This window comes from Ranitomeya variabilis, chromosome 1, assembly GCF_051348905.1.
Source record: "Ranitomeya variabilis isolate aRanVar5 chromosome 1, aRanVar5.hap1, whole genome shotgun sequence".
Lineage (NCBI taxonomy): Eukaryota > Metazoa > Chordata > Amphibia > Anura > Dendrobatidae > Ranitomeya > Ranitomeya variabilis.
This window is the reverse complement of record NC_135232.1, coordinates 1,142,345,687-1,142,489,865: the sequence shown is the minus strand read 5'-3', so window position 1 is coordinate 1,142,489,865 and position 144,179 is coordinate 1,142,345,687. Positions and strand designations below refer to the sequence as shown.

Sequence of the window (144,179 nt, the reverse complement as noted above, 5' to 3'; positions counted from 1 at the left end):
GCTTTCTTTTCAAGAAAGTTTTCACCTGCCGAGCGGAATTATGATGTTGGTAATCGGGAGTTGTTGGCTATGAAGTGGGCATTTGAGGAGTGGCGACATTGGCTCGAAGGAGCTAAACATCGTGTGGTGGTCTTGACTGATCACAAAAATCTGATTTACCTTGAATCTGCCAAAGCGCCTGAATCCTAAACAGGCTCGTTGGTCATTGTTTTTCTCCCGTTTCAACTTCGGGGTCTCATGCCTGCCTGGTTCGAAGAACGTGAAAGCTGATGCACTTTCTAGGAGTTTTGTGCCTGACTCTCCGGGAGTTTCTGAGCCGGCTGGTATTCTCAGAGAGGGAGTGATTTTGTCTGCCATTTCCCCAGATTTGCGACGAGTGCTTCAGAAATTTCAGGCGGATAGACCTGACCGTTGTCCACCAGAGAGACTGTTTGTCCAGGATAGATGGACCAGCAGAGTTATTTCCGAGGTTCATTCTTCGGTGTTGGCGGGTCATCCTGGGATTTTTGGTACCAGAGATTTGGTGGCTAGGTCCTTCTGGTGGCCTTCCTTGTCGCGGGATGTGTGTTCCTTTGTGCAGTCTTGTGGGATTTGTGCTCGGGCTAAGCCTTGCTGTTCTCGTGCCAGCGGTTTGCTTTTGCCTTGTTCCGAAAAGGCCTTGGACGCACATTTCCATGGATTTTATTTCGGATCTTCCAGTCTCTCAGAGAATGTCGGTCATCTGGGTGGTGTGTGATCGTTTTTCCAAGATGGTCCATTTGGTGCCCTTGCCTAAGTTGCCTTCTTCCTCCGATTTGGTTCCTCTATTTTTTCAGAATGTGGTTCGCCTGCACGGCATTCCTGAGAATATTGTGTCTGATAGAGGATCCCAGTTTGTTATTTAGCTGGAGTAATTTGTGTTCCTCAACCACTAAGGATCATAACAGACTTGCCAATCTTTATCTCCCACTAATTATTTTTTTTTTACAGGGAGAATTTAGAAAAAAAAAAAAAGGCCCAGTATTACACAGTGGTTTTCGGTGGCACACAATGAGAGACAGATGCCACACACAGGACTGGCACAGAGGCAGACTTGCCAATCTTTATCTCCCACTAATTATTTTTTTTTTTACAGGCAGAATTTACCCCCAAAAAATAAATGGCCAAGTATTACACAGTGGTTTTCGGTGGCACACAATGAGAGACAGATGCCACACACAGCACTAGCACAGAGGCAGACTTGCCAATCTTTTACTCCCTGCAGTAATCTCAGAAAAGTATGGCAGGCAGCTATAAAAAGGACTGCTGCACACAAAAGTGTGGACAAACACACAAGATAGCTGTGCAGAAAGGAAGGAACAACAGGATTTGTGCTTTGAAAAAAGCAGTTGGTTTGCACAGCGCACGGCGTACACACACAGCAACGCAGCTATCAGGGAGCCTTCTAGGGCAGCCCAATGAGCTACAGCGCTGAGGAAAAAAAAATGTAGCTTCCACTGTCCCTGCAAACAAAAGGTGGTGTTGGACAGTGGAAATCGCTACAGCACAAGCGGTTTGTGGCTTTATGTACCCTGCCTATCACTATCCCTGCTTCTGAAGAAGCAGCAGCAACCTCTCCCTACGCTCAGATCAGCAGCAGTAAGATGGCGGTCGGCAGGAACGCCCCTTTATAGCCCCTGTGACGTGGCAGAAAGCAAGCCAATCACTGCAATGCCCTTCTCTAAGATGGTGGGGACTGAGATCTATGTCATCACGCTGCCCACACTCTGCGTCCACCTTCATTGGCTGAGAAATGGCACTTTTAGCGTCATTGAAACGCGACTTTGGCGCGAAAGTCGCGTACCGCATGGCAGACCCCACACAGGGAGCGGGTCGGTTTCATGAGACACCAACTTTGCCAAAAGTCGGCGACTTATGAAAATGAACGATCCGTTTCGCTCAACCCTACTCATCACCTGCCCAATACAATCCCAACAGTGAAACATGGTGGTGGTAGCATCATGCTATGGGGATGTTTTTCAGCTGCATGGACAGGACGACTGGTTATCATTGAAGGAAACATGAATAAGGCTGGGTACAAAGATAAATTTATTCACAGTAACAAAAAATGTAGTAAGTATTTGTCCAATCTGGGCTCAAAGTAACTAACTTACACAAAAACTTATCTATATTGAAATCTAGTTAAAAAGGTTAGAGAGCATTATTTTATCAACAACACGAGATAAAAAAAAAACCCGCATGGAGGTGCCTACCCCTGTTCTGACCTGAGTAACCTTACCAAACTGCGGAGGCTGGCACACTAAAACCAGTGCAATGGCACCCTCGCTCGTCAGCGGCTGACCCTGCTATCCCTGATAAGCCCTATTATGGCAGGGAAATGAAAAAGATAAGAAATAAGGAAAAAGACTGCGTATATCAATGAGTTGATTCACTTGTAAGCTGAGATATAGCTGTCTATTGAGCTGTCTTAATCTCTCCAGAGGATATAGTGACTACTCCTAACCTATATTTCTTTCAGATATGTGATTGTAGGAAAAAACACAAACTATATCTCATGCTACTATTATTCAGCTACCTTATACTCGCTATAGTGTCAGATTTTATCACAAGATAAGGATCCTCATTACTTTTTCCTTAAGAAAAAAATTTATACATTTGCTCAGGTCAGTATATAGAAAGATGTAGGAACCATACATACAAGGACCACATGTATACACAAGATGAGTCCAATTTATTGAACATGTCCCGAGTAGATGCTGCTTTTATTAGACAGCATGAAAGAATGAGTCTACCTGTGGCCAAACATTTTGTAGGCCTGATCATAGCACCATGGACCTGAATTTACTTGTATTGAAAGGTAACTTCAAATCTCAGGGAGACAGGAGAATCTGGGAGTATAAATCTATGACAACCGTTGACACACTCAGTGCAGGAAAGAATGTGTCGTATGGATTTATGTCTTTTTACATCAATTAAGGAATTTGCACTTCAGACCTTATGGGGCATCATAACACAGAACCAGACCCCAAACAGAGGACAGTAAAACATTTACTCCTTATCTAGGAACTGTTCCAATATTTATGGACACAACTGTATATCACTCTCCCATAATGACAGTTCTGTACTGTGTTTTGTATAAATATGTGATTCTTCAGATGTTGTATTAGTCTATGCCTGATGAAGAGGTCCGAGTAGTCTCGAAAGCTTGCAATTTGTTACCATCTATTCAGTTAGGCATTAAAAGGTATCAACTACTGAGGACTCCCAATTCCAAATATTATTCTCGCTTATTGTTATTATTCTAGCTTATTGTTGTCATTCTGGAAAAAGGCACATAGCAAACGATGTATCAGGACAATGCCCCTCTATTGAGGAGGAGATCATCATAGACTTCATTAAACTTCATTAAAAATAATAGATCTCACTGCACTAACATCTTTACTCCACATCTATAGATTCATATTTATAGACACAAAAGAGCACAGTGAGGTCAAAAATACTCTGTTGTAAAAAAAAAAAAAAATCACAATAATCAGCAAGTGCTAGTCAAAAGATGTAAAGAAAACAGGGTATTTAGTTGATACGTTTTTTTGCAAAAAAATGTATACTAAGCTGCTCCACCAAATCGTCAAGGTATACCCTTATAGAGCAGTCCTAACTAATGTATAGAATCCCTATCTGATGTATTTAAAACCTGATCATCTGTATAATACCTGTATAAGCAGGGTTCAGAGAAGGACTATCCATGTGGACATGCAGGATGGAGCAGTTAAATGCAAATGACCCACAGAGGAGTGGTGGACTCCCTAGTCTTGTAGAAACAAGAGAACAATTATAGAACCAGAAACACATGGGCCACTTGCACATTGAACAAGTCTGTAGGAACCTGTTCACACCACCAGAATACTTGAAGACACAAAAGAGCACAGTGAGGTCAAAAATACTCTGTTGTAAAAAAAAAAAAAAAATCACAATAATCAGCAAGTGCTAGTCAAAAGATGTAAAGAAAACAGGGTATTTAGTTGATACGTTTTTTTGCAAAAAAAGTATTCTAAGCTGCTCCACCAAATCGTCAAGGTATACCCTTATAGAGCAGTCCTAACTAATGTATAGAATCCCTATCTGATGTATTTAAAACCTGATCATCTGTATAATACCTGTATAAGCAGGGTTCAGAGAAGGACTATCCATGTGGACATGCAGGATGGAGCAGTTAAATGCAAATGACCCACAGAGGAGTGGTGGACTCCCTAGTGTTGTAGAAACAAGAGAACAATTATAGAACCAGAAACACATGGGCCACTTGCACATTGAACAAGTCTGTAGGAACCTGTTCACACCACCAGAATACTTGAAGACACAAAAGAGCACAGTGAGGTCAAAAATACTCTGTTGTAAAAAAAAAAAAAAAAAATCACAATAATCAGCAAGTGCTAGTCAAAAGATGTAAAGAAAACAGGGTATTTAGTTGATACGTTTTTTTGCAAAAAAATGTATACTAGGCTGCTCCACCAAATCGTCAAGGTATACCCTTATAGAGCAGTCCTAACTAATGTATAGAATCCCTATCTGATGTATTTAAAACCTGATCATCTGTATAATACCTGTATAAGCAGGGTTCAGAGAAGGACTATCCATGTGGACATGCAGGATGGAGCAGTTAAATGCAAATGACCCACAGAGGAGTGGTGGACTCCCTAGTCTTGTAGAAACAAGAGAACAATTATAGAACCAGAAACACATGGGCCACTTGCACATTGAACAAGTCTGTAGGAACCTGTTCACACCACCAGAATACTTGAAGACACAAAAGAGCACAGTGAGGTCAAAAATACTCTGTTGTAAAAAAAAAAAAAAATCACAATAATCAGCAAGTGCTAGTCAAAAGATGTAAAGAAAACAGGGTATTTAGTTGATACGTTTTTTTTGCAAAAAAATGTATACTAAGCTGCTCCACCAAATCGTCAAGGTATACCCTTATAGAGCAGTCCTAACTAATGTATAGAATCCCTATCTGATGTATTTAAAACCTGATCATCTGTATAATACCTGTATAAGCAGGGTTCAGAGAAGGACTATCCATGTGGACATGCAGGATGGAGCAGTTAAATGCAAATGACCCACAGAGGAGTGGTGGACTCCCTAGTCTTGTAGAAACAAGAGAACAATTATAGAACCAGAAACACATGGGCCACTTGCACATTGAACAAGTCTGTAGGAACCTGTTCACACCACCAGAATACTTGAAGACACAAAAGAGCACAGTGAGGTCAAAAATACTCTGTTGTAAAAAAAAAAAAAAAAAATCACAATAATCAGCAAGTGCTAGTCAAAAGATGTAAAGAAAACAGGGTATTTAGTTGATACGTTTTTTTGCAAAAAAATGTATACTAAGCTGCTCCACCAAATCGTCAAGGTATACCCTTATAGAGCAGTCCTAACTAATGTATAGAATCCCTATCTGATGTATTTAAAACCTGATCATCTGTATAATACCTGTATAAGCAGGGTTCAGAGAAGGACTATCCATGTGGACATGCAGGATGGAGCAGTTAAATGCAAATGACCCACAGAGGAGTGGTGGACTCCCTAGTCTTGTAGAAACAAGAGAACAATTATAGAACCAGAAACACATGGGCCACTTGCACATTGAACAAGTCTGTAGGAACCTGTTCACACCACCAGAATACTTGAAGACACAAAAGAGCACAGTGAGGTCAAAAATACTCTGTTGTAAAAAAAAAAAAAAAAATCACAATAATCAGCAAGTGCTAGTCAAAAGATGTAAAGAAAACAGGGTATTTAGTTGATACGTTTTTTTGCAAAAAAATGTATACTAAGCTGCTCCACCAAATCGTCAAGGTATACCCTTATAGAGCAGTCCTAACTAATGTATAGAATCCCTATCTGATGTATTTAAAACCTGATCATCTGTATAATACCTGTATAAGCAGGGTTCAGAGAAGGACTATCCATGTGGACATGCAGGATGGAGCAGTTAAATGCAAATGACCCACAGAGGAGTGGTGGACTCCCTAGTCTTGTAGAAACAAGAGAACAATTATAGAACCAGAAACACATGGGCCACTTGCACATTGAACAAGTCTGTAGGAACCTGTTCACACCACCAGAATACATGAAGACACAAAAGAGCACAGTGAGGTCAAAAATACTCTGTTGTAAAAAAAAAAAAAAAAATCACAATAATCAGCAAGTGCTAGTCAAAAGATGTAAAGAAAACAGGGTATTTAGTTGATACGTTTTTTTGCAAAAAAATGTATACTAAGCTGCTCCACCAAATCGTCAAGGTATACCCTTATAGAGCAGTCCTAACTAATGTATAGAATCCCTATCTGATGTATTTAAAACCTGATCATCTGTATAATACCTGTATAAGCAGGGTTCAGAGAAGGACTATCCATGTGGACATGCAGGATGGAGCAGTTAAATGCAAATGACCCACAGAGGAGTGGTGGACTCCCTAGTCTTGTAGAAACAAGAGAACAATTATAGAACCAGAAACACATGGGCCACTTGCACATTGAACAAGTCTGTAGGAACTTGTTCACACCACCAGAATACTTGAAGACACAAAAGAGCACAGTGAGGTCAAAAATACTCTGTTGTAAAAAAAAAAAAAAAATCACAATAATCAGCAAGTGCTAGTCAAAAGATGTAAAGAAAACAGGGTATTTAGTTGATACGTTTTTTTGCAAAAAAATGTATACTAAGCTGCTCCACCAAATCGTCAAGGTATACCCTTATAGAGCAGTCCTAACTAATGTATAGAATCCCTATCTGATGTATTTAAAACCTGATCATCTGTATAATACCTGTATAAGCAGGGTTCAGAGAAGGACTATCCATGTGGACATGCAGGATGGAGCAGTTAAATGCAAATGACCCACAGAGGAGTGGTGGACTCCCTAGTCTTGTAGAAACAAGAGAACAATTATACAACCAGAAACACATGGGCCACTTGCACATTGAACAAGTCTGTAGGAACCTGTTCACACCACCAGAATACTTGAAGACACAAAAGAGCACAGTGAGGTCAAAAATACTCTGTTGTAAAAAAAAAAAAAAAAAATCACAATAATCAGCAAGTGCTAGTCAAAAGATGTAAAGAAAACAGGGTATTTAGTTGATACGTTTTTTTGCAAAAAAATGTATACTAGGCTGCTCCACCAAATCGTCAAGGTATACCCTTATAGAGCAGTCCTAACTAATGTATAGAATCCCTATCTGATGTATTTAAAACCTGATCATCTGTATAATACCTGTATAAGCAGGGTTCAGAGAAGGACTATCCATGTGGACATGCAGGATGGAGCAGTTAAATGCAAATGACCCACAGAGGAGTGGTGGACTCCCTAGTCTTGTAGAAACAAGAGAACAATTATAGAACCAGAAACACATGGGCCACTTGCACATTGAACAAGTCTGTAGGAACCTGTTCACACCACCAGAATACTTGAAGACACAAAAGAGCACAGTGAGGTCAAAAATACTCTGTTGTAAAAAAAAAAAAAAATCACAATAATCAGCAAGTGCTAGTCAAAAGATGTAAAGAAAACAGGGTATTTAGTTGATACGTTTTTTTTGCAAAAAAATGTATACTAAGCTGCTCCACCAAATCGTCAAGGTATACCCTTATAGAGCAGTCCTAACTAATGTATAGAATCCCTATCTGATGTATTTAAAACCTGATCATCTGTATAATACCTGTATAAGCAGGGTTCAGAGAAGGACTATCCATGTGGACATGCAGGATGGAGCAGTTAAATGCAAATGACCCACAGAGGAGTGGTGGACTCCCTAGTCTTGTAGAAACAAGAGAACAATTATAGAACCAGAAACACATGGGCCACTTGCACATTGAACAAGTCTGTAGGAACCTGTTCACACCACCAGAATACTTGAAGACACAAAAGAGCACAGTGAGGTCAAAAATACTCTGTTGTAAAAAAAAAAAAAAAATCACAATAATCAGCAAGTGCTAGTCAAAAGATGTAAAGAAAACAGGGTATTTAGTTGATACGTTTTTTTGCTGATTATTGTGATTTTTTTTTTTTTTACAACAGAGTATTTTTGACCTCACTGTGCTCTTTTGTGTCTTCAAGTATTCTGGTGGTGTGAACAGGTTCCTACAGACTTGTTCAATGTGCAAGTGGCCCATGTGTTTCTGGTTCTATAATTGTTCTCTTGTTTCTACAAGACTAGGGAGTCCACCACTCCTCTGTGGGTCATTTGCATTTAACTGCTCCATCCTGCATGTCCACATGGATAGTCCTTCTCTGAACCCTGCTTATACAGGTATTATACAGATGATCAGGTTTTAAATACAGCAGATAGGGATTCTATACATTAGTTAGGACTGCTCTTTAAGGGTATACCTTGACGATTTGGTGGAGCAGCTTAGTATACACATTTTTTTGCAAAAAAACGTATCAACTAAATACCCTGTTTTCTTTACATCTTTTGACTAGCACTTGCTGATTATTGTGATTTTTTTTTTTTTTTTTACAACAGAGTATTTTTGACCTCACTGTGCTCTTTTGTGTCTTCAAGTATTCTGGTGGTGTGAACAGGTTCCTACAGACTTGTTCAATGTGCAAGTGGCCCATGTGTTTCTGGTTCTATAATTGTTCTCTTGTTTCTACAAGACTAGGGAGTCCACCACTCCTCTGTGGGTCATTTGCATTTAACTGCTCCATCCTGCATGTCCACATGGATAGTCCTTCTCTGAACCCTGCTTATACAGGTATTATACAGATGATCAGGTTTTAAATACATCAGATAGGGATTCTATACATTAGTTAGGACTGCTCTATAAGGGTATACCTTGACGATTTGGTGGAGCAGCTTAGTATACATTTTTTTGCAAAAAAACGTATCAACTAAATACCCTGTTTTCTTTACATCTTTTGACTAGCACTTGCTGATTATTGTGATTTTTTTTTTTTTTTTTTACAACAGAGTGTTTTTGACCTCACTGTGCTCTTTTGTGTCTTCAAGTATCCTGGTGGTGTGAACAGGTTCCTACAGACTTGTTCAATGTGCAAGTGGCCCATGTGTTTCTGGTTCTATAATTGTTCTCTTGTTTCTACAAGACTAGGGAGTCCACCACTCCTCTGTGGGTCATTTGCATTTAACTGCTCCATCCTGCATGTCCACATGGATAGTCCTTCTCTGAACCCTGCTTATACAGGTATTATACAGATGATCAGGTTTTAAATACATCAGATAGGGATTCTATACATTAGTTAGGACTGCTCTATAAGGGTATACCTTGACGATTTGGTGGAGCAGCTTAGTATACATTTTTTTGCAAAAAAACGTATCAACTAAATACCCTGTTTTCTTTACATCTTTTGACTAGCACTTGCTGATTATTGTGATTTTTTTTTTTTTTTTACAACAGAGTATTTTTGACCTCACTGTGCTCTTTTGTGTCTTCAAGTATTCTGGTGGTGTGAACAGGTTCCTACAGACTTGTTCAATGTGCAAGTGGCCCATGTGTTTCTGGTTCTATAATTGTTCTCTTGTTTCTACAAGACTAGGGAGTCCACCACTCCTCTGTGGGTCATTTGCATTTAACTGCTCCATCCTGCATGTCCACATGGATAGTCCTTCTCTGAACCCTGCTTATACAGGTATTATACAGATGATCAGGTTTTAAATACATCAGATAGGGATTCTATACATTAGTTAGGACTGCTCTATAAGGGTATACCTTGACAATTTGGTGGAGCAGCTTAGTATACATTTTTTTGCAAAAAAACGTATGAACTAAATACCCTGTTTTCTTTACATCTTTTGACTAGCACTTGCTGATTATTGTGATTTTTTTTTTTTTTTTACAACAGAGTGTTTTTGACCTCACTGTGCTCTTTTGTGTCTTCAAGTATTCTGGTGGTGTGAACAGGTTCCTACAGACTTGTTCAATGTGCAAGTGGCCCATGTGTTTCTGGTTCTATAATTGTTCTCTTGTTTCTACAAGACTAGGGAGTCCACCACTCCTCTGTGGGTCATTTGCATTTAACTGCTCCATGCTGCATGTCCACGTGGATAGTCCTTCTCTGAACCCTGCTTATACAGGTATTATACAGATGATCAGGTTTTAAATACATCAGATAGGGATTCTATACATTAGTTAGGACTGCTCTATAAGGGTATACCTTGACGATTTGGTGGAGCAGCTTAGTATACATTTTTTTGCAAAAAAACGTATCAACTATATACCCTGTTTTCTTTACATCTTTTGACTAGCACTTGCTGATTATTGTGATTTTTTTTTTTTTTTTACAACAGACTGTTTTTGACCTCACTGTGCTCTTTTGTGTCTTCAAGTATTCTGGTGGTGTGAACAGGTTCCTACAGACTTGTTCAATGTGCAAGTGGCCCATGTGTTTCTGGTTCTATAATTGTTCTCTTGTTTCTACAAGACTAGGGAGTCCACCACTCCTCTGTGGGTCATTTGCATTTAACTGCTCCATCCTGCATGTCCACATGGATAGTCCTTCTCTGAACCCTGCTTATACAGGTATTATACAGATGATCAGGTTTTAAATACATCAGATAGGGATTCTATACATTAGTTAGGACTGCTCTATAAGGGTATACCTTGACAATTTGGTGGAGCAGCTTAGTATACATTTTTTTGCAAAAAAACGTATCAACTAAATACCCTGTTTTCTTTACATCTTTTGACTAGCACTTGCTGATTATTGTGATTTTTTTTTTTTTTTTTTACAACAGAGTGTTTTTGACCTCACTGTGCTCTTTTGTGTCTTCAAGTATTCTGGTGGTGTGAACAGGTTCCTACAGACTTGTTCAATGTGCAAGTGGCCCATGTGTTTCTGGTTCTATAATTGTTCTCTTGTTTCTACAAGACTAGGGAGTCCACCACTCCTCTGTGGGTCATTTGCATTTAACTGCTCCATCCTGCATGTCCACATGGATAGTCCTTCTCTGAACCCTGCTTATACAGGTATTATACAGATGATCAGGTTTTAAATACATCAGATAGGGATTCTATACATTAGTTAGGACTGCTCTATAAGGGTATACCTTGACGATTTGGTGGAGCAGCTTAGTATACATTTTTTTGCAAAAAAACGTATCAACTAAATACCCTGTTTTCTTTACATCTTTTGACTAGCACTTGCTGATTATTGTGATTTTTTTTTTTTTTTTTTTACAACAGAGTATTTTTGACCTCACTGTGCTCTTTTGTGTCTTCAAGTATTCTGGTGGTGTGAACAGGTTCCTACAGACTTGTTCAATGTGCAAGTGGCCCATGTGTTTCTTATGCATAATTGAATGCCAAACAGAATTAGTAATTTTAGGAATATTAACCCATTAACGACTTTCTAAACGCCTTTTAACGGTGGTAGTTAAGGGTACTTAAACCATAGCGTTGATAACTAACGGCGCTGTGGAAAAACTGTACGGCGCCCCTCAGAGATGGATTTTCTACGGGATATTGGCTTCCGGGGGTAAACAAGACCCCAGAGAACATGATTCGAGTCAGTTTTTACCGACCCCGGGTTGAGATCACCGATATTAACAGTATAATGGCAACCGGGAAAAAAATGTGCGATCTGCAATTTAATTTCTTTGTCCACCGATATGATCACACATCAGAAGACCGAGAAATAGGGTCTCCGATCGACCCCCAATACTTACCAGTGTCTCTCGGTGTTCTTAGATCCTATTGCTTCTCCCCATGGCCGCTGGCAACTTCTTCCGGTAAGAAAATGACGGGTGCAGTGTGCCTGCCTAGATCTGCTGGCCGGCAACAATAGACAGACTTTTCCTATTGGTTCATTTTGGTCACTGTGATAGACCGTATCACAGTGATCAAAATAAAAAAATTTACATATCCACCTCTTTATCACCCCCTTAGTTAGGGAAATATAATAAAATAAAGAAAATGCATTTATTTCCATTTTCCCATTAGGGTTACAGTTAGGCTAAAGTGAGTTGGGCTAAAGTTAGGGTTAGGGCTAAAATTAGGGTTAGGGTATGTTTCCACATTAACGATTCATTCAGGATTTGCTGTGGATTTGATGCTGCGTACAGCCATAGCGTCCAGATGTTACAGCATAGAGGAGAGGATTTTATGAAATCATGTCTCCACTATGTGTGCAGGGCCGCATCCGGCAGCCCTGCATAACCGGACATGCGGTGGATCTTTCCATTCCGCAGCATGTCTATTTACCTTGCAGAGATGCTCCGTCTCCGCAAGAGTCTATGAATATGATGCGGTGATTCCGCATGTGTTCAATGAGCACATCTGGAATCACCACGTGTACAACATGGGGCAGTGCTTTGGGCGTAGGTGTGTATCTGCTGGGTCCAAAGCACAGAGATTATGCCCCGTGGAAACATACCCTTAGGGTTAGGGTTGGGATTAGGGTTAGGGTTGGGATTAGGATTTGGACTAGGGTTAGTGTTGAGATTAGGGTTAAGTTTGGGATTAGTGGGATTAGAGTTAGGGTTGGGATTAGGGTTAGGTTTGTGGTTAGAGTTATGGTTAGGGTTGGGATTAGGGTTAGGGGTGTGTTGTGATTAGAATTGGGATTAGGGTTAGGGGTGTGTTGGGGTTAGGGTTGGAGTTAGAACTGGGGGGTTTCCACTGTTTAGGTACATAAGGGGGTCTCCAAATGTGACATGGCGCCACCATTGATTGCAGCCAATTTTGATTTTTGATTTCAAAAAGTCAAATGGTGCTCTCTTCTGAGCTCTGCTGTGCACCCAGAGTGGTTTACCCTCACACATGGGGCATCAGCGTACTCAGGACAAATTGGACTACAAGGTTTATGGTCCAATTTCTCCTGTTACCCTTGGGAAAATAAAAAAATTGGGGGCTAAAAAATCATTTTGTGGAAAAAAAGGATTTTTTTATTTTCATGGCTTTGCGTTATAAACTTCTGTGAAACACTTAGGTGTTCAAGGTGCTCACCTCACATCTAGATAAGCTCCTTGGGGGTCTAGTTTCCAAAATGGGGTCACTTGTGGGGGTTCCTACTGTTTAGGCACATTTCTAGACCTTAACATTCAAAAGGACTGTACAGGCCTTTTGGAAACTAAAATATATAGAAAACTGATGTGTAAGAACAGTTTACTTGATTGGGGGAGTTATCATCCCCTAAGTCTACGTAGAGGGATTCCTAAAGGACAATATTTAAGGGTAAAAAGAAATTGGTCGAAGGCCTCAGTCTACTACACACAAGCGAAGGAGTTGAGGGACAGATTTTTAAATAGGGGATATCCTGGTGGGATCTTAAAAAAGGCATTTCAACAAGTTGAGACCTGCAATAGATCTAGTCTTTTCAACCTAGAAAGAGAGTCATTGGTAATTTTGATAGATGTTCTACGGAAGTAAGGGACATCACTGGCAAATATTGGAACATACTGAAGGTCAACAATGTAATTCAATGTAATCTGTGATTTTCTCCCTGCTTCCCCAACTGTTATTTATAGGAGAGGGGGGTCAATTGGGGATTAATTGGTACAAAGTCTCGCCACTAGTGTTGAGTGATACCTTCCGATATTTGAAAGTATCGGTATCGGATTGGATCGGCCGATATCCAAAAAATATCGGATATCGCCGATACCGATACCCGATACCAATACAAGTCAATGGGACACAAATATCGGAACGTAATACGGAGCGATCCTGGATGGTTCCCAGGGTCTGAAGGAGAGGAAACTCTCCTCCAGGCCCTGGGATCCATATTCATGTAAAAAATAAAGAATAAAAATAAAAAATATGGATATACTCACCCCTCCGGCGGACCCTGGCTCTCAGCGGTGCAAGTGGCAGCCTCCGTTCCTAAGAATGCAGTGAGTGAAGGACCTTCGATGATGTCACGGTCACATGAGCGGTCACGCGACCAATCACAAGACCGCGACGTCATCGCAAGTCCTACACTCACTGCATTCTTAGGAACGGAGGCTGCTGGTTGCACCGCTGAGAGCCAGGGGCCGTCGGTGGGTGAGTATATCCATATTTTTTATTTTTATTCTTTATTTTTTACATGAATATGTATCCCGATTCCGATTTGCGATATCCCCAAAATATCGGAACTCGGTATCGGAATTTCGATACAGCGAATATCGGCCGATACCCGATATTTGCAGTATCGGAATGCTCAACACTACTCGCCACCAAAAAAGTAGACATGACTGGGTAGAAGGGAAGTTGGCACTTTTAGCTGTGGCAAATGTTTTTTGTGTAATTTTGTTCAAGTTAGTTCAGCATTAATGACAAAGTGTACAGAAATACACATTTTGTCAATTGCAAAACATTTGGAGTTATTTATCTCTTTAAGTCTGCTTGTCCCATTGGACATGTGGGAAAAACCAAGAAGGAATTTTGCAGACGTATTGGTGACCATCTTGGTGATATTCACCATGCAAGAGACACGCCAATATCAAGACATGTTAGGGAGGTGCATGAGGTGATTTAGCCTCCTTTTCATTTAGCATTATTGAGGTGATATCCCAATCAATCTGATGGGGTGATTGGAACAAAAAGATTTTGCAGAAGGAAATAGGATGGATTTATAGACTGGACACTATTTCACCAAATGGTCTTAACAAGCAGATGCAATTTGGGTGATTTCTCTAGCCTCCGTGCTACAACTAACTTACTTTGACCCACTTATTCTAACCCAACCACCATATCGGCCCTAATAGACTATTGTGGTAGATATCATTCCCTATTATGGGTTTATTTCATATGGTTTATTCTCCCTATTGTGGGATGAATTTGTATCAATTTGTTCACAAGATGATATTTATTGTGGTTTCAGTGTTGTATTAATATTGATAAAATTATTAATTCTGGTTGGCATTAAATTATGCATATTTTGAAAATCAGCACAATATGAAACTATAGATGTGCAATAAAGATGTTTGCGCAGTGAGATCTAATATTTTTAATGAAGTTTAATGAAGTATATGATGATCTCCTCCGAAATAGGCTTATTTTTGGTCTTGCGCATTTGCGCATGTATGTTGGAACACATAGCATAAATTTGGGCATGCGTTGTATACAACATAGATGTATTTCAGTATTGTCTCCTGCTGCTTTCATCGCAGAGTGCATTGTTTACTGATTCCTCTTCCTGCTGGTGGATTGCAAGGCTGATGCGCACTTATCTTCAGGACTTGCGCGGTGTGCAGTATAGACCCATTTTGGTCATGCGCACTGCTCTTTTCATTGTGGAGCGTATTGCTCGCTATTTCCTATTCTGGCCGGTGGAATGCAGGACTAACACGCACTCCGATAATGATTTGGAACAGGTGACATGGGTCAATATTATATGAGAACTGCACTGTCTTGTGGACTTCTAGCATCACATCTGAGGGGCATTGTCCTGATACATCGTTTACTATGTGGCTATTGTGCCTTTTTCCAGAATGCCAACAATACGCTAAGTACTCTTTGTCTGTTATCACACTCCTGATGAACCTTGGAAGAGGGGAAACGTGCTGAGTGATAGTATGGCTTGGAGTGACATTATGTTTTGTTTTTTCTTTTTTCTGGTTTTGTTTGCACTATACACTATTGGTCAAAAAAGTGTTTTTTTGGTATCAGGATATATTAGATAATAAGAAAGGTGCTAATCCTTGGTAAATAAGATACGAAAGATGATTTTTTATCTTATGCTGTCTAATAAAAGCAGCATCTGCTCGGGACATGTGCAATAAATTGGACTTATCTTGTGTGTACATGTGGCCCTTGTATGTATGGTTCCTACATCTTTCTATATACTGACTTGAGCATATGTGTACATTTTTTCTTAAGGAAAAAGTAATGAGGATCCTTATCTTGTGATAAAAAAAGTAAAGTAAAAGTATAAGGTAGCTGAATAATAGTGGCATGAGATATAGCTTATGTGTTTTTCAATAAATCTCAGGTTTTTCCTACAATCAAATATCTGAAAGAAATATATGTTAGTTAGGAGTAGTCACAATATCCAGAGGAGAGATTAAGACAGCTCAATAGACAGCTGTTGGTGATGTATTAATGCTTTATAACCTTTTAACTAGATTTCAATAAAGATATGTTTTAGTGTAAGTAAGGGTACCGTCGCACATTGAAATTTCCATCGCTACGACGTTACGATTCGTGACATTCTAGCGATATCGTTACGATATCGCTGTGTCTGACACGCTACTGCGATCAGACACCCTGCTGAGAATCGTACGTCGTAGCAGATCGTTTGGAACTTTCTTTCGTCGCTGGATCTCCCGCTGACATCGCTGGATCGTTGTGTGTGACAGCGATCCAGCGATGTCTTCGCTTGTAACCAGGGTAAACATCGGGTAACTAAGCGCAGGGCCGCGCTTAGTTACCCGATGTTTACCCTGGTTACCCGGGGACTTCGGCATCGCTCCAGCGCCGTGATTGCAACGTGTGACCGCAGTCTACGACGCTGGAGCGATGATTATACGACGCTGCGACGTCACGAATCGTGCCGTCGCAGCGATGAAAATTTCAATGTGTGACGGTACCCTTAGTTACTGTGAGCCCCAAGGACAGAGATAACCTCTTCAAGAATGCTCCGTACCTCAGACTTGGCTGAAGGTTCACCTTCCAACAATATAATAACCCTAGGCACGCAGCTAAAATAACAAAGGAGTGGCTTCAGAACAACTCTGTGACCATTCTTGACCGGCCAAGCCAGAGCCCTGATCTAAACCCAATTGAGCATCTCTGGAGAGGCCTGAAAATGGCCGTCCACCAACGTTCACCATCCAGCCTGGTGGAACTAGAGAGGATCTACAAGGAAGAATGGACGTGGATCCCCAAATCCTGGAGTGAAAAACTTGTTGCATCATTCCCAAGACTCATGGCTGTACTAGCTAAAAAGGTGCTTCTCCTCAATACTGAGCAAAGGATCTGAAGACTTATGATCATGTGAGATTTCAGTTTTTCTTTTTTGCAAAAATTACTACATTTTTTTTTTTCAGTCAAGATGGTTTGCAGAGTGTACATTAATGAAAAAGTAGATTTTTTTTGAATTTACCAAATGACTGCAATGAAACAAAGAGTGAAAAATGTATTGATTATTGATTGAAATACTTTCTGTACCCACTGTATGTCAACAATTATTTTTATCTTATTGCAAAGAAATAAAATGTACATAAAACTATATAAATATAATATTGTCACAATTGTACTGTCCAAGAGGATAATGTTAAATTTAAAATAATTTTTAAAATTAAACAATCAAAAAACAACAAAATTGCTGATTTTTTCAATTTCTCCTTTTAAAAAGTTTGGTAATAAATGAAATAATAGTCTCAAAATTGTGCCACTATCAAATACAACTCATCCCATGATAAAGAAGCCCAATAAAGCTATAATAAGTCAAAAATTTTAAGTTATGTGACAATTTAAAAAAAAAAACAAATAGAGATGATCGGCCATTAAGGCCAACTTAGGCCTTGATGCTACGGTTGCTCCCTTACCATCCATTTAAACATACTAAAAAATAAATTTTGATATATATTTTTTTGCTTTTCTAATACTTACATTTCTATATTTCAGATGCTGAAAACTGCGAAAAGTGTTTTTACACCGAATGGCTAAATGAGGCAAGAGATAAGTGTTTCCCTAAAGTTATTGAGTTTCTCTCTTATGACACTGATGTAGTCGCCTATGTCTTCTTATTCTTGTTAGTTTTATCTTCTACTACAATTCTGGTAGTAATAGGAATATTTATATGTTTCCGGAATACTCCTGTTGTCAGAGCTAATAATGGGAACCTCAGCTTTCTTATCCTTGTTTCTCTGAAGCTCAGTTTGCTCTGTATTTTCCTCTTCATCGGTAAGCCAGTGGATATAACTTGTATGCTCCGTCATGTCTCCTTTGGGATCACCTTCACGATTGTGTTGTCATCAATCTTGGCCAAGACCATCACAGTATGTATTGCTTTCAAAGCCACCACACCTTGCAGCTCCTGGAGAAAATGTGTTAAACTTCCTAATTCTATAGTGATGATCTTATCATCTCTTCAGGTCCTGAATGCAATACTCTGGTTGTTGTTTTCTCCTCCATTTCAGGAGCTAGATATGGACTCATATCCTGGAAAGATCATCATTCAATGTAATGAGGGCTCAAGACTGGCCTTCTATGTCATGTTGGGTTATATGGGGTTTCTGGCCGCGGTGAGTTTAATTCTGGCTTTCATGGTGAGGAAATTACCTGATATCTACAATGAAGCCCAGCACATCACCTTCAGCATGCTGGTGTTCTTCAGTGTCTGGATCGGTGCCATCCCGGCTTATGTAAGCAGTAAAGGGAAAAATATGGTTAGTGTAGAAGTTTTTGCCATATTGGCTTCAAGTAATGGAATAGTGATCTGTATATTCTTACCTAAGTTGTGGAACATACTGGCAAAGTCAGAAAAGAAAACAAGGCAATTATTAGAAAAATAATGTTGTTGTGACTTGATAAACTAGTTTTGATTCCTTGTTGGCCAGATGATAAGTTCAATACCATGGATCTGGGTTAAGAATGATTAGCTGTTACAAATAAGTAAACCTACTATTTCCCATGCATTTTCTCTGTGCATCAATTAAAATGTAGTGTTACATACAGTTGATATGAATTGCGTGGATGATGCAGGGTCGCATCATCCTCAGGAAGCAGGCAGGAGGGTGGCGATCATAAGAAGATGGAAGGGGCTGGACCAAGATCAGCGACATCCATTGGACCGGAGCACCCGCGCAGGTGAGTACAATAAAACTTATTTTTCAGTTCTTCAAGGTTGGGTTGGGGGCTTCTATACAGCATTAAGCCCTGAAAGGTGATGGCCATATCTTATATTGGCCAAACTCTTTAAACCCTCCTTTTCCATTACGTCCCTCAGGACAGCACAATGGAGGATGTCCTTCCTTTGACCTATAGCGGGACAGGATCATAGAGAGGTTAAAAGGACCCTCCCACCTCCACCCTCCAGTGTTTTTCCTGTCTCTACAGGGGACGGTTGTATGAGAGGTTGCTCCTAGAGCGAAGATAGCCTGTGGATTCTCTCACCCCTGTCAAGTGGACCGTGGCCGACTCCTCTTTGAGAGGTTCCTCAGCCAACAGTCAGCCTGTGCAATGGGCTCAGGGGGATCGTGCGGCTGGTCCAATCCTTCCCCCTGTCAAGTAGCCCAGGGTGGAAACTCCCCGGTGGGGAGTCCCTCAGCCCCAGAGACCAGTCGAGCGGACGGGCTCCTGGGTAGAGCCGCTTCCTCCCGGTGGGGGGCTCTCGGCTCGGACGCCAACCGGCAAAACACCTCTATGTCCAAAAGTCGTGTGGTGGAGAAGGCCGTGGCGCTTACAGTGATGGAGCGCCGGCACATAAGTTTGGCGTGCGTTCCACGATGGAACACGGAAGGGGGCACAGGAGAAGAGTAATGGGGACGCCGCTTCCTTCCACGGTAGGCTTTTGGCATTACCAGCTCCCCCTGTCTTCTAGCAGGTATGGAGCCAGCACAGGTGAGTGCATGGTTTAAATGTTGCATTGATGGCCTGGGCCTCTGGGCTGACTCTAGTCTCATGCCTTTGTGTCAAAGCTGTACCTGGAACCCATTTGCAGCTAGGCCTTGGACCTCTAGGCTATGGTAGGGCCATATGTCCAGGCTACATCTCATGACTGGACTTCAGTTAGTTGCAGGTTTTGTCTGCGCAGAGCCTTATGATTGGGCTTCAGAGTGATTTTTTTTTTTGGAAGCATGCTTTCCATTTTTTGGTTCAATAAACAAGTGTTTCACTTTTCTTTGCATCTTAACTACTCCGTCCGTAGGAGGACACAAGGTGTTTATTCAGCACATTGTCTTCATGAAGTCTTCCCTCCAGCTGCGGCTCATTAATTAGCTCCTTCGGGTGGAGTCAGTCTGACAAATGAGAGGTACTGTTCAGAGTGGAGATTTATCTGGACCTCTGATAGATTGCTCTTTTGCTTAAAAGTGTAGGCCTGGTCTCTTGTTTGGCACCTTCAAGCATGGCCTAGTCTTTCTGTGCATCATATCAAGTGCCTCCGTGCATAATACTGCATCATACTGCTTTTATGCATCATATGGAGGGTCTCTGTGCATGATACTGAATCATAGTACATCTATGCAACATATTGAGTACCTCTGGGTTATCATACGGCATCATATTGCTTTATAGTTCCTATATGCATCATAGCGCTTCATAGTTACTTCGTGTATCATATTGCATCATATTGCTTCATGGTTCCTTTATGCATCAGAGTGCTTCATATTGCCTTTCTGCATCATATATTGCATCTCTGTTCCTATATGCATCATAGTGCTCATTGCCTTTGTGTATCATATTGCTTCATGGTTCCTATATGCATCATAACGCTTCATATTGCCTCTGTGCATTAGATTACAGCATATTGCTTCATGGTTCCTATACACATCATAGCGCATCATAATGCCTTTGTGCATTATATTACAGCATATTGCTTCATGGTTCCTATACGCATCATAGCGCTTCATATTGCCTCTGTGCATTAGATTACAGCATATTGCTTCATGGTTCCTATACGCATCACAGCGCTTCATATTGCCTTTGTGCATTATATTACAGCATATTGCTTCATGGTTCCTATACGCATCATAGCACCGGATATTGCCTTTGTGCATTATATTACAGCATATTGCTTCATGGTTCCTATACGCATCATAGCACTGCATATTGCCTTTGTGCATTATATTACAGCATATTGCTTCATGGTTCCTATACGCATCATAGCGCTTTATATTACCTTTGAGCATTATATTACAGCATATTGCTTCATGGTTCCTATACGCATCATAGTGCTGCATATTACCTTTGAGCATTATATTACAGCATATTGCTTCATGGTTCCTATACGCATCATAGCTCTTCATATTGCCTTTGTGCATTAGGTTACAGCATATTTCTTCATGGTTCCTATACGCATCATAGCGCTTCATATTGCCTTTGTGCATTAGATTACAGCATATTGCTTCATGGTTACTATACTCATCATAGCTCTTCATATTACCTTTGTGCATTATATTACAGTATATTGCTTCATGGTTCCTATACGCATCATAGCGCTTCATATTGCCTTTGTGCATTAGATTACAGCATATTGCTTCATGTTTCCTATACGCATCATAGCGCTTCATAGTGACTTTGTGTATTATATTACAGCATATTGCTTCATTGTTCCTATATGCACCATAGTGCTTCATATTGCCTTTGTGCATTATATTACAGCATATTACTTCTTTGTTCCTATATGCACCATTGTGCTTTATAGTTACTTCATGCATCATATTGCTTCATAGTTCCTATATGCATTATAGTGCTTCATTGTTCCTATATGCACCATAGCGCTTCATAGTTACTTCATGCATCATACTGCTTCATTATTCCTATATGCATCATATTGCTTCATTGTTCGTGTATGCATCATAGTGCTTCAGATTGCCTTTGTGCATCATATTTCTTCATAGTTGCTATATGCATTATAGCGCTTCATAGTGACTTTGCATCATATTGCATCGTATTGAATCAGATTACTTAATAGTGCCTTTGGACATCATATTGCATTATATTGCTTCATAGTTCCTATATGCCTCATTTTGCATCATAGGGTTTTGGTGCCCTGTGCCTCAGGGGGTATCATTAGTGTGTCAGGCTTGGTGCTTTTTTCGCCTCTGGCGGTGAACCACTGTGTTAGACCTTCTGTCTTGTGCCTTGTGTGGCTGCACATTGTATCATCGGCCTACCACTTCACATTTTGTCTTGGGCCGCAACTCTGGATATGGAGTCCTTGTGTTTTTGGACCCAGATCCAGCTTCTGTTACTTCATTCTTTACAACAGGGCTTAGTCAAGCAAACAGATATGCTTGAATTGTCTTAGTAGAATTTGCATTTCTTCTGTTTGGAACAGATCTGTCAGGTAGATTCTACCTTGAGTGCTAAAGGCAAGTCTATTACATAATTAGCTTTAAAAGATGACATATGTCATTTTGGTACATCCTATAATCCTATAAAAGGACATACTACTGTCCTGGGAATGGGAAAAATCCCACGAGTTGAAAGGAAGGATTCCTTCCTCCTTGGAATGATTTGCCCTAAAATATTAGGACCATCTACAATTTGCATAGTTTTGGGCACTCCCTCAAAACACATTTGTTCAGAGCGGCCTATCACATTCCCTAATCAGTCATTTTGTGTTTGTGTGTGTGTAGCCCATTCACTATCTCCATCTATCCCCCACCCCCTAAAGATGGCTGTGCCATCATTGTTATACAACATTGTTAATACTTGTACATTGTATCTTCCCCGCCTCATTGTAGATTGAACTCTCACGAGCAGGGTCGTTTTATTTTGCTTTAATTATTATATGGTGGTTACTTATGACTGTTGTGTTTGAAACTGTCAAGCTGTAAAGCTGCGGAATATGTTGACTTTATGTAAAGTTTATTGTTGTTATTATTGATCCTTCCCAAACTCTACATTCGGCAATCAGACAGATTCTTGTCCCATAAGTCTGTTGCGTTATGTTTACCAGGGACATCAGCACGGCCTTCTGTACCTTGTGATGAAGTAGCAGTACTGTCGTGTGGCAGAGGATCTCATACTCGCGGCTCTTACAGCAGTCACGGCTCCTAAGATAAATGAAACTGGATCCAGGGCTCTTACTGTTAAGACCCCATAGTCTCACTGCCTCACAGTAGATAATCTCCCTCTGTAATGGGGAAGAAACCTACTTTTTCTGTAGCCATGGAATATGGTTACTCCCACAATGGCAGTCTGGGTATATAAAGATTCCTGAGAAGATTGCCTCTTGGGATATGTATGTGCGTATATGCATATATGGACAAATAGTCGACATACTTATAATGTCTGGACTAATGACTCGTATAAATGCAGTTTAGAATAATTTCTAGTGTCGGAAGATTTTTAATAGCACCACCACCTTCATCGATTGAGTCCAGACTCCCTGTGTCTAACATCAAGGAAAACAGGAGTGATGATCCATGTTTCTCTTTCAGTGCTTCTAATAGAAGCCCAGCATTGGTAATGGCAGGAGATATTACCTGCCGGATGGTGTATCCCTTAGTTTCAATAATATCCAACCCTTACTTGGGATTCGACATCTAAGGATTTAGAATTGACGTGATCTCCTGGATGAGTAATGTGTGTACATCCCAATGCTCTGCCATTATCCATGTACTAACTGTTATTGGTTTGATCTCTCCGCAGTCCAGGGCCTCTGTCCTGCAGGTCTCCTTCTAGTACGGTAAGTTGGTCGGTAACCAAGACTTAACCTGAGCCCAGAAGGACCGATGAAGGAACAGTCCTGTTATAAGCACATGCAGCTTATTATTGGTCGGTACAGTCCTCATTGTGTGGTGGCTGTGACTTTCACTATATTTTGCTGGGCATTAAGGTTTTCAGGTAGTCCCTCAGGACAGCACCCTTAGTTCCCTCCCTTATGTTTCTCTTTTTAGGCTTGTACGGGATTAATCTACCGGCAGATCGTTCGTCCTTTGAGTCACCATGGCTCAAAATTAAGATGAAGCCGTTAAATGGATTATAACACATGTGTTTGTAAGGGCATGTTTAGACCATTTATTTCCATCCTTCTGTGGTACTTTGAAAAAACACTGGAGGGTGGAGGTGGGAGGGTCCTTTTAACCTCTCTATGATCCTGTCCCGCTATAGGTCAAAGGAAGGACATCCTCCATTGTGCTGTCCTGAGGGACTACCTGGAAACCGAATTACCGGTAGGTCTAATTCCCTTTTTTTCTTCAAAGAGCTATAACTTGTCATGTAATTGTGATATTATAATAGATTTTATTTCACAAACCTTAAAAATATAGTTTAAATATCAAAGTGAATGCCATTCATAATCCATCTAGAGATGTGGCAATCTTTGGAGATATTGTGTCACCTCACCATGAATGCGCACCATTAATGACATACTAAGGTGCTTAAGTTCCACAGGGGAACTCGAGGCACTGTAGATATAGCAGGTCTCTAATTAAAGGTGCCTGATGCACTTATAGAATAAGTTATCTGACAGGCTCATGAATATGCACAGGGGCCTGCTACACCATACAGTAGCACTGGATTTCTAAGAAGCTTTTCGAAGGGAAAGATGGGAGTTTTTCTTTGGTTTCATGATACCTGCATAGTGAGGTATTGATGAGGCCGGTGATCACATCTACTAATAAATAATAATAATCTTTATTTTTATATAGCGCTAACATATTCTGCAGCACTTTACAGGTTGCACACATTATCCTCACTGTCCCCAATGGGGATCACAATCTAGAATCCCTCTTGGTATGTCTTTGGAATGTGGGAGGAAACCGGTTAAAACCCATGCAAACACAGGGAGAACATACAAAGTCCTTGCAGATGTTGTCCTTGGTGGGATTTGAACCCAGGACTCCAGCGCTGCCAGGTTGCAGTGCTATCCACTGAGCCACCATGCTGCCCTTCGTCTACAGGATGGTCTGCCTTGATCAGAATTTCTACCATCTTGCAGATGCAGCCGAAGTTCAGTTGTTTATTATAACCATCCACCTCCTGTCAATCATTCTGTGAAAATAATGGCAGTATCTACACCATCACCTTCATGTAATTATTTGTTAGCACCATTTTTTGAGCACATATAATCTAAACATTTACTGCTATTGATTTTATGGGGGGGAGAAAGAGTAGAACATAAACAACCGTTATTTATGAACAAGCTTTCCCATAGTATAGCTATTGTCTCAAGATGCCATGGCCAAAATTAACTGTGGTATCTCAGTGGAAAACAACAGCAAATGACAGTGCAGGCACAGGTCCTGTAACTAAACCAATACTCAATATAAATCTACAGTCTGTGGCGGAAGATGATAAAACTCCCAGCAAGTCAGATGTCAGTGACTGATTTGGACGTGCAGTTCCTTAAGTTTAACCCTAGAATGCATATTGGGGGCCTTTTAGGCCCCCATGCTTACATTTTTGCTACTATCTGCAAAATTACTTTAGTTAGAATTTTGAAACTCCAGGTATTCCTCAAGTATATCGTTGTTGATAATATCCAGTTGTTCATATAATTTTTTTCATAGGCATTATGGTGTAACAATGCTTGTTTGGTGAAAACTACATCTGTACGAATTGGGAGCCTTTTAGGCCCCCGCTATTTTTATCATGTTCTCAGTAGTGTTTGTGTCTCAAGTTACTTTATTTGTACTCAGTAATGCTAGTGGAGGGGCCAGGGTGTGGATAATAACATGTGAGGATGTCATGTGATTTTTGGAGGGAGTGATAAGGCCATGATCACCTCGGGTCATTCGGAACACAGTAATGAGCTGTCTGGGGTCTGAAATAGTGGGATCTGGGATCTGGGGTCTGAAATAGTCAAAACTCTTGCTGTTCCAATATTCAATTCATGTAGAAACATTACCATGGACAATTATTTCACCAATGTTGAACTAGGCAATTTTCTGCTTGCAAAAGCTATTACACTTGTTGGTACTATAAAGCAAAACAGATGAGAAATTCCAGCAGCACTCAAACACAATCGTCAGCGAGCACTTTATGAGAGTGTCTTTGGATTCAATAACAAAGCGACTTTGGTATCTTACAAGGCGAAGAAGGAGAAATCTGTAATTTTACTCAGTACCATGCATCACGATTGCAGTGTTGACAGCAATGACAAAAAGTTGAAACCAGAAATCATCCTGCATTACAATAAAACAAAATTAGGTGGAGATTAAATGGATGAGATGGTGGGAGAATATTCGTGTAAGAGGCAAACAAAACGATGGCCTGTAGTATTATTTTCAAATATGCTTGATGTAGCAGCCCTAAATTCATTCATTATTTATACAGAAACTCATCCAGAATTTCATGCACAGAGGAAGGACAGGAGACGCATATTCTTGAAGGACCTTTGTCATGAACTTGTAATGCCTCACATGATAGAGCGAAGCGACTTGAAATGCTTGCCAAAGCAAACTAAAGAAGCAATGAAACGGTGTGGCGTACAGTTTCAGATTATTCCAGAGCCAGGAGAAAGAAAACGAAAGCATTGTTTCATGTGTCCAAGAAACATAGAGGGGAAAACTGAGCGATATTGTTCCACTTGTAAGGAAACTGTTTGCAAAGAACACTCTTCTGAAAAAATAACATGTCAGAATTGTTTGGAAGACTAATATAATAGAAAAGAAAGTTAGAATAAAAATGTAGCTGCAGCTAGTTTGCTATAGATTTCTATGCAATTTTGTGTGTTTTCATGTCTTTGTGTGAAATTTGGGAAAAAAAAGATTTTTTGGTGTTTTCTGTGAAAAAATTTAAATTTTGTCCACTATTCATATTTTATTGAGCAATTTTGAAATAAACTTGTGAAAGTTATTTAAGTGTGTTTTTCTACATTATGTGCATGGGGGCATAAAAGGCCCCCAATACGTTAATATGTATATTTTTAACGTCATGCGTTCTTAAGAGGAAGACTGTCTCGTGAATTGCAACCAATCATTGGTCACTGTGGGGGCAATTTTATCACCAATGTGGCCCCAGATTGACTGCTTCAGTCGTGAGATGTTCAACAATATAGAAAAACAAAATTCATCAATTCACCTCTTCTAGGTACAATAGTAGCTTGTTGGGTGCGATGAGCAGACACAGGTGTGCCTGGGTCCTAGGATGAGAATAAGCTAAAAGTGAATAATTTTAGCATCTACAACTTTTTTTTTTTTAAATACATTTACATGGGGAATCTAAAATTTCAAAGACAAAAAAAATTAAAAGAAACTCTTGGGCTGCCGCTTAAGACAATAATTTCGAAGAAGATGAGTCTTACAAACTAGTGACAGGTTAAAATGCCAACATCTACTTGTTTCTAGCATTAATTCAATAAGAGAAATTAATAATAATAATAATAATAATAATAATAATAATATAATAAATCTGTTCTGTAATTCAAACCTGCTGGAGCACAAGTCTCCATACATAATATTCAATATGTCTCGTGGGTAATAGAAGACCGGTTCAGTCTACTTTTCTGATGATGATTAACCTTTTCAATGCCACATGCTTTCAGGTGACATAGATCTCCTCCTTGTTTTTTTACAAAATAGTGAGATGCACAAAAAATAGAATATTTAGTCTGCTGGTAATTTAATTTAGCTTATGCCCCATTCTTAGGTTCAGATATTCTAATTTTCAATTTGATTTAGTACAATCGATGTAGTGTAAATGACATGACTGGCACTTCCTCAGATATACCACATGAGATGTGTTACAGTTGATAAATGATTATATTGAAAATGTTTTTATACACATGCATGAATTCCAGAGTGATGAACCTCATTTACAACAACCTTTAAAGGGCGGGTATTGAATTTTGTAGTTTCAGGTTTGGACATAAAATATTGGCCAAAGAGGAAGACTTTTGGCTACATATCTGACACCTGAATTCAATATTTTAGAAACTTTTTCATCCTGATATAATATCAGAAAATAGAAAGAACAACTGGGTCCGCGCTACAGTGCTAATAAACAACTAGAAATAAGCACCCGATGCTCCGCTTGGATAATGCACAATGCGACAGTTAAAAGGGATAAGTGCTGCGCTGTCCAGCACAACACAGGACCACCATATGCCTGATATCGCTGGTCAGGATTGAGACCTAGAGACAGGAATGAAGGTGTGCCTGAAAATAAGTGGATCGTGCACTAACCGTTATGTTGCAATGGCCCGGTATACGATGATGGATATAGGTCCAATTGGAGGATAATGTCCGTCGGGCAGGTGTATGGGCAAACAGGCGGGCAAGCAGAGAAATCTGAACGCCGAGCAGCGTGCCGTGCTGAAGCTGCGCAGAGCCAGGGACGACTCCGGCCGGTAGCGTCCCTGGATACGAGCGGGAACCAACAGAGGGAGGAGCTCGCTGGCACAGGGCTCAGCGCGTGACGTCACTGAGCTCAAGGAAAGTACGGGGTGCCACAGGAATCAAACCGACGCGTTTCGAAGGAGAGGCGTCCTTCTTCATCAGGGTTACCTGATTTGTGAATTATCACAAAAAAGGTCTATCTTCATCTCATCAGACCAGAGAATCTTATTTCTCATAGTCTGGAAGTCCTTCATGTGTTTTTTAGCCAACTCTATGCGGGCTTTCATATGTCTTGCACTGAGGAGAGGCTTCCATCGTCCACTCTGCCATAAAGGCCTGACTGGTGGAGGGCTGCAGTGATAGTTGACTTTGTGGAACTTTCTCCCATCTCCCTACTGCATCTCTGGAGCTCACCCACAGTGATCTTGGGGTTCGTCTTTACCTCTTTTTTTAGTCAAGATGGGGCGCAGAGTGCACATTAATGAGAAAAAAATGAACTTTTTTGAATTTTCCAAATGGCTGCAATGAAACAAAGAGTGAAAAATTTTAAAGGGTCTGAAAACTTTCCGTACCAATGTATTGTGGAGACATGGCAGCTTGCACCAGTTCTTACTAGCTTTGTTCTGTAAAAACATGCTGGGGTCTGTTTTTTTTATAGATGGAACAGATTATGCATTGCGACATCATATTCTGCAGCACTTTACATACATTATTATTGCTGTCCCTAATGGGGCTCAAAATATAAATTCCCTATCAGTATGCCTTGGAGTGTGTGAGGAAACCAGAAGGAACTCCAGGCAAACATGAAGAGAACAGGCAAACTCCTTGTAGATGCTGTCCTTGATGAGATTTGAACCCAGGACTCCAGCACTGCAAAGCAACAATGCTAACCACTTAGCGGACGGGACAGGACGACAATGTTTTGAACATTTGATTTTCAGGCTCCATATCACAGCATCCACTACAGCTTCCAACGTGTGACTATCATCATATTGTAGACAATCATCTTGGCGATCTTTTTCACCAAAATATTAATTTAGACCCATTTAATTATTTTTGCAAGAATAACAGGACAGAAAGGACCCCAAAAATTGTTGTGCCATTTCTCCTGAGCATGGTGCTACCCTGTATGTGCTCCTGGTACTGAATGCCGGTTATCAGCATTTAGAATCAGCTAACATGCAGCAGCGATCGCCGAGCAAAGCCTCTGTGCTCACAAAATCGCCATGACGAATATATACCTCCAATGTCGATAAGTACCATCCAGCCTGGACATATGGATACGTCTAAGGTTTTAAAGGGGTTAATATCCTTTAGTATAATTAGCTATAATATCCATATGTATGGTAATCATTTATCCTAGATGTACTACTTCTATCATTTTTTATCTTGTCTGAAACATTTCTTTTTTATGTATTTTTTCAGCTATGGTTAAGAAAGTTTACTGTTATTGTACATAATGCATGCAGTCTTTTTGCAGGTTTTAACCAATTTCTGCAACACAAGTTTTTGCTTTTAGAATTGTCCTATTAGCTTTCTACCAAATTTATAGGTTTACAAATTATAACCCAAGTAACATCCTAACAAAATAAAAAGAAGTCTGAAAAATGATGCTTATTTGACCCCTTCCTGACATACGACATACCGTTACATCATATGTCGGATCCCTGACTTTGATGCTGGCTCGTACACCAAAGCTCACATCCATACTGGCACATGTTTGCTGAATTATTCAACCATCATTTGCTTCCAACATCCACAAATAGAGCAGAGCTCTACCCATGGCTGTTAACCTGCTAAATGCCATTGTCAATCTCTGACAGCGACATTTACAGAGCACCGGCATGGGGTGTCATTCCCTGCACCCATAGTCATCAGTGAGTTGCTGAAGACATTATGGTATTCCAATTGTCAAGGATCCCTTCTCTGTGGTGTCACTTATTCGTCACGTACCCGCTCTCAGCATGTGATTTGGGGTTGTGCCTGCAAGGGTTAATCTATCTCCCCTCTCTCAGTCCAGCATTCAACCTCTGTCCTATGCTGTAATGGGAGCATAAATCACACACCGACCCAGGCCACACACCCGCTCATACACGCTGCTACCACTCACCGAATACACGGGCGATGAGTCCCAGAAATAATAATAATACTAATAAAAATATGTCCATCACTCATAAGGCTCACACACCTTAGGCTATGGATTCTTTTAGAACATTCAAGGTTCAACTTGTTATAGTTGTATACTTTAATAACAAAAGGTTCAATGCTTACAATAAGAAAAAGGTATAAAAATATGATCATAAAAAGACATACAACTTATGCAAAACAATATCAAAATAAACAGGAGAAACTTACAGAAATAGCTAACTGGTAGTTGCTTTCTGCTCCCTGAGGAGGGTGAATGGAGTTGGGGGAAAACATTAGCTTCTCAGGCTGCCCTCACATGTGTCCAAAGACACACTGATAGGGAATTTAGATTGTGAGCCCCATCGGGGACAGTGATGATAATGTGTGCAAACTGTAAAGCGCTGCAGAATATGTTAGCGCTATATACAAATAAAGATTATTATTATTATTCCTGTGAAAGCCAGCACGTAGCATAGAAAACCGGGGTTTCTGCTACATATATAGCATATAGCACTGCTATGTGAGATATAACTTATGGGTTTATCGCTGAATCAAGTCCCATTAACGGCTAACAAATACAGTAAAAAGAGAAAAAAATGGTTCTAAACATAGTATTGTTATATAGTTTGGTATGTCTAATTTTGTAAATGTCGGATTTTTTAAAATACAAAATAAATTAATCTGATTGGTAAAAGATGTAACAAAATAAAACTGGGAATGTCAGAATTACCGTATATACTCGAGTATAAGCCAACCCAAGTATAAGCTGAGATGCCTAATGTTGCCACAAAAAACTGGGAAAACTTAATGACTCGAGTATAAGCCTATTGTGGTAAATGCAGCAGCTACTGGTAAATTTCAAAACTAAAAATAGATACCAATAAAAGTAAAATTAATTGAGACATCAGTAGTTTGTGTTTTTGAATATCCATATTGAATCAGGAGCCCCATATAATGCTCCATACAGTTCATGATGGGCCCCATAAGATGCTCCATACAAAATATGCCCCATATAATGCGATATTCACCTGTCCCTGTTCCACCGCTGCACCGCTGTGTCTTTTGGCTCTCTGCAGTGACTGTTCAGGCAGAGGGCGCACACTAACCACGTCACCACACCCTCTGACCTGAACATCACAGCCAGAGGATGCAGAAGACGGAGCTCAGTGGTGAAATGGGGACAGGTGAATATTGCATGGCTCACCCTTGCCCGTCATACCATCCCGGCGCGGTCCCTGCTTCTCCGATGCGATGCTCTCTGATGCCAGCAGCCTGTTCCTGTGTTCTGTGGTCACATGGTACCACTCATTAAAGTAATGAATATGCGCTCCACCCCTATGGGAGTGGAGTCACGTCCATATTCATTACTGTAATGAGCAGTACCAGGTGACCGCTGAACACAGGAACAAGCTGCCGGCATCAGAGACAATCTGAAAAGTAGGGAGAGGGTGAGTATGATGTGATAGCCACCATTCCCCCTCCCCCGCCTACCCCCTGGGACAATGACTCGAGTATAAGCCAAGAGTGGCACTTTTAGCCTAAAAAAATGGACTTAAAATCTTGGCTTATACTCGAGTATATATGGTATGTTTCTTTTTCTCCCATAACCTTGCAATAAGAGGCAATCAAAACATTGTATCTACCCCAAAATGATATCACCAAAAATGTTACCTTACAGTTGAAACAAATTAGCAGTCACATAGTCCTATATTCCGAAAATGACTTGATTTTTTTTTTAAACGGTGATGCGAGCAAAATTAGCTGGTTTCTTTTACATATCTCCAATTTTTTTTCACAAACTAATTAAAAAAATAATAATACATGTTTGGTATCTGCTTTACCATACTGACCTGCAGAATCCTACTGCAAGGTCATTTTTACAGTAAATGAAATATGGTCAGCGGACTGCAAAGTATGTCCTAAAGGAAACGGTTAAAGGATCTGGATATGTTTAGCTTGCAAAAAAAGAAGGTGAAGAAGAGACTTAAGAGCTGTCCACAAATACCTGAAGGGCTGTCAAAGTGTAGCAGGATCATCCTTATTCTCATTTGCACAAGGAAACATAAGAAGCAATTGAATGGAATTTAAAGGGAGAAGATACAGATTAGGCTGGTTTCACACTTGCGTTTTTGTCTGCAGCGTTTTTTGCACAAAAAACGCATGCGTTTTTTTCCCCTATATTTAACATTGAAAACGCATGCGTTTTTTTGCACATGCGTTTGGTCGCGTTTTCAAACGCATGCGTTTTTTGTCTGCATGCGTTCATTTTCAAAAATGCTACCTGCAGTATTTTCTTGCGCGTTTTTTTGCCGCGAAAAAACGCATGCTTTTTTCGCGGCAAAAAAATGCATTGCTGTCTATGTAAACGCATGCGTTTTTAAGCACATGCATTTGTTTGCGCTAAAAACGCATGCGTTTTTATAGAAAAAAACCAGAAAACACACTGAAAAGCCACCCACCACCATCAAGGTGATAAAGGGATCCAAACCCTAACCCTAACTCTACCCCTAACCTCACCCCTAACCGTTTAATGAACATTTTCTGACAGTCATATTGCCACGTATTTAAGTGCCACGTATCACGTATTTCAGTGCCACGTATGCCACGTGCCACGTATTTAAGTGCCACGTGCCACATATTTAAGTGCCACGTGCCACGTATTAAAGTGCCACGTGCCACGTGCCACGTATTTAAGTGCCACGTGGCACATATTTAAGTGCCACGTGCCACGTATTTAAGTGCCACGTGCCACGTATTTCAGTGCCACGTATGCCACGTGCCACGTATTTAAGTGCCACGTGCCACATATTTAAGTGCCACGTATCACGTATTTCAGTGCCACGTATGCCACGTGCCACGTATTTAAGTGCCACGTGCCACATATTTAAGTGCCACGTGCCACGTATTAAAGTGCCACGTGCCACGTATTTAAGTGCCACGTGGCACATATTTAAGTGCCACATGCCACGTATTTAAGTGCCACGTGCCACGTATTTAAGTGCCACGTGGCACATATTTAAGTGCCACATGCCACGTATTTAAGTGCCACGTGCCACGTATTTGAGTGCCACGTATTTAAGTACCACGTTTTGCCAGATTGGCTCAAGTTTTTGAGATTTTTGGTATCTTATTTATAGCACTTGTTGGTAAATGCGACGCATCATCTCATTAATTTCTTTGGATTAGTACTTGAACTGAGCAGTTCTCAATATAGTTTTGTGTTAATTAGTGTTCTAAAAGTTTGTTCATAGCTTGATTTTTGCACTAACTTTATGTTGTTGTCTGTTTTCCAGTGAAAAGCATGAACTCATCAAGAAGAAGTTGTCTTAACGATCCAGACTCATTCTGTTACATTTGTGGTGAATACACACTGCCAAAACATAGAAGAAACATAACAGACTTCGTAAAAAAAGTGTATTTTGCCTATTTTGGGGTTATGCTTGGGGACCAAGACAAGTTTTGGGCACCACAGATAGTGTGCAAAGCATGTATCGAATTATTACGAAAATGGAGCAAAGGACAAAGAAAAAGCTTCAAATTTGGTGTTCCAATGGTGTGGAGAGAGCCAAAAAATCATCATGATGACTGTTATTTCTGTGCAGTGCAAGTGCAAGGATTCAATAAGCATAAGAAACGAAAATGGGAGTAACATGGAATCTGCAAGAAGGCCTGTCCCTCATTGTGAAGATGTGCCTGTACCTGTGTTTACCATAAATAACAGTCATCATGATGATTTTTTGGCTCTCTCCACACCATTGGAACACCAAATTTGAAGCTTTTTCTTTGTCCTTTGCTCCATTTTCGTAATAATTCGATACATGCTTTGCACACTATGTGTGGTGCCCAAAACTTGTCTTGGTCCCCAAGCATAACCCCAAAATAGGCAAAATACACTTTTTTTACGAAGTCTGTTATGTTTCTTCTATGTTTTGGCAGTGTGTATTCACCACAAATGTAACAGAATGAGTCTGGATCGTTAAGACAACTTCTTCTTGATGAGTTCATGCTTTTCACTGGAAAACAGACAACAACATAAAGTTAGTGCAAAAATCAAGCTATGAACAAACTTTTAGAACACTAATTAACACAAAACTATATTGAGAACTGCTCAGTTCAAGTACTAATCCAAAGAAATTAATGAGATGATGCGTCGCATTTACCAACAAGTGCTATAAATAAGATACCAAAAATCTCAAAAACTTGAGCCAATCTGGCAAAACTGATGACATATTCAGAATCAGCACCCCAAAACTACCCTAAATTCGATGAAATATCTTTGGCACCAAAAATGCTGTTGACCAGTGTTATTTATTAGAAAAAACTTTTTGACAGTGAGGGTGATCAATGAGTGGACCAGGCTGCCACAAGAGGGGGTGAGTTCTTCTTCAATGGAAGTCTTCAATTAGAGGCTGGACAAACACCTGGCTGAGATGGTTTAGTGAATCCTGCTTTCAGCAGGTGGGTTGGACATGATGACCCAGGAGGTCTCTTCCGACTCTAAGATTCCATGATTCTATGAAGTTCAAAATTTCCTCTAATTTTACCTAAGTGTGTTCTTCTTGGAAGTAATTGGATGGCACTTCTAGAAAAATAATATGGGTGACAAACGGTACTAGTTGAAGTTTTTCAAATATGAGTCCTCACCATGTAATATGTGAGGAGTTTGAGAACCCCTGTAACTCTGCACCACAATTTTTGTATAGTGTATGCAACTCTCACAATTCCATCGATTGTATTTTTTTGTACTTACTTCTAATGTCTTTGACTAAAGAATACTTGATAGTGATAAGAGAGTATACACGTTGCTTGGGTTTTCCCGAGCAACACTCTGGTGGTCTCCGAGTATTTGTGACTGCTCGGAGATTTAGTTTTTGTTGACGCAGCTGCATGATTTACAGCTGCTAGCCAGCATGAGTACATGTGGGGGTTGCCTGGTTGCTAGGGAATCCCCACATGTATTCAGCCTGTCTAGTAGCTGCAAATCATGCAGTTGCGGCAAGGAAAACTAAATCTCTGAGCACTCACAAATACTCGGAGACCACCTGAGCGTGCTCGGGAAAACCTGAGCAACGAGTACACTCGCTCATTACTAATACTTGATTTAGAAACTGAAATGTAGTGAAAAGCATTAAGATCAGGGATGATGCCTAAGTAGGGAGAGAGCCTGGAACATGCTATCTAAGTAGTCCAGTTATTACAAAATATAGCAATATACAATTTAGTAGGACCGATTTGGCCATTTTTGTTTGATGGTTTACAGTAGGAGAAGTGTATCTGTCAGATATGGCTGACCATTTGTTGAACAAGAGAAAAATAATCTATAATAATTTAAACAAAATTGTAGAACAAGTAAAAATATTGAATATTGAGTTCCATGACTGATTGTACTTTGCGCTGCCAAGTAAGCTGTGTATGGGGGTTTGCAGAGGGGGCACTTTTTCACATTGGGTCTGTCATCTAAATCCCTGCTGCGCTCCCACACAATGGTTTGATGACACCTCATGTGATATTGTATGGACATCGTGATTGAATGTGGACATCGATTGATATTTAGAATTGTTGATACCAAAAATATACCGGCAGATCTCTACAAAGTAACAAATCTTAGTGCTCTAAATCGTAACTCATATTTAATTTTATTCATTTCATTTACAATTCTAATGTTTCCATCACACCTGAGACAAATCTTATTTTATTTATACTTTTTTATTTCTTTCATATTTGCTGAATTCAAATTTATACATTGAGACTAAAATATGACTTGGAAGAAGATATAAATCCCTCATCCTGCCATTGTCAGTGCAGTCCTGATCTTTTCAGTGCAGGTTTACATCTGTCATGCTATTGGGATCCGAAGAGTCTTCACCAATCCTCTGATGTCCAGTTACATTGTATGGGATCTTCCACTGAAGCTCTGCTGGATATTACTCTTCTGCATGATGCTTTGCTCTGCTCAGACCTCGGCTCCTGGATGTCATCTAACTATGAAGGACTATACATTTGAATATAAATATTCTCAAGATGGAGACGTTATTATAGGAGGAATCTTCACTGTACATTCTTGGATAATACCGTGGCAGTATATGGAAGAAACTGTTTCTGAAATGGTCTGCGTTTTGTAAGTAAAAAAAAGAGAAAATATTAACACTTCATAGAACATGCTTACCTCTTTTTGTGAATTTTATGCAATTCTTTTTGTTCTCTGAGCAAAATATTTTAAAGATTAAAGTGATTCCTGCTTTGAACAACCATTACAAAATAAAATAAAAAGTGTACTTATTTGGTGTGTTTTCCAAGTTAAAGATGTAGCCATGTTTAAAAGAATGCAGAAAAAAGGATATCACAGTGAGGAAAGATATAATCTGACAATTGGGGTTGTCCAGGTTTCGGGTACAAGTCTGCAGTAACTCTACTGTAGTAAGTGAACGTACTGTCAGGATTCTCCGATGGTGGCGCCGGGAGCAGGCAGTCATGTGAGCACAAGTTTGCAATTTTCATACTCTCGGCCACATTCTTCCTCGAGACATCAGATCTTGCTCAATTTTCTTGTATTGAGGGAGGCCACGCACATGTAGTCTTCATTATTTGCATACTTGCGGTCATGTACCCACCTGCTCCTTTTTCCGACATCGGAGAATCCTGACATTGCGCACACTGCATGATGTTAGGATTCACAAGTCTGCAGTCACATAGAGTGTGACTGTGCCCAAAGACCGAACAACCCATTTAAGATCAATGGCAAGTGTATTAGTTGCTCGGGTCTTCCCGAGCACGCTCGGGTTGCTCGGAGATTTAGTTTTCATCTCGGCAGCTGAATGATTTACAGCTACTAGCCAGGCTGAGTACATGTGGGGGTTGCCTGGTTGCTAGGGAATCCCCACATGTAATCAAGCTGGCTAGTAGCTGTAAATCACTCAGCTGCCGAGAAGAAAACTAAATCTCCGAACAGTCATAAATACTCGGAGGTCACCCGAGCATGCTCATCACTATTAGCTATGCCATAAAAAATCAAAGAGTAGTATCAAATTCAAATCTGACTCAAAAAGAGCAAATGATGTGATTACTGAGCTGTCATTTTACATTGAGACATACATGTCTTTTTATTTGACAATAATAAATAGTTGTGTAATGCGTTATCAGATTTTATATGAAAACACAACATTTACGTTTTATCAACTTCTTACTCCCTCTTTTGTAGCAAAAACCACCGAGACCATATTTTGGCTCTAAGTCAATAGGGAAGTATTTATTCCAATTTTTCACTTTTTTGACCAATATGTTTTTATTAACAAACACATCATTCTGTACATTTTGCTTATTTATCGTTATGAAATTTATGGTGCTCTTACTCTTATAGATTTTTTTCCATTTATTTAGAAAAACTCACTCCTTGAAATCATACCAAAAATGATGTGCACATGCCAAGATATGGAGACTGCTTTGATTTCTCACAGTATTAGTCACAGAACTTAATTGTGACCACCTCAGTGGCATCACTGTGCCAGCAGGGAGAGTGACCCAGATGCCCAACAGAACACTTGCTTGCCGTCAGGGCCGGACTGGCCATCTGGCAATTCTGGCAAATGCCTGAAGGGCCTGTCCGGTTGTGGGCTGCCTTATCTGCTAGGTTGTTAACAGAATAGGTGTTCTCCAGATACTCATACTGTTAAGAGTTGTGATGGAGGACAAAGTTGCTAATTCCGACACTTACCCCACCAGGCTACAGGTATCATTAGAAATAGTGGTCTTGTAGAAAATCTTCCTTTCCTCCATCCAGGGTAATATTAGTGATATATCCCATCCCGTACCTGCTTGCCGTCATTACATCTTGGATTGGCTTTTCAAACTAAAATCATATGCAAAGTTGCAAGTTTTAAATCATAAAATTTGATTCACAGATAATTTATTTTCTGCTAATTGAATTTCCCTCATTATCTGATATACGAGACCCCAAAGCATAGTAATGGTAAGATGTGAAATAAAACAAGCCATGTTCACCTCCCTGCTCTCCTTTCCATTAACCCATACTGTTTGCAGTCCCCTCTACTGTCCTCAGCAGTTTTTATTACTGCTGCCTCATTCTGAAGCCTGAGATATCTTTATGCTAGACCATCAAGAGTTTACGACCTGATGCTTGCACACAGATGTCCATGGCTTGGTCATGGCCAGAACACCCGGCACAGCATGAAGCACAAGTAGCATTACACAGAAAGAAGAGAAGTTCATTTCTTGGCATAGTGGCGGTAGGAAAAGGTGATTCAGACCATGCAAAAAATGACCAGTGAAGGTGGACAGAGTTGTAAGCTATGAGGTCAGTAACATTATTTTTTTCTAACCTTCAGCCAGTTACAAAAACCTCAATGGTTGAAAAAAACTCTATGGTTCAGAAAATTGCAGTCAACTTATCACTATTTTTCTAAATTCTGTAGGAGCAAATTTAAAAAAAATTGTTCTCTGGAGAAAATGGAATTTACAAAAAGCAAGTAGAATTCAATTTCACTCAAATAAATTTGCTTAAATTCAGTGATAATTAAATTATCTGATTTAACCCCTTACTGACCTCCGCTGTACTATTATGGCGGAGGTCGAATCCCCTGTTTTGATGCGGGCTTTGGCGCTGAGCCCACTTCAAAGCCAGGACATGTCAGCTGTTTTGTGCAGCTGACATGTGTGTGCAACAGCGGCGAGAGGAATCGCTATCCACCTTCCGCTATTAACTAGTTAAATGTCACTGTCAAATGCTGACAGCGGCATTTAGTCGGCGATTCCAGCCTCGTGGCCGGAAATGAGTGCATTGCCGACCCCGTCACATGATTGGGGGTCAGCGATGCATCAGCATAGTAACCAGAGGTCTCCTTGAGACCTCTATGGTTGCTGATGCAGGATTGCTGTGAGCGCCATCCTGTGGTAGGCACTCATAGCAAGCCTGCAATTCAGCTACATAGGAGCGATCTGATGATCGCTGCTATGTAGCAGAGCCGATGAGGCTATGCCAGCTTCTAGCCTCCCTTGGAGGCTATTGAAGCATGGTAAAAGTAAAAAAATATGAAAAAAATTAAAAAAAATATAAAAGTTTAAATCACTCCCCTTTTGCCCCATTCAAAATAAAACAATTAAAAAAATCAAACCTATACATATTTGGTATCACCGCGTTCAGAATCGCCCGATCTATCAATAAAAAAAGGAATAACCTGATTGCTAAACAGCCTAGTGAGAAAAAAATTTGAAATGTCAGAATTACGTTTTTTTGGACGTCGTGACATTGCATTAAAAAGTAATAATGGGCGATCAAATGAACGTATCTGTAGCAAAATGGTATCACTAAAAATGCCAGCTCGGCATGCAAAAAATAAGCCCTCACCTGACCCCAGGTCACGATAATGGAGACGCTACGGGTATCGGAAAATTGCGCAATTTTTTTAGCAAAGTTTGGATTTTTTTTTACCACTTAGATAAAACGTAACCTAGACATGTTTGGTGTCTATGAACTCGTAATGACCTGGAGAATCAAAATGGTAGTTTTAGCATTTTGTGAACCTAGCAAAAAAGCCAAACAAAAAACAAGAGTGGGATTGCACTTTTTTTGCAATTTCAGCACACTTGGAATTTTTTTCTCGTTTTCTAGTACAAGACATGCTAAAACAAATGATGTTGTTGAAAATTGCAACTTTTCCCGCAAAAAACAAGCCCTCACATGGCCATATTGACGGAAAAATAAAAAAGTTATGGCTCTGGGAAGGAGGGGAGCGAAAAACGAGAACGCAAAAAACGGAAAAGGGCAAGGTCGTGAATGGGTTAAAATCTGAAAAATGCATAAAAATGGAATATAAAAAAAAGGTTCCAGAAAACAGTAGGGCATATTTATAAAGCTCAGTTGTAGTTTAACCCCTTAAGGACCAAGACACTTAGTAGGTTAATGATCAGGCAGAGGCGTAGCTAAGGGTTCAGCTCAGGGGGGCGAACCATCTGAGTGGGCCCCTAACCCTTGATTACAACTATAGTGGTACACTTTAATCATGGGTATAGGGGGAACCTCAGCAGATGATCCTGCTGTAATCGAAAATGTATAATGGCCCCCGCATTAGCCTCCCTTGGATTCTGGTCTCTGTCCCTTTCAGTGGGCTGCAAATTGCAGAAAATAAAAACAACCAGTAAATGCGTATAGAGTCCATCATATGGGAATAGGTCCCTGAATTAATCCAGGTAACCCTAAAAGGAATACTATTGTCTGGACAAGACCCTAAAGAGGTAAATGGAAAGAAAGAGGAAAGCAGAAGAAAGGGGGGGAGGTAAAATATCACACAATGAAACAAGAAAGTGCGTCCCCTGTATGTCATCTCTTCTTTTTTTCCCTTCTCCACATTTGCGGGCCATGTTATTCAGACTGAGTATACATATGCATCTATATGTGATTGTGATTATCTATACTCACCTACTGGCTGTTCCCATTTTTATTCTATTTGGCTTTTCATCATATATATTTATACTCAACTTTATGGGGATTTTTATTGTTTATATAAATTGCATTTTCATGTTTGTTACCTTCTATTTACTGATATGAGATAACACACTGGACTGATAGGACCCTGACCCCAGCTACAGGACCACATTACAAGAGATAGAGAGAGAGACAGAGAGAGACTGAGACAGAGAGAGCGAGACCGAGAGACAAAGAGACTGACAGAGACAGAGAGAGACTGACAGAGAGAGAGACAGAGAGACTAACAGAGACAGACTGAGAGACAGCGAGAGACTGAGAGCGAGACAGAGAGAGAGACAGAGAGAGACTGACAGAGAGAGACTGACACAGAGACTGAGATCGAGACTGAGAGAGCAAGACAGAGAGAGAGCGAGACTGAGACAAACTGAGAGTGAGACAGAGACTGAGACTCAGAGAGAGACTGAGACAGAGAGAAAGACACAGAGTGAAATAGAGAGAGCGAGACCTTGACTGAGAGAGACAGACAAAGAGACAGACTGAAGAGAGACTGACAGAGATAGAGACTGACAGAGAGACAGAGATTGAGACTGAGAGAGACATACAGAGACTGACAGACTGAGAGCAAGACAGAGAGAGAGCGAGACAGAGAGCGAGAGACTAAGAGAGACAAACAGAGTGAGACAAAGACTGAGCCAGAGAGAGACTGCCAGAGAGTGACAGAGAGAGACTGACAGAGACAGAGACTGAGAGAGAGACAAACAGAGAGCGCTAGACAAAGACTGACACAAAGAGACAGCGACTGACAGAGACTGAGAGAGTGGCAGAGAGTGACTGACCCTGAGAGAGACAGAGACTGAGAGAGAGACAGAGAGAGCAAGAGAGAGAGAATGAGAGAGCGAGACAGAGAGTGAGTGAGACAGAGAGTGAGCGAGACAGAGAGTGAGCGACAGAGAGAGCGACAGAGAGAGCGACTGAGAGAGAGCGAAACTGAGAGCGAGAAAGAGAGCGAGCGAGACAGATTGACAGAGTGAGACAGAGAAAGTGAGACAGAGACAGAGTGAACGAGACAGAGCGAGACAGAGAGCGAGACTGAGAGTGAGAGAGACAGAGTGAGCGAGACACAGAGACAGACAGAGAGCGAGACAGAGACTGAGCGAGACAGAAAGCGAATGAGACAGAGAGAGCGAGACAGAGAGCGACAGAGAGCGAGACAGAGCATGAGCAAGAGAGAGAGCGAGATTGAGAGAGCGAGACTGAGAGCGAGCGGGACAGAGAGCGAGATTGAGAGAACGAGACTGAGAGCGAGCAAGACAGAGAGCAAGCGAGACAGAGAGCAAGCGAGACAGAGAGAGTGAGACAGAGCGAGGCAGAGCGTGAGTGAGACAGAGCGTGAGCGAGACAGAGAGCGAGATTGAGAGAGCGAGACTGAGAGCGAGCGAGACAGAGAGAGTGAGACAGAGAGCGAGATTGAGAGCGAGCGAGACAGAGAGAGCGAGATTGAGAGAGCGAGACACAGAGCGAGACTGACAGAGACACAGAGAGCGAGGGAGACTGAGAGAGACTGACAGAGACAGAGCAAAATGGATGTGCAGCGCCCCAGAGTCCTGGTCGTTGCAGTACTGTGGCTCCGCCACTAAGGGGAGCCACGGTGCGTTCGATGGCACTGAAGGAGTTCCTCCAATCAGGTATCACAGACACCAATATGTTTCACAGCTGGGCCTCCGGGGGGAGCTAAGGGTGCTATTCATTAGGCCACTCCCCACCATAGTGGGTAAACTGGGGGTCAGGCAGGAAGTTAGTAGAGAAAGCTGACTGGATCGAACGAAGCAACACCTAGTGAGAGAGGGTGTTGTGGAGGAAGAGACAGTAGGGTCTCTGCCAGGGGTGGGATCCTGGCAGAGGCTTGGCATTGAAAGAACGTAACGGGACCGTGCCTGCTCAGAATAGCGGCGGTGCCCTAAGAAAGGATTAGAAGCGAGATAGATTGCGCTGAGTGAGAAACGAAATCAAGCAGAAGGAGAATACCAGCAGGGGTTTTGTTGAAAGAGGCAGCACCTTGCTGAGGCGCATTACCGGTGGCCGGAACGCCGAGGGAGTGGAATAATATACAGCTTTAAGCCATACTCCAAACAGCGGCAGGACAGTCAGTCTCAGGCGGGCTGTCTACCACATATCACCTATGAAGTCTTGGGGGGCAATTGCGGGAGAGGGGCGTCTCTAGGGTCCCGGAAGAACTCCAGGCCTACCTGACAAACGGGTGCCGTTCTTACTGTAACATCAGGAAGGGACAGAAGATTAGCAGAAGATCAGTTAATCGAGTTGTGAGGGAACTTAAGAAACAGACACAACAGTTGTGGGGTACTTTCCGTAAGCACAGCAGGGAAGGACTACAACACAAAGCGCTAAGAAGGAAGGCACTGATTTCCACCTGTGAGGAGAACTCTGGAGGTGCCATTGAACCGGCCGGACTTGCGCAGCCTGGTGGACCGGATTCTGGACTGAGGACCGAGAGATCTCCAGTAAAGAGGTAAAGAGACTGCAACCTGGTGTCCTCGTTATTTACCGCGACCTGCACCCCACAACTGCACCGCTACACCACCGTTAACAGCACCTATTTGCAACGGACGTCCCCCACTGACAGACAGGGCCATGGACCGGGTCTAGCCACCGTGACAACCCCAGGACTGAGATCCCAGAGGCCCGGCTCCGGGTACCCCTCGGCCCTGCGGCGGTGTGGGGGCGCTCCAAAACTTGGCGTCACGAACAGGATCTACTTAAGCCTGAAGAATCAGGTCATGTGTGCCTTGGAACTGTGATTTATAGTGCTTGGACTGTACTTTATTAGAAGCGCCGTGTATTGCCGCTTGTCGCCAGAAGTTCCCGCCAAAACCGCCGCCATTACAGCGCTAAGGAGAGCGCAGGAGAAGAAGAAGGGCGTGGAAGTGGGCGTGAACAAGCTGAAGAGCGCGAAAGACAATGGCCGCCCAGTCTAAATATCTCGGCCCCTTGAGGACGTGTCCGTCAGCAGCCGAGATCCGCCTCCTGATCCTTAATGGTGGGCAGAGACAACGAAAACGAAACCGCCCACGAAGAAGAGAGCGGGAAAAGGACCAGGAAGAAGGAGCGAGCGACATGGAGGACGCCATGGCGAGCCGCCCGGAGCCGGAGCGTGGGGTCGGAGCAGAGGACTCCCCCAGCCACCCGGAGGGGCACCGCAACCAGGCCTCCACCGCTGATGCTGAATTCCTGCAGGCCGGAGTGGATGAGCTCAGCGACCGACCCCGGCGGACGCAGCTGAGCACTGAGGCCGGGTGGAAGAAGGCCATCATCAGGAGCCTCACCGGACATCTGTCGGCAGCCTCATCTGGTCCGGAGCAGGGAAGAAGTCCCAGCGCTCCGAAGCTGGAAAGCAAGGCCCTGCCGGAAAGGGGTATGCTGCAAGCAGAGATGACAATGTCGCAGCACAAGGCCCTGCAACCAGCGTTCCAGACCCCAGCGGAGGCAGAGCAGACCGGCACCGGAGGGACCGCATCTGAAGCAGGTATGAAAGATGACCCTGCCCTGACGACCGACACCCCTCCAGTGACTGCTAGTGCCACAGCTGCTGACTCCGTTCCAGTGACTGATCCTGCAGCAGCCACTACCTCTGCTGCAGCAAATGCCCATACTCAAGCTGCGCAGACCTCCATCGCTGCGCATGATTTAACCATACATGAAGGACGGATTAACGGCGTTTGTCCAGCACTGGGTGTAACCCTGGACCTCACTTTGCCCAGGCCAAGAAGGGTTAAGTGCCAGGTGCAGCCCTGGAAGCCGTCCAACTAAACCTCGGAAACCTGAAACTGTAAATAGTTAACTGTTTATTTCCTTGCTGTTTTGCTGCTAAAACCCGTCCTGGATTAACTCTTAAAGGGATCCCTTTGTTTACCCGGGATCCCTATTGCTTTTTATTTTTGCTTTCACTTTCATTTTTGCTTTTTTGTTCCACAATGTTAAAAAAACTGCGAAATCATGGACTGTGCATGATTTGAACTTTCTTGTAAATAGTTTGCACCTTCTTAAAGGTGCTTCCTACTGGTTTTGTTTAAAGACATTTTGCGAAGATACCATTCCGGAGCCTTTGCATGGACTGGTAGGCTGAGAAGAAGAGCTACCTCAGAAAGACTTGATCGCCTCTTAAAGGGGAGGTTAGAATTGAACTTGAAAGTGATACTGTTTTAGAACAGTAATGTCAAGATAATGCTTTGAAGGAAATGTAACTGTTTTTTCATGGAAAAGTTATGTGTGTTTAATTTGTTTAAAATGTGAAACCTAGATAATGTTCTTTGAAGAGAAAGATGTAGAAAGCCCGTAGGGATAGATGTAGAGTTCCGTTTAACTAAAAGTAAAGAAGTAATAACGAAGGTGAGGATAGAAGGTAAACCCTGCGTCCCCATAGAAAGTTAGTTCGTTACTAAGGACAGAAAGTAGACCCGTAGGGGTTAATGAGTGAGTCCTTATAGGAGCCAAGCAGAGTGGGCTCCATGCTCTCAAATTGAAAGGAATGTTATGTCTATACTATGTATAGTAGAGAAAGGCAGTAGGCCCTGGCTGAACGGGGCGGTCCTGTAAAAGAAAGGAGAGGCAGTAGGTCTGGTGCCATAGGGACAGGCGGTCCTGCAGGTTCAAAGTAGGAGAATGTGAAGTTATCTTGTCCTGTAATGTGATTATAGGAAGGCCTTTGATAAACTAAGAGTGTATGTTTCCTAAAGGCAATGTTAATTTATTGTTCCAGCATTTGCACTTAGTAGAATACCCGGTTGGGTAATGAGAGTTAATTGTAGCCTGTTGCTATGATATTTGATTATGTTTTGTAACGTTAAAGTGTCCTCACCTCCCATAAAGGGAAGCCTGTTCAAGTATGCTTATTGTTTTGCACTCAACAAATTTGTATGTCTTTTTGCTAACCTGTATTGTTGTTTTCTTCCCAGTTCCGGAGTACTGTGTTTAACCAGGGGGGAGTGCAGCGCCCCAGAGTCCTGGTCGTTGCAGTACTGTGGCTCCGCCACTAAGGGGAGCCACGGTGCGTTCGATGGCACTGAAGGAGTTCCTCCAATCAGGTATCACAGACACCAATATGTTTCACAGCTGGGCCTCCGGGGGGAGCTAAGGGTGCTATTCATTAGGCCACTCCCCACCATAGTGGGTAAACTGGGGGTCAGGCAGGAAGTTAGTAGAGAAAGCTGACTGGATCGAACGAAGCAGCACCTAGTGAGAGAGGGTGTTGTGGAGGAAGAGACAGTAGGGTCTCTGCCAGGGGTGGGATCCTGGCAGAGGCTTGGCATTGAAAGAACGTAACGAGACCGTGCCTGCTCAGAATAGCGGCGGTGCCCTAAGAAAGGATTAGAAGCGAGATAGATTGCGCTGAGTGAGAAACGAAATCAAGCAGAAGGAGAATACCAGCAGGGGTTTTGTTGAAAGAGGCAGCACCTTGCTGAGGCGCATTACCGGTGGCCGGAACGCCGAGGGAGTGGAATAATATACAGCTTTAAGCCATACTCCAAACAGCGGCAGGACAGTCAGTCTCAGGCGGGCTGTCTACCACATATCACCTATGAAGTCTTGGGGGGCAATTGCGGGAGAGGGGCGTCTCTAGGGTCCCGGAAGAACTCCAGGCCTACCTGACAAACGGGTGCCGTTCTTACTGTAACATCAGGAAGGGACGGAAGATTAGCAGAAGATCAGTTAATCGAGTTGTGAGGGAACTTAAGAAACAGACACAACAGTTGTGGGGTACTTTCCGTAAGCACAGCAGGGAAGGACTACAACACAAAGCGCTAAGAAGGAAGGCACTGATTTCCACCTGTGAGGAGAACTCTGGAGGTGCCATTGAACCGGCCGGACCTGCGCAGCCTGGTGGACCGGATTCTGGACTGAGGACCGAGAGATCTCCAGTAAAGAGGTAAAGAGACTGCAACCTGGTGTCCTCATTATTTACCGCGACCTGCACCCCACAACTGCACCGCTACACCACCGTTAACAGCACCTATTTGCAACGGACGTCCCCCACTGACAGACAGGGCCACGGACCGGGTCTAGCCACCATGACAACCCCAGGACTGAGATCCCAGAGGCCCGGCTCCGGGTACCCCTCGGCCCTGCGGCGGTGTGGGGGCGCTCCAGATGCAAGAAACCTCAGGGACATGTCAGGAGGGGAACAGTGTCCTGCCTCCTCCTCACTAGTCACCCCCAGCCCCCTGCAGCCTGAGCTCCTATGTCGTCCTATCTCCTGCCCTGCTCCTGTGTGCAGGGCTCAGGGAGGGAAGAAGCAGCGTCCTGAAGTCTCTTCAGCAGACACCACACAGCCGGCAATGTGTGCGTGTCTGCAGCAGTATGCTATGCTGGAGGCAGCAGGTACAGTGCCGGCACCCAGCGTCCCCGGGTACATGCTCCTCTACAGAGCAGACCACGGCAGTGCAGGGAGATTGTCTCCCTGCTCTACCACAGAGCTCAACTATATTGGCGTGCAAGTAGGCTAATATAGTTAAGGGTAGCGTAGCTCCAGGTGGGCCCCTCTGAGCTCCGGGCCCGGGGCGACCGCACCCTCTGCCCCCCTGGTAGCTACGCTACTGTGATCAGGCCTTAATTTTGAAATCTGACCACTCTCACTTTATGTGGTTATAAGCAGGGCCGGCCTTTGCCCTGTGCGACCTGTGCGGCCGCACAGGGCGCCAAGGCTCGTTAGCATACAAGGGGCGCATTTATTGAGCTCAGCAGATTAATGTCACATTACATCAAAATCAGGGGTGGGATTCAGCCGGTACGACCCGGTACGGGGCAGCCGTTTTCTAAAATTTCCATCTGCCAGCGTTCCGGTTACCACGCCCCCGGTCATCGGGCCCCCCCTGGCAGTGGCGTAGGAAGGGGGCGGCACAATGCGGGGGGCGGCACAATGCGGGGGGGCGGGTCGCCGGCGGCGCAGAATTTACCTGGCTGTTCGCTTCTCGGCTTCAGAAAAATGGCCGCCGCGATCTCCATCTGCGCATGCGCGGCATCCCGCGGCCATTTTCCTGAAGCCCCGGGCAGCAGAGCACTCCACCTGCGCACGCGCGGCCTCAGGAAGATGGCCGCCCCCACCGATAAGCAGATAGAGCAGGATCGCGGTCAGGTAAGAAGAACTTGTTTGTTTTTTTTAATTATTATTGAGAGCGGCGATCGGGAGGGGGGTCAGGGCAGAAAGCTGGACACAGGGAGGCAGAACGCTGGACATTGGGGCAGAACGCTGGACACTGATGCAGAACGCTGGACACTGGGGCAGAAAGCTGGACACGGGGGCAGAAAGCTGGACACGGGGGCAGAACGCTGGACACGGGGGCAGAAAGCTGGACACTGGGGCAGAAAGCTGGACACGGGGGCAGAAAGCTGGACACTGGGGCAGAAAGCTGGACACTGGGGCAGAAAGCTGGACACTGGGGCAGAAAGCTGGACACTGGGGCAGAAAGCTGGACACTGGGGCAGAACGCTGGACACAGGGGCAGAACGCTGGACATTGGGGCAGAACGCTGGACACTGATGCAGAACGCTGGACACTGGGGCAGAAAGCTGGACACTGGGGCAGAACGCTGGACACTGGGGCAGAAAGCTGGACACAGGGGGCAGAAAGCTGGACACAGGGGCAGAAAGCTGGACACTGGTGCAGAATGCTGGACACTGGTGCAGAATGCTGGACACTGGTGCAGAATGCTGGACACGGGCAGAATGCTTGACACAGGGGCAGAATGGAGACACGGGGCAGGATGACAGACATGGCGTCATGACTGGAGACACTGGAGGCAGGATTGGAGACAGATGGGGCAGGATGGATACGATGGAGACAGATGGGGCAGGATGGGAAGATCATATGGGGCAGGATAGATACTCATTAGGGCAGGATGGGAGAATATATGGCTGACGCCAGGAATGAGACACACAGGGGCTAGGATGGCGAATATTATTACCATAGGGGCTAATTAAGGGATATTATTACTGCAGTGATGTATTTATTTTATTTTTTGAGTATACTGTTTTAAATGGAGGGGCAGTCCTATTACTGTGTAGAGTGACACTATGTCGCCTTCTTCATGTGGTGTAATGTAGAAGTTGGGAAAATTAAGTAATGTGTTCTGCAAGTGGAACTCGAGATAACTGTGTTATTTCCTGCAGAGACGAGTCCTGGCTGGATGAAGTGATGGCGGTCTGTGCGGGATGAAAGATGAAGGACTTCACCTAGAGATGTCACTGGTGAGTCAGTGTGTTACCTATACACTGACACTATACACTGTATACTATATACTGAGGTCCTGTGTATGTCACCGGTGATCACTGTATTACCTATACACAGACGCTGCATACTAAGTACAGATCTCCTGTGTATAATGGCACTTATGGTGATAGTATTGTGGTTTTTTTTATTATTGATCAGTATTTTAGTATTCAGTCACTATGTGGTGGTAATATGTGGTCTGGTCATGATGTTGTGGTATTCGTTCCTTGTATTTGATATTATTCGATCACTGTGGTGGTAATATGTCATCTGGTCATGGTGTGGCGGTGTTTGGCCTTGCAGGCCGCCGCTCTGCACTCTGATTGGCTGTCAGCCCATATGGCTTTGGACCAAGCGTCATTTTTTCCTTTTGGTCCGCTTTAAAGCACTTTATAATTCCCGTTATTGCAATATTAGTGTTTCTTCAAGTGTTTTGCAGAGAAACACAAGTTTTCTAAGTAAACGTGTTGTTGTGAATATTAAAGAGTTATTGTTTTCTTTCAAAGTTTGGAGGGGGGGGGGGCGCCGTCCTGCAGTCTCGCACAGGGCGCCTTTTGGGCTAAGTCCAGCCCTGGTTATAACTCTGGAATGCTTCAACAGATCCCATTGATTCTGAGAAAGTTTTTTTCATGACATATTGTACTTTATGATAGTGGTAGCATTTCTTAAAATTTTCTTGTGTTTATTTGTGAAAAAAAATTAAATTTGGCAAAAATTTTGAACATTTCACAATTTTCAAACTTTTAACTTTTATGTCCCTAAATCAGAGCGTTGTGTCACACAAAATAGTAAATACATATCATTTCCCACATGTCTACTTTACATCAGCACAATTTTTGAAGAAACATTTTTTATTTGTTAGGAAGTTATAAGGGTTAAAATTTGACCAGGAAATTCTCATTTTTCCAACAAAATATAAAAAATCATTTTTTTAGTGACCACTAGTGTTGAGCATTCCGACACTGCAAATATCGGGTATCGGCCGATATTCGCTGTATCAGATCTCCGATACTGAGTTCCGATACTTATACAATATCGAATACCGGAATCTGAAGTTCCCATAGTGCAATGATGCACTATAATTGAGTGTGGGTGGTGCGTGGCCGGAGACTGCGTGTCTGTGTGTGTGGGCGGGGTCTGTGCGCGACCATGGGGTGTCTGTGCAGGCCAGGCGGGGGTCTGTACGTGCCTGCTGGGGGTCTGCGCGGGCTGTCTGGGGTCTGTGTGGGCCTGCCGGGGGTCTGTACAGGCCTGCTGGGGGTCTGTGTGGGCTGCTGGGGGTCTGTGCAGGCCTACTGGGGGTCTGTATGGGCCTGCTGGGGGTCTGTGCAGGCTGCCAGGGGTCTGTGCGGGCTGCCGGGGGTCTGTGCAGGCTGCCAGGGGTCTGTGCGGGCCTTTAGGGGGTTGTGTGTGTGTGCAGGCATCGTCCGATGGGACTACAAGTCCCATCGGGCTATGCCTGCTACAATGACAGTGATTAACACATTAGCCAATGATGGAACAGTAGTAGTCCCATCATCCGGCTAATGTGTTGAATGTAAATAAAAACACACATACATACTACATACTACATACAATATACTACATACATACAACATACATACTACATAATACATACATACTACATACATACAACATACATACTACATAATACTGCATGCATGCATACATACATACATACTACATACATACAACATACATGCTACATACTACATACATACAACATACATACTACATACATACTACATGCATGCATACATACTACATACATACTGCATACATACATACATACATACATACTACATACTGTGGTGTAGTGACCCAGTATGGGCTTCCCAGAGTGCGCATGGAGGCATATGGAGGCCATAGGAATGCATGTTAATTGAAAATATAGCTGTTGTGATGAGACAAAGTCCGGCAGAATTGTAGATGGCCGGTATGTGTGTTGCAGAGGAGGATACTCTGCACTATCAGTCTGAAGTTGTGTTGTGGTCAGTAGTCCCACATGTAAATGTGTAGTTCTAATGGGAGATTGGCAGGGCTAGTTATGAGAGATGGGAGGGTCAAACTAGTCACACACAGTCCCATCTAGGGGAGTGGTTAGTTCCATATAATGTGACTGAGGTCTGGTCACATGGTCTCTGAGTCTGGATCTGAATGGTCTGTGCTGGAAGGTCCTGGAGAGCCCATGTGTTGGGAGTGTCATCTCCCTGGAGAGCACATGGTGGGGCTTTGGACCTGGCACATGCCAGTGCTGTGGAACGGTCTGATAACCGTGGTAATGCTGACCAGGGTCAGTGAGAACATCTGAAGGATACCTCTGTGGAGGAGAGGTATCCGAGAACCTGTGCGGCACCAACAGGTAATGGAAAGGGATCTGTGTGATATGCTGACCGGGGTCAGAGGAGAGATATATTGTGTATGGGGCACCTCTGAGGCCAAGAGGTGTCCAGGAACCTGTGAAGGTCGCCAGCAGGTAACGGACGAAGTCCGTGTCTTATGCTGACCGGGGTCAGAAATGAACTGTGGTAAAGCTCAATATATGCAGACAGTGTTCATGCTGTTTTCAAGTTCCTGTGGATGTGATTTTGCTGATGTGAAATAAACTTGAGACGGCGTTTTGTAAGAAAACCATGCCCGAGTGCGTTAATCCAGTGCCAAGTGACTGTCCAACAAGACACATATTAGGCGCTATGCTACAATACATACTACATACATACTACATACATACATACTACATACATACATACATACATACAACATTGTCATGGTTCCCAATGGCAAGGGAACGTAAGAAACATATAAATAACGAACGAGCTCTCGGGTGATGGAAACTCGAGTTGACCGTGAGCTAAATCTACCACACAACTAATAGTAGCCAGGGAGCATACCTACGGCTTCCTAAATGCCACGCGCCAGCCGGAGGACTAACTAAGCCTGGTAGAGGAAGAAACAGACCTGGCTTACCTCTAGGGAAATACCCCAAAAGATGATAGCAGCCCCCCACATGTAATAACGGTGAAATAAGCGGAAAAGACATACACAGTATGAAAGTAGATTTTAGCAAAGAGAGGTCCACTTACTAAATAGCAGAAGGATACAAAAGAGGACTTCACGGTCAACTGAAAACCCTTTCAAAAACCATCCTGAAATTACTTTAAGACTCCTGTGTCAACTCATGACACAGGAGTGGAAATTTCAGCCCGCAAGAGCTTCCAGCTACAGAGAATTACAAAAACTGCAAACTGGACTAAAGATACAAAACAAAAGGACAAAGTCCACTTAGCTGATCAGCAGACTAGTAGCAGGAACATGCAACCGAAGGCTCTGGTTACAATGATGACCGGCAAGGAAATGACTGGAGAGCAAGGCTAAATAGGAAACTCCCAAACGCTGATGGAAGCAGGTGAACAGAAGCAGCAAAGTGCAAACAAGTCACCAGAACCACCAGCAACCACCAGGGGAGCCCAAAAAGCGGATACACACAGTACCCTCCCCTTAAGGAGGGGGCACCGAACCCTCACAAGAACCGCCAGGGCGATCTGGATGAGCCCTATGAAAGGCACGAACCAAATCCGAGGCATGAACATCAGAGGCAGTTACCCAAGAATTATCTTCCTGACCATAGCCCTTCCATTTAACCAGATACTGAAGTCTCCGTCTGGAAATACGGGAGTCCAAGATCTTTTCTACCACGTACTCCAATTCACCCTCCACCAGCACAGGAGCAGGAGGTTCAGTAGAAGGAACCACCGGTACCTCATATCTCCGCAACAGCGACCGATGGAACACATTATGGATAGCGAAAGATGCCGGGAGGTCCAAACGAAAGGAGACAGGGTTAAGAATCTCCAAAATCCTATAAGGACCGATGAACCGAGGCTTAAATTTAGGAGAAGAAACCCTCATAGGGACAAAACGGGAAGACAACCACACCAAGTCCCCAACACGAAGGTGGGGGCCAACACGTCGACGGCGGTTAGCAAACCGCTGAGTCCTCTCCTGGGACAATTCCAAATTATCCACCACTTGTCCCCAAATCTGATGCAACCGATCCACTACCGCATCCACTCCAGGACAATCCGAAGATTCAACCTGACCAGATGAAAAACGCGGATGAAACCCTGAATTGCAAAAGAAAGGAGAAACCAAAGTGGCAGAACTAGCCCGATTATTAAGAGCAAACTCCGCCAACGGCAGAAAGGCAACCCAATCATCCTGATCCGCAGACACAAAACACCTCAAATAAGTCTCCAAAGTTTGATTAGTCCGTTCCATCTGGCCATTGGTCTGAGGATGGAATGCAGACGAAAAAGACAAATCAATGCCCAACCTGGCACAGACTGCCCGCCAAAATCTAGACACGAACTGGGTACCCCTGTCAGAAACGATGTTTTCCGGAATACCATGCAGGCGAACCACATTTTGAAAAAACAAAGGGACCAACTCAGATGAGGAAGGCAACTTAGGCAATGGCACCAAATGAACCATTTTAGAAAAACGGTCACACACCACCCAGATGACAGACATCTTCTGAGAAACAGGGAGGTCCGAGATAAAGTCTATAGAGATGTGCCTCCAAGGCCTCTTCGGAATAGGCAAGGGCAACAACAACCCACTAGCCCTAGAACAACAAGGCTTGGCCCGAGCACACACATCGCAAGACTGCACAAAAACACGCACATCTCGAGACAGGGAAGGCCACCAGAAGGATCTAGCCACCAAATCTCTGGTGCCAAAAATTCCCGGATGACCTGCCAGAGTAGAAGAATGAACTTCCGAGATGACTCTAGTGGTCCACTCGTCAGGAACAAACAGTCTACCAGACGGACAACGATCAGGTCTATCCGCCTGAAATTCTTGCAAAGCACGTCGCAAATCTGGAGAGACAGCAGACAAAACCACTCCATCCTTAAGGACACCAGCAGGTTCAGAATTCCCAGGAGAGTCAGGCTCAAAACTCCTAGAAAGAGCATCTGCCTTCACATTCCTAGAACCCGGTAAGTACGAGACCACAAAATTAAACCGGGAAAAGAACAACGACCAACGTGCCTGTCTAGGATTCAGGCGCCTGGCAGACTCCAAATAAATTAAATTCTTGTGATCAGTCAAAACTACCACCTGATGTTTGGCACCCTCAAACCAATGACGCCACTCCTCAAATGCCCACTTCATGGCCAAAAGCTCCCGATTACCAACATCATAGTTTCGCTCGGCGGCCGAAAATTTTCGCGAAAAGAACGCACAAGGTCTCATCACTGAGCTGTCGGGACTTCTCTGCGACAAAACCGCCCCCGCTCCAATCTCGGAAGCATCGACCTCAACCTGAAAGGGAAGAGAAACATCAGGCTGGCGCAACACAGGGGCAGACAAAAAGTGGCACTTAAGCTCCCGAAAGTCCTCCATGGCAGCAGGGGACCAATTGGCAACATCAGCACCCTTTTTAGTCAAATCCGTCAGAGGTTTAGCAACGCCAGAAAAACCAGCTATAAATCGACGATAAAAATTAGCAAAGCCCAAGAATTTCTGGAGACTCTTCAGAGAAGTAGGCTGCGTCCAGTCGTAAATAGCCTGAACCTTGACAGGGTCCATCTCAATAGAAGAAGGGGAAAAAAATGTACCCCAAAAAGGAAATCTTTTGAACCCCAAAAACACACTTTGAACCCTTTACACACAAAGAATTCTCCCGCAAAACCTGAAAAACCCTCCTGACCTGCTGAACATGAGACTCCCAGTCATCAGAAAAAATCAAAATATCATCCAAGTACACTATCATAAATTTATCCAAATATTCACGGAAAATATCATGCATTAAGGACTGAAAGACAGAAGGTGCATTAGAAAGGCCGAAAGGCATTACCAAATACTCAAAATGGCCCTCAGGCGTATTAAATGCGGTTTTCCACTCATCCCCCTGCTTAGTTCGCACCAAATTATATGCCCCACGAAGATCAATCTTAGAGAACCACTTAGCCCCCCTTATGCGAGCAAACAAATCAGTCAGCAAAGGCAACGGATACTGATATTTGACTGTAATTTTATTCAGGAGTCGATAATCAATACAAGGCCTCAGAGAGCCATCGTTCTTAGAGACAAAGAAAAAACCGGCTCCTAAAGGTGATGAAGAAGGACGAATATGTCCCTTTTCCAGGGACTCCTTAATATACTCGCGCATAGCAGCATGTTCAGGTACAGATAGGTTAAACAAACGACCCTTTGGAAATTTACTGCCAGGAATCAGATCTATGGCGCAATCACAATCCCTGTGAGGAGGGAGTGAACCAATCTTAGGCTCTTCAAAAATATCACGATAATCAGACAAAAATGCCGGAATCTCAGATGGAATAGATGACGAAATGGACACCATAGGAGTGTCCCCATGAGCCCCCTGACATCCCCAGCTTAACACAGACATAGCTTTCCAGTCAAGGACTGGGTTATGAGACTGTAACCATGGTAATCCAAGCACCAAAACATCATGTAAATTGTACAACACAAGGAAGCGAATCACCTCATGATGGTCTGGAGTCATACGCATAGTCACTTGCGTCCAGAACTGTGGTTTATTACAAGCCAAAGGTGTAGAATCAATACCCTTCAGAGGTATAGGGACTTCCAGAGGCTCTAAATCAAACCCACAGCGCCTGGCAAAGGACCAGTCCATAAGACTCAGAGCGGCACCAGAGTCCACATAGGCATCCACGGTAATAACTGATAATGAACAAATCAAGGTTACAGACAAAATAAATTTGGACTGTAAAGTGCCAATTGAAATAGACTTGTCAACCTTCCTAGTACGTTTAGAGCATGCCGATATAACATGAGCAGAATCACCACAATAGAAGCATAACCCATTTTTACGCCTATAATTCTGCCGCTCGCTTCTGGACATAATTCTGTCACATTGCATTTTCTCTGGCGTCTCTTCAGAAGATACCGCCAAATGGTGCACGGGTTTGCGCTCCCGCAAACGCCGATCAATCTGAATTGCCATTGTCATGGACTCATTCAGACCTGTAGGCGCAGGGAACCCGACCATAACATCTTTAACGGCATCAGAAAGGCCCTCTCTGAAATTTGCCGCTAAGGCGCACTCATTCCACTGAGTAAGCACAGACCATTTACGAAATTTTTGGCAGTATATCTCAGCTTCATCTTGCCCTTGAGATAGGGCTATCAAAGCTTTTTCAGCTTGAAACTCCAAATTAGGTTCCTCATAAAGCAACCCTAAAGCCAGGAAAAACGCATCCACATTGAGCAACGCAGGATCCCCTGGTGCCAATGAAAATGCCCAATTTTGAGGGTCACCTCGCAGCAAAGAAATTACAATCTTAACCTGCTGGACAGGATCTCCTGAGGAGTGAGGTCTGAGAGAAAGGAATAATTTACAATTATATTTGAAATTCAGAAACCGAGATCTATCTCCGGAAAACACCTCTGGTGTAGGGATTTTAGGTTCAGAAATAGGAGTATGCATAACAAAATCTTGTAAATTTTGAACCTTCGTAGCAAGATTATTTAAACCTGCAGCCAAACTCTGAGGATCCATCTTTAAACAGGTGAGCTCAGAGCCATTCAAGGATTATAAGGAGAGAAAGGCAAAGGCAGTAATTAGAGCTGAAATACAACTGATCCAACTATGGAGCAAGCATAGGGAAAAAGAAAAAAAAAAAAATTTACAGACTTCTTTTTTCTCTCCTTTCTTCTGCCAATAAGTTTAACACATGGCCGGTCATACTGTCATGGTTCCCAATGGCAAGGGAACGTAAGAAACATATAAATAACGAACGAGCTCTCGGGTGATGGAAACTCGAGTTGACCGTGAGCTAAATCTACCACACAACTAATAGTAGCCAGGGAGCATACCTACGGCTTCCTAAATGCCACGCGCCAGCCGGAGGACTAACTAAGCCTGGTAGAGGAAGAAACAGACCTGGCTTACCTCTAGGGAAATACCCCAAAAGATGATAGCAGCCCCCCACATGTAATAACGGTGAAATAAGAGGAAAAGACATACACAGTATGAAAGTAGATTTTAGCAAAGAGAGGTCCACTTACTAAATAGCAGAAGGATACAAAAGAGGACTTCACGGTCAACTGAAAACCCTTTCAAAAACCATCCTGAAATTACTTTAAGACTCCTGTGTCAACTCATGACACAGGAGTGGAAATTTCAGCCCGCAAGAGCTTCCAGCTACAGAGAATTACAAAAACTGCAAACTGGACTAAAGATACAAAACAAAAGGACAAAGTCCACTTAGCTGATCAGCAGACTAGTAGCAGGAACATGCAACCGAAGGCTCTGGTTACAATGATGACCGGCAAGGAAATGACTGGAGAGCAAGGCTAAATAGGAAACTCCCAAACGCTGATGGAAGCAGGTGAACAGAAGCAGCAAAGTGCAAACAAGTCACCAGAACCACCAGCAACCACCAGGGGAGCCCAAAAAGCGGATACACAACACAACATACATACATACAACATACATACTACCTATATACTACATACATACATGCAACATACATACTACATACATACAACATACATGCATACTACATACATACATACTACATACATACTACATACATACTACATACATAGTACATACATACAACATACTACATACATACTACATACATACATACAACATACGTACTACATACATACATACTACATACATACTATATACATACTGCATACATACTACATACATACTACATGCATACATACAACATACATACTACCAACATACTACATACATACATACTACATTCATACTACATACATACAACATACATAGTACATACATACTACATACATACATACTACATACATACAACATACAACATGCATACTACATGCATACATACTACATACATACTGCATACATACTACTTACATACATACAACATACATACATACTACATACATACTACATACATATATACTACATACACTGTGTTCCAAATTATTATGCACAAAGAGTTTAGGAGTGATAAGGTTTGATTTTTTTTGTTTGTCATTTAAACTCATTGATGGTGATGTGTGTCAGGGCTCTTTATATCACTGAAAGCAATTGCAGATACCTGTGCAAATTAGTTTGGCAGGTGTGTCCAAATAAAGGCAAGACTACTTAAGAAGGCTGTTCCACATTATTAAGCAGCCTACACTTTTTGCCAAAATGGGAAAGAAAAAGGATGTGTCGGCTGCTGAGAAGCAACAAATTGTGGATTATTTAGGTCAAGGCATGACTACAATCAACATTGCCAGGACACTTCATCGTGATCATCACACAATCAAGAAGTATGTAGCTGATTCCCAGCACACACGTGTGCGTGCTGATAAGGAAAAATTGAGGACTCTTTCCAAAAGGCAATTGCGTAAGGTTAAAAGAGCAGCTGCAAAAATGCCTTGTCATAGCAGCAGACAAGATTTGAAGCTGCTGGTGCCTCCAACGTCCCCAGAACAACAAGATGCAGGGTCCTTCAGAGGTTTGCAGCTGTGCGTACGCCATCCTGTCGACCACCTCTATCCACTGCTCACAAGCAGAAACGGCTCCAGTGGGCCAAACGATACATGAAGACTGACTTCCAAACTGTTTTGTTCACCGATGAGTGCTGTGCAAAGCTCGATGGTCCAGATGGATGGAGTGGAGGACGGCTGGTTGATGGACACCCCATGAAAACACAGCAAAGGCGCCAACAAGGAGGAGGTGGAGTAATGTTTTGGGCTGGAATCATGGGGAGAGATAGTCGGCCCCTTTATGATCCCTGAAGGGGTAAAGATGAACTCCATAATCTATGTAGAGTTTCTAAAACAACACTTCCTGCCATGATTCAAGGGGAAGAACTGTGCTTTTCGCAGCAAGATCATTTTCATGCATGATAGTGCACCGTCTAATTCTGCAAAAAACACATCTGCATCTCTGGCTGCTAAGGGCATAAAAGAGGACAAACTTATGGTGTGGCCACCATCTTCCCCTGACCTCAACCCCATTGAGAACCTTTGGAGCATCATCAAAAGGAGTGTCTGTGATGGCGGGAGGCAGTTCACATCTAAGCAACAGCTCTGGGAGGGTATTCTGTCCACATGCAAAACAATTGAAGCAGAAACCATCCAAAAACTGACAAATACAATGGACGAGAGAGTTCAGAAGCTTCTTTCGAACAAGGGGTCCTATGTGCAAATGTTACATCACCTAGAATAAAGTTTTCACTTGAAAACTGTTTGATTTCATTTTGTAATAAGCTGATAATGCTTATAAATTCACAATTGACCATTTTTTTGTTCAAAATAAAAAAAAGGTTGAAAACTCTGCTGTGCATAATAATTTGGAACATGCATTTTGAGTGTTTATTTTTTTTTTAAAGATACTGTTTTCAAAGGCAGTTTGTTCCAAAACATTGCAGTTATACTAGAATAGTAGATGACTGGAAAATAACAATGACTGCAATTCAGATAGGTAATTTAGAGAAAATATGAGGAAATATTATTTGCATAATAATTTGGAACACAGCGTACATACTACATACATACTACATACATGCATACTACATACATACATACTACATACATACAACATACTACATACATACTACATACATACATACTACATACTGTACATACTACATACACAGTACATACATACAACATACTACATACATACTACATACATACATACAACATACATACTACAAACATACTACATACATACATACTACATATATACATAAATACATGCATACTACTTACATACTACATATATACTACATACATACATGCAACGTACACACTACATACATACTACATACATACAACATGCATGCATACTACATACATACAACATACTACATACATACTACATACATACTACATACTTACTACATACATACTACATACAACGTACATACTACAAACACACTTCATACATACTACCTGCATACTACATGCATACATACAACATACATACTACCAACATACTACATACTGTGAGGCTGTGGCCTCTGATACAGCTAGCGGGCGCTGTTTGTTCTCCCCAGAAGGTGCATGCAGACGGATGAGGTCCATAGGTGTGCATGAGAGTCACGGATTTCCGGCCCAGGTTTTCCAGGTGGCTGAAGGCCACAGGTTTGTGTGTGTTTAAAAGCCCTGCAGTAAGGGGTATGGGTGTGTCAGGCCGTGCAGGCCATGTCAGGCGTCTGGCAAGGTGAGGCCAGGTGTGCGAGGTGCACATCAGTGTCAGTCTGGTGTGTGCTGGTCTGCAGAGTGCATGGAGGCCAGCAGAGCCAGCACCCAGGGCGGCTGAATAGCCTGGCACCCACAGCGTACATAGAGATGCAAGTTGTCCATGGTACTGGTCTCCGGCGTGCGGTCACCCAGGGAAACTGGACAGAGGGAAGTTCGGCCTGTGTATTGACCGCGTCATATAGCCATGCATTATTAATGGACTGTATGAAGAAGCCGTTTACTATATTGACTGTGTGAAGTAACACAATAAAAGAGACTTTTGTGTTTGAATTTGTGGGTCACTGCTTCTTCACTGCGTACGAAGCTACTGCAGCTTACAATACATACATACTACATTCATACTACATACATACAAAATACATACTACATACGTACTACATACATACATACTACATATATACAACATACATACTATATGCATACATACTACATACATACTACATGCATACTACATGCATACTACATACATACATACATAATACATACTACATACATACGTACAACATACATTCTACATACATACTACATACATAACACATGCATACTACATACATACTACATACACAGTACATACATACAACATACATACTACATACATGCATACAACATACATACTGCATACATACTACATACACACATACTACATACATACTACATACATGCAACATTCATACTCCATACATACTACACACATACTACATGCATACATACAACATACATACTACCAACATACTACATACATACATACTAAATTCATAAAACATACATACAACATATATACTACATACACACTACATACATACATACTACATACATACAACATACATACTACATACATACATACAACATACATACTACATACATACTGCACACATACTATATACATGCATACAACATACATCATACATACATACAACATACGTACATCATACTATATACATACTACATACATACAACATACTACATACATACTACATACAATACATTCATACATTACATACAATACATACATATAGACATACAGTACATTGTTGTGAAATTGGATTTTGGGCTCCCCCGGTGGCCACTGGTGGAATTGAACTTGTGTGCATCATCCCCTCTGTTCACCTGTTCCCATCAGGATGTGGGAGTCGCTATTTAACCTTGCTCCTCTGTCACTTCCATGCCGGTCAACATTGTAATCAGAAGCCTTTCTGTGCATGTTCCTGCTTCTAGACAACTCCCAGCTAAGTCGGACTTTTGTCCTTGTTTGTTTTTTGCATTTTGTTCCAGTTCACAGCTGCAGTTTCGTTTCTGTGTCTGGAAAGCTCTTGTGATCTGAAATTGCCACTCTGATGTTATGAGTTAATACTAGAGTCTTAAGGTAATTTCAGGATGGTATTTTGATAGGGTTTTCAGCTGACCATGAAAGTGCCCTTTCTGTATTCCTGCTATCTAGTAAGCGGACCTCGATTTTGCTAAACCTATTTTCATACTACGTTTGTCATTTTCATCTAAAATCACCGCCAATATATGTGGGGGCCTCTGTCTGCCTTTCGGGGAAATTTCTCTAGAGGTGAGCCAGGACTGTATTTTCCTCTGCCAGGATTAGTTAGTCCTCCGGCTGGCGCTGAGCGTCTAGGGATAAAACGTAGGCACGCTACCCGGCTACTGTTAGTTGTGCGGCAGGTTTAGTTCATGGTCAGTTTAAGTTTCCATCCTTCCAAGAGCTAGTTCATATGTATGCTGGGCTATGTTCTCTTGCCATTGAGAACCATAACAGTTTGACCAGCCCACAAAGGGTTAAATTAATTGGCAGAGAAAGGAGAGAAAAAAGAAGTCTGCTGAAATTTTTTTTTTTTTTTTTTTTCCTTCAGTTCTGAGTGTGCTTTCAATTGAATCACTTGCAAGTCTGCCTATATTGCAGCCTTCCTCTCTCTCTCTCCTTCTAATCCTGGAATGGCTCTGTGTTCACCTGTTTAAAATGGATATTCAGAGTTTAGCTGCAGGTTTGAATAATCTCACCACGAAAGTTCAAAATTTACAAGATTTTGTTGTTCATGTTCCTATATCTGAACCTAGAATTCCTTTGCCTGAATTTTTCTCGGGGAATAGATCTTGCTTTCAAAATTTCAAAAATAATTGCAAGTTGTTTTTGTCCCTGAAATCTCGCTCTGCTGGAGATCCTGCACAGCAGGTCAGGATTGTGATTTCCTTGCTCCGGGGCGACCCTCAAGATTGGGCTTTTGCATTGGCTCCAGGGGATCCTGCGTTGCTCAATGTGGATGCGTTTTTTCTGGCCTTGGGGTTGCTTTATGAGGAACCTCATTTAGAGCTTCAGGCGGAAAAAGCCTTGATGTCCCTATCTCAGGGGCAAGATGAAGTTGAAATATACTGCCAAAAATTCCGTAAATGGTCTGTGCTTACTCAGTGGAATGAGTGCGCCCTGGCGGCGAATTTCAGAGAGGGTCTCTCTGATGCCATTAAGGATGTTATGGTGGGGTTCCCTGTGCCTGCGGGTCTGAATGAGTCCATGACAATGGCTATCCAGATCGATAGACGTCTGCGGGAGCGCAAACCTGTGCACCATTTGGCGGTGTCTACTGAGAAGACGCCAGAGAATATGCAATGTGATAGAATTCTGTCCAGAAGCGAACGGCAGAATTTTAGACGAAAAAATGGGTTGTGCTTTTATTGTGGTGATTCAACTCATGTTATATCAGCATGCTCTAAGCGCACTAAGAAGCTTGATAAGTCAGTTTCAATTGGCACTTTTCAGTCTAAGTTTATTCTATCTGTGACCCTGATTTGTTCTTTATCATCTATTACCGCGGACGCCTATGTCGACTCTGGCGCCGCTTTGAGTCTTATGGATTGGTCCTTTGCTAAACGCTGTGGGTATGATTTAGAGCCTCTTGAAACTCCTATACCTCTGAAGGGGATTGACTCCACCCCATTGGCTAGTAATAAACCACAATACTGGACACAAGTAACTATGCGAATTAATCCGGATCATCAGGAGATTATTCGCTTTCTTGTGCTGTATAATCTACATGATGTGTTGGTGCTTGGATTGCCATGGCTGCAATCTCATAACCCAGTCCTCGACTGGAAAGCTATGTCTGTGTTAAGCTGGGGATGTAAGGGGATGCATGGGGACGTACCTTTGGTTTCCATTTCATCATCTATTCCCTCTGAGATTCCTGAATTCTTGTCTGACTATCGTGACGTTTTTGAAGAACCTAAGCTTGGTTCATTACCTCCGCACCGGGAGTGCGATTGTGCCATAGATTTGATTCCGGGTAGTAAATACCCTAAGGGTCGTTTATTTAATCTGTCTGTGCCTGAACATGCTGCTATGCGAGAATATATAAAGGAGTCCTTGGAAAAGGGACATATTCGTCCTTCGTCATCTCCCTTAGGAGCCGTTTTTTTCTTTGTGTCTAAGAAAGATGGCTCTTTGAGGCCGTGTATTGATTATCGGCTTTTGAATAAAATCACGGTTAAATATCAATATCCGTTGCCACTGCTGACTGATTTGTTTGCTCGCATAAAGGGGGCCAAGTGGTTCTCTAAGATAGATCTCCGTGGGGCGTATAATTTGGTGCGAATTAAGCAGGGGGATGAGTGGAAAACCGCATTTAATACGCCCGAGGGCCACTTTGAGTATTTGGTGATGCCTTTTGGCCTTTCAAATGCCCCTTCAGTCTTTCAGTCCTTTATGCATGACATTTTCCGTGATTATTTGGATAAATTTATGATTGTGTATCTGGATGATATTCTGATTTTTTCGGATGACTGGGACTCTCATGTCCAGCAGGTCAGGAGGGTTTTTCAGGTTTTGCGGTCTAATTCCTTGTGTGTGAAGTGTTCTAAGTGCGTTTTTGGGGTTCAAAAGATTTCCTTCTTGGGATACATTTTTTCCCCCTCTTCCATCGAGATGGATCCTGTCAAGGTTCAGGCTATTTGTGATTGGACGCAACCCTCTTCTCTTAAGAGTCTTCAGAAATTTTTGGGCATTGCTAACTTTTATCGTCGATTTATTGCTGGTTTTTCTGATGTTGTTAAACCATTGACTGATTTGACTAAGAAGGGTGCTGATGTTGCTGATTGGTCCCCTGCTGCTGTGGAGGCCTTTCGGGAGCTTAAGCGCCGCTTTTCTTCCGCCCCTGTGTTGCGTCAGCCTGATGTTGCTCTTCCTTTTCAGGTTGAGGTCGACGCTTCTGAAATCGGAGCTGGGGCGGTTTTGTCGCAGAGAAGTTCCGACTGCTCCGTGATGAAACCTTGTGCTTTTTTTTCTCGTAAATTTTCGCCCGCCGAGCGGAATTATGATATTGGGAATCGGGAGCTTTTGGCCATGAAGTGGGCTTTTGAGGAGTGGCGTCATTGGCTTGAGGGGGCTAGACATCAGGTGGTGGTATTGACCGACCACAAAAATTTAATTTATCTTGAGTCCGCCAGACGCCTGAATCCTAGACAGGCACGCTGGTCGTTGTTTTTCTCTCGGTTTAATTTTGTGGTGTCATACCTACCGGGTTCTAAGAATGTTAAGGCGGATGCCCTTTCTAGGAGTTTTGAGCCTGACTCCCCTGGTAATTCTGAACCTACAGGTATCCTTAAGGATGGAGTGATATTGTCTGCCGTTTCTCCAGACCTGCGGCGGGCCTTGCAGGAGTTTCAGGCGGATAGACCTGATCGTTGCCCACCTGGTAGACTGTTTGTTCCTGATGATTGGACCAGTAAAGTCATTTCTGAGGTTCATTCTTCTGCGTTGGCAGGTCATCCTGGAATCTTTGGTACCAGGGATTTGGTGGCAAGGTCCTTCTGGTGGCCTTCCCTGTCACGAGATGTACGAGGCTTTGTGCAGTCTTGTGACGTTTGTGCTCGGGCCAAGCCTTGTTGTTCTCGGGCTAGTGGATTGTTGTTGCCCTTGCCTATCCCGAAGAGGCCTTGGACGCACATCTCGATGGATTTTATTTCGGATCTTCCTGTTTCTCAGAAGATGTCTGTCATCTGGGTGGTGTGTGACCGTTTCTCTAAGATGGTCCATTTGGTTCCCCTGCCTAAGTTGCCTTCTTCTTCCGAGTTGGTTCCTCTGTTTTTTCAAAATGTGGTTCGTTTGCATGGTATTCCGGAGAATATCGTTTCTGACAGAGGAACCCAATTCGTGTCTAGATTTTGGCGGGCATTCTGTGCTAGGATGGGCATAGATTTGTCTTTCTCGTCTGCTTTCCATCCTCAGACTAATGGCCAGACCGAGCGGACGAATCAGACTTTGGAGACATATTTGAGGTGTTTTGTGTCTGCAGATCAGGATGATTGGGTTGCTTTTTTGCCTTTAGCGGAGTTTGCCCTCAATAATCGGGCCAGCTCTGCCACCTTGGTGTCTCCTTTTTTCTGTAATTCGGGGTTTCATCCTCGATTTTCCTCCGGTCAGGTGGAATCTTCGGATTGTCCTGGAGTGGATGCTGTGGTGGAGAGGTTGCATCAGATTTGGGGGCAGGTAGTGGACAATTTGAAGTTGTCCCAGGAGAAGACTCAGCTTTTTGCCAACCGCCGGCGTCGGGTTGGTCCTCGGCTTTGTGTCGGGGACTTGGTGTGGTTGTCTTCTCGTTTTGTCCCTATGAGGGTTTCTTCTCCTAAGTTTAAGCCTCGGTTCATCGGCCCGTACAAGATATTGGAGATTCTTAACCCTGTGTCCTTCCGTTTGGACCTCCCTGCATCTTTTTCTATTCATAATGTTTTTCATCGGTCATTATTGCGCAGGTATGAGGTACCGGTTGTGCCTTCCGTTGAGCCTCCTGCTCCGGTGTTGGTTGAGGGCGAGTTGGAGTACATTGTGGAAAAAATCTTGGACTCTCGTGTTTCCAGACGGAAACTCCAGTATCTGGTCAAATGGAAGGGATACGGTCAGGAGGATAATTCTTGGGTGACTGCCTCTGATGTTCATGCCTCCGATCTGGTCCGTGCCTTTCATAGGGCTCATCCTGATCGCCCTGGTGGTTCTGGTGAGGGTTCGGTGCCCCCTCCTTGAGGGGGGGGTACTGTTGTGAAATTGGATTTTGGGCTCCCCCGGTGGCCACTTGTGGAATTGAACTTGTGTGCATCATCCCCTCTGTTCACCTGTTCCCATCAGGATGTGGGAGTCGCTATTTAACCTTGCTCCTCTGTCACTTCCATGCCGGTCAACATTGTAATCAGAAGCCTTTCTGTGCATGTTCCTGCTTCTAGACAACTCCCAGCTAAGTCGGACTTTTGTCCTTGTTTGTTTTTTGCATTTTGTTCCAGTTCACAGCTGCAGTTTCGTTTCTGTGTCTGGAAAGCTCTTGTGATCTGAAATTGCCACTCTGATGTTATGAGTTAATACTAGAGTCTTAAGGTGATTTCAGGATGGTATTTTGATAGGGTTTTCAGCTGACCATGAAAGTGCCCTTTCTGTATTCCTGCTATCTAGTAAGCGGACCTCGATTTTGCTAAACCTATTTTCATACTACGTTTGTCATTTTCATCTAAAATCACCGCCAATATATGTGGGGGCCTCTGTCTGCCTTTCGGGGAAATTTCTCTAGAGGTGAGCCAGGACTGTATTTTCCTCTGCCAGGATTAGTTAGTCCTCCGGCTGGCGCTGAGCGTCTAGGGATAAAACGTAGGCACGCTACCCGGCTACTGTTAGTTGTGCGGCAGGTTTAGTTCATGGTCAGTTTAAGTTTCCATCCTTCCAAGAGCTAGTTCATATGTATGCTGGGCTATGTTCTCTTGCCATTGAGAACCATAACAGTACATATAACATAGATTACATACTCATCATCACTTGTCATTTTGTTCCCCGAAGCCAGTGTCATCTGTAAAAAATATTAAAATAACAAACAAAAAATATGCTCCCTGATCCGCAGAAATCCTCGAGTGTCCCATGACGATCTCCCATGGAGAACAGCAGCATCACCTGATGCGACCGCTCTCTGGGGGCTCCAGTACAATAACAGGAGGAAGGTATCCTTCCACACTGTATTCCTCCGCCGCTGTAAAAAAAAATAGTCCCTAGTCTCACTTTTGGCTTTGCTGTGTGAGAAATTTCCCACGCAGCAAATGCCATAAAGTGAGACTCTGAACTAAGGTAACCTCTCAGTGATGCACTGCAGGAGCCATTGTCTCCTGTCAGTGTGTCACTGAAGGTCCTATAGAGCAGTGACATTAACCCCTTATTACCCCATATCCCACCGCTACACAGGAGTGGGAAGAGAGGGGCTAAGTGCTGGAATTGGCACATCTTACAGATGCGCCATTTCTGGGGTGGCTGTGGACTGGTATTTGTAGCCAGGGGGGCCATATCCATGGCCCCTCTCTAGGCTATGAATATCAGCCCGCAGCTGTCTGCATAGCTTTTCTGGCTATAAAATATAGGGGTACCCCACATCATTTTTTGGGGGGTCCCCCTATTTTAATAGCCAGTAAAGGCTAGGCAGACAGCTGCGAGCTTATATTCATAGCCTGGGAGGGGCCATGGGTATTACCTCCTTCCCAGGCTACAAATATTGGCCGCCGGCCATTGGCTTTCCCTCTCTGGCGCAGAAAATTGAGCAGGAGCACACGCCATTTTTTTCTTTTTTAAATTAAACGCTCATTAAGGCCTCTTTCACACTTGCGTCGGTACAGGTCCGTCGCTATGCGTCGGGCTGACGTATCGACGCACGTTGTAAAATTTGTGCACGACTTGGGCAGCGGATGCAGTTTTTTCAACGCATCCGCTGACCATTCTGAAGTCCGGGGAGGAGGGGGCGGAGTTTCGGTCGCGCATGCGTGGTAGAAAATGGCTGACGTGATGGACAAAAAGTTGTTCACTTTAACTTTTTTTCGTACCGATGGTCCGCCAAAACATAACGGATCCATTGCACGACTGACACGACGTGTGGCCATCCGTTGTGATCCATCGCTAATATAAGTCTATGGGTAAAAAAATGCATCCTGCGAGCACATTTGCAGGATCCAGTTTTTCCCAAAACGACGGATTGCGACAGATTGCTAAAAATGCAAGTGTGAAAGTAGCCTTAGAAACATCGGCCTTTCTATTATATATCTATGGATGTATCTATCTATAGATATATTTATAGATAGATATATCTATAGATACATAGATTTATCTATCCATATATCTGGCTGCTTTCACACATCAGGTTCTTGCCGTCAGGCGCAATCCGGCGAATTTTGAAAAAAACTGATCCGTTATTTTCCGCTGGATCCATTTTTTTCTCATAGAGTTGTATTAGTGCCAGATTGCGCCTGATGGCCACACGTTTCATCCGTTTTTTGCCGGATCCGTCAAAAAAGCTGTATCCGCTGGACGGAAAACACATAGAGGAACGGTTTTTCTGCCCGGTGAAAAAATGCACAGCGATGGATCCGGCGAAAACCGTATGAAACTGAGATGTGAAATGATGAATCCGGCCTCCGAATCCATTTTTTCATGCATGTTTCCATTCAAATCATGCACATTTTCCGTTTATTTATTTCCAAAAACTGTATCAAACCGTGAAAAAACCGCACCAAAAACTGCATCAAAACTGCATCAAAAACTGCATCATAACTGCACCAAAAACTGCACCAAAATTGCATCAAAAACCGCACCAAAAACTGCACCAACTATGACTTGGAGATGAATGAATTAAGAGGTATGGATTATTGAAGAAATGCAGGGCATAGGTGTGGGATTCCGGCCCTACAACTGACATGCATAGGAAGGGGTAGTATTACAATAAAGACTAGAGGTAGGAATTTCTTCCAGGCACCGCACGCCACGGAGCTTGGATGTTAGATAATTAGAATAAAGAAAGAACATAATATTTCTCAACAACAAGACCATTAATATGAGACAAACAGGTAGGACTAGTTTAACATTTTCATTACCTTTATGCCCATATTAATAGGTTTTATACATTCCAGGAGGTGATGGATTCCTTTTTAAAAAAAGACAAAAAAGGCTAAGGTTTTTAATTCATCTCAATATTTTCAAATTCATTTTAATTTTTAGTAAAAGCAATTTTTATGGTGTCTGCATCTTGTCAGACCAGTAACACCCTGCACATTATTCAGCCCTTGCACAGGGCAGGGCACAAAATAGCAAACCTTTAAAATTAAAATTCCTAGAATTTCATAAATGCAATTTTGTTTCAATAAATTATTAATTTTTGCGTAAATTGTTAATCATTTTTGGGCTGGATGAATTGATGCATCATCAGCATAATATATGTTCCATGCTTGGTCAAGCTTTTGCAAAGATTTGGATAATGCCCACATTTTTAATATGGAGATCCCTCTTTGTTTCTTCTAGATTCAATACTTCCCTTAGTGCATAAGAAATACATTAAATATTATTAACAAATCCTAATGCATGTAATGGTCGATGAACTGTTTCATGGTGAATATGATGCAATGTTTATATATTAAAAATACACTAAAATGCTCCATTGTAATTGATATTGAAAAATGTGAAATTATTAAATATATTTTACTTGAAAATTGATGATTAAATTCCATTATTTTCTGCAGGGCCGACTTTAGAGCATACAGACATCTCTTGACATTCATTTTTGCCATTGATGATATTAACAGTAATCGGGCCATTCTTCCAAACATCACCCTGGGATATCATCTGTATGATTCCTGCGGCAATGTGAATAAAGTTCTGAAGGACGTTCTGCAGATCATGTCCGGACACTCAGTAACAGCTCCTAATTATTCATGTATGGACCATGATAATGTAGCTGGTTATATTGGAGACCAAGGATCTGCCACCACCCTACCAATGGCTCAGTTATTGGGTATGTATGGATATACACAGGTACGTTCTGATAAGAAAGCTCCGTGGAAAGCATAACTGGATAGTGCAGATCCAAAAGCATCTATATGACTTGGATGTCGCTTAATGCGCTGGTTCTTTTTCGATAGGACACGTGCAGTTTGAAAACTCATAATTCAGTTTTCCTGTTTGAGAGGTCGAGTGGCAGAGTCACATTGGAGAGACATTTAAAAATGGATTTGCATAACCTTGTAATACAATTGTTGAACAAATAATGAAAGAAACACTTTAATTTTTATTCACACTGATATTTAACGTAAAGGGAACCTGTTAGGTGATTCGGACACTGTCTTTCCTTATACACAAACATCCAAGATGTGTAGCACATGGTGACTTTTTCAAGTATGTTATCTATGTTATCTAGCACTTCATAGTTATGCAAACTTGGTGTGCCCAAAATAAGGCCGACGTCTACCCTCATCCGCTTAGGCCTCTTTCACATTTCCGTTGGTACGGGTCCGTCGCAATGCGTCGGGCTGACATACCAACGGACGTTGTGAAATTTCTGCACGACGTGGGCAGCGGATGCAGTTTTTCGATGCATCCGCTGCCCATTCTCCAGTCCGGGGAGGAGGGGGAGGAGTTTCGGACGCACATGCGCGGTCGAAAATGGCAGACGCGACGCACAAAAAAACATTAAATTGAACTATTTTTGTGACGATGGTCCGCCCAAAACACGACGGATCCGTCGCACGACGGACACGATGTGTGGCCATCCCTTGCGATCCGTCGCTAATACAAGTTTATGGGCAAAAAACGCATCCTGCAAACACATTTGCAGGATCCGTTTTTTGCCCTAAAGGACGGATTGCGACGGATTCAAAAAGACGGAAGTGTGAATGAGGCCTTAGAAGGTGGAAAATCAGAGAGAAACCATGACACTTGCATTCAATCAAGTGGGCCAATATGTGAACAGAGAGGCACATAAAATAATTACACCAGAAATATGTAATAAAACATTGGCAGCCATTAATAATGTCAACAATTAGAAATATATAGCACTCACCAAATGGAAAAAATAAATGTATTATCGAATCTAAAGACAAACACAAAATAGCAAAAGTGAGCGTATCTCTTTGGTCACGATGGTGGATTGTACATGCAAATGTAATGTAGTGCGCAAAGATCCTGTGGAAGGCTATAATATGATGAGTGAAAATAACCCCACATATATCGCTTTCTCAGGAGTAGAGTGAGTTTGTACTTGATATATAATTAACAGAGTGAAGACGATATGATCCAGGATCATGTGATGTCAACGTCCATAAGCATGAAGAGTGCATGCGTGAAGAAATTTACAAATAAAGTTACTTGAAATTATGAGATGAACGAGCGCAAACAACCCAGATCAATAAACTTATGTCAAATTCATAATATGCGCATGCCTGAACATACTGTGAGCATGATAAACCAAATGGAGTAGGTTAAAAAAACAGAATGCGCCTGTGCAAACAGACCAAAGAGGCATCAAATACGTGATTTATGCATTTGTAAATACACAATGGATGAAACCAACTAATCACTGTGCCTGAGCAAATTGCCTCCAAGCGGCAAGCCCTCAAGATACAGGCTAAAGATATAGGAAAGAACTGAATGCGCATGCACAAGAGATTCAGTGGCGACAAGAGAACATGCGTAGGAAACATCCACAAAGATAATGATGTAAAAATATATATGGAGCACGCGCAAAGTCATGGAGCATATAATAGAAGAACAAACCTTCGGTACATTGGCATAAAAGCATATTTCAGCAAGACAATGGTCCCAAACACAGCCAAGGAAACTCTCGGTTGATTTCAGAGAAAGAAAATAAAGGTGCTAGCATGACCCAGCCAATCACCTGACCTGAATCCAAAAGAAAATTTATGAAGGAACTGAAGCTCAGAGTTCATGGAAGGAGACCACAGAACCTTCCGGATTTGATGAGTGTTTGTGTGGAAGAAAGGGACAAAATCACACCTGAGCAATGCACGCGACTAGTTTCTCCATGCAGGACGGTTATTGAAATTGTCATCACCAACAAAAACTTTTGTATGAAGTACTAAATACATTTCAGTAAGTGTGTTCAATACTTTTCCAGTTTAATGTCTCATTATTACACATAACTTAATATATTTACACCCATGGTTTAATTTATTTTGCCTGTGTGGATTAGATGGGTTGTTTCCAATATCTAGTGATAATTTCATGTCAATAGCTCCTTTAGAAATATATTTTCTTAGAAAATTGGTGGTTTTTAATTTTTTTTTTACCCCTGTATACACTGTGCACATGTGCACATTTTCCCTAAATAAAAAAGACCTTCAGTTAACATCTGCATTTTGTGTTCACTTGTGTTATCTTTGTCAAATATTTGAATTTGTTTGAAATATTAAGTGTGACAAACCTGAAAAAGATTAAAAAATCATGAAGGGGGCAAACACTTTTTCACCCCACTGTAAACCCATTTTGGTGGAGCTGCCCAAAACTGGCATCTAAAAGTTGTAATATTTTATGCATCTCTTGCAACCTTCCCAAGGTTTATTGGTGTAAACATTTTGATGATTTGGGGTCTAAATATATTACATTTTTTTAGATGCATAGCAAATTGTGTAAATCTTGTATGCATGAACCACAGTGTGCTGACTCAAATTGTACATGTATTTTGGACATCTGCCCTATATTACTTGTGTATTAATTTAATACTCAACCTGTGCAGTTCTTTTCTTTTTCATTTTTTTTGTTGTAGCACACCAAGAGAGATTGGCCAAGCAAATAGAGAACAGTTTTCCACACTGTTAGTAGGAAAAAATTTGGGAGGTATGCGTTAAAAGTAACTTCTTCGGATCTAACATATTTTCAAGGGCATTTGGAGACCTTTGCGCTACTTGACATTCAATTCTCATGGAATTTCATTGTTGGGTTGAATAATGCGAATCATATTCCTACTTATTTTGTGGTAATTTACCCATATCTAAATCCTCCAAAGAAAAGCAGATAGCACTCACAGGTCGTTTGTAGAAATTCCGCTCTTCATTTGTAGTAAAAAAGCATGTTGGCTGGGGGAGTGAGAACGGGAGTGGGCAGAAGCTTGACGACGGCCTTTTCGCGCCTGCTAGTGCTTCCACAGGTCAATACTCATATCTCGTCACAACAAGCAATTGCAGACAAGTCAACTTAAACCTACATAATACACTCACCGGCCACTTTATTAGGTACACCATGCTAGTAACGGGTTGGACCCCCTTTTGCCTTCAGAACTGCCTCAATTCTTCGTGGCATAGATTCAACAAGCTGCTGGAAGCATTCCTCAGAGATTTTGGTCCATATTGACATGATGGCATCACACAGTTGCCGCAGATTTGTCGGCTGCACATCCCAAAGATGCTCCATACAAGGCAGGATGGATCCATGCTTTCATGTTGTTTACGCCAAATTCTGACCCTACCATCCGAATGTCGCAGCAGAAATCGAGACTCATCAGACCAAGCAACGTTTTTCCAATCTTCTACTGTCCAATTTCGATGAGCTTGTACAAATTGTAGCCTCAGTTTCCTGTTCTTAGCTGAAAGGAGTGGTACCCGGTGTGGTCTTCTGCTGCTGTAGCCCATCTGCCTCAAAGTTCGACGCACTGTGCGTTCAGAGATGCTCTTAGGCCTACCTTGGTTGTAACGGGTGGCGATTTGAGTCACTGTTGCCTTTCTATCAGCTCGAACCAGTCTGACCATTCTCCTCTGACCTCTGGCATCAACAAGGCATTTCCGCCCACAGAACTGCCGCTCACTGGATTTTTTTTCTTTTTCGGACCATTCTCTGTAAACCCTAGAGATGGTTGTGCGTGAAAATCCCAGTAGATCAGCAGTTTCTGAAATACTCAGACCAGCCCTTCTGGCACCAACAACCATGCCACATTCAAAGGCACTCAAATCACCTTTCTTCCCCATACTGATGCTCGGTTTGAACTGCAGGAGATTGTCTTGACCATGTCTACATGCCTAAATGCACTGAGTTGCCGCCATGTGATTGGCTGATTAGAAATTAAGTGTTAACAAGAAGTTGGACAGGTGTACATAATAAAGTGGCCGGTGAGTGTATGTTTATGGAAATAATACTTTTTTTTCAAGATACTTTCTTCTCTTTTTAAATTTTCAGGTTAGTTACGGAGCAAGAGACTCTATACTCAGTGATAGAAGATTGTATCCACACTTCTTTCGAACAGTCCAGGATAATGAGATACAATTTGTGGCTTTAGTGAAGTTTTTGATATATTTTAATTGGAACATGGTTTGTATTTTTGCTACAAATGATGATGTTGGAGAACGAGAGCTTCGCTTTCTTAGCACAGAGCTGAGAAAATCTGGAATATGTATTGAAGAAATATTTTTTCTCACACATATAGAAATCTTACACTCATCTGTGATAAAGAATTTAAAAGCAGAAGTGATTCTACTTTGTGGCACAAGTAATGGCCAGGTTCAGACTATTTTATCCCATTCATCAGAAATGATCAAAAACAAAACTTTTATCTTTTCAATATCTTGGTCACAAGACTCCATTTATTTGTTTGGACATTGGATTAACTGTAGCCTTGTATTTAGTCCTGTTAAGTACAGTTTAAATGGGTTGCAGGAAATGGTTTTAGGTCTTCATCCATCCACACGACCACATGATCCAGTTCTAGAAGATCTTTGGATAACCTCACTACATTGTGTATCAGGAAATAATCTTAAGAATTCTCTTTTACGGCGTACTATTTCTTATCCCCTTCATAATTGCACTGGTGAAGAACGTTTTACAAATGACAGCCATTATTTTATTGATGGAGTGCCATACAGAGTGTACACAGCTGTACTAATTATGGCTCAAGCACTGGATGACATGTATAAAATGTTACAAATGAGTAGAATAAAGAAGGAAGAAAAGCTTAACATATATAGAAAAAAGGTAAGAAATTAAAAATTCTTAAAAAACTGACAATTTGACAAAAATTAAGTAAAAAACAAAACTTCTTAATAAAAAACCTTTTAACGAGATGCATTGTACCAGCAGTTGCATAGTACTGAAACCAATAGTACGAAAACCCTAACAGCCTTATGAATATTTCTGAGCAAATAATTTGAAATTGCAATGAAGTTTGACCTGCAACAAGGTCTATGTTGTTATTTATGTTTTTATCACAGTTTTACAGTTTTGTGATTCTTTCTCAATAAAAGGCTTTTTTGCTTTGTAAAATTTTGTTTATTTTTGTTATCTTGCTTCAATCTCTATGGGAGTGTTTTTCCTTGTCATATTGCTAAGCTGTATTTCCATTAAATGGGTATTAAACTATTTTAGTTATTTTAGTTATAATGAAAATAAGCAAGATTGCAATTGATTTTTTGCGATTCTCCAGTTGTAAAAGCTTTTATCTTACATAGTGTACTGCTTGTTTTTAAGCACAGTACAGTGGCTCAGTAGGTACAGGAGAGGATTACAGTGAAGAGTACAAATGTTTTGAACTTTTGAACTTCAGGCTCCATATTTTACCCTCCATTTCTGCTTTGATGGTGAGACTACCATCTTTTTTAGACAATCAGCTTGGCTATCGCAAACATAAATTTGACTTGAAACTATTTAGCATATGATTAGCTTTGCAGATTCTTGTCATATCACTGCATTATTATTGTTTCCTTCTGGTGGTGGAAATATATTTTTCTTGCTGAATATTACAAAATGCAGTCTGCTCTCACACTCTCTAATAGCTCAGTGTATTATTAGGTTGATTCCCAAGTGAAAGGTCATAGGTTCAAATGGAGGAGCAGCCATGAAGAATATTTCCCAAGAAAAGAGAAACATCATCATCCAACTTATTGATAGTGCTTTCTTGGGCAAGAATATTGCCAAAATGCATCATGTCCATGCCATGAGAGTCGGAAGAATATTAACCCTAGAACGCGTACCTGGGGCCTCGCAGGCCTGCTAGGTTACTTGTTTTCTATTATCTGTAAAACTACATTAGTTAGAATTTTGAAACTCAAGGTAATCCTCAGGTATATAGTTGTTAGTAATATCCAGTTGTTCATATATTTTTATGTTCTAGGCATCTCGTATAGCAATGCTTTTTTTGTGACTACCCCAGATTCACGTACCTGGGGCCTTTGAGGCCTGCTTTGGTTTACATGTACTCCTCAGTCTTTTTGTCTGTACTGTTGTTGGGGAAGAACTTATGACTCAGTCTTTATGACTATTGGTCGATGGCTGTTGCTGGGAAGAGTGTAGATTCTGCCTGACATGGTAATGTGATCCTGGAAGGGAGTTTCCCCTCACAAAGTAACGTGATTATAATGTCAGTACAGGTCCTTTAGTCCTAAATCCTAGTTGCTGGAGAGACTTTGGAGGAAGAAGTCAGCTTTCTTTGGTCTGTAACAAAGAACCTTTCTGAGCTCCAAAACCAGAGGCTTCTACTGCACTTACAAGAAAGGGATCTGTTGAAGGTAAGAGTAGGGGGGCTGTACTTTACCCTAAGCACACAAACACTAACAAAGTCTTAGCACACACAATGTATAGTGCACAAGCCTGATTGTAATCTTTATTTTTTACTTTTCATTTTAGTTTACTCACATCTAAGATTACAATGGCACAGTCTACATCAAGGGGATTGACTGTCCAAGAAATCGAGGCGATTATTTTCAATAGTGATGAAGACAGTGACATTTCTTTGTCGGATGAAGAGTATATTCCACCAGCTAATGTATCAACTTCATCGTCCAGCGATTCCTCAGATGATGAAGAAGTAATGGATCCAGCAGAATGTGCAAGTAGAACATCTAAAACAAATGTTTTTTGGAACAGTACTGCTGTGGCTCATGCACGCACCCCATCACATAACATTATTAGAGTTCCTCAAGGAGCTGTCGGAATTTCCCAATTCATGTCCAAAAAAGATGTTTTCAGTAAATTTGTTTCAGATGATATTGCAGATGAGGGTAGTTTTGTGTACGAATGTGTAAGGTAAACGTATTGCTTCGGAAAAAAAAAAAACGTGGAAAAATTTAACTAAAGAGGAACTATATGCCTATATTGGCCTTACTCTTCTGGCAGGGTCGACTAAATCATATGATGTGCCAATCAGAGAGTTATTTCTGAACCCATTTGCAGATCCACATTACAAAGCCACTATGTCCATAGATAGATTTGAGGCTATTCGGAGATGCATTCGTTTTGATGAAAAGAGAACTCGGCCTGTGAGGTTGGCAACCGATAAATTAGCGCCTATTAGCTATATATGGAATCTTTTTATCAAGAACTGTTACAAACTTTACAATTCTAGTGAATATGTGACAGTGGACGAACAACTTCTTGCCTTTAGGGGACGTTGCAAATTTATCCAATATATGCCCAGTAAGCCAGCTAAATACGGCATAAAAATTTTCTGGATGTGCGATTCAGCAACTTATTATGGGATGAATGGCATGATTTACTGTGGAAAAGAAGCTGACGCTCCAGTCAAGAAAGATCTATGTTCCAACATAGTGAAAACACTAGCTTTACCAATTTTCCATTCTGGAAAAAATATCACTATGGATAATTATTTTACTAATTAAGAACTGGCCAATTTTTTGCTCCAGAATCAACTAACACTTGTTGGTACAATGAGACCAAACCGCCGCGAAATTCCACCAATAATGAAGCACAATGCACAGCGACCAATCTACGAGAGTGTATTCGGTTTCTGCAATGAGGCAACAATGGTGTCCTATAAAGCCAAGAAAGAAAAATCTGTGATATTACTGAGCACAATGCATCACGATGAAAGTATTGACACCAATGACAGGAAACAAAAACCTAAAATTATACTTCATTATAATAAGACAAAAGGAGGTGTCGACAAGATGGACGAAATGATTACTGAATATTCGTGTAAAAGGCAGACTAAACGTTGGCCTGTTGCCCTTTTTTCTAATATCCTTGATGTGTCATCCCTCAATAGCTATATTGTTTATTGTCAAACTAATCCAGAATTCCATGCCAACAGGAAGGACAATAGACGTATATTTTTGACAGAACTTTGTTATGAACTTTTGATGCCTACTATGCTAGAGAGAAGCATCACAAAATGCTTATCAAGGCAAATTACAGAGGCAATGATCCGATGTGGAATATGCTTTCAGGAACAGCCAGAGCAAAGAGAAAAAAAAAGAAAGCGCTGCTATATTTGTCCAGCAAAGAAAGAAAGAAAATCGGAGCGTTTCTGTTCTACTTGCGGACAAAATGTATGCAGGGAACATTCTGAAGAAAAAATAATATGCAAGAATTGTCGGGGGAATATGTAAAGTGGAAAATAAATATTCCTGCACCAAGTTTGCTACAGACTTTATGTAAAAACTTTTTATAAGAAAAAATGTATCCATCATAAAAAATTGTACTGAGTGAATATATTGGGCGTGCCCGTTTAGTTACATTTTTGTTGTTTTATGTACATAATTTTTTTTGGGAATTATACACATCTTAGGCTATGTTCCAAGTAGCGCTGGGGTTCACCAGAATGGGATCCATAATGGATCTGACCTCCTGGTAACTCCAGCTAAGGCTGATGGAATGCCGGGATTCCACCAGCCTTAGCTGAGGTCACCAGGAGGTCAGATCCATTACGGATCCCCTCCTGGTGGACCCCAGCGCTAGTGGGAATGCATCCTTACTTTGCAAATTTAAAATAAACTTTGAAAAGTATTTTTATTTGAGTTATTCCATGTTATTTGCACACAGGCCTAAAAGGCCCCAGGTACGTGAATATGGGGTAGTCACAAAAAAAGCGTTGCTATACGAAATGCCTATAACATAAAAATATACGAACAACTGGAAATTACTAACAACTATATAGCTGAGGAATACCTAGAGTTTCAAAATTGTAACTAAAGTAGTTTTACAGAAAATAATAAAAAAGTAACCTGACAGGCCTGCGAGGCCCCAGGTACGCGTTCTACCAGCCTTAGCCGGGGTCACCAGGAGGTCAGATCCATTACGAAATCCCGTCCAGGCGGACCCCAGAGCTAGTGGGAATGCATGCTTACTTTCAAATAACTTTGAAAAAAAATTTTTTTTGAGTTATTCCATGTTATTTGAAAACAGGCCTCAAAGGCCCCAGGTACGTAAAAGTGTAGATTTCTATGGTCACGCATTCTAGGGTTAAATGAAGTCCGTCTATTGATAAGCCAAAAGGTGGACATCCAGGAAAAATATTCTAGTCAACCAGTTGGCTTATCCCAAGATGATTGTCTATAAAATGATGGCAGTCTCAAGTTCAAAGCAGAAGTGGGTAATGAGATATGGAGCCTGAAATTCAAAAGTTCAAAACATTGTTATTCATTTGCTCTGCACTGTAACTCCCAAGATCTCAGCAACCTCCCTCCAGGCAATTCATTTATATTAATCAGTTAACTGCTTACTTCCCTACTTCCATCTCTCAGCTCTCTACAGGACTCTTATCATTCCTACAAGATCACAATACCTCAACACTCAGTATTGGCAGTTTAAAGAGCAGTTAATCTTGTCAATGCATTTTTCTTCCTGACCTGTATGCTTGCATAAATGCACTTTTTCTCATTATGCAAATATAGTGATCAAGAAAAAGCACCAAAAGAACACTAATGTATTAAATAAGTATGAAACTTTTGGATCAGAACAAGTCACTCAAGGAGGAGCCCTCTGCTTCCAAGAAACCAGAGAAAAGGGAAACTGCAGAGCTGAGTTTTGCTAAGGAGATAATTTGAGAATGATACTTTTAAGATTGACTTTTTGTAAAGCATTTCACTTTAAACATTTCATCTTTGCCTCTAGCACAGTTCTTTTTAATTAAAAAAAAAACAGCAAAGGTGCTAATTTAAGGAAATGTCCTCAATGCTTCTCTTTCAATTTCATACTATATGGCGGTATTAGCGAATTCTGTTAGTTCACAAATTCGCTAGAATAACAATATGCTGTGCCCTGGTAACCTCACAGAGGAACCAAACAGAGCAAAACTGTAGACATGCAGTTAGAATAGCAGACAAACAACTCCTCACCAGAGGTGCTGGTATTCTACGGGCTTATTTCAGCCAAGTCCCTGAATCCAAACATGCAAACTCCTCACCGGAGGTGCCAGTATTCTAGGGGCTTATTTCAGCCAAACCCTGACCACATACAAGCATGACCACACTGGCGCTGAGCTCTTTAACATTGGTCTGATACTAGCGCATGGCCGTGCTGCCATGTGAATCTTTTATAGTTTTAGCACTCAAGGACCTTCCTATTGGTTCAACAGGATCCGATTCAGGACCTGCACATGTGACCCCCGACCTCCAATGGGAAGTCATCCCGTGGGCATGCCCAGTATGAGAAAAGCAGGACTTAGTCCCAGAAAGATCTGCTCGCTGCTGATCAGCGCTGGCTACAAAGGCAGAGCCTGGATGAACAGTAGTAACCAGTCGCCCAGTATCAGCCTGAGTCAGACGCTGGGACCGACGTCTCCGTTGAGCAGGCTCCACTGCAGCTGGAGAAGAATGGGAGATCGCAGCGGAGATGATTCGAGATTCCCCCTGTGCAGAGGCGGGAACTCTACACCTAACACCTTTTCATTTAAAGATTTTTCTGTATTTTCATGACTATGAAAATTGTACATTCACTCTGAAGGCATCAAAACTATGAATTAACAAATGTGAAATTATATACTTACCAAAAAAGTGTGAAACAACAGAAACTATGTCTTATATTCTAGGTTTTTCATAGTAGCCACCTTTTGCTTTCATGACTGCTTTGCACACTCTTGGCATTCTCTTGATCAGCTTCAAGAATAGTCTTCCAACAATCTTGAAGTAGTTCCCAGAGATGCTTAGCACTTGTTGGCCCTTTTGCCTTCACTCTGCGGTCCAGCTCACCCCAAACCATCTAGATTGGGTTCAGGTCTGGTGACTGTGGAGGCCAGGTCATCTGGCGTAGCACCCCATCACTCTCCTTCTTGGTCAAATAGCCCTTACACAGCCTGGAGATGTGTTTGGGGTCATTGTCCTGTTGAAAAATAAATGATGGTGCAACTAAACGCAAACAGGATGGAACAGCATGCCGCTGCAAGATGCTGTGGTAGCCATGCTGGTTCAGTATGCCTTCAATTTTTAATAAATCCCCAACAGTGTCACCAGCAAAGCACCCCCACACCATCACACCTCCTCCTCCTCCATGCTTCACGGTGGGAACCAGGCATGTAGAGTCCATCCATTCACCTTTTCTGTGTCGCACAAAGACACGGTGGTTGGAACCAAAGATCTCAAATTTGAACTCATCAGACCAAAGCACAGAATTCTACTGGTTTAATGTCCATTCCTTGTGTTCTTTAGCCCAAACAAGTCTCTTCTGCTTGTTGCCTGTCCTTAGCAGTGGTTTCCTAGCAGCTATTTTACCATGAAGGCCTGCTGCACAAAGTCTCCTCTCAACAGTTGTTGTAGAGATTTGTTTGCTGCTAGAACTCTGTGTGGCATTGACCTGGTCTCTAATCTGAGCTGATGTTAACCTGCGATTTCAGAGGCTGGTGACTTGGATAAACTTATCCTCAGAAGCAGAGGTGACTCTTGGTCTTCCTTTCCTGGGGCGGTCCTCATGTGAGCCAGTTTCTTTCTAGTGCTTGATGGTTTTTGCTACTGCACTTGGGGACTTCCCAACTTTTCAGACTGACTGACCTTAATTTCTTAAAGTAATGATCGCCATTCATTTTTCTTTCCTTAGCTGCTTTTTTATTGCCATAATACTAATTCTAACAGTCTATTCAGTAGCACTATCAGCTGTGTATCCACCAGACTTCTGCACAACACAACTGATGGTCCCAACCCCATTTATAAGGCAAGAAATCCCACTTATTAAACCTGATAGGGCACACCTGTGAAGTGAAAACCATTCCCGGTCACTACCTCTTGAAGTTCATCAAGAGAATGCCAAGAGTGTGCAAAGCAGTCATCAAAGCAAAAGGTGGCTACTTTGAAGAACCTAGATTATAAGACATATTTTCAGTGGTTTCACACTTTTTTGTTAAGTATATAATTCCACATGTGTTAATTCATAACTGTGATGCCTTCAGTGTGAATGTACAATTTTAAATACAGAAAAATGTTATGTTTTTGTTATGACAGTAGATAGGATTTTGATGCTGTATGAAGAGCTGGTGAAAGTGTTTGAAGAAGGAAGGTGGCGTCACAGTGTTTGGTGACTACTGTTCTTGTTTTAGAGAAAAAAAACATACAGAGTAGATTTATAGATAGGGTGGAAGTGTTTTCTTTTCGCATACAAGAAAAAACTGCTATCGCCGGGTAATTTTTACTGCATTAAGGGAGCGTACGTTTCATTGTTGGTGACGTTCGCTTTTCTTTTGTATAAAAACAATTATTTGCATAGAGTTAATTTTTAGCTAGTGCATTAGGGGACTGAATGTTGCATTGTTGGTGATGACCAGTTTTCTTTTGTAAAAAAAAGAATTATTTACTTCAAGTAAAGTTTTAGGTAATGCATTAGGTAAGTGTACATTGCATTGTTTATGACGTCACTTTTTTTTTGTAAAAAAAAAATTATTTGCATTGGGTAAATTTATTGGAAGGTCATTAGTGTAGTGAACGTCTGTAATTTTTTTTATACAATATTATTTTTTTACATTTTATTTCTCTTTTCATTTTTTCCTCTTAGTGTTTCTTTTACATTTTTTATCTCTACTTTTTTCTGTTTTCTACAATAATATATAATATAATTTTATAATATGTATAGTACCCTATACACAAGACCCACACATTACATGGGTAAAAGCATCACTTACACACACGTCCCCAGGGTATTGAAAAATAAAATAAAAATGGCCCATTCGTCAAGACGCTCAGCACCAGTGGAGGCATACGCTTTCCTTGCCTCCGACATGGATTCAGCAAGTGAGAAAGATCCAACATTCATCTTTTTTCCACCTCCTCCTTTTTCTTCTCATCTAATGAGGAAGGACCCCCAGCAAGCCTTAGGACTCAGGCAACTCCTGCAGCAATCGATCCCATATGAACTGAACCCCCCGGAAATAAGCAGCCCATCTTTCTGGATTTCATAGACAGCTCAGCAATCCAGTTTGACACCACTGGGCTCACTGAAATTGACTTCTTCAAATTTTTTCTCAGTGAGGAAATAAATCTTATGGTGGTTCAGACAAACTTGTATGTCCATCAATTTTTCTCCCAAAATTCCATGTCATCATATGCCAGATGGACCCCTGTAAGTGCAGCAGAGATGATGACATTTTTAGGAATTGTGCTGCATATGGGCATAATCAGGAAGCCAGAGCCTTGGCAATACTGGAGTACTGATATACTCTACAGTACACAGACATTCCTCATGGTCAATGCAAGGACACAATTTGAAGTGATCCAAAAACTTTTGCATTATAATGATAAAGTGCAGTGTCCTCCCCTAGACGATCTAAACTTTGATTGTCTAAACAAAATTTGGCCAGTGGTTGAACACTTCAGCAGAAAATTTGCCGAGGAGTACAACCCCCAAAGGGACATCATTATAGATGAATTTTAGGAAGGCTAAAATTCTGACAATTCCTGCACAGTAAGAGGGACAGGTATGGATTTAAACTGCACTATCTGTGCAAGAGTACCTCAGAGTACACCCACAGATTTAGGGTCTAACTTGGATTACAATTGGTACATGGAGTGTAAATCTTTCTGATCAGGTCCTCAAACCATAGAGTACAATGTGAAAAGCTAAAGTATGGAACAAAAAATTGGCCATGCACATTGTAAAGATGGCACTGTAGAATGCTTTTGTGCTGTTTTGATCTCTAGGCAATACAGGAACCTTCCTTCAGTTTCAGGAGGCAGTCATGAAGGCCCTAATGTTTGGCACTCAGGAAGGTGAGGGTCCCAGTACTTCTGAAACTGATAATGCCTGCATTGACCCATGTCAACATTTCCCAGGACTGGTTCCCCAAGTAGCAAAGAAAGGATGATCACAAAAATGGTGAAGAGTATGCCCCAAGAGGGGAATCCAAAAAGACACAACTTTCCATTGTGAAATCTGACCTGAGAAACCTGGTGTTTGCATTAAGGATTGCTTCAAAGTGTATCACATGTCCACAAATTAATAAAAATTGTTTTTACCCTGTTGACAAAACAAACTTTTATAATCTGGGGCTAAAAGATAATTTTTGTGGAAAAAAAGGGATTTTCTTATTTTCATGGCTCTATGTTATAAACTTCTGTGAAACACCTGGTGGTTCAAAGTGTTCACAATACAGCTAGATAAGTTCCTTTAAGAGTCTAGTTTCCAATATGTGGTCACTTGTGCAGGTTTTCCACTGTTTAGGCACATTAGGGGCTCTTCAAACACGACATGGCGTCTGCTTTAAAATCCAGACAATTTTGCATTTAAAAAGTCAAAAGGTGAACCTTCTGTTCTGAGCCCTGCCATAAGCGCAAACAGTGGTTTTTCCCCACAGCAACATAGTTCGCACACAGCAGAAGCGCTAATCCTTCCAACTGGCTAATAGCGCACAACCGTGGCGATGAACCGTCGCACTATTGTTCTGGTGAAGGTCCTAGTATGGACCAAAAACGTTAAACAATGTTTTAGTGTTTGAATGCACAATAAATGTACACACTGTTCTTCACAATTTTGAGTGCCAAGTTTTTCTGAATATTTTTTTGTAATATAACTGTTTGATTTAAGGGCATAGGAATTCAAAGTTCAAAAATTGTTAAATTTTCAAAATTTTCTCCAAATTTCTGATTTTTTTACAAATAAACACAAGTCCTATCGAAGAAATCTTATCACTATCATAATGTACAATATGTCATGAGTAAACAGTCTCAAAATCAGTGTGATCCATTGAAGCATTCCAGATTTATTACCTTGAAAAGTGACAGTCATCAGAATTTAAAAAATGGCCTGGTCAGAAAGGTGAAAACAGTCCTCGAGGTGAAGAAGTTAAGTGAATGGGAGAACTGCAAGTTCATGACAAACTATCGAACATGCAGTTATTCGGTTTAAAAAATATTAAAACTTAGGGACAATCATTGCAATGTGCAAATATATAAAGGGACACTGCAAAGATCTTTCTAACGATATCTTAACACATAGGCCCGCAACAATGAAAAAGGAGCACATTCTACATCTAGAGAGGAAAGAAGGTGTTAGGGTTGGTGGAACGCACTAAATAAATTATAATAATGAAATGTGTTCGCCACCTGGGGTCCACCGAGCAGAGATGGTACACTGCAGCTAAGAGGACAATGGCGAGACTTGCAGCGAGTGTAACAGACTGGCACTGAGTTAACATTACTCAGTGGAGTAGTACGTGGCTGTGCCGATCGCATACAGCAATGGAAAGATTCTCTGCCGCAGAGCTGTGATATAGGCACACAGAGTGATTAGACGCCAAACACGAGCCCTGTTGACTTCATAGGTGTTTGCTATCTCACTGAGGCAAGGGAACCGGTAGTGGACACAGACACTCACAGAACTCCTCTCCGGAGGGGCCGGAATTCTAAAGGCACTAGCACCTGCCCTGAATTAAACCACACAATCTCCTCTCCGGAGAACCCGGAATTCAAAAGGCACTGAGCCTGCCCTGAGCACATACAGCAGAGTCCACACTAACGATAGGTTCCTCATACACACAAAACATAAATAATCTTAGCGCATCGACGGGCACGCCAAATATCCTTTTATAGTTTCTGTCAATCTGACAAGACCTTGCTCACTGGCCAATCCGAAGCTGGACCAGGACCTGAGCCTGTGACTGGCGACCACCAACGAGAAGTCGACCCACGAGCATGCTCAGTAAAATGAAATCTGGACTTAGTCTCAGGAGTGACTACACGCTGCTGAGTATTGCCAGTTACTATAGCTGAACCTGGAAAGGCAGCAGTATGTGAAGCTGTGAATTATCCCTTTTTCTAAATATTAGGCAATTGGAACCTGTCTCGTGGTTTTTTTTGTCATCTTCTGGTTCAACATTTTAGGTTATAGTATGAACGCAATGAACTTATATTTGTTTTCAACATTTAAAAATGTGAAATTATGTAATTTACTGCTTCCAATCCAATCCTCCAATTGCCTCCTCTTCCTCCTTCATTTCCTAAGGCATCAATGCATTTCTTTAATACTTCTAGTCTTGTAGTAAAACAGACTTCTGAGTTTTTAATCACTGTATCATAGAATATAACTAGAGTTTTTATGTTTACTCTAGAGAACTTGTACAAAAACATTGCTAAATTATTATTGTATTCATGTTGTAGTTGAGACATTACATGAAGTTATTATGTATCAATGATTCAAAAGCAGAAAAAGTATGCTTTAATCATAAAGGTCAAATACCTGAAACATTAGAGATTCTTAATTTTATAACTGAACAACATCTTAATACTTCAAGAGTGGACAAACTAAAAGGACTCACAGCAACTGTTGGCACATTTGATGGATCACTTCCACCAGCTCAGCAACTGAATATTTCATCTTTAGATATAATTTGGATGAATAATAAGGTAAGTCACAAAGATATTATACAAGTCAATATCAAAACACAAATTTATAAATTGCTACAGTAAATATATATATATATATATATATATATATATATATATATATATATATATATATATATCTTTCAACTGTGTTATCCAGCAGATAAAAAATAAAAATTAAGATTTGAGAGTCTTCAGTGGTTGATTCCAGTAAAGGGCTGAAAAGAAAGTAATTATTGCAGCTTTCGAGAATTCTCTGGTCTCTTCATCTGGCTCAGATTGACACAAAATCTTAAGAACCTCATATTCATACACAAGAGGATATAGAATAAGTCATGAGACAAATGACGTGAAGCAGAACTTTTAATATGTGGAGATGAGGAAAGAAGTTGTTGCAGAAAATATTGGCAAAGTTCATAGATAAGGAGTGTGAAAGATGTCTTGTCCTGTGACTGAGGTCTGGTCCAGAGTTCTGATGCCCCTAAATGGTCTGGGGAGCACATTCCCTAATTGATGTAAAAATACATAAATCCGTGTGACATATTTATTACTATTATTCTAAATGTGTCAAAGTTCATCATAAGATTGTACTCCCAAAATCTTCTGTTTCTCTGAGATTTGAAGTTGCCTTTCCATGCTAGCAATTTCAAATCCATGATGCTGCGATCAGAGCTACAAAATTTGCTTAGCCACGGGCAAATATATTATTTTTTTTAATTCTGCGGCAATGAAAATTCATCCTTGGTCTAAGCTTTTGTTGTATCGTCCTTATGTAGAGACCGCAGGTAAAGAAGGATGCAGGGACAAATGGGAGCCAGAAAGCAAACAGTGTTTTTAACTTTTCTTTTAACTTCCAACCAAAAAGATAACAACGGTTTTCCACGCAGGGAACTTGAGTACAAGTCTACAATATCACAGTAAATCCTAACTACTATATAGGAGGCCTGAGCTATACCCGTAGAACGCGGCAGCGCCTCACTAGTACCTCCCCTACTAAGGTAAAGTCAACAACGTTCACTTATCGGTGCTGTTTCAGCGATGTAGTCCCGGTGGTGAGGCTCCGTCAGCGACGTAGTCCTAGTGGTGAGGGAAGGCGGTGTCCTCCGACGTCGAGCCCAGGAGTAGATTCGAGTCCAGAATGTCTTTTGCGGTGCTGCGTTACCTCCCGCAGGCGGACGTTGATCCGGGGTAACCGTTTCCACGTCCAGAGAAGAGTCTTTTTGAGAAGAGTTAGCAGAATTATCAGTATCAGTCACAGCTAAGAAAAACCCGGGAGGGTCCGGAGCACTGTGTGGCAAGATGCTCCCGGGGAGCGCGGTAATACTGTCCCTGAGCTGATCAGCACTACCCCTCTGCCTGGGGGGTCGCTGACGACGAATGCGCCTCTTTTGGGGGGCTCTGGTGATTGCCCGCAGTGTCTGTTGCACGTTTTCCCCCTGCTTCCAGCAAGTCTCACTGCAGCCTGCACACACACGACAACTGCGCTGCAGTTTCCTCTCCTCAGAGATTTCCCGCGCTTCTCTGTCCCTGCTTTCGCGCGTTTTGCTTTTTATCCTCTCCTCTCCCTGAGTCACTCTGCCTCCTGTCACATGAGCCTGGCTTCCCATGCGCCCCTCAAGTCCGTCCCCCGGAACCCCGACTCCCGGCAACAATGGTTCCACCCGTCTGCACAGCTCACCAGGTCCCTGTCCCCTACACTTACATGCAAACCTCCAGTTGGATATTTGGTACATGTGAACTTGGAATCTTTATCTTGTCTATTGTCATTATAATTGGACAAGCTTTACATTTTTTTCTGGTTGCAGAGAAACTTTTCTGTTGATGGAAAGGGCAGGCAACTTCTGAAAATGATGCTTCTTAGATTTAGGAGCTTCATAAAACACAGGGATGAAAATATAGATTTTAATTGCGTATTTTTTAGTAACAGAGGTTTTAATTTCATGCTGCTCCCCTTAACACCTCCAGTTTTGCATTGTATGTGACTACTGGAGGCACCAGGCTGCTTTCTTCCTTGGTTTTGCAAAGTAGGAGATTATTCCTTGATATTCTGGTGGCTCTTGCTGTTAGGTTGAACAATCAATAAAATGTTCACTTCAGTTGCCTACTCCTGGCCTAATGGATATTGATCAGGTGCGCACCAAAAGAAATACACCACACAGTCGGATGTAAACTCTCCTTGATCAATCTATGGCTCAGCTCCAAGGTCCTATATTCAGTCAGAACACAAGTTTATATATATCCTGTAAGGGGGCTCGGTTAGCTCTAAAATGGGAGTGATCGGATGTATTCCATTGGTTAGTGGGTTGGGCAATGAACAAGTCCATAGGTGGATCCATGAGGTCATCAGGGTGGGTTGGTCCATGAGGTCATCAGGGTGGGCGTCACTGTGGGTGGATCCATGAGGTCATCAGGGTGGGCGTCATCTTGGATACCAGCACATGGCATGCTGATACAGGAAATGGCAGCCATCTTTAGTGTCTCACTTTGATCTGGGAAAACTTATGTAAGGTTAAACAGTACATGTTAAGGGTTGCTTCTCTCAATCTCTTATGTCTTATGTCTTGAGGTTAATTAAGTATTTGATCTTATGGCTCTCCTCAACAGTCCCCCCTAAATACTTTATTAACCACCTTTTTTTTATCTTGATCCCACCGTGGTTCCCTAACCTACCAGTGTTGAGTGTCACTATGACATCAGAGGCTTCATGACAATATGTATGCTATTGAAACCAGAGAATGTGTGACCAATTATGGGTATACTGAGGAGGTATATCGGAGCGCGTTACCCATGTCCTCGGGACTTTCCTACCTGCTGGATCTATTACTCTCCAATCTCCCATCACCATGGTTACATAAAATACACATGTCACTCAGCCTGATATAACACACTGACCGTCTCGCCCGGGAGGGGGAATTGGAGTTTTCACCAGTTTGAGACAAGTTTTCCCTTGTGGAAAACCTCCCTTTGTAGCTGGACTTTGGCAAGCAGGTCAGATCCTACTCTGTCCCTAACTGTCTAACAAGTTTACAATGTGAGAGATGGATCCAGGAGGCGCTCAGCAACCCTGACCGAAGTAGGAGTAGTCAGGAGCACTTAGTAGGGACCCTCAAATCTCGACTCCAGGGATATCTTTCTGATGAACTTCTTTACCAGCACGTAGTCACAGGTTGGAGAGCATGGGTACCTTCACTGGTATCTGGATCTGGAATGAATGATAAAACTTGTACATGTGTTAATGACAGTTCTTTAGTGAGGACAATTACATAATTTACAGGAGTATCACTTCCTAAGGCTAGCTGTTGTGGAAAATATTGACCCAACCTTGAAGGCCCTCCCCAAAAAGAATCTCGTATGGTGTGAGTTTAGTGGGACCCCTTGGAGTGTTTCTGACTGAGTATAAGGCAATGGGCAAAATGTCTGTCCAAGGAAGTCTGAACTCCTGACTGGCTTTCAGTATTTTATTTTTCAAGGTGCCATTCGATCTTTCTACTTTCCCACTGCTCTGGGGGTGATATGGAGTATGTAAACCCAAATCAGCTCCCATCAATGTCCATAGTTCCTTAGTCAGTGCTGCAATGAACGCAGGTCCTTGGTCACTCTCAATTACCTCTGGGACCCCATATCTGCATACTACTTCAGTCATCAGTCTCTTAGCAGTCACTCTGGCAGTCATGTTGGTTACTGGATAGGCTTCTGGCCATCCTGAGAACATGTCAGTCACTACCAGTACATACTCTTACTTCCCTACTTTTGGCATTTGAATGTGATCAATCTGAATTCTCTGAAAGGGATAGAGTGGTTTAGCCAAATGGTTCTGAGTAACTTTCTGAGGAGGTGCTGGATTACATGTTGCACACACAAGGCAGGACTTGCAATATTTTTGGGTGACAGTAGAGATTCCAGGTGCCGTATAAGTCTTCAAAATCAGGTCATTCATCTGATTCTTGCCTCTGTGGGTGATACTGTGCTCCCATTCTGTCACCAAGGGGTACATATTATGGGGTAGACAGAGCTTTTTGTTCACCCTCCAGACTCCATCTTCATCCTTTTTAGCTCCTCCTTCTTGCCATGACTTCTTTTCATCATCTGATGTCTTGTCTTGATGTAGATGGATAATTCTCATAAGAGAGCCTTTAGTCCCTTCTTCAGTGTCTCGTGACATGTACACCGCTGCTTTCTCTTTCCCAAATGGATCCACAGCATAAGTTTTTGCTGTTTTGTCAGCAAAAAAGTTCCCCCTTGCTTCTGGAGAATCCAATCTCCCGTGAGCTTTTATCTTGATCACTGCAACCTCCAAAGGTAGATCTAGAGCGGCCACAAGTTCTTGTATGGTAGCAGCATGTTTTACAGAAGTTCCACTGGACGTTAGGTATCCTCTGGCTGCCCAGATACTGCTGAAGTCATGAGCCACTCCGAAAGCGTATCTTGAATCCGTGTAGATGTTGACCACCTTCTCCGTCGCTTCCTGACAAGCCAACATCAAAGCTTTAAGTTCCGCTTCTTGTGCAGACATGTGCGGTGGTAGCGATCCAGCTGAGATGACCTGGTCATGTGTAACCATGGCATATCCCATATGGAACCTTCCTGTTTCATCTGCAAATCTGGAACCATCAGTGTAGAACGTCAGGTCAGCATGTGGGAGTGGGTCTTCAGACACGTTTTTCTTGGAGGCTGCTTCTTCCTGCATTTGTTCAAGACAGTCATGATCCTCCTCTGAGTGTGTAGAAGCATCTTCTCCTAGAGCATCAGTATCATCATCCACATCCCCCCTGGAAAGAGGAAGCAGCATGGACAGTTTGAGGATGCTGCAGCGGACAAGAGTGACATTATCCGGAACCAAGAGAGAACATTGGAGTCCCATATGATGCTGCAACAACAGATGTTTAGGTTGCAAGAATAGCAATTATGTCGTGTGGAGCCATTGAGAGAACTGGATGTCCTCAGATGATATTAGAATTTGAGATTCCAAAAGCTGGTGCAGACTGTATGGCCTGTTTAAGAGCGTAGAAAGCTTCCACGGATTTGGTACATAGTGGAAACGCTGATGTCTTGAGGTCATCGTACAATGGCTGCATCAGCTTGGAGGCATCTGGAATCCATTGGTGACAATATGTGATAGGTCAGCCAACTCATCCGAGGCCCATTTCTTAGGTTCTTGGCAGAACTCAACACCACAGTCCCATGTCTTGTCACTGGCAAGTGAGGCATCATTGAATACGATATCCATAACATGCCAATATGCATCGCCTGCTTTAAGATTTGCCAGGGAATTGAGATCTTGCCACATGGCTGGGTAATTCCTTTGGATTTGAAGCATGCTTCTGTAGAAAGGCATCGGATGTTTTTCTGGATCTGGAACTTGGTTCAACAGAGTAGCAGCTTGCTGGGGTGTAAACTTGACGTAGAGGGTGGGCTCCTCAGACATGAGCATTGGCACTGTTGGTGGTGACACCTGAGGCAGGAGTAGAGATGGCACTGGGAGTACAGAAGTAATCACATTTGTATGAGGAGCAGGAGGAGTTAACAGTCCTGGAATGAGGGGCTCTATTTGGGCAGCTCCAGTATCATGCTGTGGGGTCCAGGTGACGCAGGCAGTCTTAAAAGCTTTAACAGTCCTGTCCTCATTACTAATTAACCTGACTTTAGAGAGGCAGCAAATGCTTGGGGGGCTACACTTGTTTATTATAATTCCAAAGATTTCCCTTGTACAAGCATGAACAGGGAAACCGAAAATGCCAACACCAATAGCGGGAATTGTCAAGGTCTCAATCTGCTCACTAATATTCGCATACTCTAAAATGCGAGTTATTGCTGCACGAAGTTGTTGAGCACTAACGTCTGGATGAATAGGGTCAAAAGTAGGGGTCACAGCATGTATGATCATTCTACACAGAAGAATGCCAGCTTTAGTAACCTCTATGTCCCCAACAGCTATTTGACCACGTGACTCAACAATTATTTGACTGTCAGCTTGAATACTAGCCCCTCCTGCTTCCACTATAGCTCTAGCTACACCTCCATTGTGCTCTAAGGAAAATTGGCAGCATTAACAATAGTGTCTGTCTCCATTGTTGTTATGTCACCCTTTCCCACCACTAACAAGGGTCCCTCAGGAAGTTCTTTTTCAAAAATAGGTTGCCAACATTCCCTCCCCTTTGTGCTTCCTGTGCTATTGGTATCCCCCTCCCAGATTGAGCCCCCCTTGATACAGTTGCCACCGTCCAATACAGGTGTGCGCTTGGCTGTGAGAGAACCTGTGAGGTACCAGGGATAGGGTTAGGTAGACTGTGGGAGAGTGCTGTTGTAGTGGAAGCATTGGGAGGAGAGGTCATTGCTTGGAGCATCTCGTGTGGGTGTGCAGCTAAATTGGTAGTGGAAGTGACAGTAGAAAGGGTCGGTGCCGGGGACGATCCAGGTGGGAGATTTGCTGGATTCACGACAGGAGTGATGGGGGAAAGGGTCGGTGCCCCATTGGAAACCACTGAGGTGGGAAACGTGGGTAAAGCCTGTTCACTTTCCGAAGAAATATATTATTGGCCATTAGTGGTCATTACTGGGTAACAAGGATTTGGTGATGTGGTGTGTAGCCTTAGACTAAGATGTTCACCACCAGGAGCAGCACATTTGCCATCCACAAAATGGCTGCCGCCAGAATTACTTTTGCCATCCACAAAATGGCTGCTATTAGAATTAGCATTTGCCATCCACAAAATGGCTGCTATTAGAATTAGCATTTGCCATACACAAAATGGCCACCGTCAAAATTACATTTGCCATCCACAAAATGACTACTGCCGGCATTAACACATTTGCCATCCACAAAATGGCTACCACCAGCATTAGCACATTTGCCATCCACAAAATGGCTACCGCCAGCATTAACACATTTGCCATCCACAAAATGGCTGCTGCCATCATTAACACATTTGCCATCCACAAAATGGCTGCTGCCAGCATTAACACATTTGCCATCAACAAAATGGCTGCTATTAGAATTAGCACATGGCCCATCCACAAAATGGCTGCTGCCATCAGAATAAGCACTTTTGCCATCCACAAAATGGCTGCTGCCACCATTAACACATTTGCCAACCACAAAATGGCTGCTAATACAATTAACACATTTGCCATCAACAAAATGGCTGCTATTAGAATTATCACATGGCCCATCCACAAAATAGCTGCTGCTATCAGAATAAGCACTTTTGCCATCCACAAGATGGCTGCTATTACAATTAACACATTTGCCATCAACAAAATGGCTGCTAGTAGAATTAGCACATGGCCCATCCACAAAATGGCTACTACCATCAGAATAAGCACATGGCCCTGGGCCACCATTATACGGTGGTGGCCGCTCACAGGATATATTTTTGTAATACACATAACTCAAAACTCTGTCCTTTTTATTCCTTTCCTCTTCTACCCAATTTTCTCTATACAAACTTTCAGAGACTCTTTCTCCTGCCCTAGCAGTAGACAACAATCCATTATCTTCTAGGATACCTTTTTTTTCCCCAAGACAATCTTCCACTCCAGGGGCTGTAACATCCCCCCTTCTGGCATTCCACACAACTTCATAAGCTTTTTACATTGTTTAACATGACTCTTCCCTTCACGATTCGCATGAGTCTAACTTGCCATCTGAATTTGGCTTAGTGCCAATACGGCAGAACTGCATTAATTTCTCCATCTTTCTATAGATATACAGTATATATATATCTATCAAGATAACAAATGCCAAACAAACAATAAGACGGGGGAGATGACTCAAACCTGAGATTCTAAAGGGAACTGAGTCTGCAGCACTCAGTTCCTATTCCTTCTTGTCATGTGGTCCCTGTCTGACTTCCGTGTTCCGTACTTTACAAACCAATTATTCCCTACTTAATCAAATTGCTCCCCAAATTACCAGTCCCCGTGCAGAGTCAATTCACTCGATGCCACAAGGCAAAGCTAAATTTAATTGGCTCGAACTGAGTCATCTCACTCAAAGTTTACGGGCCGCTACACAATTTATTAGGCGCCGAACTGAGTCATCTGACTCCAAGTTTAACAGGCCCCTCCTAGGCCGAGTCAATTCACTCAAGGTCCTTGTCTCTCCTATATAGAACTGAAAATCGTATCACAGGCGACAAACGTGGACTGTACCACAGACAAAAAGAATTTTTTTTTTTTTAAATTAGCTTTCCTTTTTTTTTTCTTTTTTTTAAAAACGCTGAACAATTCACTTGCTCTCTTAACTACAAGTCATCTCCCCTCTTCACAACACGTAACAGGCAATAGGCAACTAAAAAATGTGATGGTTCTTGCAATTAAATGACCAGCAGCGGAGAGACCCTTCTGCCGTCTTACAGATACCAAGAAAACCAGACATGGTCAGGCAATCTGCACAGGATACCCCAAAGGACACAGGTAAAGACTACAGATTATAAAAATCAGCAGACTTACCGTGTTCTGATAAGGAGGTGATCAGTCTCCAGGTTCGGGGTATTCAGCACGTCCTGCCATTCCACTCGCCGGTCCTCAGGGTTCAGGGCTCTTCCTCTGCTGGCCCCAGGTTGGGCGGCCAAATATGTTAGGTTGAACAATTAATAAAATGTTCACTTCAGTTGCCTACTCCTGGCCTAATGGATATTGATCAGGTGCGCACCAAAAGAAATACACCACACAGTTGGATGTAAACTCTCCTTGATCAATCTATGGCTCAGCTCCAAGGTCCATTATTCAGTCAGAACACAAGTTTATATATCTCCTGTAAGGGGGTTCAGTTAGCTCTAAAATGGGAGTGATCGGATGTATTCCATTGGTTAGTGGGTTGGGCAATGAGCAAGTCCATAGGCAGATCCATGAGGTCATCAGGGTGGGTTGGTCCATGAGGTCATCAGGGTGGGCGTCACTGTGGGTGGATCCATGAGGTCATCAGGGTGGGCGTCATCTTGGATACCAGCACATGGCATGCTGATACAGGAAATGGCAGCCATCTTTAGTGTCTAACTTTGATCTGGGAAAACTTATGTAAGGTTAAACAGTACATGTTATGGGTTGCTTCTCTCAATCTCTTATGTCTTATGTCTTGAGGTTAATTAAGTATTTGATCTTATGGCTCTCCTCAACATTGCTGCCTGGTTTTCAATTGCTCTTGGATGGTAGCCCTTATTAAATAAGGTCTTTCTGAGGCCCCAAATGTGTTTTTTCTCTATCTAGAGAGTTATATCATATCCGATAGTATCTGATGACTTGACTGTAGACATAAGACATTTCAGGTGTTTTGGATGAAAACTGTTCAATGTAAGGTATTTTAAGGTATTTTGGAACGTTATTTGGCATCTGGTAAACAGAAGTTTTTATTTCATTGTTCCGTAAAGTAACGGTGGCCAAAAAGTTGATTTCGGTACAGAAGTAGTTGAGTAATAATTTGATGGTGGGATGAAACTGGTTAAAGTGTTCATGCAACGTCTTCAGCTGTAGCTCAAACTCTGTTCAGATGATTAAAATATCAATGTAACGGTAATAGGCCAGAGACCTGATGGGGTAAGATGACAAAAGTAACTTTCAACTTGGCCATGAAAAGATTTTTATATTATGGTGCCATTTTGCTTCCTATTGCGGTGACAGTCTCCTGTAAATATCTGTTAACACATGCAAAGAATTCATGGGTGAGGAAACATTTTATAAACTTCACTATGGAAACATCATCAATTCCTGTATTTTTCATGAACAATTTGCAGGCACTTATATTAATATGTGATAATACAAAGTTTCCACATCCAGGAAATTGGCAAAGCAATGGGAAGCGAGATGGCACCACAATATGCAAATATTTTCATAGCCAGGCTTGAAAGTGACTTTTTGTCCACTTGTCCCATCAAGTATTTGGCCTATTACCATGACATTGACAATATTTTGTGGATGAAGTCTGACTTAAAGATGTTCCAAAAGCACTTTAATTATTTTTATCAACTTAACACTCAATGGCTCCTGTACTGAAATTAACTTTTTGGACAAATCATTGAGATACAGAACAATAAAATTGGCATGCCCCTGTACCAGAAGCCAGTTGACCATCCAACTTATCTTAAATAGGACAGTTTCAATCCAAAGCACATAAAAACTCTATTGTCTACAGTCAAGCAATTAGATACAGTTGTATATGCCCTAACCCTACATATAGAGACAAACACCTTTATGGCCTCAGACAGACCTTTTTGAATCAGGGCTACCATCCTGGAGCAATTGAAAACCAGATTGCAAGAGCCACAAAAATATCAGAAGAGAAGAGAGATCAAGAGGATCTGCAATCTTGGCCCTAATTCTTTCAAACAGGGAGGAAATGGTTGAGGAAGTAAATGTGGCTGTGAATTTAGGAGGCAGACATCATGCTATCCTTGAATTTTGGATTTCAAGAGGACTCAGACCAGTGAGGACTCAGACTTTAAGGTTGGACTTCAGAAAGGCAGATTTTCATGGACTCAAAGTAAAGGTAAGAAATGTCCAATGGCTGGATGTTCTAAAGGACAGAAATGTCCAAGAAGGGTTGGAGATTTATCTAAGTGAAATCCTCACTGAACAATTGTTAACAATCCCAAAAATGAAGGAAGAATTGGAATCATTTAAAGAGACTAGGATGGATGAACACAGAACTTAATCACTTGTTAAAAAGGAAAAAAAATGTATATCAAATGGAAAGAGGGGGACATGACTAAAGAAGAATATAATGCTGTTTTCAGAGAACGATATTGAAAATCTGTAACAAGTTCAGAAAAGAGCAACCAGGATAGTAAGCGGACTGCAAAGTATGTCCTACAAGGAGCGGTTAAAGGATCTGAGAATATTTAGCTTTCAAAAAAGGCTAAGAGGAGATGTAATAGCTGTCTATCAATATCTGAAGGGCTGTCACAGTGTAGAGGGATCATCCTTATTCTGATTTGCACATGGAAACATGAAAATCAATGGAATGAAGATGAAAGGGGAAGATATAGATTAGATACAGGTCCTCCTGGACCTGTCCTCTGCCTTTGACACAGTGGACCATTGCCTATTACTACATACCCTCTCATCCCTTGGCATCACAGACTTGGCCCTATCCTGGATCATGTCATACCTAACTGACCGAACATTCAGTGTCTCCCATTCACACACCTCCTCCTCACCTCAACCCCTATCTATCGGAGTCCCACAAGGTTCAGTTCTAGGGCCCCTGCTCTTCTCCATTTACACTTTTGGCCTGGGACAGCTCATAGAATCTCACAGTTTTCAGTATCATCTCTGTGCTGATGACACACAGATCTACATCTCTGGACCAGATATCACCACCCTACTAACCAGAATCCCTCAATGTCTATCTACTATTTCATCCTTCTTCTCCGCTAGATTTCTAAAACTTAACATGGACAAAACAGAATTCATTGTCCTTCCCCCATCTCACGTGACCCCCCCAACGAACCTATCCCCCCTACTCTGGAACTCTCTACCACAACCAATCAGACTTTCGCCTACCATCGAAACCTTCAAAAAGAACCTGAAGACCTACCTCTTCTGGAAAGCCTACAACCTACAGTAACCACTGATCGACCAAACCACTGCATGACCGGCACTATCCTCACCTACTGTATCCTCACCCATCCCTTGTAGATTGTGAGCCCTCGTGGGCAGGGTCCTCTCTCCTCCTGTACCAGCTGTGACTTGTATTGTTCAAGATTATTGTACTTTTTTATGTATACCCCTCCTCACATGTAAAGCGCCATGGAATAAATGGTGCTATAATAATAATAAATTATAATTATAATAATATTAGAGAAAACTTTTTGACAGTATGGGCGATCAATGAGAGGAACAGGCTGCCACGAGAGGTGGTGAGTTCTCCTTCATTGGAAGTCTTTAGAGGCTGGACAGACATCTGGCTGAGATGGTTTAGTTTAGTGAATACTGCATTAAGAATGGGGATGGACATGATGACCCTAGAGGTCCCTTCCAACTCCAACATTCTATGATTCTATTATCAAGGAATCACTTCCTACATTACAAAACCAAAGAAGAAAGCAACTGGTATTTCTAGTAGTCACCTGCAATCCAAACTTGGAGGTGCTAAACGGAGCAACACAGAAATTGCAATCTTTATTACAAATTGTCTCTTCGGAGAGGAAGAGGACTAGAACTCTAGTGCCACCTATTGGAAGTAGCAATCCTAACAGTCAATGTTGACCCTTTAAGGAGCCTTGTCACATGACTTAGGATAAGAGCCAAACCAGATCTCAGTTTGCAGACACTGTGTTTCGGGGTACTGCCCCTCGTCAGTGCAAAGTGGAGATCTGGTTTGGCAGATTGAGTGGCGTCTGACCGGGATCCAAGAAGTGTCATTTCTCCTTGCGGAGAGTGACATTTAAAGCTGCAATGCTCCTCTGGGAAATATGCAGAGAGGAAGAGGACTAGAACTGTAGTGCCACCTATTGGAAGTAGCAATCCTAACAGTCAATGTGGCCCCTTTAATGAGCCTTATCACATGACTTAGGATAAGAGCCAAACCAGATCTCACTGTGTTTCGGGAACTGTGGGAGGAAACCTTCACAAATACGGGGAGAAGATACAAACACCTTGCAGATATTGTCCTTGGTGGGATTTGAACCCATGACACCAGTGCTGCAAGGCTGCAGTTCTAACCACTGAGCCATCATACTGCCCCATTTCACCTTCTTTTTAAATGGTGTAAATTTATTTTGTCAGTGGTCAGAGGTTAAATGGCCATGTTGGGAGCTCTGGGAGTCTGGGCTCTCAGCTGAGCATGGTTAGCCTCTCCTATCCCCTATATAATCTTGGTACTGATGGAGACACATTGTCATATCTAGCTAATGCTGCATGGCTTAGAGCAGTGTTCCCCAACTCCGGTCCTCAAGAGCCTCCAACAGGTCATGTTTTCAGGATTTCCTTAGTATTGCACAGGTGAATGAATGCTTGCCTGTCCAAGTGATGCAATTATCCCCTGTGCAATACTAAGGAAATCCTGAAAACAAGACCTGTTGGTGGCTCTTGAGGACTGGAGTTGGGGAACACTGGCTTAGAGGATAATTGTTTTGTAGTTAAATGAGAAGTGGTTTAGTGGATTTATCTGTGATTGTTGCTTGGGTTTGTTAGTGTGATAATTCAATTTCCTCCACTAACTTTGGTTTTTCCCCATCCTCCACTACCCGGTGCATGCATCTGTTATATGTGAGTGAATAGACAGAGGGTGGATTCAGGAGACAAGGCAAGGTTGGTGGCACCAGCATCTTCTCCTTCAGAAGTAACTCGGGAAGCAGCCCCTGGTCCTGGGTCAACCAACATCTGAGTCATGACATTAGATCTGACTGAAACTATTTTTTGATCCATTATGGATCCTATTACTACTTGTCTGAAAGGGCAACTGCAGCAGCTCAGTCTGTAGTTGACAGATCTGTTCACTGTTGTTTTGCAGCACCCTTATACATCATTTGTAGGAATCATGTCTACTAGGCAAACTGTACTGGAACCCAAGATATTACCTGACAGGTTCTCTGGGGTGGGCTTGACAAGTTTGTTGTTTTCAGGTAGGCCTGTAAACTGTACTTTAGTTTACGTCCTGTTTCCTTAGGTACAGAGGAGCAACATGTGGGGATAATAATCTCACTCCTTCAGGGGGACATCCAAGCATGGGCCTTTTCACTTCCATCTGGATGGCTACCAGTCTCTTCAGATGGAGGAGGAATTTTTTCTTGCTCCCGGTCTTATATATGACATCCTAGACCAAATCTTTTTGGCTGAGTCCACACTGCGCCAGGTCCAGCAGGGAGACCAGCCAGCACAGGAGTATTGCTCTGAGTTTTGGAGGTGGTCCACAGACACTGAGTGGATTGACCCTGCACTCCGTAGCCAGTTCTGTGAGGGGCTATCAGTAAATATGCCTTAGCCATGTAAGAGGCTCCAGTCTCCCTTGAGGTGGCCATGTCTCTGGCTATCGGGGTTGATCGCGGTCTTCTCCAGAGACATAGGGAAACACTACAATATGCGGGAGTTCTAGCGACAAGGGAGATCAGGACTGAGTCACCCAATCAGGTGGGTGTGGCATCTCATTCTGGAAAATAATCTGTGCGCAAAGGGGAGTGTGTTTTTATTGTGGTAAAAAGGGCCATTCCATGGGCATATGTCCTTCCTGACCTCACAGAAAACAGCCACCGGAAAACTAAGAGGCCTTGGTTGCGGGGAGGTTAGCAACTTGGGTGTACTTATCACCTCCATGGGTAGGACACAATGTTTTTCTGCCAGCTGAGTTTCACCTGGATGAAATGAAAGTGGTTGAATCTAACTTTCTGGACAGTGGGGCGTGGTTTAACTTGATCAATGCTAGGTTAGTCCAGGTCCAGGGTGTCCATCGATATACACTGTCCAGGATCATACCCATAATTGCCATTGACTCCACCCCTTTGAGAAAGGGGTATTTTCCTCAAGTCGTCAGGTTTACATCTTCAGGTAGGGGCCATACACTCTGAAGTAATAGACTGTTATGTGCTAGATTGCATGTCCATTCTTAAGGCTCATAGACTTTCTTGGCTTACTCTGCACAAATCTGTGGAAGATTGGTAGACTCAGGAAGTTGTAAAGTAGAGTGAGTATTGTCAAGGACACTGCTTGGGTACCCGGCTTGCTTGGGTAGATATCCAGTCTGTGCCTAAATATCTGTCTGACTTTGAGGATGTGTTCACGGAGCAGGGGTGCCAAGAACTTCCTCCTCATCGTTCTTATGATTGAGCCATTGGTCTTGTTCCTGGGGCCAAGCTGACCAAGAGCAGAATGCATAATATCTCTGGTCCAGAGAGGCAAGTCATGAAGTACTATATAGCAGAAAGTTTGTCAAAAGTTCATATCAGATGATCCTCATCCCCATTGCTGCGAGGTTTTTCTTTGTAAAGAAGAAAGATGGGGGTTACACCCATGCTTAGATTTCTGCAAACTCAGTCTGATCCTGGTCCATTATTCATTACCTTTCATCCTCCAACTGTGTATTTTCCTCATCCTCCACATCCCGTTGCACTCCTCTGTTATATGTGAGTGAATATGTGTATGCCTGGTATTTTCAGTTGCCCTTGTTCATGTTGCCTTGTTCTTCTGGTTCATGTACTGCAGTGCATGGCTGTTCCCCTCTTCCCTGGGTGGGGGAAGGGAACAGACGGAGGGCAGATTCAGGAGATAAGACAAGGTTGTGGCCTCAGCATCTTCACCTTCAGAAGTGACACGGGGAATAGGGTGAGCTAGGGCGCCCTCCAGTCTTAGGGACAGGGAAGATGCTCCTGGTCTTGTGTCAAGCTACATTTGAGTCCTGACACTCATGGTCCAAAGGAGCCTTGAGGGAATTAAACTTTTGGCCTGGTGCTTCCTAAGTGAACTCAGGAAGGAGTGCCATTTTCAACTGTCTCCATGTTCTTGGGAGGCTGATACAGTTGAAACCAACTGCAGCCTTGTAGATAATCAGGCCATAGTAAGCCTAACACAGAGCATGGTTGGCTCATGCAATGATTTATTGCATTTGAGTCTCAGGTATTCCTATCACTATAGCATGTTTTATTAAGCCATTTTGTCCAGTCATGAACTCAACAATATTTAAGGTTATTCAAGGAGACTCATCTACTGTACATTATTCTTCAGAACACAAAGACACAAATAATTATAAACTGTTGTATGACAATTCTAGGATTAATGAAATGTCCTGAATTCAGACAATTTAATGTTTCATTTTTTTTACTTATATTTTTTTGCAATTCTAAAATTTCTATTTTTTTCTTCTTCCTATAGGTACCATACAGCCGGTGCTCAGAAGAGTGTTTTCCAGGATCAAGAAAAGCTGTCATAGAAGGGCATCACATATGTTGCTATGAATGTATCTTGTGCTCTAATGGAGAAGTTTCCAATAATTCTGGTAATGGAATCTAGTAATGCTGGAAACGAAATGTGGGGAAAAGCTTCAATGGAAGGATTTTTTCACCATTACCCCACATAAAAATGTGCTCAACTCTGAATACAAATTTAAAATATCTTATGGTGTTCATGACACATAGACATATAATAGCACATACAGGAATGTAAAGAATAGCATAACAAAATACAAACAGAATGTTTCACAATATTATGATTAATTATTATTACCCAATCTTCTATCTAAGGATGAAATTTAAATTTGAATTCAGCAGATTCACTTGAATTTGGCTGTGAAATTCAAATGACATTGATTGTATTTCATTCAAATTGAATGTGCCTTATGATGTTCTAAGGCCTCTATAAAACACGAAGTATAAAAAACTCAGGGGTTAAATAGAAAATGTTCTAACCCCTCCCCAGATCTCACCTACTCTGTGCATCTCCCTACCCATTCCTCCCAGTTCCATTTCATTCTTTTCTTCATAGATTTTGGTCTTAATGTTCAAAGTTCTGGTCTGTTCTTCTTAGCGTCTTGATGTGGCAAAACTTACTATGCACCAACGGCGCTGACGTCTGAGCCAGAACTATGAAGACGAAGACAAGTTGACCTATAAAGGGAAGACCAGAATATGACGACCAGGCATTAAGCTTGCTTTTCACTGCGGTTTAATCAGAATGTGTCTGGAAGTATGCAAATCGCATATTTATAGTCACATGACTGTCCGCTATCGGAGAATCTTGTCACCATGCAGTGCACAAGCTGTGAGTATACAGAGGTCTGCAGACACATAGAGTGACTACAGACTTTTAACAAAAACCTGGGCAACCCCTTTAATCATAAGATAAAGCCCTGTAGCATGCCCAATCCTAGCGGTGTGTAATACACTCACTGTCAGGATTTGGCTAGGCTTGCTGGTTCCAGCAGTCATCACGTGATAGCTTGCGTGCAGTTTTCATACATACAGTCACACAACTAGCTTTTCTTCTTGCTTCTCTCAGTGAAGCAGGGGCTGCAGTATTTCACTGACCAATGAGAGAATTGAGAAAAGAAGCTCTTCGGCACTTGACTGTAATTGTGAAAATCACATATGAGTGGTCACATGACGACTACTCAAAATGACATGAGGAGATGTGAGCCCTCGCGGGCAGGGTCCTCTCTCCTCCTGTACCAGCTGTGACTTTTATTGTTCAAGATTATTGTACCTGTTTTTATTATGTATACCCCTCCTTACATGTAAAGCGCCATGGAATAAATGGCCCTAAAATAATAAATAATAATAATAATAATAATAAACTGAATTCAAGCCCCGAGTGCAGGAAAACCTTGAGTTGCCTCTATCCGATGTTCTGTAATCATAGTATAATATTTATCATCACATATCATCCTGCACATAATGTCTGATGTCTGTAGTCAGTGTATCACATGCTAGTCATGTATTCTCCTGTATACTGGAGGTAACAGACTATGTGGATAGACATCTGATGTTATACACAGGATAATATGTGACTGGTGTAATATCTGATGACTGTAGTCATGGTGTAATATCTGCTGGTTACATGGAATCCCATATACTGGATGTAATATACTACATGCACAGACATCCCATATTATATATAGGATAATCTGTGAGCACAGACATCAGATGTTGCACTGGTGTAATATCTGATATCTGTAGTCATTATATATCATATACCAGTAGAGATGAGTGAATTGATTGGCAGGACATATATTCTCATGTGTACAGTATAGGGTATATTCTGTACACTGTGTGCACAGATATCAGATGGGATACTCAGAATGACTGGTACATCATATACTACAACATTTTTTCATTGCTGTGAAGTTTACATTTGTGACTTGGCTAAGCGAATATGTCCGAAAAAACAGACAAAAAAAAAAGATAATTATAACTATCTAATAGACCTGTGCTTATGTGTGACCACCTGTATATGTTTCTTTAGGAGTCCAGAAAGCACAGCTTACCTTGCTTTACTACACCTCTAAAAACGACAGTAATATGTAAGCACAGGTGTAATACACTTGACCAGCACAAACGCTCATCTGAACTGGTCAAGTACGGTCAATTCTTTCCATGGGCAGCAGAACAGAGAGACAGTACAGTCGTGAGAACATAGCCTATGAAGCATCGGGAGGAAACATGTGAAGGGTGGACCGCTACTCATGGGACATTGCTGTCTGCTTGTCTCCAGGCTAAAATGAGACAGCCATCCCCTGCCCATCACTATCTCATTCTATAAGTTGAATCTATGTATTTTTCAGATAACTCCCATATTCCATCTTTTGCACTGCAGTAGTACATTACCCGGTTGGAGTAATAGTGAAATGTTTTAGCCCTTACTCAACCTCTCTCTAATGGTAAGCTGCCTGTTCTGAGGTTCTTTTTCTAGCCTTTTACGTCATATAGTGACTGTGACACCCCCTTCCTCAACTTTTATAGTGGCTCTTATCATCCCTCCTCATTGAACTTATACCATGTGACGCAAAGCATTATATTGATGCCGACGCAGATGCACCAGAGGTCATGTGTAGAGATGAGCAAACCTTTCAAGGTCCGTTTTGGTTTGGATTCAGCGAATGGACTAATGTTCGTCAAACAGTTTGCTGATCAGTTCTTCGAATATATCTGAACCTCAGTGAATTCAATGGGAGGCAAAACCAAATGCATAGACAACACCTTCAGGGGGTGCAAAAAGCAGTCCAAATTGTTCAAATGAGGGGCAGACACCCAGAAAAGTGGCATCAATTCACACAGTACAAATTTAATAATAGCACAGTAGCAGTAAGCCATAGCGCATGCATGAGGTATCAGGATCTGGGCCAGCATATACAGCTTTAAATTTAGGTGTAAATTAAGACGAGGCGTGCAAGTGACCGGGGTAAGCCTGCTGTGCTGGGAGCCCTGATACCTCATGCAACAGCTTAGGCTAGTTTCACATTAGCGTTTAAATCCACAGCGTTTAAAACACATCCGCAAGTGGTGGAAAAAATGCATATAAATGCGTACAAACGCAGCGTTTTTTAGATGCATGCGGTATCGCATACGGTTAAAAAAAACGCCGCGTTTGTACGCGTTTTTTATTTGTTTTTTCCTGCGTTTGCGTTATTGGTGCGCATGATGAGAAATTTCACAAGAGAAAAATCAAGATAACCAGACACCGCCAATGGGACTACAGAGGGCGTGTATAATGGGATCTCTATATATAGGCCCTAGGGCTACTGAAATCTTAACAGTTTGCTCCTGTATCCTGTGTCATGATGGATCTTCACATGGAGAGCTTTTATTTCAACCTGGATTTAAGCATCAAGCTGTTTCTTGCCTGTGCTTTTGCTTGGGAGCAAGACAGAAATCACAAAAGATGGAGACGGAGACAACGTAGGCGTTTTTGGAGACACCCCATTATCATACTACGTGAGAGCCGTGGAGCCTATCACACGCTGTATGCCGAGCTTAATGCCAACCCGGAGAAATTCCAGGAATACACAAGGATGTCGCAAGACTCGTTCTGGGATTTGCTTGCTCGTGTCGAAGGAGCCATATGGAGACAGGACACCCAGCTCCGTAGAGCGATTCCACCGGAGGAATGTCTGCTGGTTACATTAAGGTACGTTCCAAATCTAAACCAATGACAGTCCAAATTTTGTGTTTTCTGACATGTATGTTTTTGGTATTTTCCTTTCTTTCTTTAGCGTAACCACACCATAAATAGAATAGATTGTAATGTTTTTTGGGTTTGTTTTTATTACAGATTTCTGGCAAACGGAGAGAGCTTATCATCCCTCCACTTCCAATACTGGCTTGGAATATCCATCCTGTCCGGAATAGTTGCGGACACCTGCCGGGCTTTGTGGAATGTACTCCGGGATGAGTTTATACCCCTACCCACCTTGGACATGTGGCTTGAAATTGCGGAAAAATTCTGGAGTGTTTGTGATTTCCCCAACTGTTTAGGAGCGGTGGATGGAAAGCACATTCGCATTATCAAACCAGCCAGAACAGGATTGGCGTATTTCAATTACAAAAAATATTTTTTCTGTTGTGCTCATGGCAATGGCCGATGCGGACTGTCGCTTCATCTCCGTGGACATTGGAGCTTTTGGCCGTGGCAACGATTGCCAGACTTTCAAGAACTCTGATATGGGCCGCCGTGTGTATGGCAAAAATTTCAATTTTCCCCCGCCACAACCTCTCCCCAACACTCAAGGTCCACCGATGCCATTTGTTATGGTTGGGGATGAGGCCTTTCAGATGCGTGGAAACCTACTGAAGCCCTATTCCAGTCAGGACTTGAACCACACTAGAAGGATCTTTAACTACAGACTGACCAGGGCCCGAAGAACTGTAGAGTGTTCCTTTGGCATTCTGGTCTCTAAATGGCGCATTCTTGCATCAGCCATAAATCTAAAAGTGGAAACAGTCGACGAGGTGGTCAGAGCCTGTGTGGTTCTGCACAATTATATAATGGCTAAGGAGCAACCCAACATTGAACTGGATGAACCAGTTGCACACCCACTGCCCGATTTCCAGCATCACCCGCTGCGGTCAACTGCAGCAGTTGGTCACATGCGGGACCAATTTGCTGCCTTTTTTGATTCAGATATTGGACGTGTGTCATGGCAGGACAATGTTGTGTAAATGTCCTGTTGTAATTAGATCTGTACCAGTAATTTTCTGATATGAAAATAATATTTCTCATTAATAAACTTTAGTTTTGGTTGTGTTGACCGTGTCTTCTATGTTTTTCCTCTACAAACCAAGGCTGTCCTAAAACCAGCAGTATTTGATCTGTATTTAATATCAGTTTTTGTAATCCAAAACCAGGAGTGGGTGATAAAGGCAGAGGTGCTAGTTATTATGTTAATATAATAATTTACCTCTAATTGTTCCACTCCTTCTCCTTGTTTTGGCTTGCAAATACTGATATAAAATACTGGCCACATACAGCTAGTGTAATGGCAGCCATGTTGCTTTATTGGTAAGCTTGCTGATGTCATTGCGTCCTGATTCTGTTCTGCAGTATCCATTGGACACAGACAGAATAGACAATGACTGTCACACTAAAGAGATCTATACTCATCAAGTCAGGTGTCAGAAATAATGAATTCATGATAAACATATACAGGCTCATGAATTCACTATTTCTGACACCTGTGCAGGTGAGCATAGATATGCAGTGTGTGACCACCATTGTCCCCTCAATTTGTGTGTAATAGATTATGTATAAAGAAGAGAAAATGGTGGTTATACAAGGCAGTTCTCTACTCACCAGGTCAGGTGTCATGACTCATAACTAATGAGTTTTTTGACACCTGACTTGTTCAGTAGAGTTCTGCACTGTATTTCCACCATTTTCTCTTCAGACTGCCACACTAGTCACAGACAAAAAGAGATTATGGAGATAATACATCTAATATTTTTGGCCCACCTCATATCTGTATACTAAAGACACACAAAGCTGCAGTCTTTTTTTTAACTACTGGAGATATGATGTGGCCCAAAAAGTAGGTGTGTGGCGAAGTTTCTTAGTTGGCACACAGTGTGTGTTGCCGGCGGCGGAAGACACAATAAACCAAACATAATTGTGGCAAATCAATTTTTTTAAATTTCTTAACAATCAAAAAATGTATTTACTTCGCCGGCTTGGGGTAGAGTGATGTAAACGGGGGGTGTGAAGCACTGAGGCCTGGCTAACCATGGACGACGCAGAGGTGGCAGGAGAAGGGGCAATGAAACTAGAAGGGTCTGGAAGTTCGGGGATGGGGCTTGACACATGAGAGGCTTGAGACGCACTGGAAGGGTGAGACAAACCTGACATTACAGACACATTGGGAGGTGAAGGGGGAGGAATGCTAAGAGTCCTCTGGTTTTTTTTTTGGTTTGCCTGGTTGTGAGAGGTCTTGGTGGGCTCATATGGCATGGCGTGGTGGTGGGTGACCTGTCAGGGTCAGGCTGCACTGTGTCAGAGTCCATAGTGCTCGTAGATTGTGCAGCCATGCCAGAGTCCATAGTGCTCGTAGAGCGTGCAGCCATGCCAGAGTCCATAGTGCTCATAGAGCGTGCAGCCATGCCAGAGTCCATAGTGCTTGTAGATTGTGCAGCCATGCCAGAGTCCATAGTGCTCTAGAGCGTGCAGCCATGCCAGAGTCCATAGTGCTCATAGAGCGTGCAGCCATGCCAGAGTCCATAGCGCTTGTAGAGCGGAAGGCAATGCCAGGGTCCTGCTGCATCGTGGTGGTGGTACGGAAGGCCATGCAAGGGTCCTGCTGCATCGTGGCGGTGGTGGTACGGAAGGCCATGCCATGGTCCTGCTGCATCGTGGTGGTGGCGGTACGGAAGGCCATACCACGGTCCTGCTGCATCGTGGTGTCAGTGGAGGAGGTCCAAGCAGGAGCAGCGGTTGTCATGGTGGTGGCGGTGGGATGTCCAACTGCACTCGGCATGGTGGTGGTGCTGTAGTGGTGTCCGGCTGTGGAAGGAATTGAGGTGGCCGTGCAGTGGTATGCAGCAGAGGAGGGCATTGAGGTCAATCGTGACAGTGAAGGCACAGCTGGATATGCTGACACTGTCTGCTGGAAATACCGACTCTGCTGAATAGCCTGCACGTAAGCAATATTGCAGGCCTGCATGACACTCAGCTGGAGATCAAGAGTAAGGTGTTCCAACATGCCCTGCTCAACTTGGTTAAAAAAATGATGTGCTGGCCTCTGGAGGTCGGCTTTCACTTGGTTAAGGCTTTTGGTAACCTCCTGGTTACGTGCATTCAAGAGGCTATGTGAATCATCCATTCGGTCACCCAAAGCCTTGATTGCTTCCTGTAAAACCGAGCTCAAGTGCAAAAACTCGGGCATGAGTGACCTGTCCGAAGCCCTCTGCCGCTGCCGGGAGGAGCCCCCATAAAAAGGGGCAGTGGAAGAGGACTGCAAAAGGGGAAGACCTGATGGACCAGCTCCCTGGTCTCCAGTTAGTGTGGAAGGCCCACTTGCTGCTGCGCTGCTGGATGGCTGGGACGTGTCCGTGGCTGTTGGATGAAGGACCACTCCAGAAAATGGGCCAACAGTAGTGCAGTATGTGCTGTGAAAAAAGGAAAAAGAAAATTAATACCAAATATTAACCAGACGCAAAATCCTGCGGAATATAAAAATACAGATTATGGCAACACAATACAACCTAATGCACGTGATAAATACTTACGTTCTCTGGGCAAGGACTGGTCTTAAAACTGCCAGAACTCGATGGTATTTGTATCTTCTGATCCTTGCTCCTGAACCACTGGGAACACGGCTCTCTTGATGCAGGTCCTTGTTGAAGCGGTCCTTCATCGAACGCCAACGTGTTTTGACTTTGGCCACTGTTAGAAAAAAATAAATTGTGGTCAGAAAAAAGACTTTTGGCCGTGCTCACACAACTGTGTGTGATGACAGAAACTCCTGAGAGTTTCTTTCATCACAGACAGTCGAGTGAGCACGGCAAAGGTCTCTGCTGCTTCACACTGCAGTGCAATACTTACCAAATGCATTTCGAACCCGTGTCGGGGCAATGTCCCAGCCATCCCACATCACTTGGGCCACCTCATTCCATAAGCGCCGGATCGTGACATTGTTTGAGTGCATTGGATCCCGGGTGTCCCACAATGGGACTCACTCCTGGACCAGGGAGATGAGGAGGTCATTCTCAATAAGATCATCCTCCCGTTGTGAAACCTAAAAATTAAATAAAGTCATTAAAGTTTGCTCAATTAACATAAGGAAAAGAAAGAAAAAAGATGCTGAGAAATGGCATGAATAGGAAAGTCAACATGCAAAAGGATTACAGAAGAAAAATGTAAAGAAATACGAATGCAAAGAAAGGAAGATTCAAGAATATTACACTGAGGATACAGTAAACAGTCAGCCTTGTATACGTACCCGCTGCCGTCTTTCCACCGGACCTTGACTCCGCTGCTCCTTAATGTTAAATATAGGAATACACAACGCATGCGGATATTTGCGGAAGAAATGCTGCGGACACAACTGCAAATGTGAAACCAGCCTTAGACATGATTTTTGATCAGCCAAAAAAGGATGTTCCTACCTGTGCCTGTATATCAGCTGTACCTGCCCACACATGCCAATGCTTACCTGCATACCAGTTGAACCTGCCAGTACCTGCATACCTCTTTGAGAGTCATCAGCCATGTGTAGCACCTGATTCGGCCCCTCACAAGCTCTCCTTGGATTGTGACACCATCAGTTGCTGTGCATCCGAGGTCAGGCTGGGAGGGGCATTTAGTCACATCCCTCCAGGCACTCCCCAGTCTGTCACACAGTGGGAACATGAGCCACTGTCACACAAAGCAGTCCAATTCCAAGAGTATCAGTCTTTTTGACTGGATGCACAGGCTTCCCCATATTGATCTGTAGCTCTGACATCTGGAAAATTATCACACCTTAAAGTCCCCAGTGGATCACAGTTTGTATGGCAGAGTTGTTTTCCAGAGTAGCTGATTAAGTCTCTCTCTTTTGTAGACTATGAGCTTTTGAGATCAACAGGGTCCTCTCTTTCTTCTGTAGTGTCTAAGCTCTTATGGTCAGCTGGGTCCTCTCTCTCCTGTAGTGTCTAAGCTCTTATGGTCAGTGGGTTCCTCTCTCTCCTGTAGAGTGTAAGCTCTTATGGTCAGTGGAGTCCTCTCTCTCCTGTAGTGTCTAAGTTCTTATGGTCAGTGGGGTTTTCTCTCTCTCCTGTAGAGTGTAAGCTATTATGGCCAGTGGGGTCCTCTCTCTCCTGTACAGTGTAAGCTCTTATGGTCAGTGGGGTCCTCTCTCTCCTGTAGAGTGTAAGCTCTTATGGTCAGTGGGGTCCTCCCTCTCTCCTGTAAAGTGTAAGCTCGTATGGTCAGTGGGGTCCTCTCTCTCCTGTAGAGTGTAATGTTGTGATCCGCTTTTTGGGCTCCCCTGGTGGTGGCTGGTGGTACTGGAGACTTGTGTGTGCTTTTCTGCCTCAGCTCACCTGCTTCCATCAGTTTTGGGAGTTCCCTATTTAGCCTTGCTCTCCAGTCACTTCCTTGCCGGTCATCATTGTAACCTGAGTCATTCAGTTGCATGTTCCTGCTACTAGTCTGCTGATCAGCTAAGTGGACTCTTGTCCTTATTGTTTTGTATTTCTTGTCCAGTTTACAGTTTTGTCATTTCCTGTTACTGGAAGCTCTTGTGGACTGAAATTGCCACTCCTGTGTCATGAGTTGACACAGGAGTCTTAAAGTAATTTCAGGACGGGTTTTTGAAAGGGTTTTTCAGCTGACCGTGAAGTCCTTTTTTGTATCCTTCCTCTATCTAGTAAGTGGACCTCGCTTTGCTAAATCTACCTTCATACTGTGTATGTCTTTTCCTCTGAACTCACCGTTAATATATGTGGGGGCTACTATCATCTTTGGGGAATTTCTCTAGAGGTAAGCCAGGTCTGTTCCTTCCTCTTCCAGGCGTAGTTAGTTCTCCGGCTGGCGCGTGGCATTTAGGCAGCCGTAGGAATGCTCCCTGGCTACTGTTAGTTGTGTGGTAGATTTAGGTCACGGTTAGCTTGAGTTTCCATCACCCGAGAGCTAGTCTGTTATTTTTGTGTTTCTGATGTTCCCATGCCATTGGGGAATCATGACAGTATGACCGGCCATTGTTAAAGTAATTGGCAGAAGAAAGGAGAGTAAAGAAGTCTGTAGATTTTTATTTTTTTTTTCCCTCTCATGTTTGCCACTTAGTTGGCTCAGTTGTATTTCTGCTCTATTTACAGCCTTGCCTTTCTCTCCTTCTAATCCTTGAATGGCTCTGATCTCTCCGGTTTAAGGATGGACCCTCAGAGTTTGGCTGCAGGTTTAAATAACCTTGCTATGAAGGTTCAGAATTTACAAGATTATGTTATACGTACTCCTATTTCTGAACCTAAGATTCCTACACCAGAGGTATTTTCCGGAGATAGATCTCGGTTTCTGAATTTCAAATGTAATTGTAAATTATTCCTTTCACTCAGACCTCACTCCTCTGGAGATCCTGTTCAGCAGGTTAAGATTGTGATTTCTTTGCTGCGAGGTGACCCTCAAAATTGGGCATTTTCATTGACACCAGGGGATCCTGCGTTGCTCAATGTGGATGCGTTTTTTCTGGCTTTAGGGTTGCTGTATGAGGAACCTAATTTGGAGATTCAAGCTGAAAAAGCTTTAATAGCCCTGTCTCAAGGGCAAGATGAAGCTGAGATATACTGCCAAAAATTTCGTAAATGGTCTGTGCTTACTCAGTGGAATGAGTGTGCCCTAGCGGCAAATATCAGAGAGGGCCTTTCTGATGCCGTTAAGGATGTCATGGTGGGGTTTCCTACGCCCACAGGTCTGAATGAGTCCATGACAATGGCGATTCAGATTGATCGGCGTTTGCGGGAGCGCAAACCCGTGCACCATTTGGCGGTATCTTCTGAAGGGACGCCAGAGAAAATGCAATGTGACAGAATTCTGTCAAGAAGCGAGCGGCAGAATTATAGGCGCAAAAATGGCTTGTGCTTCTACTGTGGTGATTCCGCGCATGTTATATCAGCATGCTCTAAACGTACTAGGAAGGTTGACAAGTCTGTTTCTATTGGCACTTTACAGTCTAAATTTCTTCTGTCTGTAACTCTGATTTGTTCATTATCAGTTATTACCGTGGATGCCTATGTGGACTCTGGCGCCGCTCTGAGTCTCATGGATTGGTCCTTCGCCAGGCGCTGTGGGTTTGATTTGGAGCCTCTGGAAGTTCCTATACCTCTGAAGGGTATTGATTCTACACCTCTGGCTTGTAATAGACCACAGTTCTGGACGCAAGTGACTATGCGTATGACTCCAGATCATCAGGAGATGATTCGCTTCCTCGTGCTGCATAATTTACATGATGTTTTAGTGCTTGGATTACCATGGTTACAATCTCATAACCCAGTACTGGACTGGAAAACTATGTCTGTGTTAAGCTGGGGATGTCGGGGGGCTCATGGGGACATACCTTTGGTTCCTATCTCGTCATCTATTCCCTCTGAGATTCCGGCATTTTTGTCGGATTTTGGGGATATTTTTGAAGAGCCTAAAATTGGTTCTCTCCCTCCCCACAGAGAGTGTGATTGCGCCATAGATCTGATTCCAGGCAGTAAATTTCCAAAGGGTCGTTTGTTTAACCTATCTGTACCTGAGCATGCTGCCATGCGAGAGTATGTTAAGGAGTCCCTGGAAAAGGGACATATTCGTCCTTCTTCATCACCTTTAGGAGCTGGGTTTTTCTTTGTCTCTAAAAAGGATGGCTCGCTGAGGCCTTGTATTGATTATCGACTCCTGAATAAAATTACTGTCAAATATCAGTATCCGTTGCCGCTGCTTACTGATTTGTTTGCTCGCATAAGGGGGGCTAAGTGGTTCTCCAAGATTGATCTCCGTGGGGCGTATAATTTGGTGCGAATAAAGCAAGGGGATGAGTGGAAAACCGCATTTAATACGCCTGAGGGCCACTTTGAGTATTTAGTAATGCCTTTCGGCCTTTCTAATGCACCTTCAGTTTTTCAGTCCTTTATGCATGATATTTTCCGTGAGTATCTGGATAAATTTATGATTGTGTATTTGGACGATATTTTGATTTTTTCTGAGGACTGGGAGTCTCATGTTCAGCAGGTCAGGAGGGTTTTTCAGGTCTTGCGGGAGAATTCTCTGTGTGTAAAGGGTTCTAAGTGTGTTTTTGGGGTTCAGAAAATTTCCTTTTTGGGGTACATTTTTTCCCCTTCTTCTGTTGAGATGGACCCTGTCAAGGTTCGGGCTATTTGTGACTGGACACAGCCTACTTCTCTAAAGGGTCTTCAGAAGTTCTTGGGCTTTGCTAATTTTTATCGTCGATTTATAACTGTTTTTTCTGGTGTTGCTAAGCCTCTTACGGATTTGACTAAGAAGGGTGCTGATGTTGCCAATTGGTCCTCTGCCGCTGTGGAGGCCTTTCGGGAACTTAAGCGCCGCTTTTCGTCTGCCCCTGTGTTGCGCCAGCCCGATGTCTCTCTCCCCTTTCAGGTTGAGGTCGATGCTTCCGAGATCGGAGCGGGGGCGGTTTTGTCGCAGAAAAGTTCCGATTGCTCAGTGATGAGACCTTGTGCGTTCTTTTCTCGAAAATTTTCTGCCGCCGAAAGAAATTATGATGTCGGTAATCGGGAGCTTTTGGCCATGAAGTGGGCATTTGAGGAGTGGCGTCATTGGCTTGAGGGTGCTAGACATCAGGTGGTGGTTTTGACTGATCACAAGAATCTGATTTATCTTGAGTCTGCCAGGCGCCTGAATCCTAGACAGGCGCGCTGGTCATTGTTTTTCTCTCGGTTTAATTTTGTGGTCTCATATCTACCAGGTTCTAAGAATGTGAAGGCGGATGCCCTTTCTAGGAGTTTTGAGCCTGATTCCCCTGGTGATTCGGAACCTACTGGTATCCTTAAGGATGGGGTGATATTATCCGCTATTTCCCCAGATCTGCGACGTGCTTTGCAAGAGTTTCAGGCGGATAGACCTGATCGCTGTCCACCTGGTAGACTGTTTGTTCCTGATGATTGGACCAGTAGAGTCATCTCGGAGGTTCATTCTTCTACGCTGGCGGGTCATCCTGGAATTTTTGGTACCAGGGATTTGGTGGCTAGATCCTTCTGGTGGCCATCTCTGTCTCGAGATGTGCGTGTTTTTGTGCAGTCTTGTGATGTGTGTGCTCGGGCCAAGCCTTGTTGTTTTAGGGCTAGCGGGTTGTTGTTGCCCTTGCCTATTCCGAAGAGGCCTTGGACGCACATCTCGATGGACTTTATTTCTGATCTTCCTGTCTCTCAGAGGATGTCTGTTATCTAGGTGGTGTGTGACCGTTTTTCTAAGATGGTTCATTTGGTGCCATTGCCTAAGTTGCCTTCCTCGTCTGAGTTGGTTCCTTTGTTTTTTCAAAATGTGGTTCGCTTGCATGGTATTCCTGAAAATATCATTTCTGATAGGGGTACCCAGTTCGTTTCTAGATTTTGGCGGGCATTCTGTGCCAGGTTGGGCATTGATTTGTCTTTTTCGTCTGCCTTCCATCCTCAGACTAATGGCCAGACGGAGCGAACTAATCAAACTTTGGAGACGTATTTGAGGTGTTTTGTGTCTGCGGATCAGGATGATTGGGTTGCCTTTTTGCCGTTGGCGGAGTTTGCTCTTAATAATCGGGCTAGTTCGGCCACTTTGGTTTCTCCTTTCTTTTGCAATTCGGGGTTTCATCCCCGTTTTTCTTCTGGTCAGGTGGAGTCTTCGGATTGTCCTGGAGTAGATTCTGTGGTAGATCGGTTGTATCGGATTTGGGAACAAGTGGTGGACAATTTGAATTTGTCCCAGGAGAGGACTCAGCGGTTTGCTAACTGCCAGCGTCGGGTTGGTCCTCGCCTTCGTGTTGGGGACTTGGTGTGGTTGTCTTCCCGTTTTGTCCCAATGAGGGTTTCTTCTCCTAAATTTAAGCCTCGGTTCATCGGTCCCTATAGGATTTTGGAGATTATTAACCCTGTTTCCTTTCGTTTGGACCTTCCGGCATCTTTCGCTATCCATAATGTGTTCCATCGGTCGTTGTTGCGGAGATACGAGGTGCCGGTGGTTCCTTCTGCTGAGCCTCCTGCTCCTGTGCTGGTTGAGGGTGAATTGGAGTACATTATAGAGAAGATCTTGGACTCCCGTATTTCCAGGCGGAGACTCCAGTATCTGGTTAAATGGAAGGGCTATGGTCAGGAAGATAATTCTTGGGTAACTGCCTCTGATGTTCATGCCTCGGATTTGGTTTGTGCCTTTCATAGGGCTCATCCAGGTCGCCCTGGCGGTTCTTGTGAGGGTTCGGTGCCCCCTCCTTAAGGGGGGGGTACTGTTGTGATCCGCTTTTTGGGCTCCCCTGGTGGTGGCTGGTGGTACTGAAGACTTGTGTGTGCTTTTCTGCCTCAGCTCACCTGCTTCCATCAGTTTTGGGAGTTCCCTATTTAGCCTTGCTCTCCAGTCACTTCCTTGCCGGTCATCATTGTAACCTGAGTCATTCAGTTGCATGTTCCTGCTACTAGTCTGCTGATCAGCTAAGTGGACTCTTGTCCTTATTGTTTTGTATTTCTTGTCCAGTTTACAGTTTTGTCATTTCCTGTTACTGGAAGCTCTTGTGGACTGAAATTGCCACTCCTGTGTCATGAGTTGACACAGGAGTCTTAAAGTAATTTCAGGATGGGTTTTTGAAAGGGTTTTTCAGCTGACCGTGAAGTCCTTTTTTGTATCCTTCCTCTATCTAGTAAGTGGACCTCGCTTTGCTAAATCTACCTTCATACTGTGTATGTCTTTTCCTCTGAACTCACCGTTAATATATGTGGGGGCTACTATCATCTTTGGGGAATTTCTCTAGAGGTAAGCCAGGTCTGTTCCTTCCTCTTCCAGGCGTAGTTAGTTCTCCGGCTGGCGCGTGGCATTTAGGCAGCCGTAGGAATGCTCCCTGGCTACTGTTAGTTGTGTGGTAGATTTAGGTCACGGTTAGCTTGAGTTTCCATCACCCGAGAGCTAGTCTGTTATTTTTGTGTTTCTGATGTTCCCATGCCATTGGGGAATCATGACAGTGTAAGCTCTTATGGTCAGTGGGGTCCTCTCTATCTCCTGTAGAGTGTAAGCTCTTATGGTCAGTGGGGTCCTCTCTCTCCTGTAGAGTGTAAGCTCTTAGGGACAGTGGGGTCCTCTCTCTCCTGTAGAGTGTAAGCTCTTTTGGTCATTGGGGTCCTCTCCTGTAGAGTGTAAGTTCTTATGGTCAGTTGGGTCCTCTCTCTCCTGTTGAGTGTAAGCTCTTATGGTCAGTGGGGTCCTCTCTCTCCTGTAGAGTGTAACCTCTTATGGTCACTGGGGTCCTCTCTCTCCTGTAGAGTGTAAGCTCTTATGGTCAGTGGGGTCCTCTCTCTCCTGTAGAGTGTAAGCTATTATGGCCAGTGGGGTCCTCTCTCTCCTGTAGAGTGTAAGCTCTTATGGTTAGTGGGGTCCTCTCTCTCTCCTGCAATTGCAAACTTTCTAGTATTGAGATTCATGAGAATGTATTCACTGTAAATCAAATAAAAAAAAATTGAGGAAGCTGTCAAATTCAGAGTTTTAAAAATCTGCTCACCTCAATTTACTAGCTAACCATTATTAAATGGCTAAAATAATAAAATAAGTCTAATTGTGATGATCTTCAGACAGAGGCTCGACAGAAAAACTGTCTTGGACGGTATAGTTCCTTTCAACTCTAACATTCTATGATTCTATGATTTTATTATCGAGGCTACTTTGCCTGGAAGATGTATTCATACCCTGAGCTACTGTGAAAATGCAGCACTTTCTTATAGATATAACTATTTATGATAAGACTATAATTTACATGGTTTAATAAAGTCACTATTACACATTGATATAAATGAAGAAGTACAAAAATATTGTTCTACAAAGATATTATAAAGGAGTTCTATAAGTCAGTTGAATAATTCCAAATACATGAAAAGAAATTTGTAATTATACAGATCTACTTAGTTATTGGTCTATTATAGAAATAATCCAAACTTTTGCAGAATTTATGCCATGGTTTTTCATTTTGTTTTAATTTATACATAACGTCAATATAACCTTTTATTAAAATATTAAATGGAAAGTTTAAAGTCAGGCAAATATTGGCAAATTATCAGTTGCTGAAAGCAATGATAAAAAGTAATATATACTGCTCAAAAAAATAAAGAGAACACTAAAATGCCACATCCCAGATATCTCTGAATGAAATATTCCAGTTGCAAATTTTTATTCATTGCATAGTAGAATGTGTTCAGAACAATAAAACATAACAATTATCAATGTAAATCAAAATGAATATCCCACGGAGGTCTGGATTTGGAATGATACTCAAAATCAAAGTGGAAAATCAAATTACAGGCTGACGCAAATTCAGTGGAAATGCCTCATGGCAAGAAAAAGATGGTGCCGTAGGGTTGAGCGAAACGGATCGGACAAATTCAAAAATCGCCGACTTTCGGCAAAGTCGGGTTTCATGAAACTCGACCCGATCCTAGTGTGGGATCCGCCATGAGGTCGGCGATCTGCGCGCAAAAGTCACTTTTCGTATGACGCTTTCAGCGCCATTTCTCAGCCAATGAAGGAGGACGCAGAGTGTGGGCAGCATGATGACATAGGTCTCGGTCCCCACCATGTTAGAGAAGGGCATGACAGTGATTGGCTTGCTTTCTGTGGCATCACAGGGGCTATAAAGGGGCGTGCATGCCGACCACCATCTTACTTCTGCCGATCTTAGCGTAGGGAGACGTTGCTGCAGCTTCGTCAGAAGAAGGGATATAGTTAGGGAGGGAACATTAACCCTCAAACCACTTGTGCTGTAGCAATTTCCACTGTCCAACACCACCTTTTTTTTGCAGGGACAGTGGAGGCTAGATTTTTGTGCATCAGCTCTGTAGCTTATTAGGCTGCCTTATAAGGCTCCCTGATAGCTGCATTTCTGTTTGCATGCTGCCGTGCAAACCAACTGCTTTTTTAAAAGCAAAAATCCTGTTGCTCCTTTCTGCACAGTTATCTTGTTTATTTGTCCACACTTTTGTGTGCAGCAGTCCTTTTTATTGCTGCCATACTTGTCCTGAGATAATTAGATTTTCCAAAAAATGAGGAAGTCTGATGGAAGAGCCCATGGGCGGTGGTTGCCAGCTGATACTGATGGTGGTGATGGTGGTGGTGCATCTGGTGGTAGTGGCAAAAGCACAATAGCACCTAAGGCTGGAGGTGTTGAGCCAGCATCATTGTCTGGCTACACAAGGCCTTGAAGGCTCCCTTATCTGCCTTCTCTTTCTGACTTCTCCAATTCCTCCATTTGCAGCTGCTGAATGTCCACCATAGGCCATTTTTATACCTCCCTAAATGGGCTGACTCCCCCCCACAGGGCCGTGGTCACCGCCTGGCTCAAGCACCCGTGCAAGTGCCATTTGCCTGGACAGGTGGGTGGGCCCACTCTTGGGCGATGGCACTGGCGCAGGGTCCCTCATAGTACAATGAAGTGTCTCTGACGGTGGTGGTGCACAACGAATGTCAGACACATCATCGTAATATGAGGGACCCTGTGCCAGTACCGCCGCCCACGAGAGTGTTCCCCCCCAGCTCGAACAGTGCTCTACCACTTGCAATACTTACCTCTCCCTGCTCCACCACTGTGTAGTTTGTGCTGTTAAATCCTTCAATGGCACTGCCAATACAAATTTGTTGAAATGATAGATGATAGTTAAAATATACAGAGGCCCTGGCCTACATTTAGACCAGTTAATACTTTGCGCCTACTACCACTGTCTGCTACTCAGCAGAGGAGCCCACCCCTGTACCTACCTATGCCACCTGTTTATTTATGAACAATTTTTTGGCAGACATTTAGCCCACTTTATTATTTGTGCCTACTAACTGTGTCTGCCACTCATTACAGTTTCCTCCATTGAACAAAGCAATGCCGCCTGTTTAGTCCTGTTACCACATTTGAACCACATTTAGCCTACTTTATTATTTGGGCCTACTAACTGTGTCTGCCACTCATTACAGTTTTCCTCCACTGAACAAAGCAATGCCACCTGTTAGTCCTGTTACCACATTTGAACTGCATTTAGCCTACTTTATTATTTGGGCCTACTAACTGTATCTGCCACTCATTACAGTTTTCCTCCACTGAACAAAGCAATGCTGCCTGGTTATTCCTGTTACCACATTTGAACTGCATTTAGCCTACTTTATTATTTGGGCCTATATCTGTGTTTCCTCCTCATCCTGCCCATTGCCCAGCCACTGCTAGATAAGTCTGCTGGTACATTGACCCAGACCACTACATTCCCCTTGCACTCTACACAGCCAGAATCTGACCCTGCTGAAAGTCAGGTTCCCCTTTCCGCATACCATACCACCTTACACGGGGACAAAGAGGAAGGTGCAGATGAAAGTGCAGGTTCCTTCATCAGGTGGGGGGGCATACTCATTGGCAACAACATTGGCACAGGGTCCCTCATAGTACGCAAAAGTGTCTCTGCCAGTGGGAGGTGCTACCCACCGTCAAACACACCGCCGTGCTATGAGGGGCCCTGTGCCAGTGCCAACGAGTGGGCCCCCCCGCTTGCTCAGGATCACAGCACTTGCAAAGTTGAAATACTTACCTCTCCCTGCTCCACCGCCGTGATGTATTCCGCGTTTCCTGGGCCCACGAAAATCTTGAGCCAGCCCTACCCCCCCACAACTTTAGCCAAATGACCCCCAGTTTTCAATGCCTAACTATTATTATAAAGTAAATTAAGATTGACAAGTTTAAGCAATAAGAATTGATGTTTTTGGCATTAAAATGGGCACTGTAGGTGTTTTCCTGTCCTCCACTCACTGCCGACTTTGATTCCCCATTGACTTGCATTGGGTTTCGTGTTTCAGTCAGCCACCGACTTTTTGCAATAATCGGCTTATTTCACCCGACCCGACTTTTGACAAAGTCGGGTTTCGCGAAACCCAACTCGATCCGAAAAAAGTAAAAGTCGCTCAACTCTAATGCTCAGTAGTGTGTGGCCTCCACGTGCCTGTATGACCTCCCTACTGTACAATGCCTGAGCATGCTCCTGATGAGGTGGCAGATGGTCTCCTGAGGAATCTCCTCCCAGACCTGGACTAAAGCCTCCGCCAACTCCTTGACAGTCTGTGGTGCAACATGATGTTGGTGGATGGAGCAAGACATGATGTCCCAGATGTGCCCAATCAGATTCAGGTCTGGGGAACGGGCGGGCCAGTCCATAGCTTCAATGCCTTCATCTTGCAGGAACTGCTGACACACTCTAGCCACATGTGGTCTGGCATTGTCCTGCATTAATAGGAACCCCGGGCCAACCGCACCAGCATATGGTCTCACAAAGGGTCTGAGGATCTCATCTGGGTACCTAATGGCAGTCAGGCTACCTCTGGCGAGCACATGGAGGGCTGTGCGGCCCTCCGAAGAAATGTCACTCAACACCATTACTGACCCACTGCCAAACCGGTCATGCTGAAGGATGTTGCAGGCAGCAGATCACTCTCCACAGCATCTCCAGACTCTGTCATATCTGTCATATGTGCTCAGTGTGAACCTGCTTTCATCTGTGAAGAGCACAGGGCGCCAGTGGTGAATTTTCCAATCCTGGTTTTCTGGGGCAAATGCCAAGCATCCTGCACGGTGTTGGGCTGTGAGCACAACTCCCATCTGTGGATGTCAGGCACTCAGACCATCCTTATGGAGTCGGTTTCTAACTATTTGTGCAGATACATGCACATTTGTGGCCTGCTGGAGGTCATTTTGCAGAGCTCTGGCAGTGCTCCTCCTGTTCCTCCTTGCACAAAGGTGGAGGTAGCTATCCTGCTGCTGGGTTGTTGCCCTCCTATGGCCCCCTTGATATCTCTTGGTGTACTGGCCTGTCTCCTGGTAGCGCTTCCAGCCTCTGGACACTACGCTGACAGACACAGCAAATGTTCTTGACACAGCTCGCATTGATGTGCCATCCTGGATGAGCTGCACTACCTGAGCCACTTATGTGGGTTGTAAAGTCCGTCTCATGCTACCCCGAGTGTGAAAGCACAACCAACATTCAAAAGTGACCAAAACATCAGCCAGAAAGCATTGGTACTGAGATGTGGTCTGTGATCCCCACCTGCAGAACCACTCCTTTTTTGAGGGTGTCTTGATAATTGCCAATAATTTCCATCTGTTGTCTATTCCATTTGTACAACAGCATGTGAAATTGATAGTCCATCAGTGTTGCTTCCTAAGTGGACAGTTTAATTTCACAGAAGTTTGATTTATTTGGAGTTATATTCTGTTGTTTAAGTGTTCCCTTTATTCTTTTTGAAAAATGTAGAATCTTATTATTGTAAAATTTATGTCCTCCTCAACTTCCACAAAAAAGAAAAAAAATCTTATAAATTAAAAAGAAATTCAAAATAAAAGATTTTGCTAGCAAAAAATGATGTTTAATGTAAAAACTGAAGTAAAAAAAAGAAAACTTGTTCCATAACATGTGATAAACGCCATTAAAAAATGACAAAAATGGTAAAAAATTATCAAAAAGTCATAGAACAAAAATTGTAGAATTGAAAACATCATCTTGTCCCATCATATTCAATTTTGTACTGTGTGCTGTCCATTTACCTGGCTAAGTTTGAGACCCCTGCTCTAAATTGGGTGTATCCCCACCAAAGGTCTGCATAGCTACCATCTTAATATTACTGTAAAGCCCAGCCATTGGAGTCTTAGCAGACTGTCATTTACTTTACATATTGCAATACTGTAAAAATATCCTATAAAAAAACAATTGATTAAAGGACCACAGATTCAAGTCCTGAAAGGGGACTCAAAAAAGTGGAGAGAGAGAGAGAACTCGAGTTGAACTTGATGAACACTAACTTCCACAAATTTTCAATTTTTTTTTCACCACTTAAAAAGAAACTATTCATGTTTGGTTTCTACTAATAATACCGACCTCAAGAATCATATTGCTACTTCAGTTTTACTGTACAGTGAAAATGGTAAATAAGCCCTTCACCCAATAAAATTGTGCAATTGCATTTTTTTTTACTTTTAACAGTTAGATTTTTTCCTGCTTTCCAGTGCATCACGTGGTAAAATTAAAAAGTACAATTTGTCTCACATCAAACAAGTCCTTAAATTACTGCTTTGATGAATAAATCTAAACTTTATGGCTCTTAAAAGAAGGGGAAATTGGCAATGGAGGAAAGGGGTTAAAGGGGTTATCCCAATAGTTTAGCTACAGAGTGGGGGGCATCAGCTACTTTTAAGTCATAACAGTGTGTACAGCTAGTGTTGAGCGATACCGTCCGATACTTGAAAGTATCGGTATCGGAAAGTATCGGCCGATACCGGCAAAGTATCGGATCTAATCCGATACCGATACCCGATACCAATACAAGTCAATGGGACTCAAGTATCGGACGGTATCCCTGATGGTTCCCAGGGTCTGAAGGAGAGGAAACTCTCCTTCAGGCCCTGGGATCCATATTAATGTGTAAAAGAAAGAATTAAAATAAAAAATATTGCTATACTCACCTCTCCGACGCAGCCTGGACCTCACTGAGGGAACCGGCAGCGTTCTTTGCTTAAAATGCGCGTGTTTACTTCCTTCCGTGACGTCACGGCTTGTGATTGGTCGCGTGCCGCTCATGTGACCGCGACGCGACCAATCACAGCAAGCCGTGACGTAATTTTCAGGACCTGAAATTACGTCACGGCTTGCTGTGATTGGTCGCGTCGCGGTCACATGGGCGGCACGCAACCAATCACAAGCCGTGACGTAATTTTAAAACGCGCGCGTTTCCTGCCTCCCGTGACGTCACGGCTTGTGATTGGTCGCGTCGCCCATGTGACCGTGACGCGACCGATCACAAGCCGGAACGTAATTTTAAAATCCTGAATGCCTAGAATTAGGCATTGAGGACCTGAAAATTACGTCACGGCTTGCTGTGATTGGTCGCGTCGCGGCCACATGGGCGGCACGCGACCAATCACAAGCCGTGACGTCACGGAAGGAAGTAAACGCGTGCATTTTAAGCAAAGAACGCTGCCAGTTCCCTCGGTGAGGTCCAGGCTGCGTCGGAGAGGTGAGTATAGCAATATTTTTTTATTTTAATTCTTTATTTTACACATTAATGTTGTTTCGATACCGATACCCGATACCACAAAAGTATCGGATCTCGGTATCGGAATTCCGATACCCGCAAGTATCGGCCGATACCCAATACTTGCGGTATCGGAATGCTCAACACTATGTACAGCAGATTGATATAGATAAATTCAATGGTAGAGTAAAGTGACATGTATGGTTCTTTGATATGTATGGCGCAAGTCGCTTTAGGCCTGAGAATTACAGAAAGGCAGCGTGTCTTTGCACTGGGACTCTGACATCTTTGCATGCACCAATGAGGAGACATCACTGCATTGATTTGGTCATAGTTTACTGCTGTCTGCCTGCCGACTCTCCAGTATCGAGAGTTGCGTGAGTATATGTTCTTTTTTTATATATTAATACTTGGGAGCTATGGGGCAGGAATCATACTGTGTAAAAGAGACCTATATGCATAGATAAGCTACACAGGCATTATTTTGTGTGAGGTCTAGGTCTAGACTTATATAGTATGTGGGCTATATATTGCGAATAGTAAGCTGTCGGGGGCATCATAGTGCGAGGAGGGCTTTATTATGTGTATAGGGGTGATTTCAACTTAAAGTGAAAAGTGTGGACATTATACTGTTTATACGTGTTAGGCATCGGGATCTTCCCACTGCACAGGATGGATTCCAAGCCTTATCTGCCTCTGTGGTCTCCCATTCAGACTCGGCCACTGCAGGTGCTGCTCAACATGGACGTCAGTCCCAGCGTCTTGCTCAGGCTCACAGTATTCGTTTGGTTACTGCTGGCTCTCCAGTCAAGTCCATAGCAACCAGCGATAGGCAGCTGAAGCCTGACGCTCTGGAGTCTGAGTCCAGAAAACACCTTATTGAGCATGTCCGGAGGTGGCGTCTTCTCATTGGTGGTCGGACGTCAGCTACTCTGGTTATGTGGCAGCACTGGATTGGTCCACGGGCAAGGTCCTGTCCGTTTGGACATAAGTCTAATGTATAAAAAGTTGTCAGGGGCGCATGCCGGTGCGCTAGTGTCATTCATGTGTGGTTGTTGCCAGTGGATACTCTACCACTCTGTCTGCATGTGTTGTGTGTCTGTCTAGCCTTGGGACTGTACATGTAGGCATGCAGCTAGCATCAGTGGGGGCAATTAACTTTTGGCTTAGAATCTAGTTCCTACAAGTGTGCGTTTAGAACAGTAAAGTTCCAGTACAAGGAAAACCCTAGTCAGGGTACTATGCTCAGCATCTGCTTTGCTCCTGTGTGCGAGTGACACAGCTCAGCTGCAGAGCATCTCTTTAGTTTCTGTGTGTGAGTGACACAGCTCAGCTGCAGAGCATCTCTTTAGTTTCTGTGTGCGAGTGACACAGCTCAGCTGCAGAGCATCTATTTCATTTCTGTGTGCGAGTGACATGGCTCAGTTGCATTGTGAGGTCAGTCCATGTGCTTGTTCAGTGACGTTTAACTGGACATAGCACTCTGTACTTGTTTGTGCTGTTCCTCTCTGAGGAGTAATATAGCTTGGAACTCAATCTCCTGTTCACACTGAGTGGCGTTAACTCTGTGTGTTCAAGCAATCGCTCGCTGTGTGATCCATCATTGCTTTCTAGCAGCAGTTATACATCTATGCATGGTGGACCCAGGTTGCGATTGCACTTTATTATTAATTTTATTTAGTGCAATCCACCATCCCTAACAATAGGGGTCCTGTAGTGACAACATACTGTGCATAGGGGAGCTATGGTGATATCAAACTTTACTTAAGGGGGAAGTTGTGGCATTACAGATGGGAAGCCTTTGGGTGCCATCATACTGTGTACAAGGATGATATGAGGACCTCATACAATGTGAAGTGTAACTGTGGGGACAGTATGAGAGCTGTAACAGAATTATCCTGTGGATTGGAGAGCTATAAGAACATCTCAACGTGTATAGGGGAGCTATGGGGGCATCATGCTGTGTATAGGGGAGCTGTGGGGGGGCTTCATAATGTGTATAGGGGATATGTACACCTGGGTCTCAGGTGACATTATATATGTGCATGGGGGACTAAAATGGCATTATTACAGTAAATGAGGAGACTCAGGGGACATTTTTATTATTCGTGGAGGTCTATTGAGACTGCAGGGCTCTCTTGATATAAAGATGTCATGAGAGCCCCATGACACCTGATATTCCTGCAGTGCCACTAAGACTAGAGGTGAGAACAGGCTGCTTTTTGTTTTACATAGGTGAATAAAGTAAATGAGAAGAGGTTGTCTGAGTAGTAGACAATGTCTTTAAGGCCAAATATAGCATTGTTATTATGTTATAGATGACATTTTTTAATATTTTTATTTTGCTTTTCTAATAATTTTCTATCACATTTCTATATTTCAGATGCTGAAAACTGTGAAAAGTGTTTTTACACCGAATGGCCAAATGAGAAAAGAGACAAGTGCGTCCCTAAAGTTATTGAGTTTCTCTCTTATGACACTGATGTAGTCGCCTATGTCTTCTTATTCTTGTTTGTTTTATCTTCTACTACAATTATATTACTAATCGGAATATTTACATTTTTCCGGAATACTCCTGTTGTCAGAGCTAATAATCGGAACCTCAGCTTTCTTATCCTTGTTTCTCTTCAGCTCAGTTTGCTCTGTATTTTCCTCTTCATCGGTAAACCAGTGGATATAACTTGTATGCTCCGTCATGTCTCCTTTGGAGTCATCTTCACTGTTGTATTGTCAGCCATATTGGCCAAGACCATCACAGTATGCATCGCCTTCAAAGCCACCACACCTGGCAGCTCCTGGAGGAAATGGCTCGGTGTTAAACTTCCTAACTTTATAGTGGTGATCTTATCATCTCTTCAGGTCCTGAATGCAATACTCTGGTTGTTGTTTTCTCCTCCATTTCAGGAGCTAAACATTGACTCATATCCTGGAAAGATCACCATTCAATGTAATGAGGGCTCAAGACTGGCCTTCTATGTCATGTTGGGTTATATGGGGTTTCTGGCCGCGGTGAGTCTAATTCTGGCTTTCATGGTGAGGAAATTACCTGATATCTACAATGAAGCCCAGCACATCACCTTCAGCATGCTGGTGTTCTTCAGTGTCTGGATCTGTGCCATCCCGGCTTATGTAAGCAGTAAAGGAAAAAATATGGTTAGTGTAGAAGTATTTGCCATATGGGCTTCAGAAAATGGAATAGTGATCTGTATATTCTTACCTAAGCTGTGGAACATACTGGCAAAATCATAAATGAAAGCAAGTTATTTACTAGAAAAATAAAGCAGAATAACAAAGGTAAGTTGTCTGAATTGTCTGGACTTGACAATTATTTTTTAGTTCCAGCAAGACAAATATTAAGTTGAACGCCAAGTATCCGAGTTCAGAAATTGCTCTTACTGGTGAGAAAAATTGCTGTTGTCCATGCATTTTCCCAGTACATAGAATAAAATGTAGCATTACATTATTTGCAAACTCATACAAAAGCGGGCTACTGTGCAAGAACAATACATGGGCACCTTGCAGTCAAACAGCTCACTACGGTGCACAATTTCTCCTGCTTTGGAGGTGGAAGTGGGCCTTTTTATCTCTTCTGTCTCTGTGCAGATGTAGAGCGGCTCAGGGCTCCTCTTGCAACCCACTACTCTACATGAAAGCGTGGGTCCTGGCTGGATTCGTAGATTTGTGCTGTGAGGGCCTTACCCCATGCAGGCTATATATTGCCGGAGGTGTGGGCTGGCTAGGACCATAGTTTCCATAGTTCAATTAAGGAGACACTGTTATTTAAAAATAAAGTCTTTACTGAATGATGACTTGGCAAAGGTTATATAGCAGGGATAGTGGGCCCAAAGCCATATGGTGGTTTCATCTACAGCAGAAAGCATTTCCTCTCACCCAGTATTGTTCCTCTGTAGTTCTACTCAAGGGTTTTGCAGGCACATTGTTTCATCGTACATCATCACAACCCATCCTGAATGGCACAATCCTCTCTACTCGCTCAGCGATTCTACATTTCTTCCACTACTGGTGCCCTAAATCTACCAGTCCCGCCAACTCAGTCCTGTTTAGGTTCATTACCTTCAGTGTTGAAAACTCACGAGTTCATGACTCAGCATCTTATCCACGAATGACTCCTCCTGAAAGCTACTATGTCTAGTCAGTCACTTCTTCTTTAGGATCCTGCTATCCCTGGCCTTAAGTCTCCTCATTCTATGGATAACTCCTGTTTGGTAGCAATGCTCGCTTGACAATCCATACTCAAACTAACTAGCAGTGGCACAGCTTGTACCAATAGTACATCCGCTCCTGCACTACATGCAGGTTATTGAGGGGATTTGTCACGTTTAACTCTTTTCCAATACAGCCATTTATTCTTTTTGTTCCTTATATTTTTTCCACCAATTTTTCCAATAATATTTTTTTTCACGTCCACAAAGCCATGAAAGGGCATTTTTTGCAGGATGAGTTGGAGCTTGGACCAATATCATTCATTTTACTATAGAATGTACTGCACATTTCCAAGTGTGGAGCAGTGCTGAAAAAAACAAGTTCTACTATAGTTTTTTTTTTTTTTTTTCATTTTCATTTTCTCAAATAATATTTGATTATGAAAAATAGTACATTTTAATATTGCATACATCTTAAAAATATACTACAGATAAAATTTCACAAAGGGGTAATGGCAAAAGTGGTGCAAACTCTGAAAATATTATGGCACCTCAAAATGTATGCCTTATTTGTTCCAGCCACTGCTGCTAGCTGGAAATACAGGCTATAAAACATAGCTGCCATCCACCATGTGTGTAGCGAGCCACAGTACTTTCTACATACAGCACTCATATGATGAACATGTATGTCACATGTCAGAAAGGGATTACAATACATAGATAGCCCAATATGACATAAACACTTCACTAAACCCCCAGAATATTGAAAAGTGGCAAAAGTGTAAATGTTGCATGGGTGATCAAATAGGTTTTTGAATAAATTTTAGCCACTTTTCAATTATTATAAATAGGTAAACAGGTTTTTTTTTCTGTAAAACCTAACAAGACCCTTCTGGTAAAACTTCAACTGTATACTAAACCTACAGCTGTGTGAAAAAGTGTTAAACACATTTAAATATTAGACAAAGATAACACAAGTAAACCCAAAATGCAGTTTTAAAATTAAGGTCTTTATTATTAAAGTAAAAAGAAATTCAAAGCTTTAGGCCCCTGCGTGAAAAAGTGATTGCCCCCAAAATCTAATAACTGCTTGGGTCACCCTTAGCTTAAACAACTGCAATCAAGTGTTTGCAATAGCTGACAAACTACTTCACTTTCTCAGGCACGTCCTATTTAAGTGATTTCTTGATTGAGAACAGGCGTGGCAGTAATCATGCCTGGGTGTGGCTAGGGGATTTGATATCAGGTTTCCAAAGATGTGCTAAACCACAGTTAATTTATGTTTTAAGGGAGGCATCACTTTTTACCAGGGCCCTTTAGGTTTGGTTTTCCGTTTCCCTTAATAATTAAGACCTTCGTTTAAGAACTGCATTTTGTGATTACTTATGTAATTGTCTTTGTCTAATATTTAAATTTATTTTGTTGCAGAATCATTAATAATAAGACAAACATGCAAAATAATAGGAAATCAGGAAGGTTACAAAGACTTTTTCACACAACTGTACCTATTGTCAATAATTCTGCTTCCTCGTTTGTCCTTGTTTACCATTTTCTTAAAATACAACCATCATAGTCTCACGTCTTGCTAGGCAGATAATTTATAGGAATTCTGAGACACATTTTACCCCTTTGGTTTTAATGGCAATGCAAGGGAAGACTTGGAGGAATTAAAACTGTCCTCAGTAGGGGATGGCGGAGATCAGTCGATGGGGGAGCATGTCTTAGGATTCCTACAAAAAAATGAGTGTAAGCAATTCTGAGACTCTGGTGGCAGTTTTACAAAGTGGCCAATAGAGAATTAGAACTCATTCACAATGACAAGTTTACTCATGGGGACGAGTGATCAATGATCAGCATGTCTGAAGAAGTGGTAAACTCTGCGAAACATGTTATTGTGTGATCAGATAATGTCTGAACTTTATTCTCTTCATCCATCTCGTGATCAGGTCATGGAGAAAGGATTTTCTTCTTGTACTAATTCTTATATTGTACACACAATGGGTATTATTATTAATTTCATTATTGTAAACACACTTCCTGCTTCCCATTTAAAAATCATTGACAACTCGTTAGCCCTGTACTTAGCTACCTAATGTCACATGACAATTACTCGTCTCATCATTGGAGGCAGCAGCCACATCCTATAAAGCGGACAGTTATAAGACTTGTTCAACAATGTACAGTATGGGCATTGTGTTTCCATGTGTTTCTATTATGCATAATATTTAATTATTGAGCTTTTGGGCAAACACATGAAAAAACTGTAAATTCAAGGGCATAATTTGGTCTAAAGAAAAACAACAACAACGCTGCTTTTATCCAAGTACATACCAAATGACAGGAACAGAGCAAAAGGTAACACTAATCATAGTTTGATATTTCAATTTTTTGCCTAAAAATAATTTGCAAAAAGTTCTAAAAATAAATAAATGATGCATAAAACAGCTTTTGTGTGTGAAAACTCCTGTTCATGAGTTTAACTTCTGTGATGAGAAGGAGCAATGTGGGCACACTTACCGTATGTGCAAAGTTTATACATATTTCAGTATTCTAGAAATAATAGACAAGAAAGAGATATAATGATGATGATTATTATTATTTTAAGCACATTTTCTGCTCTCATCCTCCCATGAGAGAATCTACACTCATGTGAGCGAGACCTTAGATTTATTTCACTGTACTTCAAGTGTATAAATCAATGTGCTGCCTTCAAGCCCTTGGACATAGGATTGAATTTGGCTACATTAGCTGTAACCATCAAATCCCACATCATTTAATGTTAGGGACAAAGAAGAGATCCCACACAATATAAAATCAATCATTTTTATTCAAACCAATAAAGGACAATAAACAACAGTAAAAAAAGCAAAATGCCATCTAGGGGATGCCAGAAAAAATGCAATAGAAAAATTCCCCACATTCAATCTAATAATCTACTACAAAAAACGTCCATATTATCAATCAAATACAAAATATGTTATAATTGTATTAATATTTTTTTTGCAAATAATAGCCATTCAGAAAACATATTACACATCTTTTTATTCCAACAAGACTCAATATATCCAAAGTCAGGTTATGTTCACATCAATAATCCTGTGTTATGTTTAACAAACAGGGAAAAGGCGATCTGTCTTTATAAATCACTGCATGGTCTCCATATTATATATATGCCAACAACCTTCTTCTGGTATCTGATGATTAGGGTGGTATAATAGAAAGTAAAGGTTGATATTTACCTGATGTGTGGTCTGTTCTGGCGTCCCCTCACCCCGACGCGCGTTTCGCCGCCTGCTTCTTCCGGTAGCTGTAAGAAGAATTTTTGCAAGGGTTATGTCTGAAATTGGGGTTTTCGCTTAGCTATTCTAGCCATAAGTCATAGTTAGGATTGAAAATGTGGATCACCATTAGGTTATTGATTTCTTTGTTTTGGAGGGGAGGGTTGAAAAGAAGGAGTTAAAAATTTAGTTTTGAGACAGAGCACCACTTCTTCATGGCGATTAGTAACACCCCCAGTAGTTGCAGGTTTTCCAGATCCTTCATGCCTAGCTTGATGCAACTATTGCTGGGTGGAGACTTTAAAGGATCCATTAAATAAAATAAATGCTTTCCTGTTAAACGCGTATAGTATTGGTAATATAGACATCTCTGTGAGGTTCTGTGGGCTCCATAGGGGCTGGCTCATGTAATTACAGTTGGAGCCGCCCCAGTGACTCACAATGATTTCACATTGACATTTTGCTTGTGTTGAAACTATTTCCTTTGCTTTTTTTCTGACCAGAGACCTATCAAGCTTCAGGCTGTCCTGGATGTCAGTTTTCCATTTGATCCAGGCACCTGGAAGTTAAATGGTGCTCTGTTTAAATGAAAAAGATGATGGAGATCTGAGAGACATCATGCCTTTATTGTTTGCCAGAGTTAATAATTTCTGTTCCAAGTGTGGTTTGTTTAACTGCAAGTTAAAGGTTGTGAGTAACAATAACATTGAAGATAGAACTTCCAAGATAAGTAGACACAGAAACTTTGAGCTGATCTGAGGAGATACAACTAAACCACATCTGCCAGGATTTACTGGGAAATTCACTGTGCATTTCTCTTCAGTTCAGTTGCATGCAAATTACAAAGTTACATAAACTTACAAAGGTTGAAAAAAGACCTAGGTCCATCAAGTTCAACCAATTGTTCATTTTGTCACTGATTTAACTATAACCCACAATGTTCTGTGTACGGAGGAAATCATCCAGCCCTTATATAAAAGTTGCCATAGTGTCGGCCATTACTACATCTTGTGGTCGGCATTCCACATTCTGACTGCTCTAACCATAAAGAACCCTTTACTATTTAGCTGCCAGAATCACCTTTCACTAAGGCCTCCTGGTCCTTAGTATGGTCTTTGGAAGGAAAAAGTCATGTGCCAGTCCTTTGTATTGACCACACGTGTATTTATACATAGAAATGAGAAGTCCTCTGAGATTACTTTTTTCTCAGCTAAACAAGCCCAACTTTTCCAACCTTTCATGATTGGAGAGACCTTCAATAACTTGCATAATTTATTTGCCCCAAATAACTAACTTCTGAATCTCCTTTTTAAAATGTGAAGCCCAAAACTGGATCCCATATTCTAGATGTGGCCTCACAAATGATTTATAAAGGGGTAACAATATGTTGGAATCGCAAGATTTTATCTCTCTCTTTATACGCCCTAAACTTTTGCTTGCTTTTGCGGCTGCTGATTGACATTGAGTGCTGCTGCTCAGCTTACTTGTAACCCAAGTCCTTCTCCTGTTCTCTAGTCCAGAGTTATTTCTTTTTGGGATTGATGTATTTATTACATTTTTGGGGATTTACTTCAGTGTCGCTGGCAATTTGTTTCTCTGTAGATAACTTTGCTAGCTTGATTTCTTTTTTACATTTCTTATTTAGATCTTTATACTTCTGAAATGCAATTTTTGTATTCTCGGCCTTCAGAATTTTGAATACCCTTTGTTTTTGTCATATTAATCTTTGTACTATCTTATTTATCCACAATGTTTATTTTATTCCTGGACATTTTATTGCTAGAGGGTTTAAGTTTTCTACAGGTTTCTAGTAGTATATCCTTAAAGATGCCCCATTTATGCTCTGTATCCCCAGTTACCATGACATGGTCCCAGTCTACACAATTAATCCCTTCCCTTAATTTGTTCAAATCAACTTTCCTAAAGTTCGAAGTTTTTTGATTTTCCATTTCAAATGTTTGATTGAATATTACATTGAAGCTTACAATATTACAGTGGCTGCATCTCAAATGCTCCCGGACCTGTAGATCTGAAATTGTATTTGGTCTATTTGTCACACCTAGATACAGCAGATTGTCCCCCATGGTTGGTTCATCTACCAGCTGAGAGAAGTGATTGCATTGAACTGCAGATAAGAACTTTCAGCTTTTAGCACAACTAGAAGATTACATGTCCTACAATCCCCCATAATAGGGACCCTATTATTATTTGCAGCCTATTTAATTTGTTGCATCATTTCATCCTCTACCTGTTCAGCTATATTAGGAGACTTTTAGTAAAATCCAATTAGCAATTTTTCATCATTTTCATCCCAATGTACATTTACCCATACTGACTCTACTTTGTAGCAGCTCCCCAATGTCATCATTGAGCACAGGTTTTAAGCTAGATTTAACAATAATACACACCCCTCTAAATATTTTGTCTTTCATGTCCATTCTAAATATCGTGAAACCCTCTATGTTTCTCCATGTTTCTTCCAGGACCCTATGTCCATGTGAAACTCAAGGAGATCTGTCATTTTTTTTGCTGGTATCACGGATGACAAATGGCAATACAATTGGAAGTTAACATCACAAAGCTTCAGAGAAGCTTTGTAATTCATTGATGTACTTTTTTATTTATCTATTTGTGAAAACTACTGGTGTCCCTCTGGTGGTAAAAATGGACACTGAGACCACACACCGATGACCACTGATCTAAAACATTGAGGACACCGGTACCATTTTTATATAAATGTATTTAGACACGGAAGTGTGAATGAGACCTTAAAAAGTTGTAGAGAAGTCACATACATTTTCCTTCGCAAGAGACTTTTGTAACCCAAGAATTAAAAGAGAGTAGAAAGCCGACACAATATGGCGTTATACTAATGAACACATGCGGGTTAATAGTCACCCGATGTGAACTGCAGCGGAGTCTGTTGCTTCACAGAACCGTAGGGTGAATTTAGTGCATGGAGTGCACACAGCGCCACACTAGTGACTGCCACTAACAAACTTAACTAAGGATTTTAGCTCTCAGAGTGCCCGGCCCCGCATAGGTGAACTCCAAACTGATGCTAACTACTGTGGAGTGCGGACTGAGAGCACAGTGGTGTACAGGCAAAGCTACTACTTGGCACTGTCTCTGACTCCAATTGCCCAATACTCATACACAAGGGTGAGGCATCATTAGGAGCTTTCACCTGAGACATACACGCTTACACACAAACACCATGCGGCCGTGCGATCCTTTTATAGCCGCAGCCTTCTGGAACCTTGCAGATGGCCCAATCCGAGCTGCTTGAGGACCTGAGCATGTGACCTCTGACCACCAAAGAGCGGTCGTCTCACGGGCATGGTCAGAAGGAGAAAAGCAGTCGCCCCTGACTAATGCTGGTTGCTATAGCTGAACCTGGGGAGGCAGCAGCAACCAAACGTACAGCATTAGCCTGAGCAAGGCGCTGGGACCGACGTCTCTGCTGAGCTGGATCCTCTGCAGCTGAAGAAGAATGGGAGACCACAGAGGACATGGCTGGAGACTCCCCCTGTGCAGCAGCGAGATCTCAATGCCTAACATATTGTACTTCATAATAGTGGTAATATCTGTTCGATATGACTTGCATTTTTTTTGTGAAAAGATTGATATAGCCAAAATTTCACAAGTTTCAAACTTTTAGTTCTTATGCCATTATATAAGAAAGATACGTTGCACAAAATAATTAAGAAATAACATTTCCCGCATGTCTAATTTACATCTGCATAATTTTTTTTAATTTGTTAGGAAGTCAGAAGGGTTAAAAGTTGACCAGCAATTTCTTACTTTCCCCATAACATTTGTAAAACCATTTTTTTAAGACTCATATAACATTTAAAGTGACTTTGGGGGCCTATATCACATTAAATACCAAAAAGTGACACCATTCTCAAAACTGCACCCATCAAAGTACTCAAAACCACATTCAAGAAGTTTATTAACCCCTCCGGTGAGTCACAGGAACAAATGTAATGTGGAAGGCAAAAACGACTATTTAACTTTTTCTTTACAAAAATGTTAGTTTAGATGCAAATTTGTTATTTTCACAAGTGTAACAGGAGAAAATGGACCTTACAATTTGTTGTGCAATTTGTTCTGAATACATTGATACCCCAAATCCACTGTTTGGGAACACGACAGTGGCTGGAATAGAGAGCGGATGTCATGATGCGTTTGGAGAGCACGTAACATGAGAAAATTGATCCCAAAATTTGTTGTACATTTTCTACTGCATACACCAATACCTGATATGTGGGTAATACTACTATTTGCGCACACTGCAGAGCTCAGAAGGGAAGGAGCAACATTTAACTTTTCGAACACAAAAACGTCTGGAACCAAGAGCGAATGCCATGTCGTGTTTGGAGAGCCCCTGATGTGCCTCAGCAGTAGAAACCCCAAGTGACCCTTCTTTGGAAACTAGTCACCTCAAGGAACCTATCTAGATGTGTCATGAGAATCTTTAACCCTCAGTTGCTCACAGAAGTTTATAATGAAGAGCTGTGAAAACACAAAATCATATTTTACCAACAAAAATGTACTTTCATCTCCAATTTTTTTAATTTTCAAAAGGGTAATAGGAGAAAATGGACCCAAAAATGTGTTGTCCAATTTCTCCTGCATACATCGATATCCCAAATGTGGAGCAAAACCATAGTTTGGGTGCACAGCGGGGCTCGCAAAGGAAGGAATTGTGTTTTGGAACACAGACTTTGATGGAATAGTCTGCTGCTCACATTTGGAGAGCCCATGATGTGCCTAAACAGTGAAAACCCCCCGGAAGTGACACCATTTTGGAAACTACACCCCTAAAGGATTTTATCAAGGGGCATAGTGAGCAGTTTGAACCCACAGGTACTACACAGGATTTGATAATATTGAAAATGTTAATTTTTTCATGAAAATATTGTTTTACCCACAAACTAGTAATTTTCACAAAGGCTAATAGGAGAAAACTGAGACCCCAATTTGTTGCACAATTTGTTCCAAACGCGACTATACCCCATATGTGGTCAAAAACATCTGCTTGGGCAACATGGCAGGAAAGAAAAGAGCGCTATTTGCCTGGGATAGATTGTGAATGCTATGGTGCAATTGATGATCTCCTGACATATGAAAACAGCAGAAACCCCCCCCACAAGTGACCCCATTATGGAAACAAGACCCCTCAAGGAATTCCTTTAGGCATGTTGTGCTGTATTTTGAACCCATAGGTGCCTTCTATAACATTGAGACGTGTAAATATGACATTTTAGTGGTAAAAATTGAATTTTTGTATTTGCTGCAAATTTGTCAGGTACATGAGGGTTATTACGTGAAACTAGATCCCACAACTTATTGCACAATGTCTCTTGAACGCGGTGCTGCCCCAAATATTGTCAGAAATTAGTTATGCCACATATCATGGCTGAGAAGGAAGGAGCGCTATTTGGCTTTTGGAGCACAAATTTTACCATAATAGTGTCTAGGTGACATTTGCGGAGCCCCAAAGGTGCCCGAACAGCAGAATAAAAAACAAAAAAGGACCCCATTGTAGAAACTGCACCTCTCAATTAATTCATCAGCTGGTGCAGTGACTCGTTTGTAACATCCAAGCCAGGTTTTTCTTTCTGGAGAATTGCAAATCTGCCAGTCTAGTACCCATACATTGTGTCCCCATACAGTATAGACCCCCTATATACTGTAGTGCCCCCATACATTGTGCCCAGCTTGTTCTTCTGTTACCAAGTGCTCTTTTCCACTACAATATTACCAAACATGTGAGCGCTCACTTTTGTTTAAAGCAAAGAACCTCCAACTATAAATAGGAACCAAGAAATAAGGCGAAGAGAAGACTCAAAAAGGAAGTATTAAATAAAGGAGAAAACGAGTCAAAACTACAAAAGATATCTCAATTTTATTTAAATACTAAAAACACATGGCAGTGCTCATTAGGCCATTGTGATAGGGGTATATATAGTCAGCACGGTTGTTTGTTATGTTGCTTCATGGTTTTAAAGGTATGAATAAAAGTAATATTTATCTAGAATATCATTAGGATATAAGGTTACTTTTGTTGTTTTTCTTGATTTTTTCTGCCCTTAGTTTCAATAATTTTCTTTAGTTTCTTTGCAGCATATTACTCCTCACTCTAGTGGTCAGCTGCTATCAATTAGGATAAGATATTACTAAGATATTATCCTTTTTGCCTTACTACTAGAGCCATTTATCTGCTTATCAGCCATTTATCTGCTTATGATTATTACAATTTGAAGGTTTTTTTGATGGAAACAATTGACTTTTCAGTACAGAAGCAGTTATTGGTTGGATTTTTTTTGTACAAATGACCCCTACTGATACCTTTTTCAGTGCTCACCGGCCATCTTTTCAATCTCTGGGCAAATTTGTCACTGTATTCATGTCTTTGATTCATTTCATCTCACCATTTTAATGCGTTTTGTTCCACCATGTGTCTTTTTGTATTTAAATAAAGTTGAGATATCTTTTGTAGTTTTGACTCGTTTTCTCCTTTATTTATTACTTTTGTTTAAGCAGAGTGGAGCTCAGAAGAAAAGGTGCATGTGGATTTGGGAGGGCAGAATTCACTGGATTTTATTTGATGGGGAGGGAGCCATGTCACTTTTCCAGAGTCTTTGTTCTGCCAGTAAAGTGGGAATCCTCTATATTTCCAGTGATGGACCTTAGTGGTGACTGGTCTTCTGTGGGATAAATTAGGGTTTTTTACTAGTAACATTTTGGGGTACATTAAGTTTTTCGATGGCTTCCAGAATAAGGCTGAATCACATTCTTGTGTTCTATACTGCGCACATACCTCTGGGTTTTTGTCTAAATTCCACAAAAATGTGATTCAGAACCCCCCCAATGGAACCACCAACCATATTGAGGTAGATAGAGACACTTTGTACTCCATTTGACATCTGTTCTGGTGATATCTACCATTTTAGGTGTGCACAGATCTGTGTTCGCTCAAATTTGTTCTCTAAAAAGATAGGGTTAGGGGTAGGGCTAGGGTTTCTGTTAGAATTAGGCTATGTGCACACGGTGCGGATTCGGCTGCGAATCCGCAGCGGATTCGTAGCAGTTTTCCATCAGGTTTACAGTACCATGTAAACCTATGGAAAACCAAATCCGTTGTGCCCATGGTACGGAAAATACAGCGCGGAAACGCTGCATTGTATTTTCCGCAGCATGGGTTGGAAATAGGGTTAAGATTAGGCTTGTGATTATGGTTATGGTTAAGGGTGTGTTTGGGTTAAGGTTGTGGTTAGGGATGGGATTAGGGTTAGGGGGGATTAAGGTTAGGATTAGGGTTTAGGGGTGTGTCGGGGTTAGGGTTGTGGTTAGGGGTGTGTTGGGGTTAGGTTTGTGATTAGGGTTATGTCTAGAGTTGGGATTAGGGTTAGGGGTGTGTTGGGGTTAGTGTTGGAGTTAGAATTGAGGGGTTTCCACTGTTTAGGGATATCAGGGGTCTCCAAACGCAATGTGGCGCCACCATTGATTCCAGCCAATCTTGCGTTCAAAAAGTCAATTGGTGCTCCCTCCCTTCCGAGCCCTGACGTGCATCCAAACAGTGGTTTACCCCACATATGGGGTACCAGCATACTCAGGACAAACTGGGCAACAACATTTGGGGTCCAATTTCTCATGTTACCCTTGCAAAAATAAAAAATTGCTTGCTAAAACATAATTTTTAAGGAAAGAAAAATTATTTTTTTTATTTTCATGGCTCTGCGTTATAAACTTCTGTGAAGCACTTGGGGGTTCAAAGTGCTCACCACACATCTAGATAAGTTCCTTGGGGGGTCTAGTTTCCAAAATGGGGTCACTTGTGGGGGGTTTCTACTGTTTATGCGCATCAGGGGCTCTGCAAATACAATGTGACGCTCGCAGACCATTCCATCAATATCTGCATTTCAAAACATCACTACTTCCCTTCCAAGCCCCGACGTGTGCCCAATCAGTGGTTTACCCCCACATATGGGGTATCAGTGTACTCAGGACAAATTGGGAAACAAATATTGGGGTCCACTTCTCCTGTTACCCTTGTGAAAATAAAAAAATTGCTTACTAAAACATAATTTTTGAGGAAAGAAAAATGATTTTTTATTTTCACGGCTCTGCATTGTAAACTTTTGTGAAGCACTTGGGGGTTCAAAGTGCTCACCACATGTCTAGATAAGTTCCCTGTGGGGTCTAGTTTCCAAAATGGGGTCACTTGTGTGGGGTTTCTACTGTTTAGGCACATCAGGGGCTCTGCAAACGCAACATGACACCCGCAGACCATTCATCAAAGTCTGCATTCCAAAACAACACTACTTCCCTTCCGAGCCCCGACGTGTGCCAAAACAGTGGTTCACCCCCACATATTGGGTATCAGCGTACTCAGGACAACAACTTTTGGGGTCCAATTTCTCCTGTTACTCTTGTGAAAATAAAAAAATAATTTTTGACGAAAGAAAAATGATTTTTTATTTTCACGGCTCTGCATTATAAACTTCTGTGAAGCACTTGGGGGTTTAAAGTGGTCACCGCACATCTACATTAGTTCCATGGGAGGTCTAGTTTCCAAAATGGGGTCACTTGTGGGGGAGCTCCAATGTTTAGGCACACAGGGGCTCTCCAAGCGCGACATGATGTCCGCTAACGATTGGAGCAAATTTTTCATTCAAAAAGTCAAATGGCGCTCCTTCTCTTCCGAGCCCTGCCGTGTGCCCAAACAGTGGTTTACCCCCACATGTGAGGTATCAGTGTACTCAGGAGAAATTGCCCAATAAATTTTATGATCCATTTATCCTGTTACCTATGTGGAAATTAACAAATTGAGGATAAAATAATTTTTTTGTGAAATAAATAATACTGTTTCATTTTTTCGTATCAATTTGTGAAGCACCTGGGGGTTCAAAGTGCTCACTATGCATCTAGATAAGTTCCATGGGGGGTCTAGTTTCCAAAATGGAGTCAATTGTGGGGGAGCTCCAATCTTTAGGTACACAGGGGCTCTCCAAACGCGACATGGTGTCTGCTAAAGATTGGAGCTAATTTTTCATTCAAAAGTCAAATGGCACTCCTTCCCTTCCGAGCCTTGCCATCTGCACAAACAGTGGTTTGTGACCACATTTGAGGTATCGGTGTACTCAAGACAAATGGACCAACAAATTTTAGGATCCATTTTATCCTGTTGCCCATGTGAAAATGAAAAAATTGAGGATAAAAGAAATTTTTTGTGAAAAAAAAGTACTTTTTCATTTTTACAGATCAATTTGTGAAGCACCTGGGTGTTCAAAGTGCTCACTATGCATCTAGATAAGCTCCTTGGGGGGTCTAGTTTCCAAAATGGGGTCACTTGTGGGGGAGCTCTAATATTTAGGCACACAGGGGCTCTCCAAACGCGACATGGTGTCCGCTAAAGATTGGAGCCAATTTTTCATTGAAAAAGTCAAATGGCGCTCCTTCTCTTCCGAGCCCTGTCATGCGCCCAAACAGTGGTTCCCCCATATGGGATATCTGCGTACTCAGGACAAATTGTACAATAACTTTTGGGGTCCAGTTCTTTCTACCCTTGGGAAAATAAAAACATTGTTGCTAAATATCATATTTGTAACTAAAAAGTTAAATGTTCATTTTTTCCTTCCATGTTGCTTCTGCTGCTGTGAAGCACCTGAAGGGTTAATAAACTTTTTGAATGTGGTTTTGAGCACCTTTAGGGGTGCAGTTTTTAGAATGGTGTCACTTTTTGGTATTTTCAGCCACATAGACCCCTCAAACTGACTTCAAATGTGAGGTGTCCCTAAAAAAAATGGTTTTGTAAATTTCTTTGTAAAAATGAGAAATCGCTGGTCAAATTTTAACCCTTATAACTTCCTAGCAAAACAAATTTTGTTCCCAAAATTGTGCTGATGTAAAGTAGACATGTGGGTAATGTTATTTATTAACTATTTTGTGTCACATAACTCTCTGGTTTAACAGAATAAAAATTCAAATTTTGAAAATTGCGAAATTTCCCAAATTTTCTGCAAATTTCCAATTTTTTCACAAATAAACGCAAAAATTATCGACCTAAATTTACCACTAACATGAAGCCCAATATGTCACGAAAAAAGATTCTCAGAACCGCTAGCATCCGTTGAAGCATTCCTGACTTATTACCTCATAAAGTGACACTGGTCAGATTTGCAAAAAATGGCCAGGTCATTAAGGTCAAAATATGCTGGGTCATGAAGGGGTTAAGGGGTTAATTGGCCACGATTGGATGCATAACTGGCCGGGGCTATACTTCAGGGTGTCAGCTGCCACCTAATGAACACAGGTGAATCTGCATATGTTCACTGAACCGTAAAGGGGTATCGAGCCCCCTCCAGGAGATGTCTCCACTCAGAAAAGGCTAACTTCAGTGATAGCAACTCCCTGTCCCCGATGGAATAGTTCCTCTATGCTGGTGAGAAGGTGTTAGAGAAAAAGAAGCAGGGATGCTTTTGACCTTGAGCATCTTTTTGATATAGGATGGCTCCAGCACCAATGGAAGAGGCATCCACCTCAAGGATGAAGGACTTACCCACATTAAGTCCATGCAGCACTGGCGGCCTAGCGAAATGGAACTTAAGAGATGTAAAGGGACTGGAGTCCTCCTGAGACAACTGCTTAGGGTTAGCTTTCTTCTTGGTGAGGGCTACCAAAGAGGTTGCCAAAGTGGAGAAGTGAGGTATGAACTGGCGGTAGTAATTAATAAACTCCATGAAGCATTGCACTGCTTTAAGAGAGTGACGCTCTTGACAGTTCAAAACTGACTCTAACTTGGCAGGGTCCATAGCAAGACCCTTGGCAGAAATAATATACCCTAAGAATGTTAGGGATTCTTGCTCAAATGCGTGCGCCTCTGAGACCCTTTTATATGTTCAGCTCATGTCCAGGTGGATAGGACCTTGCTCGCTGACCAATCCGGCGCTGCCACATCACCAGAGCAGCTGACGACGGACCACCAATGAGACATCGCCACATCACGAGCATGCTCAGTAAGGTGATTTCTTGACTTAGTCTCCAGAGCATTCGCTCGTCACTGCCTACTGCTGGTTACCATAGGCTGGGTTGAAGGGCCAGCAGTAACCAGGTGAACAGCCCAAGCCTGAACAAGACACTGAGACAGACTTCTATGCTCAGCAGCAACTAAAGTGGCCACAGCTGAATGGGAGACTGCTGAAGCAGGTAAGGCTTGGGATCTGTGTCCTGTGCTGTGGGAGAATCCCAACACCTAACATTCTATGGATGAAATTTCTCTTTTGCCTGCACAAGAGAAATAGACATGCTGAGGTCTGGAGAGACAAACCGCATGTCTGTCTCTGTGGGTGAGCCGCGGGCGGCTATGGGAGCATAGTGGACATGGGATTTCTAGAAGTGGATGGGACATATTCTAGAAATCCCATCCACTATGCTGTAACAGCTAGCTGCTGCGGGTTTGACACGGCATCAGTACGCTCATGGGCACATACACTAATAGTAAACATAGAGCAGCAGATCTCAGCAATGTACCAAAACTCAGTCATCTATATCTGAACTCCTTTTTTTGTTTTTATATTGTAATTGAATTATTTAATTTCTCATTCTTATATTTCCCTCACACCTGTGACTGATCTTATTTTATTTGTTATATTTTTGTTACATTTTGACAAACACAAATTTATACATAAGTCTAGAATCTGACTTGGAAGAAGATATAAAGCCCTCACCCTGCTATTGTCAGTGCAGTTCTGAACTTTTCAGTAAAGATTTACATCTGTCATGCGATTGGGAACAGATAGAAGATTCTTCACTAATCCTCTGATGTCCCGCTACAATGTATGGGATCTTCCACTGAGGCTCTGCTGGATATTACCCTTCTGCATGATGCTTTGCTCTGCTCAGATCTCGGCTCCGGGATGTCGTCTAACAATGAGGGACTATGCATTTGAATATAAATATTCTCAGGATGGAGACGTTATTATTGGAGGAATATTCACTGTACATTCATGGATAATTAAATGGCGTCATAAAGGCAAATTATTCTCCAAAATGGTCTGCACAAAGTAAGTAAAAGAAACCCCAAAAAACTAATAGAATACACCTACAGCTTTCTGTGAAACGTATGCAATTCTTTTTGTGTCAGAGCAAAACAATTTAATCAATAAAATGGTTCATGATGTTGGATGCCAATTATATGAGATTTCATATCGCAATTCAGATACAGTTTACAGATATTTGGGGGTTAGTTTGTGTATGATCAGTGGGATGTGTACATTTCTCATTTAAGTTTTTTTTTTTACTACTTTACTTAACCAACTCACGAATAAGCTCAATGGGATACTGGGTTGAATAATGAATACAGCATAGTAAATATTGGGCTAAATTTCTTTTAGGAATTTTATGGTGCTTTTACTCGTGTAGACTACTTTTCCCTTTTTCTTTAAAAAAGGACCACAAATATAGACAGGGTTGGACTGGCCCACCAGAGAAGCGGAGAATCCTCCGGTGGGCCCCGGTTTCTCTTTCAGGAGAGTTCATAGTGCAAACCTTGCAGTTGCTATGGGGCTCTTCAGTGGGGGTGAAAGGTGGGCCCTCGGAATTTTCTTCAGTCTGACACTGAATGTAGAGATAAAGATGAATACCTTACAAGTCATTACATTTAGAAAGAAATGATCATGAGATTCTAGGTTAACATCTTATTTAAAGCATGAAAGCTCATGCCAAGATACAGTGATTTCTTTGATATCCAACTCTGCTGGGTGCAGACACTTTTGGGAACCACCTTAGTCACAACACTGCACCAACCTTGACTTTGAGCCAAA

General features: G+C 42.3%; 2 protein-coding genes across 2 annotated transcripts; both read left to right on the top strand.

The window, feature by feature from the left end:
- Positions 1-11,558: 11,558 nt before the first annotated feature.
- LOC143800826 (vomeronasal type-2 receptor 26-like) lies at positions 11,559-18,441 on the top strand. The gene is made up of 2 exons (XM_077281214.1): positions 11,559-11,733; positions 17,552-18,441. Exons 1-2 carry the CDS (start codon positions 11,559-11,561, stop codon positions 18,439-18,441), a joined length of 1,065 nt encoding a protein of 354 aa, XP_077137329.1.
- Positions 18,442-24,773: 6,332 nt separating this feature from the next.
- Positions 24,774-127,154, top strand: LOC143800810 (extracellular calcium-sensing receptor-like). Its single transcript, XM_077281213.1, has 6 exons — positions 24,774-24,910; positions 69,498-69,789; positions 73,939-74,730; positions 86,064-86,309; positions 102,090-102,213; positions 126,289-127,154. The coding sequence occupies exons 1-6, from the start codon at positions 24,774-24,776 to the stop codon at positions 127,152-127,154; spliced, it is 2,457 nt and encodes an 818-aa protein (XP_077137328.1).
- Positions 127,155-144,179: the final 17,025 nt, after the last annotated feature.

Coding starts and splice junctions, on each gene's coding strand:
- LOC143800810 (XM_077281213.1), top strand. CDS start 24,774: ATGCCATGGCCAAAATTAACTGTGGTATCTCAGTGGAAAACAACAGCA. Junction 69,790..73,938: donor GTATGTATGGATATACACAG/GTACGTTCTGAT, acceptor TTAAATTTTCAG/GTTAGTTACGGAGCAAGAGA. Junction 102,214..126,288: donor AGAAGTTTCCAATAATTCTG/GTAATGGAATCT, acceptor TCTATATTTCAG/ATGCTGAAAACTGTGAAAAG.
- LOC143800826 (XM_077281214.1), top strand. CDS start 11,559: ATGGCAACCGGGAAAAAAATGTGCGATCTGCAATTTAATTTCTTTGTC. Junction 11,734..17,551: donor GCCGCTGGCAACTTCTTCCG/GTAAGAAAATGA, acceptor TCTATATTTCAG/ATGCTGAAAACTGCGAAAAG.